General features: G+C 44.3%; 7 protein-coding genes across 9 annotated transcripts in view; 4 read left to right on the top strand and 3 right to left on the bottom strand.

The window, feature by feature from the left end:
- Positions 1–55,770, top strand: part of cunh8orf74 (chromosome unknown C8orf74 homolog) — a 96,107-nt gene extending 40,337 nt beyond the window's left edge. The window contains exons 10-11 of the mRNA XM_069166350.1: positions 46,123–46,265; positions 55,670–55,770. The gene's annotated coding sequence lies outside the window, so the exon portion shown is untranslated. The remainder of the gene's footprint in view (positions 1–46,122; positions 46,266–55,669) is intronic.
- A 25,862-nt stretch (positions 55,771–81,632) lies between these two features.
- On the bottom strand, positions 81,633–86,043 carry LOC138208475 (homeobox protein engrailed-1-B-like). The gene is made up of 2 exons (XM_069166357.1): positions 85,162–86,043; positions 81,633–82,451 (listed from the first exon to the last, which is right to left on the bottom strand). Exons 1-2 carry the CDS (start codon positions 85,739–85,741, stop codon positions 82,132–82,134), a joined length of 900 nt encoding a protein of 299 aa, XP_069022458.1. The 5' UTR covers positions 85,742–86,043; the 3' UTR covers positions 81,633–82,131.
- A 318-nt stretch (positions 86,044–86,361) lies between these two features.
- On the top strand, positions 86,362–113,864 carry LOC138208452 (metalloreductase STEAP3-like). Of its 3 annotated transcripts, XM_069166321.1 has the most exons (10): positions 86,362–86,386; positions 88,600–88,747; positions 90,242–90,313; positions 96,950–97,012; positions 106,307–106,451; positions 107,296–107,537; positions 108,611–108,877; positions 108,972–109,499; positions 110,286–110,450; positions 112,179–113,864. In XM_069166321.1, the coding sequence occupies exons 6-10, from the start codon at positions 107,313–107,315 to the stop codon at positions 112,464–112,466; spliced, it is 1,473 nt and encodes a 490-aa protein (XP_069022422.1). In that variant the 5' UTR covers positions 86,362–86,386; positions 88,600–88,747; positions 90,242–90,313; positions 96,950–97,012; positions 106,307–106,451; positions 107,296–107,312; the 3' UTR covers positions 112,467–113,864. The 3 variants fall into 3 exon arrangements, with proteins under 3 accessions (XP_069022422.1, XP_069022423.1, XP_069022424.1); XM_069166322.1 differs by lacking the exons at positions 86,362–86,386; positions 88,600–88,747; positions 90,242–90,313; positions 96,950–97,012 and having other exon boundaries at positions 105,978–106,451; XM_069166323.1 differs by lacking the exons at positions 86,362–86,386; positions 88,600–88,747; positions 90,242–90,313; positions 96,950–97,012; positions 106,307–106,451 and adding an exon at positions 106,512–106,620.
- LOC138208457 (complement C1q-like protein 2) lies at positions 97,771–100,657 on the bottom strand. The gene is made up of 2 exons (XM_069166330.1): positions 99,851–100,657; positions 97,771–99,096 (listed from the first exon to the last, which is right to left on the bottom strand). The coding sequence occupies exons 1-2, from the start codon at positions 100,439–100,441 to the stop codon at positions 98,917–98,919; spliced, it is 771 nt and encodes a 256-aa protein (XP_069022431.1). The 5' UTR covers positions 100,442–100,657; the 3' UTR covers positions 97,771–98,916.
- Positions 113,865–113,964: 100 nt separating the features above from the next.
- Positions 113,965–116,031, top strand: LOC138208458 (acyl-CoA-binding protein-like). The gene is made up of 4 exons (XM_069166331.1): positions 113,965–114,234; positions 114,395–114,512; positions 115,493–115,555; positions 115,717–116,031. Exons 1-4 carry the CDS (start codon positions 114,229–114,231, stop codon positions 115,788–115,790), a joined length of 261 nt encoding a protein of 86 aa, XP_069022432.1. The 5' UTR covers positions 113,965–114,228; the 3' UTR covers positions 115,791–116,031.
- Positions 116,032–116,115: 84 nt separating this feature from the next.
- Positions 116,116–122,250, bottom strand: sctr (secretin receptor). The gene is given in 14 exon segments (XM_069166332.1): positions 116,116–117,001; positions 117,079–117,120; positions 117,203–117,341; positions 117,561–117,652; positions 118,058–118,127; positions 118,216–118,276; positions 118,410–118,563; positions 119,518–119,650; positions 119,810–119,919; positions 120,759–120,867; positions 121,345–121,462; positions 121,876–121,975; positions 122,106–122,177; positions 122,179–122,250. Coding segments are annotated over 14 exon segments (1,419 nt in total). The 5' UTR covers positions 122,212–122,250; the 3' UTR covers positions 116,116–116,815.
- Positions 122,251–123,093: 843 nt separating this feature from the next.
- On the top strand, positions 123,094–138,724 carry cfap221 (cilia and flagella associated protein 221). Its single transcript, XM_069166289.1, has 23 exons — positions 123,094–123,345; positions 123,580–123,680; positions 124,225–124,311; positions 124,429–124,524; positions 124,900–125,000; positions 125,241–125,344; positions 125,803–125,962; positions 127,348–127,477; positions 127,683–127,809; positions 127,949–128,060; positions 128,232–128,319; positions 129,937–130,026; positions 130,485–130,580; positions 131,895–131,982; positions 132,243–132,367; positions 132,766–132,846; positions 133,851–133,958; positions 134,087–134,563; positions 134,663–134,748; positions 134,831–134,909; positions 135,130–135,230; positions 138,345–138,431; positions 138,613–138,724. The coding sequence occupies exons 1-23, from the start codon at positions 123,216–123,218 to the stop codon at positions 138,722–138,724; spliced, it is 2,766 nt and encodes a 921-aa protein (XP_069022390.1). The 5' UTR covers positions 123,094–123,215.
- The last annotated feature ends 4,222 nt before the right edge of the window (positions 138,725–142,946 follow it).

Below are 142,946 nucleotides of genomic sequence, written 5' to 3'. Positions count from 1 at the left end.
ACACACACACACACACACACACACAATGCACACACAGGCGTAATCTCTTCTTCCCGCAACTGTTGGGGTGTGACCTCCACGGCCTGATGCCTGCTGAGTGACGGGCCGCTCATCTCTGCACAGCACGCCGTGTTAGGCTCATGAACAACACACACACTTTTGTACACGCACAAATAACATCGACATGTTTTGTGTGCAGGCGTAGTTTTTTTTTTTTTTTTTTTTCAATCTCCTACAAAAGCAGTTTTTTTTTCCTCCCGACGTTCCTGGTGTTTTTCACGCGTTGGTGACCCAAAGTGACCCCTCCCGTTCCGCCGAGCACCAGGGAGGCCGTGTATTTTCCTTTTTCATCCGAGCTCTCCAGCTGTCCTTCAGAAAAAAAAAAAAAAGGGGCAACATGATACATCACATTGAGTTTGTGTCTGTTTTCTAAGCTTAATTGGGTATTTGCTGCCATACAGCGGCTCGACAAGAAATCCCCCATGTGGTCGAGAGTCGTTAAATCAGCGAGGACACCGCGAGTTAACACGTTTCCGCCTGCTTTATTTCAATAAGTCACAGATTTGTAGGGATGGATCCTTTTACTGTGGTAAACCCCTTTAAAACAGCAGCTAGCTGCCCGTAAGTAGCCACGCGCAGCAGACCTGCAAGTCAGGGGAAGTGCTGTGATGGTAGTTCACCTGTGGCTGTTTGGTAGGATGCACCTTGACCTTTGACCCTCTTGGTCATATCCGTACATCATCTGAAGATTTGAGGTCAAAAGAAAAAGGGTGTGATTTGGAACGAGTGCGCTTCCTTTGAATGCCTCTTCTTCTTCTTCTTCTTCTTCTTCTTCTTCTTCTTCTTCTTCCTGTTCTTCCGTTTGTGGGCGGAGCTCCAGCGCCACCAACTCTCTCGGCGGCTCAGTCGATGTGACGTGTCGTCCGCCGTGCAGGGGATTGTGGGTAAAAACAGACGGAGCAGGGATGCTGGCCTGCGGACTGCAGAGTACGAGCGGATGTAGTAGAACATCCTGGTGCTTTTGGCAAACTCCACTTTCTCCCACATGTACATGTACACCTGATACATCCGTGGTAGCTGGCAGATGTAGACGCGTTCAAGGAGGACTACAAAGATGCTTTGGAGAGACGGATGCAGATGGTTCATTTATTCAGTCAAGGCAGAATTATAAAGTGATTAAAAAGGTTGTTTTTGGTTTTTTAGAACACGAACTAGTTTTCTGTCACGTTTTGAAAGCAGGAAGTAGAGAAGTTCGCCTCGGGGTGGATGTATCTGCATTTCCTTTATTCTTTTGGATTTTTGAGCTCGTTAGAAGAATACAACTTTACGACTAATTGAATTTTGCTTAATTTGCTGTAGCAGCTGTTCTTGCTCTGACTTTGTCTCCAGTTTGCGCGGCTTCTTTGATTACGGCTCCCTCTCCGGTGCCCCGAGTTGACGCGGTGTTTAAATACCAACATGAGGCGACGCAAACTTGGATCCGTCGACTCATTCCTGTGCGCGGCGGGTCACCTTCGATCTAGCCCGCCTCACGTTCACGCCACTTTTGAACGGTTCAGCAACTTCCCCTTCATATCTGCACCTGGCACGCATCAGACCTGTGGACTGACGGCAAACACCCATTAGTTAATATTTACATAGCATTTACAAAGCCACTTTTCCAGTCGGTTATAGGTGCTCCGCAGATGTTTATCGCCGTGGCCATTGATCCATGCAAAGGTTGGACCCCGGAAAGGTTAATTGGAAAACAAGACAGCAGAACAGTTGAGAGAGAGTTTTCAGATTTGGTGTGTTTTTCTGCTGGTGGACAATGAAGGTGAATGATTGGGAGGATTTCCTGGAATTAAAGATGTTTAACTACAAACTTCAGGCCCCATAAACGCTGTGCAGTAACGATGACCTTGCAGGTTCAATGCACGTCACACTATTAGTTGAATAAAATCTTTTATTTTTTATTTCTATTTACGTATAGCATCAAGTTAGAGGCATTTAAAAGTGTGCATTGAGTGGCTGGTTAATCAAAGTGTTATCAAAGGAAAAAGTTGGATTTTAATCTGGTAAACGTGCACTACAAGTCTGCTGGTGTTTTCAGACGACAAAAAAAATAAGCGAGGACTGCGTGCAGTTTGCGTGCTGCTTGTGCGATTCGTCTCGTTTCATGCAGATGAATTTCAAAGTTGACTTGTGATTCCTGATCCCGAAGTCCTGATTCAATAGGCTCCATTTTCTTTTCTTTGGTGCTCTAAACTTGGTGCGGTACAGCTCAGATTTGCACAGGGTATGAAGGGTCTTTACAAGGTTCCCACGGATCATCAGGGAATATCAGGGAATATCAGGGAATATCAGGGAATTTTGTTTGCATGTTTACATTTTAGTTGCCATTCATCAAAATGTAACATTTTCCATGTATGTAGTGCTTTCAGTCAGCTAGTTAAAGTCAGTGTGTGTGTGTGTTTGGTAGCGTTAGTGGCCACTGACAGGAATTGAAAATGTAGCTTATTAGGTTGCGAGCTAATTACTGTTATTGTTCGATAAATGATGTGCCTCTGCAGCCAGTATTTACACGTGTTTTTGGTCAGCGTGCTTTTCACGGAAATGTCTGTTTCGCGTCTGCTCAGCACAACGGCAGCCTGTTTTCTGTTCATTATAGGTCGTTGAATTTCAGCGTTTTAGTCGGTGGACGTCAGAGAATTAAGATATTTGACTTCGAGTCAAACAGAGAGAATTTGTGGGGATTTTAAGAGCCGCACGGTGGAAAATTACCAGCTGGACATCTTGACTTATATCAGTTTATATACTTAGTTGTTGTTTTTTTTTTGCAAGTATTTGTTCAGATGTGTGTTTTTGAGTGACATGAATCGTGAGTCAGTGGCCGTTGAAACTTTTCTATGACCGACGGCTCACCTGACACGCCATGAATGTCCCTGTCACCGCTCCAGAATTATTTGCAAACAGTGTTATTTCCAGGTTTGGGTTGTATTTCATACTGTGGGAACCTGGAACCGGAGCCAACCCGGGGATCTTAGAGGCCCTCGAGCTGAAGAGGAGCCACTTTACAAGCAATTCATCACCTCGCTGCGGCCCGTCTCTCCTTTTCCCCCTTATATCTCTCTCCCACTCCCTCTCTCTCTCCACTGCTCTCACTTCTTCTTCTTGTTTTTTTTTTTTTTAAATCTTTCCCTCTCTAGTTGTTCTGCTCTGTCCTTACAAAACCCTCCTCCCTTCCACTCTCTCCGCGCTCCGCCGTCGTCGCTGCCGTCGTCGTCGTCTCGGTCTCCGTCTAATCCCGCAGGAGAAAGCTTCGGTTCTGTTTCTGCCGTACGGGTATCTGACCTCAGCATCGCCTCTAATCCGGCTTAGTTCACTTAATGATGCCACTAGGTGCCACGAACGCCACCGAGAAGTCTATAAAAGCCCCTTCCATTAAAATGCAAATCCGACCTGGCGGAGGGAAGCTAAGCGACACAAAAGTGGGAGAATTTGACCGCAGACCCCTTCTTCTTCGTCTCTCAGCTATGCAGCCGATGCAGCAAACGCTCCCTCCAATAATAACTGATCCTGTGATTAGGACCGCTGCCGCATGATGCCGACCAAATAGACTCCCGTCCTCCCGCAGAACAAAACGAGAAGGAGAGGGGAAAACTCAACCCATTTCAGAGGAGACTCGTGCATTTTTTTTTTTTTTTTTCTTTTTCTTTTTTTCTCCCTGTTGTTGTCAGGAAATGAACAAATGGTTATCAATGTTCGGAGGGGAAATCTCTCATCTTCGGCCAGGTTTTTCCCAGCTGATACTGTTTTCTCCGTACAAGGCAGGAAATGAAATTTCTCTGTGCGCTGTATCACCTCGCGCCCGCCGCCCCTCCTCATCTGCTCTACCTTCTTTTATCAGGATATCCTTTACGGAGAGCGAGAGGAAGAAGGAGCCTCCTCTCCATCTCCACACAGAGAAGTTGTCTCGAGCAATAACACGGCGTACACACAAAAAAAAAGAAGAAGAAGAAGAAGCCGATACACGCACACAGCAATAGAGTAGTTTCAATTTCCAGAATTATTTGGTGACAGATTTCTGACCATGTTTTTTTTCTACTAGGGGGGGAGGGGTGGGTGTTATACCGTATCATGTCCTCCACACTGCTGTGTGGGTGCAGGTGAATTAGTAAAACCACACCAGTGTGCTTTCAAACCGGAGGCTTAATTATTATATTATTAAAATTAATATGTTGTAGGATTTCAAATGTAAGATGATTACGTTTAAGTACAATTTTTTACAGTTTTAGTAGAAAACGAACTTGGACTCATTTTGTATTTTATGAAAACTAGATTTGTATTCATTTTTAGTTTATAATCATATAAACCTTTAAATCCAACCTGAAGTCAATTTTTTTTTTTTTTTTAACAAATGGAACAAATTATTGAAAATCGTTCCCTGTCAAATTTGCAATTATGCATATTTTTTGTAATTTTAGCTTGGTTTGAAAAAGAGTTTGAATTTTGGCACTCAATTATTGCAAGTTGAGGCACGTTTGTTGCCAAATGTTGACTTTAATTTCAGTTTAAAGTGCTACACTGCACATAAGATATTAAAAAGGCATTAAGACCAGGCGTAAAAGAAACACAAGACAATATAAAAAATACTTTATTAAAAATGAAATTAAATAGATGATTAAAATAAGAAAAAATAAAAGATTAAACAGGAAAATAAAAGTTCCAATGCAGTTCAAGATCGGAATAAATTCTTCCAAATTTAGCAGCCACAAACACAAATTTGTTTTCTTCTGAGTAAATCCGATGCACCACAGTTTCGATCCCTTGTTTTATTTCACACTACAGCACGCACCTAACACCAAAAATAAATGAATGCAGAGAAAAATGCAGACAGAGAGATTAAGGCAGTGGAAAAAGTTATTAGTTCATCAGAAATGCGTTGCTTCCGCTTCATGAATAATGGGTAACGTGAGCCCTTCGGTTGCCAAAAAGGAGAACATTTTTATCAGCTCAGGTAGCGCCTCTCATTCCAAACAGCGTCTCGGAGTGGAAACACACAAACATTGTTGTTGGCAGAGCCGGGCTGATGAGGCAGAGTTGTTGGCTCTGCGGTGAAAACAAGCCTATCGAGAGAGGAGAGTGAATTTCGGGTCGCTTCGCTGCCCCGTCGTTCGCCACTGATTGGCCTCGTTCCTGCTTTCAGATCCGTGGTCATGGTCAACACACACAGACACAAAACGCACTGAATAGAAGTTCTTGTCAGGGAATCTCGGCGACAATATAATTTCTCAATTGATAGTTGAGGTAAACGCTGAATGATATCAGCTTGAATATTTATAAGGATTTTTGCGGTTTTACGGTGCACAAATGTCCCCCAGCAGAATGAAAATCAGACTTAAGTAACTACAACGTGTGTCAGAAATTGACTTAGTTTCCACTGAATAAACATCGGTGTAAATATCAGGTATTCTTGTGCAGCGTTACCACCTTTGCATCAGAACCATACGTGCTGCGTTTAACTGTACAGGCCCAAGAAATTGAACAAAAAAACAGAGTTGCAAGTCTCTTAAAGTAAATAAAAGTATTTTCTTATTTATTTAAGCAGGTCAAAATCCAACACATCATATAGTGATGAAAAACTGTAGGAGGTTTAATGTACTCTTTTATTTTTTTAACACCAGTTACGTAACGTTTTTTGGACCTAAAATTGAATGGAGATGTATTTAAGTATTTTGTTACTAGAATTATTATCGCTGTCAGGTCAAAACGTTTTTTGTTCTATGTCAGGTACAAAATCTCATGAAAAAGTGTCAATATTTAATCTGCGTTAACCACGACAATTTTTTTAATATGCTTTTTGTAATGATAAATTTGCTCAGATTAATCATTGTGCACTTAATGACCAACAAAACCCAAGTTTAACTAAACTTAAAGGTGCAGTGTACACATGAAAAAGTAATTAAAATAAGGTAGCATTTACAATACATCAGGATTAAAGTGCTTTGTTTTGCAGAAATAAGCTGTTGCGACAATTTCTGTTATTTTTGATGGCGTCCACAAAATGTTCCACTTCTTTGTTAGACTTGCAGCTGTGTTTCTTCACAATGAATCTGTTTTCAGTGACTTTCACCGCATTATGTTTTGAGAGGAGGCAAAGTGTGTTATGTAGAGTGTGAAACAATAATTTTGAATCCAAATCAGTCAAATGAACTGTTCCAAAGGACTGAAAACGTCCCATCTGTGCTCATTTGGCCTTCAAGTGCCCAGAGGGAATTAGGAGAAATTAACAAATGGCATTAACTCAAAATGGCACTGGAACAAAAACTGTCTCAAAGCACAGTGGACAATTAAATACACTTTTAAAAACAAATGCAAAAGGAAATATAACGTAAAAAAATGATGTATAAATGTGTCTAATCATTACAGAAAACATAGGAGCCGAACTTTTACCTCGCACATCTTGAATGTAAATCCAATTTAACTTGTAATCGGCTACAGCGACTTTCAGAAGCCTCCCCCCCCCACACACACATACACCCTCTCCAAAAAAAAAAAAAAGATATCAGTGTAAATGTACCGCGTGGCTCTTTTGGAGCAGCAGTGTTAAGTTAGTTGTGGGAAATGGAGGGTGTAAAGTGGGAAGGGCACGATGAGAGGGAGAGATGTGGGGAGCATCTGCCTGTGGTCATGGTTCATTCACTTTCGCTATGGCCTCTCAGCTCTTTGAAAATGCAAGACGGTGAAAGAAAAAGAGAAGGAAGGAGGGGGAGAGGGCGATGGGGGGGAGTGGGGGTGGTAGGGAGTTGGCATGGCACAAAATTTCCCTCTCGTTTTCATCTGCTACATGCATCATTTCCATCGGGACTCGGAGGAGGTGAATAAAAGACGAGGAGTCAGGATTGACTTGACATGGCTTCTTTTGCAGAGTTCGTAGAGTGTAAAAAGGTGAGAAATGACTCTCAGCTCTCAGGAAAAAAACAAAACATCTCGACAGAGTGAAATGAACCTTTCACAGGTTGTTGGTTTTTTTTTCAAACCTTTTCCTTTTCGAAGGTCTTAAAAAAATCTGTTGTCCGAGCTTGCTTGTGTGAGCCAGACCTGCTCAAAGGAGATAAACACAAGCTCCGTAAATGCAGTTGCAATCAAAAGAGGCTCCATCATGAGTTGTCTTGAGGCTCCCCTCTGCTTCTTGGATAGGACCAGGTTTTTTTTTTTTTTTTTTTTTTGGGTGGGGTGGGGGGCGCTGGAAAGGGGCGGGGAATTGATCTGTGTCTACGGGCTGACAAAGGCAGCGTTTGCATGTTAAAAAAAAAAAAAAAAAGAAGAGTCTTTTGGGAGGGAGGGGGGAGAGAAAGACGTGAGGTCATTGCTCCGCTGGCTTCGGAGAGGCCTTTTGGCGCTGAGCTGATAAGGCAACACAAGCCGGCGCGTTCGACAGCCGAAGACGTATCTACTTGTGATGTCGCGTCACACCCGCACCGGCCCCGCCTCAGCCCACTCCTACCGACCTCCGATCTATAGCATCGGGAAGCAAACCGTCACTCTTCCGATCACGCGTTGACCTCGAGGGCATCAACGTCCCGAAACAGTCCGAGTCGATATCATAAAGCGAGCTCGACGCAAGTCCACAAAAAGTGAGAGCTCGGTCACCGGGTCTTTTTAGTCCAAGTGACTAATTTCCTTTCAAAAAGCACTCGTCTGCGAACACGACGCACATTCAGCGAGAACCCCTTTTATTCATCTCGAGAAAGCCTCGTGAGGTCTTTGTCAACACTTGACATATTCTCATGTCACCGGGTTGTTGTCGGTTGTGATGCTAATGGCTGCCAATACAATGACAAGATAGCTGAATAGGTGAAATGAGTCGAAAGAGGCAAGGTGCTGAATACAGAAAGAGAAAAAAAATGACGGAAATACAAATCGGACCATCGAGACCACTTCTGTTGTATCTGCAAAGATATTTTCGGATTCTTATCTGTCCATGAGATTGATATACGATTGTTACGTCTCACTTTATTTAGTGCTGATGAAGTTCCTGCCAGTATTCCCTCCGCATGTGTTATAAGACGGATAAATTCTGTACAAGCCAACTTGATCCAGGACTACTTTCCATGACAGAATAACCGCGGTCTTACTTCGGCCTTTTCAGCCGTGCTTCCATGAAACTCATCTCCCTTCCTCCGCTGCGTCTCTCTGCTGGCTACACTCTTTCATTTGTGAGTCCTTTGTCCTCTTGTGCGCCTCCGTTTTGTCCCATTAACTCAGACGTGTCAAGGCATGCCCATTGCTAGCTGTGCCCAAGCCTGAGCATGGCAAAGCAGGACAGATGGTTGCTATGGAGGTTGCCAGGGCGGATCAGCGGGCCTGTGCTGTGCGTGCGTGTGCGTGTGTGTGTGTGTGTGTGTGTGTGTGTGTGTGTGTCTGTCTGTGTGTTCAGTATCTCAAAGCCACGCTTCACCGTTGGACAATGGCATCGCCGGCCCACACCGGGGCCGGGTTGTGGCACCAAGCCGCGACCCAATAATGCCGGTGCCGCTGAGGGTTGCGACCTGGAAACGGGGGCCGACTGTGATAACAGCTTGGCCGAGCGGCGGGGAGGACACCTTGTCAGTGTCGCCACGTCGTAACGCGTGAATGTCACTGTCCTGCTTGCCCGGTTGCCCTCCACCTCTTATTTTTCTCCAGTCTCCCCCCTTCTCCTCCTCTTCCTCCTCCTCCTCCTCCCTCCTCTCCTTCTTCCTTGCGAGTGTGCGCCTCCATCTTGATAAAAACAACATGCCCCCAGTAAAATATGAAGGGCAGAAGCAGGGAAGAAAATAAAAGGATTTCGTGTTGATTTACTGTACCGTTCTATTCTCAGCTTTGAGTCCACGCCTCCTCGGCGGAGGGCTCGACTCGCTTTGATGAGCCTTTCTGAGGACTGCAATCCTCGTCTTCTGGTTTATGGCACGTTGTCAGTTTTGCGCGTCTTCATCGAGCGTGGTCGGGCTTGTGTGTAGCCGTAATACAGACACCAGCGAATTAAAAGATTAGAGACCCGTGTTTAGAGGCCTGTGGCGTCTTTTTCCATCTTTGAGCTGATTCTGAATACCAACATTGATCCCTGTCTAACAGGTGGATGAATGTAAATACGAATAGAGTTCATTTAAAGGAGAATTTGAAGTTAGATGTTGGAGAACTGCTCTTCAGGGAGATACTGCGGGTGTTTTTGAGTGTGAACTCTTCTTCCGGGTAACTTTCAGTCGAGGGTGTTGATCGAGGAGGCGCAGAGACCTTGAAGTATGCGTAAATTTAAACTTGGCTTAATCTTAACAGGGCAGATTACACTCAGCAGGTGAGTCTGTGGGTAACAGGGACAGGCTGCTAGCTTTGGCACACCGCCGCACCAGCAATAACTCTAATGGAGCACTTTCAGAGCTCCTGGGAAGGGAAATCAAATGATGTCAACCGTGTCATAATCTAGGCCCGACTCCATTAAAGAAACTAGGATTTTTAGGAGAGAGGAGAAGGGGGCGGGTTGGTCGAGGGGGTCCGGGCTCAGAGCTCTTATCATGACTGCTCTGATCTGACATCTGTGACGTCTGATGCACACGGCTGGAGAAATCCCTGACAGTCTGGAATATATTCCACCATCAAAATTACAGGCCTCGCTCGTGTCTCTTCTTCAAGAGTTTCATTTGAAATACAGGAACTTTCTTGTCCTGCCGGGAAAAACGCATTACGGTCGACTTTTACGGCATTTGAAACGAGTAATTTTAACTGGAAATGTTCGCGTTGCAAAAGCCGAGCAAATGTATACTTCCCACGAAAAAGATATCTTCAATCAAAATGAAACGGCGTGTAAACAAAACCAGCAGCCGGGTGACAGCGTTGTTCTTCAATTACCGGCCTTTAAAACAAAGATATTGTTATCTGTGTCTCCTCGTTACCATCCATGTCTGATGTCTTGCTCTCACACGAAGCTCCCTCAGGTTTTTCTCTGACGGATCGTAAAGCCGCGGTCTTGTATTTTTTTTTTTTTTGACGGTTTAGCACGCTGCAACCACAACACGGTGCTCTGGCGACGACAACGAACGCGGATCAATTGTCTTGTGATTTATTCGAGCTCGCTGACGATGTTGGCTCGAGGTCTGCCGACGGTGATCGGGCCTTTAAGAGGCTCGCGGTCCTTCATGGACAAAACAACAGCTCTGTTGTTGTTTGTGCAAAAAAAAAACAACAGAAAACCGAACCCGACTGCTTTTGTTCCCCATGAAAATGTTTCCGCAAGTCATTTCAAAGGTTTTGGTGGGATAAAGAGAAAGATTGCGTAATTAGAAGCGTATAAGTGAATATCTGACAAATTCTGGTTGAACTCGTGCAGAAAGTGACAGCCAGGAATCTACTGATGAACCGTCACCCACATGACATTAACACCCTCTCTTATTTAAGAAGAGAGCTGCTTATTGAAGCACCACAGGGTGCCGTCAGACCCCTCGCTCTGATAGGGCCGCAAACCTCCAACCTGTGTGTGTGTGTGTGTGATCTTTCTTCCGACCATTCAGCCAGTGACTGATGACGTTCCCCTCCAGTGCCAGGCGACATTACGGCACAAAGGGCCACTCCGGGTGAAACAAAGACCCTCCTAATTGTGCCTTTGAGCAAGCCGCTTGGTCGGTCAGCTGGTGGCTGCCGGGTCCCTCGGGCCCGGCTGTCCCGCAGATTGGCTCAGGCACCGAGAGGAAATTGGGAAAGAAGAGGCTTTGTGTCTCTCATTTCAGATGCTCAACTTGTATTATGGTCGAGCAGTGAATTATATACGAGTATAACAAGTAGTTGTCTTTGACATCCCAAAGCCTGATAGATGTTCAATAGAGCTCTGTTATCTATAAATGCATTTAAGAAACACATCAGTGAGTCACATTACTACTCTGTAATGTTCACTATAATGAACATGTGCAGTCGAAAGTGTTCCGAATCGATAATATACACCGTTCGGCTGTTGTTAATACTCACTAACACCAAACCTGTATTCATCCGCAGCTGAAAATAGTTCCCAACAGGAGCACTTTTTATTCCTGTCTGAGTGACGTTTGTGAAAGACTTCAGGTCCCAGATATTTAAAAATGAAATGATATGTTTAAGATCCGTCTTTAAGGATGCATTTATTCAATGGAAACCAGCGCGCTCGGGGCTGAAGGCCGCAGACAGGTTGGAGGTGTTGTGCTGAGTTTTGCTCTTTTTATGGCTGACAACAAGCGAAACGTGACAACAGAAGTCGTATCCTTCGTCATCTGATTGCTACACACGTGTAGAGGATTTTAAAACCGCCGAACAAACCTTTGAATTTGTGGAAAAGAATTTGCACACTGGAAATCTGAACGAAAACCTCATCAAAATCGGGATGCCCAGTACTATTGAAGTTTTTGCATACATTTTCCACCTCCTTTGGCCGATTGCTGTCGCGGATATATGCTCATATTTTCTTCATCCTGCACAAATATGCCGTAATGATCAGGATGAAGGTTGTGAAGATGGAAAATTACATTTTTAGTGTTTAATGCCGTGCAATCTGGACTTTCCTCGCATGACCAATTCCAAGCAATCATTGCAAGTTGCAAGTTTGCCATCTATTTAAATAACTTCCACATCACAAACATGTCGTTGCACCTTTTTTTCACCAGGTGTATGGCATCAAGGATCTAAGCAGAATAAGAAATTGTACTTTATTCGCATATTTGCAAAAATGTCCATAATGGGCCGATGCTGGTATTTAATTTTAAAGCCAACATTATGCGATACCGATATCATGCTGATATTGTCGTGAATCATTGATATAAGTTAGACACAGCCAGCATCTTTTAAAGCAGATAAGGCACTAGTGAATAAAATACTTTTTATATGTATATATTAGAGGTTGTTTTCAATAGTTAACCTCCATTTCCCCCCCACCCCCCACATAAACAAACATGAGAGTTCAGTCCGTATACCCTGATGGTTTATTCTACAGTAAAAGTAAATAGAAAAGTGTTTTAAGGTGCCGCTTTTTCAAATGACAGAGCAGACAGAAATAGAAACAGTCTGTAACATGAAGAAGACAATAGGTGGCAAAACAAAGCGGTCCGGCAGCAGCAATCATGACTGACTTACAAAATACACAGCGGCTAAATGCGCCGCTCGAAATAGTGAGTCACGTCGTCCAAATCATCCGGGACACCAGCGGGAGTGTCCTGACTGTGATGGATGGTGGATGCTGGTGGTCTGTTGTTCTGGATGCAAACAGCCCGGCCATTTGGTCCTATTGTTAGCCATTGTTAAGGGGCGCTATTGAAGACTCACCCCGCCTCTGTTCCTGGGGTCAATGAGGTTTGATGACGTTGTAATGGATACTAAATGACTCCCAGAACAGGTAGAATTAGATCCTACTGCGGCGCATTCACAGCGAATAAACTCCTTTTTTTTTTTTTATTTTTTTTTTTTTATGGAGAGCATCGCTTACAAATAGCAGCGATAGAAACACGATGGGAAAATGGAGCGTTTTGATTTGAATCAAAACAAGAGGGCAGTTCGTAGCCCGAGGTTTCCTTTGGTTGTTCTTATAAAAGACGCTCCACACCACTGCCGTGGCAACTTCCCCACATCAAAACATGTTTTCTTCAAAACCAGTCGGCTATTTGTGGCGTCTCCCATGTAGCGGCATGTCGCAAGGAGAGTGTTTGTTGTTGCTGTGAAAAGACAGCCTGCTCTGACATACATACTTGTGTTTGTGCGTGTGTATTTGTGTAGTTGTGTGTGTGTGTGTGTGTGTGTGTGTAAGAGAGAGAGAGAGAGAGAAAAGACCGGCTGCCGGGGTGAAGCGGCGACAGACAACAGACTGAGAGGCAGTCTGCTCCCGCTGAGCCTTCGCTGCTGTGCTCCGAACACGCCGCTAGAAAGTGCTCTTCTGCAGATTATACATGCCTCCCTCACTTAGACTCGCCGCTCCTGTTTCACACACACGGGCTCGGGCTTCACACACACTGTGCACGGGCCTGTTTCACTCTCTCTGAGCATTAGCTTTAGAAAGATTTGAATGCGCAGCACTTCTGTCTGCAGGACGGCAATTGACTGCAACTTTATTGGATGTGTTGCAAAAAGAAAAAAAGAAAAAAAACACCAAGTATGCTATCTAGTATTAAAAAAAAAACAAAAAAAGCCCTGTAATTTTGCACCAAATTTGGATACCTGGGTGACGTCCACACTAATATATTTATTCTTTAGCTACGGTTACACATGTGTAAATCTCATCTGTGTCACTGTCAAATCAGATAAAAATCACTGATAAATATGACATGTGAACTCCTTATTTCACTCTTTTCTTACTAATTTGTAGATGCATACCTGTCTGCCTTCTGGAGGCCTCTCTGTGTGCATCCACGTGACGCATTAAGGGACCATCGGTAAACCGAAGCATCTAGCGATAGCTTGCGCGCGAGGCGTTTAGGGGGGGCAGGAAGTTACACTCTTCCCCTCCAACGTGCAAAACTAATTGATATTTAAAAAAAAATATCATTCAGGAAGTTGTGGTATCAAAGATGTTATGAGTGCAGTTTTTTTTTCCACACTTGATGGTGAAGCATTATTTTACTCGAGCACAAGAAATCCACAAAAATCACATAAATTCCTGTTTCCTGGCTGAAAAATGGCTTTTTTTTTGGCTTTTTTTGTAACGTTTAAACATGCAAATGCACAGCGTCAGTGGAGGAGCTGTGATTGGCGCATTGATTTCATTTGTCAGACAGATATGTTTGATGTGGGAGATAAGAGGTGGGACCAAGTGAAAATGAAAAGGGGCAAATGGGAGTGTCTGCAGGACAAGATGGATGGAAGGAGGCTTTTTTTTTTTTTTTTTTATCAACTCTCTTCTCATAAAAGCTCTCAGTCAATTCATTAAAACTCACAAACGGCAAGAGAAATGAATTAAAACAGCATTTATTCAAACAAACTGCACACCAGTCTGTCAGAATTCCTTTATTTTGGGAATAGACTCTCACACGCTTGGTGTCTTTTTTTTATTTTTTTTTGTAGAGCCTGTAGACTCGTCGATGTTTTATCTCCCTGCGCCTCCTTACGGGGTAATAAATGTAAATAACGGGCCTGCCCAGAGATTAGGGTCTCCATGCTAGGCTGCACTGCCAATTGAAATCTGCTGATGAGGACGGTCAGAGGACCAACTGTTCCTCCTCACACAGCGGCGCAGAGCCGCCAGTCCACCGCCATTTGTTATCGGCGCTCGTGCACACAAGGCGGGCCTGCTGGGGTTATTATAGTCCCGGTCCCCGAGGACTACAGCGGGTCTGTGCTGGTCTGCTGTGAGGGGGAAAAATAATACGTTTGCGTGTGTGGTGTGTCTGCTTTAGAGTTAAAACTAGTGGTCATAAATGCGCGCGGAGTCAAAAATAAATAAATAAATGTGGGATAGATGCGCGAGTCCCGCTGGGTGCTGACTTACTGACAATAGATGAATTCCCAGTGGAGCCGCTGACTCCCGGTGAGACGTTCCTGTCCCAGCGGAGTCCCATATTTCCCAGATTCCCCAGAGTCTCCTCCATCACTCTTAAGACAGTAATTATTTCTTCGTTTTCAATTAGCAGCCGCCACCGGCGCGGACACAGAGCCCACAGAGGCCGTGGCTATTTCCTGCAAGATGCAACGCCTGATTTAATTCTACCTCGGTCTATCCAGTAAAAGCAGCTGTTTCTTCTTGTCTGCTGCTCACTGGTCTAATAATAACAGATGGGACCCGTTTACTGTCTGAAAAATCTTGAAGGAATAGTTTGACATTTTAGGAAATACACTTGCTTATTTTCTTGCAGACTTGCAGTGCGAATAAAGATGGATACAACTTTATAAGTATGCTCGATACGAATATGGGTCACTGCTTGTTGCCTGGCAACCTCACAGTGACAACAAGATGCCAGGAAGTCACTGCATCCAGTCTCTCAACCGCCTATAAAACCAGCAATGGTGGAGCTAAGCAAACAAGGCAGATCCAGGCTAGGCCAGGATCATTTTGTAGTTTCATTTCTTTATTATTACAGATAAAGAAGAGACATTTCTCTGCTAGTTATCAGCTCGAAGTTGTGAACAGAAAGAACCAAGTTGAGGTGTTGAAAGCTGATGTACAGCCTCTCTTTTGAAAATGTCCCCATGGTTCGCTCTGCAGCTGCAGTCCTCGCAGTACAAACCGCATTTTTGCATGTGAATACAAACCCCGTGCTACATGGGCCACGATGGGAATGTGCACCACGTGGGTAGAAAACGGTCTATCGGAACGTTAACGTTCTGAATTTCTACGTGAGCGACATCCGGGTTGAGCGGATTATGTTTGCGACTGAAGTCCTTTTGGAAGCTGATCAAAAAAGAACTTCAGCTTCCCTTTAAGCATTTTGAGCCAGTAAATAATTTCCACATTTGCACATTAAAGTAATTTCCAAACAAATGTCGAGCATATGTTCGAAGTAGTTAATTAACACATTAAAAGGTTACGGAGACAGGCAGAAAACTGAATCAATGTGGCCTCCTGTACTTCAGAGGACCTCCGATCCATTTCAATTCAAATGGGGTTCAAGAGCTCCTCGGTGGACGATTTCTGGATCGAATCCCCTCGTTGGAAACTCCTCTCTTTCCTCTGCTAACAATTTCGGTCAAGGTTGAACCAACAATGCACTTAACCCCCCCCCCCACACCCCCCGGCTCCAGGAGAGCTGCAACAGTAGAAGACTGCGGTTTCACTGTTTGCCGGGAATGTGTGAGCTTGTTGTGGAAAAACGAAGCATGAGTCGGCCAAAAAGCCCATTTTCTAATGTAAATACCGAGGATAAAAAAAAAAAAAAAAAAGCAGAAAAGTGCCAGTCGCAATCATTTTGTTGGACTTATAATGATATTTTGCGAGGAGAATGTCGAAAATTGGCATTAGAAATAACTTTCTCAATTTGCGAATTCAACTTGATTTTGTTGTGTGCAACTTTGATGCATGATGAAGCATAACTCGGAGATGCTTCCCCCGCTGCGAATAAAACCGGTGTCGGTCCTCTTATGGGAAATGTTACCGCCATTATATTTAATTAGCTTTTTCTTTAGCGCCTGTAAAGAAAACAATTAGCCTTAATTAAAATCGCTGCGTGCCGTCTTGTGGTTTCAAAGTAATAAAGTGCCGCCGCCGCCGCTGCACACTCGGCATAAATAAATAATTTCCAGTCACTTTTATTGAGTAGTCACTTTACATTCACCGAGGGGAAAACTTCATACAAGCTGTTCATATTCATCCTAATTGGCGCTGCTGATCGGATATGAATAATTGATAGACTTTTCTTAGATAACATTTGGATATAGCTTTATGTATATGGAATTAACAGTTCTTAGCGGGTTGTGTTTCTGGGACTCGACTGTTTTAAAAAAAAAAAAAAATTATTTCTAATGTAAAAGCGGTGTTAATAATTTATTTCTAATAGCAGAGAGTTTCCTTATTTTTTACAGTGTGTCAGCGTCAGGCCGCAAACACAATAACAGAGCAGCGCTGTGACGAATGAGAAGGGTAAATATTGTGTACATGTGAGAGCTGCTGAGGCGAGGCGGTAGCCTAAAGATGTACTGAAAAGGGAGAGGGCAACACACACACACACACACACACACACACACACACACACAGAGGGACGAAACACACATGAATTTGGTTTAATATGTAGCTACTCCACATGGGAAGTGAAGCAGAACCCTCGCTGTTCTCCCACCAGAAGGCTCGCAGAACACTGTGTATGTACTTGTGTGTGTGTGTGTGGTGTGTGTGTGTGTGTGTGTGTGTGTGTGTGTGTGTGTGTGCGTGCGTGTGTGCGTGTGCGTGTGTGCATAGAGTTGACTCTATTATTCAGTCTCTTCATATTCTTTAAATTGCTCCAGGAGGGAACACTTCGCACAGGACCCCGGGAGGACTGTGAGGGTTGCCGTCCTGATTGTTATTATTATTATCATGATTATTGCTGTTGTTATTAAACATTAGAGGAGGTGGAAGCGGCATGGAACATAATTTAAAAAACCATGCATGTATTTCACTGAAGGATTAATTCCCAGGTAGTCTCTTCTTGAATGAAGGCAGCGACATTGTGTTAAAGCGCTTCTGTCATGAGGAGATCAGCTCTGCTTCTCTGTCATAGTGTGAGTATGAGATGGAGGGCTGTGACTTCAATACCCATTCCTGAAATCTACTTTTTTTTTTTCAATACCAATTATATAACATCCATTTTAAGAAGAAGAAGAAGAGTGCATTTCCCATTTCGGTACAATCTTTTGTTTTCATTCAGTTTAGAGGGGGAGGGTGTTTTTTTTCTTTCTTTTTTTTCTTCTGTTGCTACAACTTCCAGATGCCCCATAAACGCCTCATGTGCTGCAAGTAGATGCAGGCTTGCTGGCTGTTTGCAGAGTCCCTGAAGCGCACGCGACTCAGACAGATACAACATTAGCTTTAAAAGAACGAAAGGCGCCCCAATGAGTACGATTTATCGAAGATTTGTCGAGGCCAACGTCAAACCCTCCGGCGGGCTGGTGGGGGCCACCCAGTTGTTAGTCGTCTGATTGCAATATTACTTTCTAAACTGATACATTAAGTCGGTTTGACGTCGACGTGGAAAGCAGCCGAGACAACGTGGCACGCAGAAGCGTCTCACCTGCTTTGGCTGCATGATCTCAATGGGAAAGGTTTCATCACGAGTGCAATGTCCCCCCCCCCCCCCCCCCCCCCCCCCCCCCCCCCCCCATCATGACTCGGCTTCTCCCCGACTCGTTCCTCCTCCACCTCGGCTGCATTGTCAAAGTTCGGGTGCAGTCGAAACTTTTACAACTCGAGCACGCGGGTGCCTTTCAAAGAGCTTAATTAAACTAATTATCCAAGCAGAGCTGTTAGATAGTCGGAGCGATTAAACTTTTAGCCCTTCTGATGGCGCATTATCAAACCCCTATAATTTTCTCGGTAATTTAGAATTAATTGGAAATAATATGTACGGTGCACTGGGCACATAGTGTGGTCCGCTAATCTGTGGCCTTTTGTAAGTGGTTGAGATAAAGCTAACCTTTTCCCCCTTCACACAGGTTCAAGTTAATTAAATCTCCTTTTAATTGTATTTCAATACAAAAAACGCACTTTCCCTCCATTAATACGTCTCCTCGAGTCTCAGTGGAGGGGAAAAAAAAAAAAGAAGCTAATAGAGGGATTGAATCAAGAAAAAATTTGAGGAGAAAAAAAAACCAGTCATCCCCCCCCCCCACCTTCTTCATTTTGTGAGAGAAGTGAAGTGTCAGCGAATTCGAGGTGGCGAGGGCAAAATTAATTATTTCAGCCTGATAAAGCTTTTCATCTCCCTGACTCCTCGCACTGAAAAAGCCAATTAATGATGTCAAACATGCTCTCCCTCTCCGGGGACAGCCTCCCCTCTGATGAGTGTGTTTACGGCGGTGGGACAGACTGGGTGAGCTCGCCGCCTCCCCCGCCCACCGCAGGACCCTTCCTTCCTTGTCAGGGGGCCCACCTGTCAGGCCCCTGCTTCATTATCTACATACAGAGAGGCCATTTTGTCAGGGCAGCTTCTCCAGCAGCCTTTTTTTGTTTTTTGCTGCGTGGCACCGTCCTCCGCGAGATTATTCACTTAATTATGGGGTGGAAGTGGCCCGGAGCGGCCGTCGGGTCAACGCAAACTGACGCGCAGCTCGCACGGCTTCAAGTACGCGCACCTCCCGAGACGAGAGCAGACAGATATCTCCCGTCCGAGGAGAGGTCCGCTCCCTAATGAACTGCCTGGGGAAAGTCTTTTATCTCGGCGCACCTCTTGAACTGCGAGGTCAGAGGTCAGAGTCTGCTACAGCAGCGGGCGCACAAGAGGGGAGGGGGGGGAGGGTGGGGGCAAAGCACGCGGGGACGTTGATGCGCGATTGAATGTCGAACATAAAACACTGCGATTGTTTGAGACGGCTGGGAGACTTTCGACGTCTCTGGATACAGATCAAAAGTTGGTTTAATTTGTCGGTGACTGTGAAATGTAACGGTTATTAAAACGTGCTGCAACTGTTCAATACATTTTGGACACGCTGACATAATTTCGCCCACTTTTATTTTTGAGAAGCACAACCGACCTCGACATCGACCTCGACATCACTGTGAGTAGATGCCTTGACCTCACGCACACAGCTGCAGACAGTCATAGTGTCGTATGAATTTCAACGGGCGAAATATTCGACTTCGATACAGAAGTCGACGGTCAGCGTGTTGGACAGCTTTTTTAAAGCGCCGTGATTGTGGAGAAAAAAAGACTCGCGGAAAATAAAACGGTCGATTTTGTTGCTTCTTGTGCAGCATTCCTGTTTATCTACTTAGTGGTGATGTGTGTGTGTTTACTGTGATCCTCCATGTGTTCAGACAGATCATCAGCAGGATAGATCACTCCTTCAACCCTTCCAGAGCTGTTCCACAGACATAGTGTGTGTGTGTGTGTGTGTGTGTGTGTGTGTGTGTTTGTGGATAAATATGTGTGCACTGGACAGGGTGAGGGTGAAATATGGAGTTGCACGAGGAGACGAGGGTGCTGGCGCTGATCAGTGACAGCGCGATCAAGATGTACTCGACTGGTGTGTGGGTGTGTGTGTGTGTGTGTGTGTGTGTGTGTGTGTGTGTGTGTGTGTGTGTGTGTTGGGGGGGGGGGCGGTTGGCGTCTAAATATCTCGGACCACACCCCCCCCCCAAACTTCATCCCCTTCTGAAGGATGCTGCTGATTTAAAGTCACATCCTGCTAATGCAACACACACACACACACACACACACACACACACACACACACACACACACATGAACTTGCACAAAGGGAGACAGAGATACACACAGACACACACATGCTTATGGGAACCATGTGGGACAAACTGTCTCTGACATTACAACCATCATTTCACTCAATCTCCTACACTCGTCTTCCTCCTTTAAACCTCCATTTGGATGTGTGTGTGTGTGTGTGTGCGTGCGTGCGTGTGTGTGTGTGTGTGTGTGCGCGTGCGTGTCAGGCTCCTTGCAGCATATTGATAACGTTAATGCCTGCTCGTTTTATGGGAATAAAGCCCTCTCTCTCTCTCTTTACATGTCTGCCTCTTTTAAAAGCTGATTTAGCCATCAGTCAACTGTACCGACTTTACGCTCCGTGTGTCTGTTTGCATTTGAGACGTAGTGAGTTATGTTTCTGTCCGAGATGCTACATCAAAATAACTGCTGCCTGTTTTTTTTTTTTTTTTTTTTTTTTTTTTTTTTTTTATCCTGATAGGAATGAGTCCGTTGACCTCCCCGAGGTTTTACTTGTTTTTGTCAGCCACTTTAGGATCTACTTTCTGCCTTGTTTATCACTCTGCACCGCAGTAAAAATATTAATAACTGCAGCAGTCACGTGGATCAAGTTAGAGGTTGCAGAGACCCCCAGAAGGCCTGTGTAGATTTACTCCACCGTTGACAAAGAATCGTACGATTTATATTGCCTCAAACCGGACTTTTATGGTTGGCCGTGTTTAGAAGTTGTCCTGTAATGTCTTTACAGTCAATAATCACCTCTTTATGCAGTCGTTTTGATTGTTAATGACCGAGTTGAGTTCAAACACACAGAAAACGAAGCGTGCGTGCAGTACTGACGGGTGTTTCTATTATTTTGGCCACCCGATGTTAATAAATGACGGTGGGCTAAACTCCGGTCAGTGCAGTGACCAGACACCTGTTACAGGTGGACCCAAACAACTTGTGGTTACGGTGAGGAAAAGATCCTAGTTTGGGTTCAAATAAGTTAATTTGACATAATTAAATTAACAACACTACACTATGTAATCAACTTGCGTCAGTTTTCTTTCATATGGACTCATCCTTCTTCCTAAACTAAAACGCACAGTTGTCTTTGTGAGTAATAAAATGCACCTTTGCGTCGTTTGAATGCGTTTAGTGGTTCTGGTCCTGCAGCCCCGTTTGGTCTGGTATGAGCATTATGGTGGCAAATTGTTTCGTGTTATTCGCCGCAGTGAACTAAATATCGCTTGTTTTCTACTCTTCTTCACTGCCAGGTACAACAGCTGAGCATGTCGGCTTCATGCAAAGCAGCAGTTTAGCATGTAGCATTGTGCCACAAATAGAATTTGTGGATGTTGCGCATCGAAACGGAGTTTCTCTTCAAATGGATGTCACGCCAATAATAATAATAATTGATGACCTTTTTTTCTCACGCTCCGTGAGACCCAGTTAACAACACGGTAAACAAGATTTAAACTCCTGTAATCAACCGGTATGCAGGTCGTCCATTAGCCACGACGCTCCTCCTCATCTATTTTTAATTTAACTGTGGGGGGGAGGTGGGGGGCGAGGGGGGGGGGGGGTAAGCACCACAGACTGCAATCGACTCGTTTGATTTTATTATGCACACGTGTCTGAGTGTCACGGTGTAGAGTGGCTGGTGACATTTGACAGTTTACAGTCCGCCTACCCACGCTGTGTGTGTGTGTGTGTGTGTGTGTGTGCGTGCGCGTGTGTGTGTGTGTGTGTGTGCGCGCACGTGCCTGCTTATGCCATCAGTCAACATCACGCACGTTCCTGCGATGACTTCTGTCTGCCCAGATGCCAAAATATCCACCTTAACAAGTCATTTAATTGAAGTTGCTACCAGAGGCACTTGAAACTTGATGAGTTGTGCGCAACCCCCCCCCCCCCTTCCCTCTCCCTTCCCCCCTCCACCACCACCCTCCTACCGCCCCCCCCCCCCCTCCTCCCCAAGTCCCTCTGCAGCAATATTTTACACGAGCTGTCTCAAAGCTTTTCCACAGACGCTCCACCAAGACCTCCAAATTAATTTGAGAGTGATGAGGTTAAATATTCTCCATGCAGGTCGCTCATTCACTGCAGGGATTCTTGCAATAGAGCGGCGGAGGGGAGCAGTCCTTGACGCTCGTTCGCTAATTTTGGCCTAATTTTTACTTTTCCGTCCACCTGTTCTAGTGGCTGTTGTAGTGTGTACAGATTTAAGCTTTAATTTGTTGTTTAAAGGACTTTAAACACACATGCATCCAATCATTTTTTTTTAAAATGCGTACTGTGACACGTTAAACTGCGTTGAAATGGATTTGATTTAACTCCATCTGGACAATGACTACAATAATTATAAAACTGCTTGCACGTAATTAATAATAATGTAATATGGTGTGCAACCATTATTTTCATTTTTTTTTATTCGTTTCCTCCACGTGCTGATTTTAAAGAAGAGATCGGCCGGTTGTTGGTCGCCGCTGCTCGTCAGCCGCATGCCGCGCGTTGGTGAGTGCGAGCTATTTGCTTTCGCAACATCCAAAAACCTGACGATCAAATCGGCCACGCGCCCCGGGCCGGCGCGCCGAGCACGAGGCGGCAGATGTTTGTCCGACGTTCGAATGGAGCCGCTGCAGTTTTATCTTCCCGATCCTCTGCGTCCGGTGCCGCGACACCTCGTAAAGCGCCAGACTTTCCTTCCCGGAAAGATCTCCCGTGGAGATCACGTGGTATAAAGCTGTTCGTTTGCGCTCTCCAAATGACCGATCCTGTCAAAACGCTCCGCTGGTAGACGCTGCCGTCTCTCCCCCTGCTGCCTCGCTCCCTCCTGGTTTCAATCGGGCTCTCTTGGCCTGACAGCGGAATTCCTCATACTGCCAGTGCGGAAGGTGACAAAATGACTTACAGTCACAATAAAAGCGGATCATCCGAAGGATTCATTTGGCGTTCCCGTTCGTTCTTTTTAATCCGCGGCGATTCTCACTTTGCCACATAAGTCGGGGAATTTTTTTAGGATGCGGCCAGTCTGGTAATAAAATTAAGTAAATGACAGGTCTCCCCTCTTTGTCTTTCCTTCACTGTCTTCCTCTTCATCCTCTTCGTCTTTTCATCACTTGTTTTTTTTTTCTCCCCCCCCCTCTCATTCCCTCGCCGACTCGCGAAAGCCACAGGTCATCAAAGTCCTCAGCGCGCCGCTTCTGATCGCTGGTGTGTTTGACGCGACGTGTCAAAACAGGCCACACTGTCTTATTTCAGCCGCTGACATGTTCTTTTTCTGTTTCATCTTCCCCCTCCGCAGCATATTTTCCATGTAATTCCACTGCGCTGAATTCCTCCATGTCCAGAGGCTTTTTCTTTTTTTGTCTTTTTTTTTTTTTTTTTTTTTTTTTTTTTACAAATGACAGATGCTAACAGCTCTTGTGAGATGGGTGGCTCGTCTTCCCTTGACAGACTTCCCAGTTGTGTCCTCATTTGAACCTCAAGTGATCGAGATCAGCGGTTGTTTTCTTTGGAGACAGCTGACTTGATCCATTTTTTTTTTTTTTTACAATAAAATCTTTATTATTGAATATCTGTAAGACTAGCTGGGTCAGGAACATTGAACAAACAGCGCTGTCGATTTTTCCCTCTTCCAGTCTTGTAATCTGTCCGTTTTCTCCTCTTTTCATCCAGCTGTGCTTTTTGTAGCCTTAAAATATTATAATAACGAGTTCGTACAGTATTCTGCACAATATGCACGATTAACATTACATGCACTGGCTTGAATGTTTTTTATGAAGATAGCTTCGACTAGCTGAAAAGGCTGCTCGTAAATGTGTTCGCTACTCGTCTTCAGTTGAGCCGGCTAATCGCATACAGACTAAAGTGAAGTGGTTCAAAAATAAATAGAAGAGTAAACTAAAGTGCTGTTATAAAACATTTCATTTCCCTTTTCCTTACGTATAACGTCTTATAAACTAAACTTTCATTATTTGACCGCCAATGTTATGCATCGATGTTTTCAGTTATTTTCTTTTACTTATCTGCTCGACGTTGACGACATAAATGGCACAGTTTGTCCGATGAGTCCAGTTTTTTTTCCCCTCGCGTGAATAAACGAAAACTAAACGTGACGAATGGAAGTGTGAATCTACACGAAAGACCGTTTTTTTATTCCAAACCAAAGAAAGTCTGGTGTTTATATATCGACTCAGACAGCACTGTAATTGTTTCTTCATTTTTAATTTCTAAAACAAAGTGAGGGAGAGGTCCCGGGGGGGGGGGGGGGAGGAGAGGGAGATGATTGGAGGAGGAGGGGATGGAGGTGGGGGGGGGGGTAGTGGTGGTGAAGGAGGAGGAGGAGGAGGAGGGGGGCAGTTTGAACCTCAGTTGTGTCACAACTGCCAATTTGTGGGCAAGTTTGAGATGTCGACATCTGCATTCTTTCACGCTCTCTGCTCCGAGCCCGTCGACCATCTCTGGATCGCTTTATTTATCTCGACGCTCCTGCGGTCGAAGCGATGCGCCGCGCAAGACCGACGAGAAAAAAGACGAAGAGACAAAAACATCATCGGCTGCAAATCTCGGGGCGATTTTGAGCGTTGGACGTTTACAGGCGTCTTCATTGAAAGGAAAAGTGAGGACTTTTATTGGTGCGCAAAATTGGCATTGAGAGGGGACGACAACGAAATGACACCAGCGATGATGGACAGATTGTGAAAGCGGAGGACAGAAATAACTGTGTTGGTTATTGAGTTTGTGAAGTGGATTTAAGTCATAGTTGATGATAGGCAATCGCTGCGTGTTTGTCACATGCCAGAAAACATAATGACGTTAGTTAGTTGGGGGGAGAAGTACTCCCCCGCATCAAGTACTTAAAGTTGGACAGATTATTCATCTTGTTTGCTCTTTTGTAAATCTGATACACGGAGCAGTTTGATATATTCTGTGAAATAAGAAAAGGTCAACTCCGTTTACACTCCCTGAAGTGAAGCATTGTAGGCACAGAGACCGAAAACAAACCGGACGTCTTTGTTCATTTATTCGTTGTTGGTCACATTTAAACCTACGAATGTATTATAATCAGTATATTAAAACTATGTTGTTTTTTTTAATTGTAGAGTGCATTTATAAAATTACCAGAATAACGTGAACGCTTCAGCAGCAGCTGAAGTCGTGATCAGGAATATCTTTGAAAAAGTTCCTCCAGGCACGTTTTAAATATTTATAAAAATGTTCTGCTTGAATAATCGTTTGTGTCCGATCAGGTGTTTCCATAAAAAGTTCAATTAACCTCGTAAGACATTTTTGAAACGACACCGAAGCTTTCTTTTTCACTGAAAAGTCCAAATAATTTAGATTTTTACAAGTTTAACTATTGGAAACACGATGTGAAGACCCGTTAACTAGTTATTTTTAAACATCTACATTATGTTTCTTCAAGACATCAAGTGGATCCCTTTTCAGAGGAAATGTCTCATTTTATTTGTTCCTTCATGGGTGGATTTTTGGATGCCTTTCCTTCCTCCTGCTGGAGTCAAACCTGCCGTGGAGGACAACCTGTACAGTTTACGGTCTCTGAAGGCCATAAAGGCTGACATCAGCATCGCTCAAAAGTTCACTGACTGATCTCAGATTTCCTGAAATGCTCCTTTCAGTTTCTGTCCCCCATGTGCCGGGGGGGGGGGGGCTGCCCTCTGAGAGCTACTGTCTGGTTCCCATGAGCTGTGAAACAGGATCACGACCAGACTACAGATTTAACTGTGCTTTAAGATATATGACGGTTTGGGTTCTGACACAAGATATATATCCATTTAGGGGAAAATTATGGCCGAAAGCTCAGCGATTCTATAACTTTTTTTTTTTTTTTTTTAATGTCATAACCATGGACTTGTGATTCAGAAGGTCTTTGCTCACGGAAAGCCTATTTAGGTATCGTGCTTCTTCTTCTCTTCTACCGAAACAGCACAAAACATGACAAAAAAACAATTGTTAGCATGTTGTCAGCACGCTGGTCGTCGACCTTTTAAGTTGAATCAACCGGTGTTTCACTTTTAACTAAAAAGGACACCAGACTGGTTCCTGAGTTTTTCTACACAGACAAAACAGGTTTTTTTTTTCTGTGGTAGTTCGACTTTTGTTGCCAGAACTGAATCAAGGTCCGTTTCCAACCAACTGAAACAACAACCGGGCGGATGCTTTTGAGAGGTTTTAACCTCACGAAGGATCAGACGGGGAGTGGAGATGGTTGTCTCGTTGTCTAATCAGCGCTGAAGGCTGACGGAGAACTGGAGGAGTTTTGTGCACGCAGAAAATATACAGTACGTTAGAGTTGTTCCTGACTTGTAACGTGAATGTCCAGAAAGGACTTCCATTTTCTGCAGCTACTCTCAACATCAAACCATGAGGTCTTTATTTCCGCCCCAGCTGTCGGCCACGATGGACACATGTACACAAAGACGTAAATCCAGAATATTTCATCGGATTTTAGCACCAAAGAATCCGTCAGAAATTCCCCATCGGGTCATGTAAGTGTCAGGGGAAGGATTCGGATGTGGCCAGCTTTAAGGTTGATATTTGAATCAGTCTGGCAAAACAAAACAAAAACAAAAGAAAAGAATTTACTCAGAATGGGTGTGAAAAATACTTCCTACGAATTTTCAGTAATTATAGTGAAGCTGGTATTGTACTGTGGAAATGGTTTTAAAAGCTGCAATCAACAGGCTCATTGAAGAGTCGTCAGGGTTTTTTGTCTGGTGCTCCGGTTTGGTTTCAGCCGGACACCTCAGCACGGGGGATACTCTTACCGACAGCGGACGGAGCTTAAACCCACACTCTCCGGTTGAATGACAGTTCCCTCAACCACACGGCCATCCTACCATCTTTCCTCCCAGTATTTTGGGATGCTCTGCCAGTAACCCGCAGGCTGATGACCCAAAAGAAGAGTAACGCGATCCTCATCTTCATATCACAACCAGATTGAAGAGGAGACAGAAGAAGAACATTTGCGTTCAATGCACGTCTTGTCTTTAGTGATTTGTATGCGTGTCAGTCATTCAGCTGCTCTTTCTCTGTGTATGAGAGTGATTACAAGAAGCTGACAATCAGGTCCAGGCCTGTATCTTCATCCCGTATCTCTTCCGTGCGTGCGTCTCGCCGTGTCCTCTCCGATTACCGTGATTTCCCTTTCATTCGGCCTCTCCGCTCCGTCCTCCTCCGCAAAACAGTCCGGTAGATACGGAGATGCGCGCTCGTCCACCCACTTCATTCCAGGCGCTGCCAAATGAGAGAGGGACGGTCGCGCTGCCACCGGCCGCAGACCACCCAGCGCTGCAAATAAGTACTGTGCAGTACCTCGCACCTCATCCGTCTGTCCTCTTTAAAAACCAGCAAGCCTCGGCTGTGTGTTTGTGGCTGCGTGCGTGCATACTTTGTTCGGGGATTTTTGACATGGCGTTCCAAGATGAGTCTTTTTTTAAAACACGGATGAGCCCATCGGATGGACGGAGTTCAAACAGTGCTCGCTTGATATGTCAAATAGCATTATTGACTTGAATATGTTGGTCTCGTACGACAGGCTTTGTTTACTGCTGGCACGTTATCATCTTTTAAACTAGTTTGACCTGCTTGTGAGCAAACTTCCAGCGTACAGAGAGTTCCACTGGCTTTTTGCAGCCTCACATGTGTTTTGGGTGGACTTTTTTTTTTTTTTTTTTTTTTTAGTACCATTAAGAGGTTAAGGCAGACTAGGAGCGCGTTCGTCCTACTGGCCTCGCATCCATTTTTTTTTACTGGCCCTCACCCATCGGCTGTAGCCTGGTTCTGCCAGACTATTTCCTGCAGCATTGGCAGTTTGTTAAGGGCTACTTCAATAGTTTTTTAAAACTAACCCGAGATCCACAGCCAGCAGAATGAAACGTCTCCCTGGAGAGCGCATCCAAACCCACGTATTCGCTTTTGTCCTCTAATTGTTCCAACACCTGTTTCGTGTCAGTAGGTGGAAGGAAAGTAAAGTTGGCTGGACGGGAAGCAGTGTTGGAAAGTTGTGTTAAATGACGACGCGACGCTAAAATCCACAATCGAAATAATTTAAACTCGCAGCATTTAATAAACAGCGTGTCGAATGTGTTAGCAGAAGACACGACTTTGCGTTGTTCCAGGCAGCCGTGGCTCGTTGGCAGCCGCGCTGAGAACAATTACCGGAAACAAACCGGTCCACGGTTCAGACGACTGGTAGCTTTTTATCTCTCAGTCGTGCTGCTGTTAGCGGCAGCGTTTTCTCAAAACGAGGACCACATTTCACACAATCCTCCTTGTTCTCCTGTTGCAAAGAGGATGTTACTAAGTGTTCTGGCTCCCTTTTGGTGCTGCATGATGTTTGTTTTCTGTTTAGCTTTACTGGAGCGGACAGCCATGTTGGAAGTAATTTGTTTCCGCCAGCCTGACATCCGCAGCTACGTTTACACTAAAAAAAAATAAAAAAACCTCCACCTTCTTCCTGTTTATTTGTTGTTTATGACAGGAACAGGTACCAAACAGAAGAGTTTTATTGATCTTTTTCTTCGCAACGTGTCCTGAAATCGTTCCGCCTCTTGAACTGTCGGGGCTTTTTCCTTCTTTCGTTCCTCCGCTCGTACATATCTGCTTTGCTGTGAGAGCTACGAGCTGGATTTCGGGGCACAAAAAAGGGAAGAAGGAAAAAACAACAAATCAGCAGAAACAATCCAGGAATGTCATCCAGGCTGCAAGTCAGCGAGGCCAGGCCGGGCCGGGCCAGGCCGGGCCAGACCAGGCCGGGCCAGGCGAAGTGCAGAAGGGCCACAAGTCTTTGAAGTGTGCCTTGACAAGTCGTGGACCCTGGACGCTCCCTGGCACCGCGCAGCGAAGCCAGATCGCGTTTCATTATTTTGATGGGAAAATCAGACAAACGGTTCACTCCAGGTTTATTGTAGCGCTGCTAACCTCTTGTCAAAGCACGGGGAGGCTCAAGATAATGTGCGCGCACGCACACGCAAACACACACACACACACACACACACACACACACACACACACACACACACACACACACACACACACAAACACACAGTCTCGCATGGTGGGGTTCACTTTAGATTAAGCAACAAAGAACACATTCATCTCTTTCTGGTTTGATGTGTTCCGGTCTGGTTTGTGTTTTGTTTTATTGTGCAGTTTCCTAAAAAGTACAATCGCACACACACACACACACACGCACACACACTCTCCTTCCCTCGTAACAGCTGTAATGCTTGATTACATTAGTTTTGTGCTCGACTTAGATCAGAAACTTGTGCAGTTAAAGGTCAGCGCGTTTTATGGACATGTTCCTTACTTTGCTAAATTAACTCTCTCTGTCGCAATCTGCTGTTTATTCCATAAAATATAATTTAAAGCCGCACTTTACGTCTCATGGAGGAAAAAACTCTCCAAAAACCTTTGAAATCTTGTGTTTCTGTTTGCGTGTCAGCAAATGTTACATTGGAGTCATTGAATCATGGATCATTTTGCTCAAGAAAACACTATGTTTACGTAGGAGGAGGAGGAGGAGGTGGAGGAAGAGGAAGAGGAGGAGGAGGAGACGGTAAAGCCGAGGAGACAGCCTCTGCTCCTGTGACTGACAGCATACAAGCCCCTATTAGATGTTGTATTTAAAGTGCCTTGTCCAATCAAAGTGTCACTCACATTGTGAGGGGTGGGTCAAACGGGGACACAGTGTCATTTCCACCCCCCCCCTCTTCTCCCCGTTGATTGACAGCTAACAAGCTCCTTTTGGCTTTTCTGTCACTCAACATTTCTGCTGTTTGTTGCTGTCAGGTTGTGTGTCGCTGTGGCGCCACACAATTTTTTTTATTTTTTTTTATTTTAGATTCATGGCAGAAAAACAAGATTTAAGTGACTGTTTCTTTTCTACGGCGAGCAAAACAGCTGTTAAAGTCCACTTGAATGGCTTCCTTTAGGATGTAATGAGATGCTGAGAGTGCAGCTAATCTCCATTCTTCTGCCTAAATCTGCTGTTTAACCAGGGCCATGAATATATGGTCGGGTAAATGGCTTTTCCCTCTGCCCTGGAAGCAATCTGTTCACTTCAAAGGTTAAGGAGGGAGGGAGGGAGGAGGAGGAGGGAGGAGGGAGGCGGGGGGGTGCAGCGTTTAACTTTTACCCCTCAATCCCTCGCCGATAAATCCCCGTCTTCATCTCAGTTTCTCTTTCTGTCTCCTCTCTCTTTCATGTTTTTTTTTTGTTTTTTTTTGGTCTCAATATCTCTGTCCTCCTTACACATGCAGCAAATAAGAGTAGAAATGCAATCAAGCTAATTTAAATCAACTCTTCCCACTCAACAAGTGTTTTTAATTTCCTTTTTAAATGTGTATGTGAATCACTTCAGCTTTCTCTCTGCATCTCTACACCTCTTTTCTCCGTCCTCGATCCCACCTTTCCTGCCTCCTCTCTGTGTTTGTGTGGCTTAGAAGAAAACGCCAGTGTTGTCGGAGGCTGAGAGGGGGTGGTGGTGGTGGTGGTGGTGGTGGGAGAGGGGGAGGGAGGGAGGGGTCTTTTTTTTTTTAAACATGAAGGCAAAGTTAGTGGATCAGAAAGGCAATGCGCAGACAAACAAAACAAAAAAAAGAAAAAAGAAGGGATAATCCGTGAAATCTGTCCGGGTCAAGGGTCAACTTCCAGCCACCCATGTGCGTCTAGGCGTGTCCGTGTGTGTGTGTGTGTGTGTGTGTGTGTGTGTGTGTGTGTGTGTGTGTGTGTGTGTGTGTGTGTGTGGATTACCTCGAGGAGGCCAGCGGAGGAAATGAGTTAAAAAGTGTGTGTGTGTGTGTGTGTGTGGGAGGGTGGGGGTGGAGGGGGGGGGGGGGGGTGTTTATCCTCTTTAAACTCACTTCACACGGCCAACACACTGGGGAGCCCCGAGTGAGGAAACAGAGGAGGGGGACTGGAGGAGGAGGGGGAGAGAGGGAGGGAGGGAGGGAAGTGGGCGAGGGGGGTGGAGGGTGGGAGGGGGGGGCTCGCTCTGTGTGTCTGACTCTGCAACACACACACACACACACACACACACACACACACAATGCAAATGCTAATCATCGTGAATTTTAATTAAGTTTCACCCGTTTCGCAATCAAACGGAAAAACACGTACAGTAATTGTGCCTCTTTACATCCGGCGAACGGCGGCCTGATGTAGACGTTTTCATTAAAACGCGGCGCCGTGTGTGTTTGCGATGCTCCGTATGCGTGTTCACGTCTGATCGCTGGATGAAGACCTCGGATTGTCTCATGCGATGCATAAACACGTCAGCGGCAGGCACGCAACGGAAACGAGCATTTATGTGTTTGCCCTCAGATTTTCAATTGAGTGATGAATGTGAGAGAGAGAGAGAGACGATTCTCTGACCGCTAAATTTCATCTACATCATGCATAACAAGTCATTTGTAGCATGTTCGGTCGTGATATCTTTATTTTATTCTGTACGGGGAAAACTTCTTCTCTGATTTCTGTCGTTGCTCGTTCCATTTTTTCGCAGCAAAAGCGGTGGCATATTGTTACAAATGAAAATTGCGGCTGCTTTTTCATCAGGCTGCTAAATATACAATCATATGATGAGTATGGAGATGCAAAGTGGTTGAAATTAAATAGAATATCATCAAATCTCATGCTCAGGTAGAAAAAGTTAATAAATCTAGCGTGAGATCTGGTTTGTATTAAATTTTTCTTCAATGAACATGACCCATAAAAGCTGCCGCCCCAATACATTTTACAAATTAAAACCAACGTCTGCTGTCTTAAAGCTACAAAATAAACGATATTTTACTTATTATGGAAACTAAAAGTGGACCAAATGAAATAATTAATCAGGACATAATGAATATATAATCACACAACTGAAGACCGATCAAATATGTAGTAACACATTAACATGAGAAGTAATGAAAATTGTTTTTCCTCTTTTTTTTTTTACAGAAACATTTCAAGTCATTCTTTATTTATTCAATTTTAATTTGAAAACGTCTGTTCCCCAAATTACAATTCCTTTTTTAAATAATGCCACTTTTCAACCGCAGATTATTTCTGCCTCTTAAAACCAAAAAGTCACCTACAACTCCTCGTTTTGTTTTGAGCGGCATCCCACCAAAACAACAGCCAAACACCTATGTAGCCCTGAGGGGCCGTAATGATTAAAATGACATGTTAAATAGCAATCAATACATTTGTATTTATTCTTTTGAAACCATGTTATTTGTTGACGCGGTGCCCCTGCAGGTTGTCCTCATTATTGTCCAACGTGGCATTGAACTCACTTTAGTTCACGACATTTTATTTGTGTGCTTGATTTTCATCACTGCTTCACTGCAGCGAGTATATTTCTGTGCGCGTCATGTTCCACTCCACCTTGTCGGAGTTTCTCGGGCCGCTGCAGGTGTCTCAGGGTTGAAGGAGTAGAGAAGGTCAAGGGTCAAAAGTCGAGGGTTTAAGGGCTGTAAATGCTCCCACTGGGCCTGACACCTGTCACACATGTGGGAGGTAGGATAAGCTGTCAGTCTGATTCAGTGTGTGTGTGTGTGTGTGTGTGTGTGTGTGTGTGTGTGAAGATGGACACCAGCAGCACTTCAGCGGGAAAAAAAACGGAAAGCATGTGTTGAATGTTATGGGGTTTAAAATCACTTTAGACCGTGTCAAGTGTGTGTGTGTGTGTGTGTGTGTGTGTGTGTGTGTGTGTGTGTGTGTCCGAAGTCAAACACCTTGCACGCTGCACCTGTATGAGCGGCTAAAGTTACCTCAGATGGACATTTGTGGAGAGGATCGGTATGTGTGTCAAGCTGTGACACACACACACACACACACACACACACACACACACACACACACACACACACACACATACACGGCATAAATCAGTGTGTCCCTCCTATGTGGAAAACAGATTAGTACATTTCTCTCATTGGTTACTAATTATGAAAAGCCCGATGTTTGTTTTTTTTCACATCACATTCTTTGGTGTTTATATAACAGAATGAATTAAGAGTAATCCGTCTTCCACGCGTTTGTCCTTCAGTCCCAGGAGGCTCCATACATGTGGTGGCTTGACTCTCCAGTAGATACACCAAGTGTCTAATTGTTGCGATATTCAACTTTTTATAGCAAACATTTCAGCGTGTTGGAATACAAAATGTTCCGCTGCAATGGCGTAATGTGATTTACAGCACTTAAAGATAGTACAATACAGCACAGGGAGAATAACACAAAAACTCTAAGACGAGCACTGTAGATTTGGGATTATTTATATTTTATAAAGCTGGATACCAACACAGGACAATATTTGGCTCATATGTTGTGTACATCCACAGATATGTAGGTTGTGTGGACTCCTGCGGATGAGACGTACACGTATGCCAACACAGCAGATGGCGGAAGTGTCTCCATGAGTACAGGCACATATGAAACGTCCAAAAACAACAACAACAACAACAACAACAAAAACCCGCAGAGAACTGCAGGATTGTGTTTTCAAACTTAAGTGCTGCACTTATGTAAAAAAAACAAAAAAACCAAATAGCTGCTTTCTATCCGAGCGGTTCCCCCCCCCCCCCACCCCCCACCCAAACATCTCTTCCCCACACTTTGGTGCCCAGCAAATGAGACTCGACAGGACATGAAATTGGTGTTTTGACTGGGGACTTCCTCCCGTCGGCCAGCTCCGTGTTTGTCTGCGCTCGTGTGACAGTAAAGCTGCGAGCCACCCTTCAGTCGGTTTGCAAACGGCTTCTGTTTTCTGCTTTGCACATTTGTCTACGGAGCGAGGCATTGTTTTTTTCCGCCTCCCGACATCCAAAATGAGTTGGAAACGGAGGCGCCCGCGTCTGCCAAATCCGCAGCTCTGAAATGGATCAGTCTGCGTTACATGTAGATTTGCTTCGAGGAGAGACAGATTTGATGTGTGGTAGCGGCTCTGGCTCTTCTCCGTTTCTTAATGAGAAGAATTAGAGCGACAGTGATGACGGTTGTGCCTCCGCCAAGTGTTTTAAAGGGACACGCACCGGTTTTACATCTGAAGATCAGTTTGTGTGTCCCGACTCGGGAACACGTCTTCTGTGGTTCTGGAGGAAACTGTTAGAAAGATGCAGGCATTTAGCGAGCAGACAGATATGGGTGAGTTGCATTGTGGGAAGTGTAGGATTCAGCCTTTTTCTTTTTAAAGCTCTTTTTTTGACAAGTCCCCTGTTGTACCCACTTGAAATAACATACCGATTACCTAATAAATAATCTTTACTTAATGCTCTACTTTTTAGATGCTTCATGTAATATTTCTCAAGGTTAGCTTTTGCTATGGTGATAATTATATTTAAAGTATACTCGTTTTTTTACTATTAGATCTGCTAAATCAATCAAAGTAAACAATAAAGACCTAAACTTGAACCAAGCAACAAGGTTTATGAGTGTTGCAGCCATCTTGGTCATTGGAGCCAGAAGTGACCATATTTGGACGAGCTGAGGAGGAGTGGGGGGCGGATCCAACGACACTACGCCCCGCCCACCTATGCTGGCAACATTACTGCACCCCGGACCTGTCAATCAAACCAGGCACGCCCCTAAGCATAAAGCTCTTTTTGATGCCTAATATCTAATTAATGAACACTGATCAGAAGGAGTAAATCTAGCAAATGACATCATAATGACTTGTGAGGAAAAGTGTATTGACTTTATTTTTAATGAGAGAAGGAGCCAGAGATTTATTAGAGACAGCCCCTAGTGGCCCTCAGTGGCATTGCGTTTTAAGACCCTTTCTGCATTGGCTTCACTTTCCAGATCCAAAAACATCCATCAAAACCAAACAGGAAGTGTTGTACATCGTGTATGTTTGTGTGTCTCCTTTACTGCGTCTGCACTTCTGTGTCGAGTGGGTTGATTGTCGTCCAAGTGTGCGCCTGCTGCTGCATCTCTGAGTGTGTTCGCTCACTAAAAAAAAAACGCCCAAAGCCTTGTAAGACAATGTTACTGGTAATTAATAAGTCAGGAAATGGCAGAAAACACATCAGTCAGAGTTTGGAATAATGCCATTCTTCACTGTGTGTGTGTGTGTGTGTGTCTACAGTATGTGAGTGTGTGTGTGTACAAGCCACGCACTAAGTGGGATATTACTACAGTGACCCCGGGAGGCAAAGTGATTAAATTATAATCAGCGCGGATTAATTAATCTATAATATTTATTCCTATTATGGCGAGGGGAGAGGAGGCACGGAGCTAAGAAAAGGTTATGTACGCACGCTCCTCGCTCTTTGTCTCCGTGAAAGGCGACGCTCGGGGGCGGGCGAGGCGACAAGGCCCCCTTGACAACGCAGGCAGAAGGTTATTGCTGATATCAAACGCCCTGCATGCAATTATCTGTCACAACAAATAATTAAGAGGGCTGATAATGAGGAAATTAACATTTCCATTGTGGAGATGCTTTATTGTGTGCTTGGGTCACTGCAGAGTCGGCTTCAAGAGCGGCTGAATAAATTATCTCTCTTCTGTGTGCGTGTGTGTGTGTGTGTGTGTGTGTGTGTGTGTGTGTGTGTGTTGTAGTCTTTAGAGGATGATAAGCAGAGAAGATCGTATCAGTGTGTGTGTCTTTGTGTGGAGGCATTTTAGTGCAGAGCACCACGGTGCAGCGTGGAGGGCCTCCGGGTCACAGACAAGCAGTCAGTGGTGTCAGATTCGAGTGACACCTAACGGACCAATCAGAGCGTTGAACCCGCCCACTTTTCACAAAAGCAACCCAGGATTTAAAGTTTTATTTGTCTTCCAGTGCGTATGTGTATGAAACAGTAGTTTGTTTTTGTTTAGAGCGGTTTATTCATTGATTGGTCGATCGTCAAAGAATTAATTAGCAACTCTTGGCAATTCCTTATTTTTTTACGCTTTATAGACAGAATAATAACATTATATAAAAAAAAAAATAATCATTAGTTACACTCTTAATTATGTCGACATAACACATGCAGCTTGGTGGCTAATATGGCTGCATGTGGATAGCACTAAACATAATTTCACTAATGAACTAACATGCATAGATTTATTATGATTAGAGGTTTACTTGATGAGTAAACTAACAAAAACTATAAGCTACAGAGGATCTAACTGTTTTGGTTTGCTGTTAATCATTAAACTTAATTTCCTAAGCAAAGACTTTTACCGTTTTCTGCCTCCAGTTGAGGATTTGCTTTAGATCATACCTCACTGAATGATTTTGGCTACCTCCAGGTTACAGTTATATTATAGCAATAAAAGATGTTGGATAATGTTATATTGTTTATATTGATACAGCCATGGTGGGCGTATGAGGCTTACTGCACTGTCGCCATCATACTGATCAAAGGATGCACAGTTAGGCTGCGTTTCACCAGGAGAAAGCAGACACTCCAATGGTATCCTAAAATATCACAAGGCGCCCTAAATCATTTTCACCCACCCAGTTAAATAAAAATCAAAGCGCCCCTGGAACAGGAAAGGAGGGCGGAGAAGTTCGACAATTAACCCGGATCACAGTGTGAAACTGTGGTCTCCACGGCAACGGCGGTTTTAGTCACATCACAGGATGAAGCAAAGGATGGAGGAAAGATCTGGCTCCATCTGTGGTCGAGTCGGGGCGGGTGGGGTGGGGTGGGGGATGGGGGGGTGCACGTCGGGGGATCTCTGGGTGGGATCTGTGTTTTCACAGGAACTTGACCCCCAGACACACACACTCACACACCCTGAAAGGGCCCTGGTTGCCATGTGTTTTGACTGACACATCTTTGACGCTCTGTGTGCAGCCAAGTTTATCTCTCCTCAGTGTGTGTGTGTGTGTGTGTGTGTGTGTGTGTGTGTGTGTGTGTGAAGGAATATTTCCTGGCTTTTGAACTCCTCCTGATTGACACAAATGGGTTTGGGACAGCCCCCCTATAGGTCAAAGTGTGTGTATGTATGTTTGTATGTGTGTGTGTGTTGGTATGACAGCTCTCGCTCCGGCCCCCCCACCCCACCCCACCCCTGTGGCTCATATTGAGGGTAATTTTAATACCCCAACATGTTTAGGAAGAGGCAGTGACACCGCATTGTTCCCCCACAATGGAGGGCAGACGGAGGGAGCTGGAGGTCGGAGGGGGAGGGGGGGGCCGCCGGACAAAAGGAAGAGCGAGAGCTCGCGGCTCGTCTTCTTTCACCCGCCGCGTCTAGACGGCGATGCTCCACGCAGGGTCTCGGAAGAAAAAGAAAAAAAAAGATGGAAAGAGAAGGGGAAGGAGGGAGAGGAAGGGAGGAAAGGATGTGGAGGAGGAGGGAGGAGGGAGGAGGGAGGCGCTCGGCCTGTTTTGGTGGTCTGATGGAAGCCACAAAGGTCAAAGCTCGCTTTATGTGTGACGGTGCGGAGAGGATGATGAATCAGGGAAAATCTGCAATAAGGTTGCTTTGGTTGACTTTGTATTCATAAAAAAAAATATATATATATATATATATGCCTGGTCATGTTGGGGTTTCTGTGTTAGTTTCTGTTATCTTCAAAAGGAGCAGTTTTAATACATTATTTATCCCACTTTTTATTCACTGTTAAAAATATTTTGACAAAACAATTTTTTTTAAAACACTTTACTTGAGATCACAATAATTAGCGCAACTTCAAGCGATCTGTAATATTTGCGAGCTCGCAATTTAGCAAAATTCCCGCTAAAATACTTTCTGTAATTCCCTGCAAACAAAACTCAGCATAATAACAACAATAACAATCATTTACAGTCAGCAAGGCTCTGAAACGTCAAAACAAACCACAGCACTGGCAGCTTGGAAAAACTGGAAGTGACGGGGTTTAATGGAAGTGTGGTTAAATTACTTTTATTCACACTTTGAGTTGTAAGAACCTGCTGTTTGTTTTTGTACGTGTTAAATTAATATTATTAAAATAAGCACCTAAAGCTCTTATTTTTATAATAGGTGTTGCCTTTTTTAGCATTTATATAATTTCCAGTGTGCCTTTTATAACAGGAAGTGATTCCATAAGACTCCTTTATTTGGTAGTAGTTTAAAGAAAATCTAAATTTTCTTCCTCGACTTGCAATTTTTGCAGATTCCTGCAATTTTAAGGCGAAAAATTACTTAAAACTCTGCAAATAAGGAATTAAGTTACAGCCAGGAGACACTCAGTTTAGCTTTGCACACAGAGTGGAGGAAAACAGCTGGCTTGGCTTTGTGTAAATGTAAGCAATATCAACCTATATGAATAGGTGCTGCTAGGCAGCTTTTTATTTACCTTTGAACGAGGCCAAACTAGCCGTTTACCTATTTTAACCGTCTCCTGGCTGTAGCTTCATGTGCAGCCTTTCAAAACAACCAACCTCCAAACCTAAACTCACAAAGAGCATCTGGAGGCAACACGTGCGCCTCCATCTTCCTCCATGATTTACACGCCGTCATTAACATAAATGTCAGACAGTAAATGTGGTATCATTGTGGCACACTGATCCCCGTCTCCGGGCAATCACGGAGGAGCTTCAGGTTTTTGCGGCTTTAATTCCAGTTATCAATTCTGCACATGTAAAGCATGAAATGACACAGCGTTGACCGCAGACCCGACATCATGGGGAGTCCGCACTCGGACTTGGTGGCGAGGAATTGCAGATGAGACGGAGAGGATGAGACAATAAGGCCGGGACAGACATAAACAGATCGGCATGTGTCTACGAATGTGCGTGTACAGTATGTGCGTGGATGCTCGCGGCAGGTGGCGGCGGGACCTCCCAGCCTTCACCGGATCCTTATTTTAGCCCCGTGCTACCTAGTCCGGTCCAATACACATTTCACCCCGAGGGCCGTAAATCGCCAAACAACTGGTGTGGTTGGCCCTGCCACCCACTGTGACACGCCATCGGGCGGGCGTAAAATGGGCATGTCAAATGCCATCAGAGGGCGAAACTCTAGAGGCCCCGCCGGCTGCGTCTTTCCCCTCCTACAGACCCAGAGATGGAGGGCCCACTGAGGCCTCCGTGGAGGGAGGACCAGCAGATTTAGGTGTTTAGCAGCACCGCTGTTGACTCACTGTCACGTCGGAGGCAGAACAATATCACTACTTTTTATTTGATACTCAGCAAAACCTTGATTTTAAAACGCTGGAGAGAACGTTTCATACGTGAAAATATAGATGCAGCATTTAACTAGAAATAAAGGAACAAAGCTAAATGTCGCTTAAAGGGAAAGTCTGGAGATTTTCTACACGTCTAACCATCAACAAACCCAAACAATGTCCTACTTACACTGTTAAATTGTGTTTTGAATTGTGAAAAATATCCCACTTGATCTACTTTGAAAATAATTTAAAGTAAACTTTTTGCATCAGAATATTATGTAGATCAAACAAGACTATTCTTCTTCCAAACATTTTTTACACAATAACATAAATTAGTAAGTAAAGTTAACTTCATTTTAGCGTTGCAGTCGTCTCTTTATTTTGACTATTTTACAGATTCACGCGTGTATTTTTAATTTCAGCCAACTCGATTGTTTACTTTTCCGTACTGAAGTGAGATGTCCTTTGTTTTTCCAAATGTTTCTTGTATTATGCCGTAAGTTTGTGTAACTGTGGTTCGTTCCAAACGCAGCCACACAGTGTGAGTGCTGCACCGCGGTGAGCAGCGAGGAAGAGAGAGGCAGCAATGCAAGCTGCGTAATGATGTCCAGCGCAGTGGGCGTGAATCCTGAAAAGCAGTGATAAAAATACAGCTGCGGTCAAGAGATGTAACAGACCCCCCCCCCCCCCCCCCCAACCTCATTAACTGTAGTTAGTAAAACAAGGCTCTTCCCTCCCACTTTGTAATTATCCTGGAAGATAGTAAATAAAACAAGAGCGTTGTTCGTTATGTGGATAGACCTTTAACAATTTAAACCGAAGGAGACAATGCACAAGAAAAACGGGGTTGAAATGCTCCTTTAGTAAAACATTTAAAAAGGCCTCCGAGTGACATTGAAATCCATTTAAATCACCCAAATGAAGATTTCCCCGTGTTTTTAAGAAACGCAGATAAACTACATAACGAGATTATATTTACGGCGAGACGCAAACTTTTTTGCACGTTCGCGTCCCGCTCAGATGTTTTTTTTTTTTTTGTTTTGTTCAGTTTTGCGCGATAAACTTGTCATACACGCGTTGAATAATGATTTTTGAGCATTCGCGGAGAACGTGGCAGATAAAACAATAAACCGTCACGTTTATCTCCAGATAGACGGAAACGCGATCAGTTGTTTACATCTCTCGTCTTCAAGTCAACTTTCTCTTCTCCTTTTGGGATTAACACAACGTGGCATTGTGGTGTTGAGTAACGTTCTGTAAATCAGAGTGTTATCAGTCATAGAAGAAATGTTGAATAGGAAATAAAAACCTGATTTTAAGGTTTGATATATGGCTAAATAAGGACGGGGGGGAATAATCACTAACAACAAATATAATTCGGAAGTAATTGAATTTGTATCTTATTTCTTTAAATGAAGATATTTGCAGCTCTATGTTTATTCTAAAGGATTAGAACAGCGGTGAGGTTTTTCTTCACCACTTAAAATTGAATTCCCTTCATTGTAAACGTTTCTTGTGTTCTCGTTTTAAAACCCCATTTTACGTCTTTCGTTTATGGTGTTATTTTGTTCTCCCTTGCCAACAGACCCTCCGCCCAAACAGAAACAAACTTTCTGAATATGTCCAGCAATGTTTGGCCTTGTTGCAGTTAAACATAAAGAAACTAGGATTATTATTTTTTTTTTCACTTCAGAAAGGTGCAGTTCATTTCAGGTTTATTTTAAATCTCCCACCACGTCGTTTCTTTCTGTTTTGCCTCTCACTGAGCAGCTCCCTCCTCCTCCTCCTCCTCCTCTTCCTCATCACACACACATACACACTCTCTCCTGCTCTCTCTCTCTGTGTGTCAGCCTGGCCCCTCATTTCCATACGAAAGTGCATACGGGGGGGGGGGGCCCGGTGGTCCCCAGAGCGCACCGGCAGACCGTGCGCCGCCCCCCATTCAGCTCTCATTTCCTCGAGCCCCCTCGCTGGACCCGTCATAGTGTTGCTCCGGCACCCGTCCGATAGCGTCAGAGATGCACCTTTACGTACTTGTCTGTGTGTGTGTCATCATATCACCAAAAAAAAAAAAACTCGACAATACACACGCCAAAGCCACCGCACACACACACACACACACACACACACACACACACACACACACACACACACTCTCTGTCACCATCTGTCAATAAATGGGACAGCACTTAGAGAAGTGATTCACCTAATTAGCAATCAATTAGCTTGTTACCACCAGCAGTAATTACCTTTTATAGAGCCAGAGAGGAGTGCAGCTGCTGCCACTAATAAAACCTGGACCCTCCTCCCCGGCCCTCCACAGCTAACAAGCCCTGTCTGAGAGAGAGAGAGAGAGAGAGTTATAGGCCTGTGTGTGTGTGTGTGTGTGTGTGTGTGTGTGTGTGTGTGTGTGTGTGTGTGTGTGTGTGAGAGGGAAAGTGTGTGTGTCTCAGGCAGGGGGCCCCGGCAGAGCAAACACAGTCCCCAAGGGGCCTCTCTCTTCTCCCTTTTTAACGGGTTTAAATCCTCTTTTAATGAATATAGGGTCAAGCTAAATGGGAAATCCATCATGGCGATAAAAGCAGGGGGGCTCCAGCCGGGGAGCTTTTCAAACGGGTCGACTTCTGGACCGCGGGGGACGCGATGCTGTACTCCCAACTTGTTCTCACTTTGTTTCAGCGCCGGGGCTACGTGGACGTCCAGAACCGAAATGGGAACACGATACAGACGCGATCCCCAGAGGATGAACCCCGATTTGCTTCAAGCGTCGCCATGTCGGTTGACATTTGCGGTTTTGAGTGACAACTACCGAACGGACCGGCTTTAGATTTTTGTACGGGAACCTGTGGTCTTCCTCGGGGTCTCTTCGGTTTGTCTTGAACTTTGGTTTATGATCAAATACCCGCAAAACTCACATTCCCATCAGCCCCTTCTGTGCTTCGTGTTTGGTGTTCATGTCTGGAAACCTTTACTCTTGTCTCTCAGGATATTATAAAGCTTTTTTTTTTTTTTATTTCTATGTAAACTAGAGCCCAGCTGAGTTTATTGACCCATATTAGCCTTTCACAGATATTGGCCTATATTTTTAACTTCCTAATATTGGTTTCGGCCCCAAAAATATTAATTTGTAATTTTACACTCAATCCTAAACATTAGTATTGATTTAGCTTGTTATCCCTCCATTCAACATTATATCCTGAGTTGCAATGTTGGTCGTGCAGAGTTTATGCAAGTGTCGTAAATTCCAATATTTTATATTATTGGCTTATTTTTGCTGGTGTTTTAACATGTGAGCAGCTTTTTTACTGCGGCTGGCCGAGGTGGAGTTGACTTTAAGCACTTCATAGTTTAACGTATGCAAAACATTGACACGTGCAGGACTGCAGATTTATCTGATGATTATTTCCTTTAGTTTAACGAACGTGGAAATATAGTTTCCCTGAGGCCAAGGTGACTTCTTGAAATGTCTCACGTCGTCTGACCAGCAGTCCAAAACCCGAGCACATCTCCTCCTCCTCCTCCTCCTCCTCGTGTCCTTAAGCATCCAGGACACCTCCTCTTTGAAATCCATCTCTTATAATCCAGCATGCTCTGCTCTCTCCTCCCTGCGACTATCCAGGCTTTCACTATTTATTAAACAGCAACTTTGAATCCTTTAATCCTAAATGCAACGCTTTATCCCCTGGAGCAGTGAGAAAATAAATCAGCATGTTTTTTTTTTTTTTTTTTCTTCTTCTTCTTTTATCCAGCAGCTCACAGATACCTATGTGGAGCCGTGGGCCCCCTGTTTACTTGTAGCAGCATGTGGGCTAACAATGGCCCCAAGTGGCAACCAAGGTTAATCCTATATGTCGCCATTATGCGGGGTCAAGCTGCCTCGCCGTATATTTAGTGTGTCATTAATTTCCAACCTGCTACTGCTGCTGCTGCTGCTGCAGGTCCCTCAGCACACACACGCACACGCGCACACGCGCACACACACACACACACACACACACAATGACTCGCTACATTAGCTAAATGGCCAGAGCTCCGTCTCTCTCTTTTCCTCCCTCTAATGAGACGGGTCTCTGGATCGTGTAGTCTATTCATCATCCTGCTTGTTCCAATCTAGCTCTCCTTTTATCAGGGTTTGGTTCGAGGGCCGAAGTCGTCAGAGGCGACATAAATCACCTGTCAGCATCGGTCCCTGGGCTCCCATAATGCTCTATTAGCAGGTCCGGCGCCGTTATTATTGCCAAAGCAGCAGCCAGGTATCACAGCGGCGGAGGCTGCGATCATTACAGCGCGGTGATTGTCCATTATTTTGTTGTCGTGTTGCTGCTAATAACCGAGGCTCTTTTACAACCAGTTTCCCGTGTTGTAGTTTCAGCTGTAGTGTCTGTGTACAACCGTGAAGAGGCTCTACAGGATTTGGCCTCTTTAAAAGCCAAAGGAAGGCGTACACGTAAATTCACACACCTGAACAGAGGAATACGCACAAGTAAAACTGCAAGAGACGCTTATTAATGAGGAAATTAATTTATGAGCCGGCTGCCTGTTTTCCGGGAGGACACACAGGAACATCAGAGAGACTCACAGCAGAAAGATTCAGAGTCCCATGATTAATACAGCTCTTTATTAACTCTTTATATAAATGTTTTGTTATTACAGATTAAATCACATTCTGTCTTGATGCTAGAGTTCTCTTTCATAATGTGAAGCTCTCTGCTGAGGACCAGGAGATGAAAACGAAACGTTGTTAAAGCAATACGGTCTTTAAGATATGATGGAGCCTGCTCGTTAACGGCTTTATATGCAATTCGATTCTTGATTTCACAAGGAGCCAATGCAGAGAAGTAAATATCATCTCTCCGGTCAAATCCTGTCAGTAAGTTATTGTCAAGAAATCAAACTAGTGAGCTGAAAATGACGTAATTTGACATCTTGACCAAGGATTCAATCTGCAACATTAATTTAGGACAAAATAAACAGATGTAACACAAAGTCAGCGCAGAAACCAGGAGCTTCAAAGTTGAAACCAGCCAGACTCTCCTCTAAAATCACTTTGAACATGAAAACCCTGAATGTGCACTTGTGCATATGGCAGCTTCGTTACATGGTTCATATATAAAAGGGAGTCTCTACTCGTGGATTTCGGTCGCTTCGCTGATGTGTCCCATGAGGGGGGAGGAAAAAAAAAAAACCACCCGCACACAGACACATTTGACCCCCTCCAAAAAAAAAAAAAAACACTGAGAAATTGAAAAACAAAAAGTAGACGGAGGACGCCTCCGCTATCTCTCTTCATGAGAAACTCGACCTCTTAGCACCCACATCTGCAGCCGGTCCCTCAGGTCTGATCAGTAGAGACAGGATATGACCTCATCTGTGATCCCGCGACCCGAGGAAGTGCTTCAAAAGAAAACGAGAGTTCATCTCAAGACTTGCACGAGAGATGAGGTTGCTGTTTGACCTCGTATGGAAGCGATGCTCTGATTTAGCTTTTTGTTTTACGACGAACATGTGTCGGGTAAATGAGTAAATGCTGTCTTTGTTTATTCTGCGCAGCTGTGAAGGAGCACGTTGGATCCGGAGCTGGAAAGCTGCTTTGTGTGCAGCCGGTTCAGGCGGACTCCTTCAGTGCGCAAGTGGCGTTCGGACACGTCTGATCATAACGAAGATGCCTAACGCTCTTTCAGATGCTAAATATATCGGCGCAGCCAGCTTGGCAGTGACGCTTAATAATCAGGCGATCGTTTTTTGTTTTTTTTTACAGTGTAGAAAACAGAGATTCATTTTCTTTGTTTTGTCGCACCAAAAGAAACATCAGGATTCACCTCGAAAACGCTCGTCTGTCTGTCTGCTCGCTCTCAGCTTTCCTTCATGCGTAGTTACTCTCCCATCAGCCTCCTGCACTCAGCTCTGTTTGTCTGGTCATGGATGGCTGTGTATGTGTAGTGTTTGGATTTGTGTGTTTGTGTGTGTGTGTGTGTGTGTGTGTGTGTGTGTGTGTCTGTGTGTGTGTGCCGACCAACCAAGACAAAGAAGGGAGGTCGCCAGGGGAGAGGATGGAGGTATCCGTGAAGGCGCGCACACTCCTGTGCCGACTGAGAGAGGGCGAGTCAGGGGAGGCGGGGAGACAGACACTGGAAAAAAACAGACAAGGGGGGGGGGGGGGGAGAGGGGGGGCTTTACCCATCATCCTCTGGTCCACAGCCAAGTGCACAGATCCGTCCGATGGGAGCGCAGTCGGTACACCTGTTCAAACCAGCTGGCCGGCACTACCTGTCTCAGTGGCGGCTTCAGCCCCAGACACACCCACACGCTCAGGGAGGGAGGGGGGGGGAGTCACGGTGGGAGGAGGGAGGGTGAGGAGTATCTGTTCAGTGGGTCCAGGTGAAGATCCGACTAAATGTAACGGAAACAAACCTGCAAAATCATGAAGCCGGTTTGAGAGACGGCGAGGAGGAAGTGATCCCTTCGTTCTGATTGGTCGCTTTAATCTTTTGTGACCTTAATCTAATTTTTTAAACGGTTTTTTTTTGTTTTTTTTTTTGTTAAGTGCAGTATAATTTACAATTTGTGAAATGTTGTTGTGGTTCAACCTCTTTCATGTCCCGCCTGTTGTTATTTATGAAGAACTGTCTGCAGGAAGAAGCATCAGTTTGTGGTCTTACAGCCTCATATTGTGTCTCAGACTTGTGCAGATCTGTGATCAAAGAGGAATTAGCAATTTAAAAAAAGGAGAATGGAGCATGCATATATGTCTCACAATGATAAGACGATGAATGGAAGGAGAAGAGGGACATTTCTTTGACTCTGTACATTTTAAATTAGTGAAGGAAATAAAAGGGAAACATGGAGGAGTGAAATAAAAAAAAAAAAAAAGGCAGCAAAAGGAGGAGATGTCCATATGAATGAATGAATGAACAGATGACTCCCGGCACCTCCCCTCCTCCTCTGCTCTGCTCCGGGCTCCACAGATGTGCGCCGGGTGATAAACCCCGAACCAATTGAGGTGATACGACAGTGGCCCCGTATTAAAAAGGCCTAAATGGCATTTGCATGGTGTAATTACTGCTGGCTGGCATCGCTCTTTGTGTTGTTGAGAAACCATCCCGACGAAAGGCGCAGCGAGGTCGGAGCGGCAGCTTGTTCACAGCTGACTGTGTGTGTGTGTGTGTGTGTGTGTGTCTGTTTTTTTTTTTTTTTTTTGTATGACGCATCCTGACCTGCTCCTCCTCTGTGTTTCAGGCTGTTGAAGACGGCACCTGACTGAGCCGCCGCTGCCCTCTGTATTAAATTCCTGCTGGAGACAATAATGATCCTGACATGGAAGATCACATTCAGCAAACATGACACCCTGGCTGGTGCCAGCCGCCGAGGCCCCCGCAAATGTAAGTCTCACCAGATTAGATGTCTGTAAGCAGCTTCGGTGTGCGTGTGGAGGAGATTTTCTAGTCGATGGATGGAGAGGGAGGAAGTGTGTGTGTGTTTGTGTGTGTGTGTGTGTGTGTGTGTGTGTGTGTGTGTGTGAGAGTTTCAGATCTCATCCCCTGAAATAGACTTTAAAGAAATCTCACTCCGGCCCATCCAAGCAGCGTTTCCGATCATTCACTTCACACTAGAACCAAACACACACACACACACACACACACACACACACACACACACACACACACACACCAAAGCTCGACGGGTTTATGGTCGCTACCTATTTTATCAATTTATAGACGGGGTTTTGTGTCAGATGGTGAAGTTGATCCAGAAACACGACTCTCTCGCCGCGTGTTTCCCATTGAAATCATAATCATGTAAGAATCAAGATATCATCTTTTAATTTCTATTTAGTTGATAAATAAAACACGATATCATCAACCTATAAACATTTCCACAAATCTGCAATAGTTTCTTTTCTGAGGAAAGACTGGAAGAATTCAAAATGCCTGAATATAAAGGAATCAGACAGAATGTCAAATTATGTTTAATTCGTTATTAAAGGCCATAAGCTATATAATAGTTATTACATGTGTTTCATTAATTATGCGGTGTCACTTTGTATGTGGTTATTTAATGAACCAGGACTTCATTAATTACCAGTGTACCAGTCAACTCAATATAAACAAGCAGATTTAAATGAAACTAGATTCTCTACAAGCCTTAGTTGATGTTGGACATCAGGAGTCCACATTCATCAACACATTCAGGTTCACTCTGTGAACCTGAGGAGCTTCCAGGGCCTTCGGGGGTCTGAAAGCCTTTCCAAGCTTTCGCGCCCTTCATCCTGTTGGTTTTCCCGCCTTAGCAGCCAGCTAGAAGTGGCTACATCAGGTAGCTAAGAAGCAGACTTATATCCTTTTTTTTTTTTAGAGCCCTTAACTATCAATGGCGTCTGCAATTTTCACAAAACTTCATTGTAATTTGTGTGTTGTTTTCATGGAGGCGGAAATAAGGTTGGGCCGTACAGCAGCAGCTGAAACTCTTAAACCAAACTGGTGTCTCAAACACTTTCTTCTACTTTTTTTTTTTTTTGAATATCTAACATTTCAATCTGAAACATAAATAACAGAATTCCTGTCAAAACTGCCTCCTCGGCATTGCGACCAAATTTAGTTTTTAATGCTTTAATGTAAACACAGATCCCCCCCCTGATAGAACGAAAGCATCACGTCCTGTCTAAATGTATTTTGGGGGATTAGGCCGAGCAGCTGACAGTATTGATCAGTGATGCGTGATATCTTATTTTCTCCCCTGCACACTATCAGTCTATATACTGTACGTCTCATCGTCTATCAGCGTGTGATTTAGACACGTCTGTCTTGTCGGCTTGTTTTCTGATTTTTCTTTTTTCTTGGTACAAATATGTGCATTAGAATAATTTAAAAGCAGAAACACAAATCTGAAACCGCACCTGTGCTTCCAGTGGCTTCAAAAATGAAATTCGTTGTTGTTTTTTTGAGCTCGGTTTGTTCTGAATTCTGAATTTTGTGCTCAGACACAGGAACATACTGCGATTCTCCTGCGTCAAACCCCACCCGCCCGGCACTCCCTGCAGGGTTAAACAAACACAACAGTTGTTTTCCACCTGCTGAGCCTGGAAAAAAAAAAAGTGTGTGTGTGTGTGTGTGTGTGTGTGTGTGTGTGTGTGTGTGTGTGTGTGTGTGTGTGTGTGTGTGCGCGCATCTCCACGTGTGCAAATCTCGCCCCCCTTTCTGAGCATGTTTGTGCTCCCACTCGTGCGCGCGCACACCCGTGCGTGCCGCTACAGTATGTGCGTGTGTCAGCATCGCCGCTCCATCTCCCTCTGCGTCTCCTGGAAACTGACAACTGGATAATAGCTTTTTACTTTTCCAGAGCAGGGCTCCGGAGAGAACTAATATGATTATAAATCATTATTCAAATAGAAAGGTGAGCAGCGGCGCTCAGGATAGTAAGAGAGCATGATAATAGCATCATTACCTTTTATTTATAATTCAGATTTTTTTCTTTTTTCCTTGTTTTTTTTTTTTGCAAACGTGGCAACTCAACCTAATGCAGGACTAAGGGGGATTTTAACCGGGACATGAGGAGGTGCGCATGCATCAAACCGTCCTGCAGGAGAGCGCTGAGATGGGAAGATGAAGTGATTTGAAAGAGGAAACATTTATAATACGGAGAAGCGTTTGAAGGGGATTTAGCTGGTTTACCATGAAGAAAAATCTTTTACATGGGAATTATATATTTATTTGATAACAGATACTTCAAAAAAAATGTGTCCCTCACCTCTAACCAATCAATAGTGACCGTTCACTCCCAAGTCACCTGACCAGGTCATACAGCCTTTCTTATAAAAAACAGGAAATGACCTCAAACTGGAAAAAAAAAAAAAAAAAAGACTCCAAAGAAATGTTGAATTCACATATTTAAACTAAAGTAGACTGAAAGCAAGAGAACATGAGAATAATAATGATATATTATAACTATAATAATATGACAATTTAGTATTCTGGTTGTAAAGAATATCACTCAAAGTGTGCACGTGTAAAAGTGACGCTTATGTTTCAGGCTAGTTTCTCTCCGTTTTCAAGGCTTCTCGTAGTAACATGAAGTTTAACATGAATGTTTGTGTGTTTGGTCCTGAATTCTCTCAGACGTTTGAAGGCTGCTGCCAGAGCTGCAGAAACTGTCCAACTGTTGTCCCACGCTGAGCAGGAAGATTGACTTTGACATGTAAAATTGATCAAGCGAGTTATTTTAAAAGGGCAGAACGTTCCTTGGACTCAGCTTTTGCCGGCTGACACATGGAGGTAAACCTCGCGGTAGCGAGACTTCCCAGCATTCCTCACTTTACCGCAATAAGTATTTGTAAAAGAAACATTTAGGACGCTCTCTCTTCCTTAGATTCAACTGTGATTTATTGGACTTTGCCGACCTGGACGTCTGAATTGTGTCGTACATTGAAGTCAGACTTTGAGTTTTTGTTCCGTCTGTTTATTATCCGCTGCTCTTAGTTTCAGCGACGTCTCGACAGGGGAAACCTCTCTTTGATTTTACTAACCGCTTTGTTATTCTGCTGCCGTTCAGGTAGGAGCGCCTGATGAGCAGGCAGTGCCTCGAAAAGCGTCGCGGAAATTCAGATGATTTAGCAGCCGATTAGTCACGAAGCCGCGGCTTTGTGCGCAATACGACAGGGAGGGATAATAGAGCAAATCCGTCTTTGTCAGAGAGCGCGGAGATGCTGCTCGCTACAGACTTAGCGATTCCCCCCCGCTGACAATCCCCAACGATGTAAATCTGAGGAGATGTGAAGTGACTGAAACAATGTCGTCTCCAGTCGAAGATAAGATTGCCATTAAGAGCAAAGAAGATCCCGACTTAAGAGCTGATTGAGTATCAGTTTTTTTCCTTTGAGGTGATGTCAGCTCTTCCCGGTCGAAGATAAAAATCGCTGCCTTGATGTTCGCTCCAACGAAATGTTTCTGTTTAATCCGACCATGTAATGAGGGTTCGTGCCAGCATTGTGCATCTGTGTGCAGCGTGCCTGCAAATCCAGCGGAGGTGTGTGTCGTATGTGTGCCGGCTTTTTCATTTTCCACGGCGTCCCACCGAGAAGGAATCTCACCATTTGTCCTCCAGCTGATTTCTGTAAATGCAGCAAAGAGGGGCCCAACCCAGGAACTTTATTTTTGGCCTTCCAGCTCTAAGGCGTAACAGATGTCACTCTCAGCTCCTCTGGCTGCAGAGAAGAAACTCTCAGAGAGGGCTGACGGGTGAGAGAGGAAAGACAAACAGAAAGTGTCTCCTAAAGTCCATCGGAGAGGAGAAGAGAATATTTAATCAGGGACTGCAGTGGGTTTCTGGGTATTGAAGTCCCCAACTTGACTTTAAAGGCTGAACAGTGCAGCTTTACACTCACAGCCAGCAGCTAAGCAGCATCTGCAAACAAACAAACATATCTACATTTTTCAAATATGGACACAAACTAACGGCATTTTAAGTTAAGTTTTTCTCTGAAGTGTTTTGTTTTCAGTCAATCAGTCAATGACCACTATCTAGAAATGCCTTGAAATCCGTTTAGAAATGCTGGAAAGAAGGTGCTTGTTATAATGAAATCATTAGATTCAGACTTTTTCTTTATCCTGACAACACGCTGTGCTCCTGAACACAACCTCCAGTAGCCAAAACAGCAGGACTCAAGGTTTCTGAATTGTTAAAAGAACGGCCTGTCAACTCAAATCAAGTCCATTTATATATATATATATACATATATATATAGAGAGAGAGAGATATAGATATAGATATATCGCACATTTAAATGTAACAGATTCAGCAAAATGCTTCAGAACACATTTTAAACACGCTGGATAGAATCAAAACAGATTTGCCTCTAAAACAAACAACACATTATCCCTCCTGTGAGCTGTCATCAATACTGTAAAAAATATTATGAAATTGAAAATTAGGCCTAAAACTGGCCTGTAGAGCTTTAAAACGAGGAGGTCTTAGACACTGCTGGCGCGTTACCCTCAATTATTTCTCATCAGTTTTCACCTTTCGTTGGTGAGCACAGGAAACGTGTTTTTTTTTTTACCTTATATCTGACATTAAATCCTGATACAGTAGACGGAAACAGAGCAGCTCAGATTAGAGGCTGTCTCCAAAGGACATTTTTGTCCTCTTTAGGCCAATAACAGTGTTCGCCGCTTATCGCTCCTTCCAGTTCCAGATAACAACAACATCCTCTCAGAAAAGTGTGGTTACCTTTGCATGGCAATTATTTCTGAGGTGCCCTTAAGCAAGGCCCTGAACCTCTAATTACCTCAGTGGAGCTCCTGAGTGGAGAACAAAAGAAGAACCGGGCGCTTTTCAGTAAATCATTGACAAAAGAACAATGCAGATTCAGCAAACAGAGCAGAGGTAGTTTAGGAATCCAACTTGGATTGGAGCCACAAAATCATTTCACGAAGCCGTGGTGAAGACTGTCAGAGCTGCAGGGCTCTGCTGATGGATGATGAAGCGGGGTTGGCCTGGGAGACTTGACCTTGTAGCCTAAAGGAAAGGGGGGCAACCATCATTAGTGTGGCACCAGGAAGGTTGTACACTTGACCTGACAGGCCTCACCGTCCAGATAAGAGTGAGGGATGAGCTTCGGTTCCTCCCTCCCTCCTTCCCTCGCTTCCTTTCCTCCGCCATCTAAACCTCAAACAATTTCTCCTCTCTCCGGCCTGGAAGCCACCAGCACCTGGAATGAAAACCGAACAACAAAAGACGAATGAAACCTGACTGCTCGGGTCCTCGCCGCTCTGCCTGCAACGTTTCCTGCCTCAGCAACACTTCTTCATCTTCCCTCCTCCTTCCTTCCTCCTCCTCCGCCCTCCCTCTGCATCCCCGGCGACAGCGCGGAGACTTGTTCGAAGACTGATGTCTGCCCCAGTTTAACTAATTAATCTTTCTCAACTGCGGAGCTTTTTCCCGAAGCCTAGCAGAGCCCATCAGGCCGCTGAGTGATCACACCTGGGTTTTTGTGCTGCGGAAACATCACTTTACGTCAGGTGACGCGCGGGGAAATGCCCGCCGTGAATTTTTCTTTCTTGTCCTGAATATCCCGGATCTGCACTGCTGCACGTTCCAGGCAGCTCTGCACCGCATCTCCAGCAAAGGCGTCGCAGCATCCTTTGGACGCGAAGGAGCAGCAGCTCTAGTCCGAGTTCCCCTCGGGACGTCGAAGCTCCTTTCCCCGATCTCTAAGGCTCAACCCGGCCACCATGCGGAGGAAAATCACGGGGGTCTCCCAAGGCTACAGGAGAGTCCACTACCGATGTTCTCTGGCAACACAGGAAGTAGTGGCAGACATGTAGTAGACAGTAGAGTCTGGTGTGACGAGCAGGAGAGACCACATATTGTCATAACCGTGATCTCTTTTCTAACCATATTATCGTTGCCACGGTAAAAAAAAAAAATGATGCCCCCGGATTGAGCGATCTAGCCTCTTGCACATTCGTCCTTTCACAACCTTCATATTTTCGGTGACGGCGTCGGACTGGACCATCGACAAGTGCTGTAATAAAGACCGAGCTTTGCTGTACAGTATACCTCAGCTCTTTCTTCATCCCCATTTTGATGCAACAGCCTACATTACTGCGGCCAGTGTACTTAACCAGCCATTAATCTAACTTGGACAGATCGAGACATCCTTCAGCTGACAACTTCGGAAAACCCGAATAAAGGTTAAACAAACCAAATAGTTATTGAAGACTTAAAAACTACCGCTGTACGTCCAGCCTGAAGACAATAATAAATCACATTTTGAGACATTAGTCTTACTACAGCAAATAAATTACCAATGCTTTTTTTAAACCAACCTTGGCACATCAGACTGCATTTCGGTTTGGCTCTGTTCCCTTTTATCTGTAAGAAATTTACAGGAAACACTTCTGTTTCCTTGGCAACCAAAAGAGAACCAACAAAAGCACCTCATTGTCTAGTTTTACACGACTTATTTATATTATACATCAAACGCGAATCCCTCGGAGACGTTTGGCATGTATTGGTGTTCTTTTGGGGGGAAATCTGCTGGATCGTTTAATAAAAAAGATGCTTTTAGTGTTTCTGGCTGTAGAGAAGATGTTCATACTATGAACAAGTTGCAACATCTCATCCCACGCAAAATAACATTTATGGGAAACGTGGTCCTAATGCGGACAAATAACCAGCACGAGCATAGATCATTTCTGCCATGATCTCATTTGTTTATCACCGTACCCAGATGTTACAGGTAATTTGACAATGATATACTGATGTTATTAATTGTTAGGCTTTAAAATCTGACCTCTTGAGCACGCGGTGGTTTTATCAGACGGTAACAAATTATGTCTTGTTCGTCATAAATTCAGAATACATAATGTTTGCTTCGCTGTCTGGGCCAGGTAGGATTGTCTGTCTGCGGGACGGCAGAGTATGAGCTCTTATGTCAAAGCTTCATTAAGTCCCGGTCCGTGCTGATTGTAACCAGCTGTACTCCGAGGTACAGGCTGTGTGTGTGTGTGTGTGTGTGTGTGTGTGTGTGTGTGTGTGTGTGTGTGCGCGCGCGCGTCGGTTCAGTGGACAGTGAGTTATATCGTGAACCGATCTAATGAAGGTCCCGGGGAGGAGAAAGACGAGATACTCTTGATATGTCCTGGAAATATGATGCCGAAGAGTATCCCCGATGTTTTTTTTTTTTTTTTTTTCTTTTCTTCAGAGTTTGATGACATGATATAGAGCGCAGTGTTAGTATGGGAGCAGCAGTACAGTAGGACGCGAGACTTTCCCAGGGCAGTTTCAGATTCAGTCCACCGACCTTTAGGTCAAAGGAAAGGAGAACTGATCATTGGAAGAACTGGACCAAAATGTCCTTTAAAAATCGAACTATACTTGATGTATTTTCCACATTTAAGGCTACATTTTTCTTAAAATGTTTAACATATTTCAGCCAACTACACTTGAGTATAAGATGCATATAGAAGCATGCCGTTTCCTAGAAGTTGCTGAAGAAAGCATGTACTTTCTGGTCTGGGGAGTGACGGAGGAGAGCGGTTTGGCGGTTTGACCGTAGGGCCGCAGGGTCAACCCACCGGCAGCTCGTGAGTTCCTATTAAGGACTCAGACATGTAACCCTTTGTTAGCTGTGCGGATAAGATGGACACATGCACATTTGATAAAGTTTTGGTGTTTAAAGATTCAGAATGCACCCATGTTAAAACTCCTCACGTTGGGGCAGCAGCAAGAACGTCTGCCGACATGTTTAAAAAAAAAGAAGTCTATTTAACGTAAAAAAAAAAAACGTTTTTTAAAAAGCCTCTCTTCACGAGTTGATTGGCGTTGGCTGGTCCGTTACAGAACTCAGCTCCATGTTGATTTAATAAAATCACACCTCGTACTCAGTGGGACTCCCACCCTCTCACGGCAGATTGATCTTCACCCTCGCTTGACTTCTAAAGCCAATAAACAGCTATCACATGCTGATCAAGGAGAAGTGAAACTGTTACTTTTGGCTCCCTGTTCTTGGCTTTGATGTGAAGTCACTGGAGGACCTTGGCTGATAGACTAAATACACACAGACATCTGCACCTCACTTCATTCCTGTTTTATGTTCTTTGCAAACATGTTATTTTTCTCTTTCTACCCGGCAACCGCAGAGAGAGTCGTGGTAGGCTAATGAAAATCGGCTGTCGACTTAGTGATTGATTGCACGAACAGCCAATTGGAACCCCACGACTCCCAAAATTGATTTCATGTAAACCAACAGTGGCACTGCTGCTTCTTCATTTCATTAAAACGTACTCGGGGCTTCAATCCTTTTTATCTCTGACTCGTATTGAATGAAAAGCGAGCCAGCCGGGATACCTATGGATCCAGAACCATGTGTGTAGCAGTGCAAATAATTCTAGTTTTCATCAAAAGGAAAGAGAATAGAAGGAAGAAAGGAGTTAAGAGGAACGGATTGAGCAGAAAAACAAAGCATGTGCCAGATGAATTAGTGAAGAATATATCATGGAAAATGACTTCTTTACAAAGCGGGGGTCATGTACCTGTGTAGGATTTAAAAAGCTCCTATGAGTTATCATGCTATCATTCCACGCTGTCAGTGCCTTATTATTTGGAGGATCACTGACGCTCGTATTGTATTTCACTTCTTTTCTCCTTTAGGGAGCTTTCGTCTGCAGCCCTGCTGGGCCCACTCATAACTGGAGGAGTTTTAGGACTTCATAAGTTTTCCCAGCGAAAAGCCACAAGACTTATTTAGCTGTAATCTTATCCTACGTCTTTATAGAAGCCAGATCTGGTGCATCGTGAGCTGCAGCAGTCAGATAGGAGCTGTGGAAATGACACCCAGCTCTGAAGTTGCAGGGGAGAGATGAGCCGTTTTCGACTTGTGAGTGTGATCGATAACGAGGAAGAACAAAAAAAAAGAAGAAGCTCCAAAGACACAATAAGTTCTGCAAAGGTAGAGCTTTAAGACGGGAACTCCTCTAATGTAAAGCTGCCCATGTTTAGACCCAAAATGTCATTCATGTTTGTTTTAAAACTTGTTGGCTAAAGTTGCTACGACAGACGTAACAACTTCCTGTTTAGAGTAGGCTGTCCTTGAAGAAGTTTTGATACCTGTAGCTTAATCCCAGTAACGGTTCCCGAATGACACCTTTTTTCAATCCCAATTTTATGAAATTTGTTTTACTTTAAGAAAAATTACACGACAGCGCAAAGCTGTAGTGTTCATGCAGTTCAGAAGGGCAGAGTGTAACCCAGGTTGTTGTTTTTTTCCCGTGTCTTTAATTTTCAGGTGTCCCGTACGAGACTCCTCGCACGCCAGCGACGTTCCCGAAGCGCCTCAGACGCTGTCGGCAGACGGCGGCTACCTGGAGAAGCCTCCGGTGACTGCAACACAACTAAGACGGGTACGTACCCAGAAATTAGTTTGAAAAAGAGTTGACGAAGTGTTTCTAACGAAGGACTTATGCAAGTTGAAACCAGGTGATTTTATTTATAGATACCGTGTGTGGCTCGCTGACCCCGATGATATTTACTCTTGTGTTAAAATAGAAAAAGTTGTGCATCTTAAAACAGAAACGTGGTCATGTGGATTAAAACTAGGCACTTTTTCATACCAGACAGGATTGAAGCTATTTTAACAGCGCTGTAAAAGTAGTCAATTTTGGTTCTTAGCTCCAATGCTGCATGCAGCATCCAAATCTTTATTACTTTAGTTGCCTCACCTTTCAGTATGACCTCAACTCAAACCGGGCTCAGATGTGGAAATGCTGCGTTGACACAAACAAACCATTTCCAGTGAGAACATGTTCACCTCATGCATACTTTAGCCAGCGTTCACGTGTTTTTTTTTTTTTTAGAGTCACTGAGGTTGAAGATATAAAATAAAGTGAAAGATTGATTCTAATAGTCTGCTAAAGTAGGTTTTGAATGTGAACCTACACAGAGTTCAGCGCGTTTGGTTGCCTCACACTCGCTTTTTTATTTCCCACATTCCTTCCCTCACCACAGCTTTACCCTGACTGTCATGCAAACACACTGCAGTAAGCTCGAATATTAAGAACATTATTGGGTTGCATATTTCGAGGTTACCACCTTTTACTCGTCACTGTGTGTGTGTGTGTGTGTGTGTGTGTGTGTGTGTCAGCTCGTGATTTTGAGCCAAGCAACACTTCATATGTCATTTTTTTAATTTTATTTTACATCGTGGAAAGAGAAAACGGCGTGAAATTGCGTGAAGCCTTCGGATCCCCGTCTCAATGGTTGGTGTGTTTTCACTGTAAAACAAATGGAATTAAATGAAGGTCACTTCAGCGTGTATGTGTCATATTTGATCCTTGAAAGGGGAGGTATTGTGAGTCGTCGCATGACCCAGTATCATTTCGTACAAAGAGAGTGACAGCGAGGTAGAAGGAGAAACACGTGCAGAGACAGCGAGTGAGGAAGATGAGGAGCTGCGGTGAAGATCAATTTGAGCTGCTAAATTCCTCTTGTGAGCTTGTTTACCGCCGATGAGGAATCGTTCTCATATTCTCACCTGATAGTCGCTCGTACCGCCGCGTGAAAAATCGGGGCCACGATCACAGCGGGACTCTTAATGACACATCAGTCGGCTACTTGTATACCTCGCGGCTGGATGGGTCAATTTAGATCAGAGGATAAATTAATCAGGGAGCTCGGGGAGAGCGTTTCAATTAAGGCAACCTGGATTGAATCGCGCTCATCATCTTCAGCCGAGTGGATTTTCACGAACGTCCTATGTATCGATATGCGTCGAGCTCCTTTTTTAATGTCATTAAAACGGCACCGCGACAAAAAAAAATAGAAATGCCTTCTTCCTTTCGTGGAAGCACGTTTTTCTCCTCATCTGAATGCTGCGAGCGCAGTAAATGGTGCATCTCGTGCTGGAAAACCGCAGCCCGGGCCGGCTGTTTTGTACCAATGCATGCCAAGCAGTGCGTTCGACTTATCCCAAATGCAGATGTCAGAGCAGGCTCTCTTCTTATCTGATCTGACACGTAACATGGCAGATCTATCTGAGCACGAGGCAGGAAATGAAAATGAGCCTTTATTTTAAATAGTACGCTCGACGACGCATGTTTCATGTTTGTGGAGAAAACTGGATGTTGAGTAGCGTATATATGCCGCGTATATATCGTGTTATGCGGCATCGGTCGGCGGGTGGCTCTTCGTAAAGGGCCTCGCGGCCCCGAGTGACACATCGACAGACATCTTAGCGGATGCCGGCGCGCTGCGGTTCGGCCAAAAGCTCAAAGTGAGAAAAACAACTTTGCTCTGAGCGCTTGGAGATGAGTTGGTTTGTGACATCATGTGAACTTGGCAGTGGAAGCTGCGGAGTGAAGTGAATGAAGAAATCAGGGCAGAAACACAGACGCAGCAGAGAAAACGCAGCCTGTATGAACCACAGTACGGCAGAAAACATGCCATTAGATCAGTTTCCTGACGGATCGATTAAGACCTGCTTTCTTTGTAAGTAGCAGCAATGTAGCATTTATTCACCACCGAGGCCTTAATGTTGAACATGTGCTTTAAAGTTCTCCCGAAGCCTTTCAACTTTCGGCTTTTTGCTCAGCTTTTCCTCCCTTTTATTTACAGAGTTGTACACTTCAGTATGTAGAAACGTTGACGTTCTGTGTTTCAGCAGGTTTTCAGTCATCAACGGCAACGGCAGATAAAGGTATCGACATTGTTTCTGTTTGTTGTGGTAGCCGTTTTATGAGTTGTGGAACCACACTTCCCATAATGCCTCGGGGGAACGCAAGCAGAGCACACTGTGTAGTGTAGGGTTACATTTTGACCTGTGTTTTTATGCATAAAATTGCTATGTTGGCCAATTTTCACTGTGAAAAGTCCTTTTAAATGGACTGTCAGCAGTGTTTAAGTGGATGGAGATACTGTTGTCTCCAATGTTTGTGTCATGTCGTGTCGGAGATGAAGTTGTTTGAGTTTTGGATCCGGGGTTATTGTTATATTTCAGTTTTCAGTTAGCACGGCTCTAAAGTTGGACAACTTGCAAAAGACATTTAACAATGGTCACGATCAATATATCGGTCTTTTAGTCCCGAATATGCCTCCAGCTTTAACCACAGTGTTTACTACGAGTGCACGATCCCCCCATTTTCGGTCTGTCTACACTGTACTATCTGAATAAGGGCAAAAAGAAAATGATCTGCACGTCCCATAATCCATCTTCCTTCAGACCCTCCCTGCGTGTTAAATGTCAGCGTCTTTCAAATTCCTCTCCCTCAGTTTGGCTCACGATTGGCTTTTTGAGAATCCTCGAGTAACGTCACACGAGTAATTTTCCGTTTTCACAGCCTGAGTTATGACTCATAAACTCACTTTGACGTGTAGAATTGAAAGAAAACCGCTTTTAATCCAGTATGCTCCCCAATAAGGAGGCAAAAATCTCATCTTTTTTGTTTTCTTTTTTTTTTTTTTTTTTTTTTTTTTAACGAGGGGGTGTTTCGCATGTAGTCATCACATCCTTCGTCCTGCCACCTCGGCTGATTAGTCCTGACCGGCAGAATGTGGACCGGACCAGATGTTCCCGATCACGAATCAGAGCCCATTGACGGCGATTTGATGAAGACGCAAACAAAGTGTCGGAGCGAAGACGTGAGGGACGCTGGGAGCGGGCGAGGCCCGGTCCCCACGGGCTCGTCTGGGCTCTGACACACACTGAAGGAGACGTCGCTCAGCGCTGCGAGCACTGTGTTACACGAGTTGATGAGAAGTCGGAGAAACGGAAAAAGAAGAGGTAAATAGAGAGACGGCGGCGATGAAGAGAGGGCTGGTTAGTGGCTCTCGACGTGAACTCTGGCTGAACCCCCCCCCCCGCCCCCGTCTCCTCCGCTGCAACCTCAACGGGGTGAGGCATTCGGGTACGACTCGGAGACATCAAACCGACAGCAAGACATGATATCTTATTTTTGTGAGCCGCGCTGACACAAATTCAGCCCTCCGCTTATTATTTTCTCATGCTTGTGTAGAGAGAGAAGTTTCGCACACCAGAAAAACTCGCCGCCAAATCATCTCCCAGATGTTCCTGCAGTTTCCTTTCACTTTGATTTCAAATAATTGTCAGATTGTTTTCATGACGGAGGATAGAGACGTTCTCCTTGTCAGAACTCCGAGTTTCTGATTTGAAAGAAATCCTTGACCTGCGAGTGCCTTCAAATTAAGCCGGAGGAACACCATTGCATGTGCATGCAATTGTATCTGTCAATCCCTGCGTGACTATAAGACATGTGGACAAGCCCTCAGCGTACGTGATTTTGTGCGTGTGTGTGTGTGTGTGCGTGTGTGTGTGTGTGTGTGTGTGAAGGAGATTGTGTTGCAGCTCCACATCATTGCTGACAACGTCATTTGCAGTCTAAAGAGATAAAACTCGTGTTTAAAATATACATTACACTTAAATTGCCGTAATGGCCGAGAGGTGCGGATCTCCTTTATCGCACAGCATCTGACACTCGGGTGGAGGCATTTATTTTTTTATTTTTTTTTATTTGCTGATTCGAAAGCGGGCGCAGGACGGTATCGAATCGTCCTGATGGCGCGCCAACGCGTCGTCTCCCTCGCAGCTGCGCTCCCCGCGCCTCGCTGACAGGAGCTTCAACAATTAAAGCTGAACAAATAAATGGCTATCACACCACGCAGGGAGGTGAAATTGGCCCACTTCAAGCATATCAATCAGAGCAGATGTGTGTTTAGATAATAGAAAGACCCGCAGCAGGGTACGTTTCTATCGAGTGTTTGAGCTGGTTTCTACAACAGCTGCTTCGGCCGCAAGTAGCTCAAAGGTGCTCTTACTGGCCACCACTCGAAGCTGCAGTCGAAAATATTTTGATATTACCACGGATTAAAATGATGACTCGTAACTCGGAGAGTTATTCCGTGACGCTGTAGTTCTCCTCGGCTCTGCGGGGCTTTTTATTGTCCTTCGGCTCTCTGTTTTGGTACTTTTGTTCGCTCTTACTGCTCTCACCAGTGAACTCAACCTGCCTGGCAGACAGACGAAGCGTTAGCAACCAACTTTACATAAATATATGAAGGAAAATAACAACTGTATTATATTTAGGTAATAATTCACAAAGCATGTCTTCCTGTTGATGCTGGACTAGCCAAAAAAAAGTTACTTTATCCATTAAGAATCATTCATTTAATTAAAAACAAAATTATTATTATTTTTTAACTGTGTAAAGTGATATTTTGATAATTATACATATTGTGAATGAGGATTTTCTATATATTGTCCACTCCTCCTGTAGGAAAAATAGTTGAAATGAATGAATCTTTAGTTTTGGCTCTATTGAAACAAGGTTAAGGTTTAAGCTTAGAAGATGTGATTTAAAACTTTTTTCAGGACCCACAGAAACCCCGTAATAGGCAACATATTTTGATGATCTCATTTTGAGCAACAGAAAAGATGTTTTCAAACTCCTAAAATTTGCATTACTTTCATTATAACTTGGTCCCAGTCCGGGATGAGAATTCCTGGGGAGCCGAGAGTCCCATTGATCCTGCTTCCACTATTTCCACTTTGAGCTTGACCGCCTGCCTGTGGCTACGAAGTCTGCCTGCCATCCAGGGAAGATAGTAAAACAGAAACAGTTTGGGCCTAAGCGGCGGCGGCGGCGGCCGCCGCAGCAGCGGCGGCGGCAGCGGCAGCGTCTCCGAGCGTTTTGCTTTACTGCCACAACTGCACATTCCAAATGGAGTCTCGGCTGGGTAAGAATGCACGCGGTGCCGGCCAAAAAACCGGGGGAATTAGCATAAGTGCCATGTTCGATCCATCAGCGGGGGACTCAAATGGCTGCTGGTCCTCATCCCATCCCACTTTTGGCCTTGTTTGCGGAGGAAGTCGTGAACTCGGAGAAGAGGGGAAGAGGGAGAGGCGGCCTGTTTAAGTTGCTATTTGCTCTCAGAGTAATTTGGAGCAGACTTTTTGGAATCAGCGAAAGGGCTTTCGCTGTAATTCCCTTTCATGCTCATCTTCTATCTCTGAAGTCACCACGGGGCCTAAACAGCAGCATAAGGATGCCAGATGGATTAGAGGGATTCTGTCTTTCTCTCTCTTTCAATCGCAACATGTTTTGTGGACAGGGATCCAGAAGGCAGATGACAGAAGACCAAATCACACTGGCTCTTTCTCACTGTCACTCTTTTCTTCCCTCACAGTAACTTACTCTGACATGTCTGTTTTTTTTTTTTTTTCTTCTACTCCTGCAGCTTGCTGAACTGATTTCCTCCCTCACATTGTGATTTGCTTGTGCAGTCGCTGGAAAGGGATGACCAAAAAAAAAAAAAATTCTATTATTGGGTCCTGGTTGTTTTTTCATAGAAAATAGAGAAGTGTTTCATCCATTTATAGTGAAATCCAGGTTTGATTTCTTCTTGGCACAGATTGTCTGGCTATACCGCTTCCTTAAAATCAAAATGAGCTCTAAATATGAACTTTTAAGTAACCTACTTACCTACTTGCTGTCACATTAGTGCTCGCTCACGAGTTACGCTGACTCATTACTGATGAGCTGTCTCGCTTTCAGACGACTCCACACAGTCGAATTCACTCCCGTCGGTGACAGCTGGAGGTAACATGTTAAGTGCTATCGTGGAGAGAAAAAAAAAAAAAAAAAGAAAAGGAAAAAGCTCCCCGGGTCGGAGTCATCTGCCCGGGATCTGTTGGGCCGCTTACGAGGATCCTCATAAATATCTCTCGCCAGCTCATCAGCCGCACCGCGCACCGTTTTCCAGGCCGAGCTGCGGGCTGGTGGAGACGGGCGGTTGATGGATGCAGTCTGGCAACGGTCGCTCGCAGCGCCGAGGGCCACATAACATGATAACACCGGAGCGGGAGCGTTTGTTTGTGCAGACCAGGGACTCTTCCAGTTCAGATGGAAAATAACACTATTTATTATACTTCTGTTTGTCTTCAGGCTAAGCTAAGCTAACTGCTTCATGGTACTCTGCCGGAACATAAAACGGTTTGTGTTGTTGTCTTTTTTTCAGTTGTAGTGCTGGGAATCGTTCAAACATTTTCGATACTGGTACCGATACCCAATGCCTTGACGTTGACGCCGCTTCCTGAACGACAGTTTATTTCGATAGCAAAAAAAACCAAAAACATTTTAAGAAAAACTACATTATACATCTTAAAGTTTCACGCAGTTTTATAGGGAGAAAGTGTAACGCAGTTTGTTTTCTGAAGCTACAAGAAGCAGATTTCCTCTAAATGCCTCACATACAGTATAAGCTACCGCGAGACACTACAATTTACGGATGTTCCCGAACGTTACTCGGCTACATCTGGTAAATGCGGTGGTTCATAGATGCTGACGAGATTGACTCCTGTGAAAACATAGCAAACATTGTGTGTTAGTCTGGACGAAGACAAGGTACCAATATATTTGGTACCAAGTGTCATCATTTTTTCTTATCGATTGTACCGAAGCAATTCAGTCCGTGCCATAAAAGCATAAAAATGTCTTACCCAGATCTTTTCAATTGGAACATACAGTATTACAGGCACTACCTCATTCTATCTGCCTGCATCAGATGACTAAAAGCATTGTTTCTCCAAAAGCATTAAACACTATCCTCACTTTACCCGGCGTTCGATACCGTCACATGGACTGAATCTGAAAAGCTGCACATGAAAAACATGCAAATTCTCAAATCACTGTTTGGCAGCGGTAATATAACGGACTGGAGAGTCGCCAGTTTGAATCTGTGTTCGGGAACTCTGGGTCGGGATATTAAATGAGACACGCTAGTCCCACTCTGAGAAAAAAAAAAAAAAAGTCCTAAACTCCCGAGCGCGGCGAAGGTATTTCCTCAAGGCTTTGAGAATGAATATCTTCGAAGTCGACTTTCCCGCTCGAACAGGGATACTCTCAATGTGACAACCACTACACGCTTGTGCCAGGACGTGTTTGCTGGCGAGACGTCTCCCGGGACGAACGTGAAATCCGAGTGTTGGTTGCCATCTCTGCTGTCATGCTGCTTGTAAGAGAATTATTCGCTCGTCCGTAGCTGCTGTCGTGACAGGGGTCGCAGTATCACGGCAATGAAATTACAGCTGTCGTTAGCTGCCGCGCTCGCTCGCTCGCACGCACGCACACACACACACACACACACACACACACACACACACACACACACAATGAGAGGATTGAGAGGATCCTGGTGGGTTTTTGTCAGGATTTGTGTTGAAGTGGGGGACAAGGTCAAATAGTCGAGGGGTTGAAAATGGAGCAGATTAAGCCGGTGAAAAAAAAATACAAATAAAAAGCTTCCGAGTCCAAACTGATCACCTGAATTGGCAAACGCAGCTCGGTTAGCTTCTTAAAATAGTGAACTGATTTCTTTATTTTTATCAAGTAGCAGCAGCTTTAAAAAAAAAAAAAAAAAAAAAAACATAGCAAACATTACAAAGATTAAGGTGATGTTTTGCCAAGAACTCCTCCGTAACCTTGGCCAAAGTTTTCCAGGATTTTCCTCGTCCACCACCACCTCACACCTCCCCGGCAGCCCGCTCTCACCAGGTGGTTTGACTTTACAGCCACTTTTCCACTTGAGGACTTAATGCAGACACACAATCCCAGCTGGAAGCCATTAGGCTCACGGCTCAGCCACCTACGCCAAAGTCATAACACCAGCTCAATCAGCTGGTACAGGAGGCCTCCGACGGACAGGAGGACGCTCGGTGTGTTTTATCGTTGCTCCTGGACAGACGTCCACTGTTTTAATCAGAACTGTGTTTGTGACCAATTAGGTTGATGCAGTTTGGACTGCAGTATCGTATGATCAGACAGGGTTTCATGTTTTGACTCATCGCTCTCTGAAGGATATCACCAGTGTCTTTAATAATAATAATTCTTAATAGTTGTGTTGGCAGATACAGAAATGAAACAGGGCTGTAATGTCTTTCCCTGTCGAATTGTAAATGAAAACTCTCTCTGGACCTTTTACCAAGAAGAGTGTGTTTTGTGTCTGTGTCTCAAAGGTGCATTGATTTCGGTGACGCTCTCCTCCGATTGGCTGGCTCTTGTCTGAGTGACGCAGGCCCCGGGCCAATCACAGGTCTTCTTCCGTGTCGTAGCTTCCATTTTCACGACAGAATTACTGCTGAAAAGAAATCGAAATTTGAATTTATTTTACATTTTTATAATTTGTTGGTGTCTTTTGGTAGCTGTGAAAGGAACTTGAAGTACTTCATAATACATATTCTCGCCTCATTTAGCACGTCTACATCCGCTGCAGGCCGTAGCCCAAACAAGGAGCGAAAAGACCTTAAAACTTTACCGCTCCAGAGCAGTGATTGCTACTGACTGCTACCAGTGGGACTACACGCACTTTGGTGTAATGTAAGACGCACTTTATGTCCCCCGTGTAGTTTTGATACCCAGTCCATCGCTGCGGACCGCTCGTCCTCTGATGTGTGAAAGATCAAGGTGCGTGCAGATGGTCCTCGGGTCACTCAGGTCTCTCACTCTCACCGCTTCTCTGCTGCGTGACACCCACGGACACAGGCGGCTTTAGCCTCTGGCTGACCCGGCCTTGGCATCTCGACAGTTCAGCGGGTGTGTGGTCGTCATGGCGGCAAGTTTATCAGTTTATTGGTCTGCTGAAGAAAACAATTGAAATATCTCACTGGGGAAATGTCCGGCCTCGTCTCAGGGATGCAAACAGCGACTCTTAAAACGATGCACTATTTTTCCACTCCCGTTTCGGAAACTTCTTCCGCAGCGTAGTTTTGGAGAAAGCTTATTTTCGGGTGCGAAGTAATCCGGTCTGGCCCGGCCGCGGTCCGCTCCGCGTTTTGTAAGCCGGAGTCCTCTCCGAGGGTCTTCAGAGGTCTGCGGGGTCGCCGAACGCCGAGCCGCGCCGAACAGAGAGACATCTGTCCGGGCCTGGAAGGATTTCACGCTTCTGGCCGTCCAGATGATTTAGGCCCTCCAGGACTACCTGCTGCGAGAGGCTCCCAACGGGTTAACCTGACACAGATGGATCCCCACCCAGCGCTGAACACACACATGGAGGACAGCACGCATGTGCGCGCGCACGTAGACGAGGGTAAAGACAGATGCAAGCGTGGACGTATGAGAACAAAAACACACCGACGTGCAGAAATCGCACAGACTGAGTTCTGCACACACACATTCATATTCCCATGTCATCCCACACATGCAACGAGGAGAGCACTGAAACGCAACATGCATGTAAGAAATTCCACTTTTGTTTTTGACATATCTAATGGGCTTTGTTCTTTTAATTGGTCCTGAAATTAACCAATTTGCCGATGAGGCAATTACAATTAACATTTCTGATTGCAGTTAAAGAATCGATTGATCATGTGAGAGTAAACTGTAGTCGATTGCATCCAATCAGCATTTCAATCATCATCGATTAATGTCAGTGCCGTTTCAATTAGCTTCGTAATTAGCGCCTTGATGTTTATCCCCGTGGGAAGAAGAAACAGTGTGGTCAGGGACAGTGACTCTTTTTTTCATTTACAAAACGAATGTTTTTCTGATAAAAAAAGAAATAACACCACTCTCGTGTCTGTTTGCAAAATGATGAAATAAGAGCCAAACGAATGTCAGCTTAGCTGAACATAAATATTATAAAGATGTGAAACCGAGCTCTTTCCAAACAAAATCCTCAATCCAGCAACTCTAATACCTGTTTCCTGCCTTTATTCTGAGCTAAGCTTCTTTAAATCGAACCCACCGATGAGGTTGTCACGGATCTTCTAATGTAAATCTCATCCAAAATGTTGAACTATTCCTTTAAAGCCAGTGGAAATTATTCTGACATTTAATAAAATCCTCAGAAGTTGTTTCAAAAAAATATTCTTGAAATTATCGTCGTGTCCTTATCTATCGCTAATCAGTGGACAGATAATGGTCATGATGTCATTAAAGGGCTGCGTCACAGATTTATTGTTTGACATTTTGTAAAAGAAACATTGTCAAAATTGAGGAAGAAAAGGTCCACTAATGTGTTGGCCAAGCTCCAAAACCAGATTTCCCACAATGCAGCTCGTTAGCGCCTTTAACAAGACTGCCCGATGACATCACTGTCGCATTACTCAGGTTACTCATGATCGGTGAATTGTCCCTTTAATAGAACCAAAAATGCCATGAGATCAACAAACGGCAACTACAAAATCCTCAGAAAACATACAGCAATAACATCATAAATTGGTAAAGAATTTCAAAATAATCTATTTTAGATGACAAATGTGTTTAAATTGCATATTTATGATGGCGAGAAAATACAGTGATCGTCTAGAAAAAAAATTAATCTAGATTTTGTTTTTTGTTTTTTGCCCCACATTTCTCTGAGAACTTTAAAGCGACGTCATGTTTGGTCGAATCAAAAAACCCACCCTCCGCACAAAAAAGTTGATTTCATTTTAATAGCTAACCAAATTTGTCCGGTGGGTCTGACTTCCTCCTCTCCTAATTCTGTAAAGCTGCCTCTAAACTTCCCTCTCTGGAGTGGCAGGGATCAGCAACATCTGGCCAGGACATCAGGAAACGCCTCTCTCTAACACACACGCACACACACACACACACACACACACACACGGAGGCACACTGGTACTCCAACGTGCACTCCAGCGAGCGTGAGGCTTGTGAACATCTGGCTTCCCAGACTTCCCCCAAGAGGGAATCAACTTTTTGTTGTTTTCCACCAACTGCCTCTCGTTGCAGTTTTGTTCCTTCTTCTCCGTTTTGTCCACATCGATTTATGGACCGACTACGTGTCGTCTTATTCAACCTTCCCTCCTCCCACACCCGAGAGTTTATGTCATCCCTTCGGACGGCTGTAAATTACGGCATGCATAAATGAATCGTTATTTTCCCCCTTGTATTTTATAAACGTGATGTTGGGCCCACTTTCTAATGTGACAGCCTTCACGAAGGGTTGTAATTAATCAGCACTAAATCACGACGTCTCCCTCTTCGTAGATTTGTTATGAGCAGTTAGCTGGCAGCTCGGCCCCTCCGCAGGCAGCTCTCCAAACCGAGCTCCGTCCAGACCAATGTTATCAAGCCGTCAATACGTAAATAAGATCGCCGTCGCTGAGCGTTTCTTCTGCTGTGGGAGAAGATAACCCCGCGTCTGGCTTTAGACGAGTCTGAACAGATGGAGACCGAACTCTCATTAAGAAACATCTAGTAAACAAACCGACCGCTAAAAACATCAAAAACGGCAGTGAGCTGTTAGTAACTGGCAGCAACTGCTATGAAATCGATCAATATCGAATTCGAAGTGAAACCAAGTCCGAGTTAGTCACTGCATGTGACGCATTTACACGCGACGGAGGTTGAATCAAAGTTCAACATCGAACAAATCAGAAAGGAGCAATCAGAAAGACGTTTACATTATTAAAGAGAGAATGAGTGCAATAAGAAAATTTAAGAAACTTAAAAAAACATATCAAGCCAAAAACAAGACACAGGAAAATACATGCGCAGCAAATAATACGATAAATAAATAAAAACTTTAAAAGGTGATCAAGAAATAAACAAAAACAAAAATTAAGTAAATTAGTGACTCGGTAAATAAATAAGTAAATACATAAATAATTAAATTGATAAATAAGTATATGAATACATATTTTCAATTGGGGTTTGGTTGTGAAGCTGATGTGGACCAAAATGAATTAAAAAAAAACAAAACACTAAAGAACACAAACAAAACAAAGGTAATCAGATTACTGTAAAGCATCAGTGATTTTTTTTTTTTTAGCAGTTTAATGTTTACTTCATCCTCCTCTGACATCCTGCAGTTTGACTTATAGTTCTTCATGTTCATCAGTCTGACCTCTGACCTTCTGAGAAAGCGCTGCAGGATACTTGGACCTTGAAATATTTCACACCTTCGTACTCTTTTGCAGACAGATTGACGACATTTTTCTAATAGCATATTAGCAAATTGAAGACCATTTTTTAAATCACTTTAACTTGTATTCTGACTTTTGTGCCTCTTTGTTAAAAGTGCATTAACATTTCTAACAGCAGACTTTATGTTGGTCATAATTAACTTGCCTGCCATTGAAGGAACAAGGGAAGGTTAGTCACTACTCGGCAACCTGACATTTGTTTACATGAATGGATTAAAGCATTCATTCCATATTCAAATTCAAGAGCGTTTTATTTGATGCAAAACAAAGCTAAACTCGTCTTAAAAAAAAAAAATAATAATAATTTAAATTCAAAGTTTTTCATGCTGATCATCTGAGCTGAGTGAAAAGTCCCAGCAGTCTCACCTCCTTTTAAATTCCCGCTTAACTCACCTGTTTAATCGCACTCGGGAGTCTTTGTGCAGCAAGTGAGCCAAATAAACAGTGGAGGCGAGCTGCTGCGTCGGTTTCCTCGGGGGGGCGCCCGGCTCCGCCGTCAGCCCACCGGGGGCCTGTTTCTACACACATTAGCGGTTAATTATTATCAGCCCGCAGCCGTAATGAGCTCGGCATCGACCTGTGGCTGTATGTGTAGCAGTAATATTACTTAATGGAAAAACAATCAGCCGGCTTCTCCCAAAGAGTGTGCATAGATAATAGTTGATTGATGAGAGCGAGAACAGGGGAGGGGAGAGTGTGTGCGAGTGTGTGCGGGTGGGTTATTTTTAAGTGCGTGTATCTGAAAATACTTTGCGGTAATTTAAATAATATCTCCTACCGAGTCTAAATAAAGGCCACGGATCTGTTTCTCAGCAGCCAGTGGAACTCCAAAGAAGACGCAATGTGGCTCGACTTAACACTGTAATGAAAAACTGAGGCTTCTCACATCTGTCTTCAAACACAGCTCGAACCAAGGAAAAGGTCTTCGCAAGACAAAGAGCGCCAATGCGAGATACGGCCCCCGTGACGGAGCCCCGCGTGATACTTTTTAATTTATTTACTTTTGCACCACTTGCGAAAGTGTGAACGTTTTCCAGCATTTTTTTTTTTTGGCTGGCCGACTGCGAACGTGACTTTTCTGCTGCGCACATGTCGGCGATCCTCTGCGGCTCATCAACACGGTTTTCTAAAATTCTGCTCAATATTACAGTTAATATCGCCCTCTACTATTATTAATAAATACGGCCGTTGAGCTAATCTACTGAAGAAACGATGATTGTTGTGCAGCGGGACGGCCGCAGCCGCAGCTCCACCGAATCTCAGATTTGAACTTTCAGTACCGCGTTCACTTCCAGGCAGCTTTTTTTATAAACAGTTATTAATGTTCAATACATCTGGACTCCTTTATGCAAAACATGCAAAAAGCACTGTGAGTCCCGGACCGCACCAAATGCACGCTGCAGCCGGGGGGACATTTCTAAGAGTTGTTTTGGATTTGTTTGGATGGTTAATTGTAAGTTGGGCAGTAAACGTTTAGTGATTTCAGTTGATGTATTTTACTTTGAGTATCTAAATCTTTTGCCACTAAATAGTTTCGCTGCGTCGTTACTCGTCTGAGCTGCAGGTGAAACAAAGTTGGTCGACGATGGCTCGGTTCGATGAAGCGTCCTGGTGAGCCGGCTTTGAATTGAATGCAGTTGTTTTCAATGACGTTGAAGACAACTTTTCTTTTCTTGAATGCAGCGCAACCTTTATCTTTGGATATGAACACTGCAAACAAAACACCGTGGCGAGTCCCTCGACCGATGAACTTTACTGCACTTGGCTTTACCAACGGCTTCCCTCGCTGCGATCATCCGCCCCGGTTCGGTGGACTGTGTTCACTTTTTTTTATTTTTTTTATTTTTTTTTATCCCCCATTCGAAGGAAACGCGCAGAAAGAACGTAACCAGAAAGCTATTCTTGAACGCAGCCTGACGCAGCAGCGTTACACTGCTCTGAAGTCTGTATTTGTGAATTCCTGTGCAGACATGGGAAAAACACATGGACACACACACACACACACACACACACACACACACACACACACACACACACACACCATACACATGGACAGGACCTCTGAATTCCCACCGCCTAAAAATGGCCGGCATTTTCCGAAAAGTTTAAAGTCTTTGATGCGTCTTCGCTGCACACACGTCGTCGTGCAGGGGTTAAAGGTCAGACCGCGAGCCGACGCGAACGGCGGCCTCTCGCAACCGCTTCCTAACGTGACCGGCAACGTTGAGGGCTCCGAGGCGCCGCTGGACCTGTAAGAGATCCCTTTCACTTTTAGAAATCCTCCCTCTCCGTGTCACTTTGCGGTTTCGGAGCCCATCGCGTCGTTGCAGGAGGTCGTCGGCGCGCTGACACAAATCCGATCCCCGACCAGCTGTTGGAGACGGCTCATCTTCTGTCGACGAACATCTGCGGTTCATCTTCCGCAGTTTTGACGGGAAAACGCAGAGCTTTCGGCTCCCTTCTGCTCCTCTCTTTTTCCTCCCTTTTCCTCCCGCTCGCTTCTCTGATGTTTGTTTTTTGCCTCGCGGCCATCTGCTCTCGATGATTTCTGAAGTCCTGACTTTAATGCACAGAGGCAGGCGGAGGCGAAAAGAAAACAAAATTAGTTTCTCTTCTTTTTCTTTTTCTTTTTTTTTTTTTTTTTTGTGCCGCGTCGTAACGTCTCGGAGAACGACGCCCGCGTCTTCCGCATTGCGCGTTTTGAACTTTGACCCCCTCCGATTGGTCACAGGGGCAGCGTCGCAGGTGTTCAGCCGCACACCTGTTGGAGAGAGGCGAAGGAGCAGGGACGCCCAAAAGAAAAAAATCAGAGAAATAAAGTCCACACGGATGATCAGAAAGGGTTTGACCGTGACGTCAGAGTGGAGATGATTCGCTCGTGGTTATCGTCCTTATCGCATCATCCGCATCTGAGATCTTACGCACTAAATATTTGTTCCACCCTGCACATATAAGTACGCAGTTTTTTTTTTTTTGTTGACGTGTGATACAGGCTATGTTTTTTTTTTTCCAACACTGTATATTGTTTGTTTTGCACCAATAACTGTTTGTTTTGGAGTTTGAAGGTCGGTTGAGATGAGTTTTTGCGACCGCCCCTCAACCGTGACCAAACGGCGAAGACTGCTCTGTGGTATTAGTTGCTGCTAAATATAAAAACACCCCCCCCCCCCCCCCCCCCCCGTCCGAAAAAAGAAGCCGAAGCCCAAAAACACATAAAAAAATGTTTTTATAATGCAACAATTAGTCCATTAATCGTTTAGCTGCTGAAAATGAGAACAGGAAATGAAACACCAACTTGATTAATTGTCATTTTTTTATTTAAAAAAAAAAAAAAAATGATAGATGATAAACACGAAAAAGAACTTGTATTGTGTGCTGTCAGTCGGGACAAAACAAGACAATTTCGGCTGAGCCTTCGGCTTTGCGTTCTCACCATTTTCTGACACTGAAAAGACCAAACAATCGAACAAATAATCGATGATGTAAACGATGATCTACATCAGCTTATATTTGTTTCTTAACATGAGCATGTGACGTAAATGCACACTTTTGCAGGGCTTCACCAATGATTTTCTTTATTAAATACGCCGTTGTTTTGTTTTGTCAGTCTGACTGTCCAAAGCACAAAAAAAAAAAAAAAAAAAGTTTTTCTACTATAAAAGCAGGAAATCCAAAAGTTTTAAAAAGCCAGAACCAGGGAAGGTTTGTTCCTCCCGAGTCGCTTCAAAATACATTACGTCACCAAATGTCCACAATATACATCGACACTGAAGCTAATATCAGCCACAATCACAAGTGTTTATGAAGCTCGAGGTTTAAGGTTTAATCCCAAAAATAAAGGCTCAGCTACTGAACATGTACATAACATAACATACAGTGTTACATTTAAATATCGAGGTGTAGAAAATACAGGAAAGTCATTTAAAATCAGGTAAAACCAGAGACAAAACATAAACAAATCGGATTCTGGAGATTTCCTCTCATGACTGTGACAGCAACACAGAATGATGAAGATGGAACACATGCACACTGATAGACTGACGTCAACACACACACACACACACACAGATACAGACAGACAGACAGACAGACAGAGAGCTGTGCTTCACATGGTATGTCACAGACCACACATTGTGCCGGCTGTGTGTTAAAACAGTTATTCACGGTCTCGCATTCTGCTGCCTCCATCCAGAGATGAGTCGGCCGTGTAACCTGAACTTCTGGCCTTTGTGTGTGTGTGTGTGTGTGTGTGTGTGTGTGTGTGTGTGTGTGTGTGTGTGTGTGTGTGTGTGTGTGTGTGTGTGTGTGTGTGTGTGTGTGTGTGTGCGTGCGTGTGTGTGTGTATGCATCTGATATTGTGTGCATGTGAATATGACTGAAAGTGCACACATATAAAAGAAATACATACATGTGTGTATATATATATATATATATATATGTGTGTGTGTGTGTGTGGAGTTGAATATTGGTTTAAGATGATGTGGATTACTGTACTTACACTCAACCCCGCTGTCCATTAAATTACTCGCTCTCGACTGCAGCAAATTGGATTCATCGTCAGCGGCGGAGCAGCCAGACTCGCTGAATACGGGAAGCTTTACTGTCTTTTGTCAAGCGAGGCTTCATAAATAACTTGGACTTCCTCCGCTGGACGCCCGCCAGTGGCTGTTCACTATAAACTGCGCGAGCTCCGAGCAGCCGACTGCAAAATGGACTGCCGGCTCTTGACCCCTCGAGGAGTTCAGAGACGTATTTGAATTAATATTTCTGCAAGGGGAGCGCGGAAGCAATCGACCGCCCTCGCGAACCGCCGCCGCGAGCGCGCGTGCGTGTGAGAGTGTCTGCAAGCAAACCGAGACCGGACCTGTTCAACCGGGGTTGTTAATAGATGATGTGGGAGACAGATAACGCTCCCCGACATCCTTGCTGAGTTGGTTTAAATGTGGTGTTCTCTCATTTTGCCCCGGCTTCTCCAGTTTGATGAATTAGTGGGGTTTGATCAATAACTTTAAATCTCTTTAAACTTTCCCTGACTGTTGCTGCTGTACCTCCAAAGTAGCGCATCTGTCTGCCGATGTATTTCCCTTTTAAATAAGCCACCATGTAGTTTGTGTTTTCTGCTGTCAGCGAGTTAAAACATCCAGTTAAAGCACCAAACTAACGTGCTGTAAAGTTTTATTTCCACTTGCAATTTACAAGCTCATGAAGAAGATTAACCAGCTGGGATTTATTATTTTTTATTATGATATAAGTCAACACGTACCAAAAATGAAGGGTGATTTTGGTGCAGTGGCCAAAATGCATCACTACAACTGGTCCAAACTGGACCAAAAGACGTTTCTTCCACCACATAGAATCATCTGTAAAAAAAAAAAAAAAGGTGAATTTGATCCATAAAAAATTCAATGAAATTTGGAAAGTCTGAAAGCATCAGGTCTCCTGCAGAAACGTGGTGTCTTTCAGAGTACGTGCCAGCGAGTGACTTCCATAGGAATAAATCAGTCCATGCTTGGAGGACATTAATATCAGGGGGGGCGCTCTGATGGTAGAAAATTGAAACTGTGCACCTCTGACAGTCCAAACAAACGCTAAAGATACATCTGCTCATCTCATAGCAAAAAAAAAAAAAAAAAAAAAAAAATCTTTGAATTCCAGCTCAGATTTAAAAATACTTCCTTCCTGCTGTCCGTCCGCACGCTGCCAGTACCATGCAGGGAAAGCATATGCACAGATTTCACAGCTTACACAAACACACACGTGCACACGAAAGTGCCGACCCACATTCATCATACGGCTCGAGCAGCGATAGTGCTCCCATCAGAGGGAAGGTTTTCTCCTGCCTCCCCTCCGCCCCCTCTCTCCCCTCTCCCCTCCAACCCCCTGCCCCGCCATGACAGCGAGAAGTCTTCCCATGCGCCGGGTGGCCGCCGGGGGCCCCACGCACAGATGACATCAGCGCTCAGCCCGGAGGAGCTCCGTGACAGCCGTATGTAAATTGAATATGACTAATCGCTTCCCCGCATCACCTCTCGGCACCTTTAGGGCCGCCGCGATGAAAGACGAGGCGGGGAAAGAGGAGTGAGGGAGAGAGAGCGCCACGTTTGAAGTGTGAGAGGAGGGCAGGAGGGCGGCCATTGTTTTATTTCTGATGACTAAAAAAGCCACAAATGATTTTGTTGTTGTTGTTGTTGTTGTTAAAAGAGAAGCTAACAGGTTAGCGGCAGCTAACGGATGGTCGCGGTGCCTTCGGTTCTCGTCACAAACTCTCCAAAATATGCCTCTCCGCGGGGCAGCGGGCGAGATCGCCGCCTTCACCGATGGCCATCTTGTTCTCACGGCTTTTTTTTTTTTTTTTTTTTTTTTTTTTTTCTCGGTGGTTCGCAGGCCGGGACAGAAGACAGTGAGGCAGAGTTAGAGAGGCGGCGGGAAGATAAAGTGCTTCCACATGTGGAAGGCATGAAGAAGAGGCAGAGGTGCGCGTGGCCACCCATATACAACAGGGGAAATCCCAGGTGTACCCTGCCTTTGTTCTCGCTCTGTGTGTGTGTGTGTGTGTGCGCGTGTGTGTGTGTGTGTGTGTGTGTGTGTACACCTACGATCCATAAGATCCTAAAATGTGCAACCCACGACTCAGAAAAACAAAAGCATTTAGGATTAAATGTCTTTAAATGTCCCTTTTTTTTTTTTTCCTCCCGCCCCTTTTCAGATAAAATCCACAATTCTAGTACAAATACTCCAAATTCACTCATCTCCTCCTTTGTGTTTGTATTTCTGCACCCTGTCGAAGTTTTCACACCGATTAGCGCGCTGCGTGACGAAGCAGACGAAAAAGCGCTTGAACGTGACGCGCCGTGTGCCACATATCTGCGGCCGGAGATGCACTGTCATTTTCGTGACGCTTGGTTTTTAATTAGAGCAGAATAACCGTCTTTTAAGTGCGCTGCTCATGAATGACATCGTGTTGTTAGCAGATCGGTCTTCCGAAAAAAATACAGAGGTGGTTGAAGAGGAGTGGAGCCAAAAGATGTAAGTTTGCTCCCTGTCTGACACATATGCGAACACTCACTTCACACCAGAGTCCCTTTGAAAAATGGTTGTTTTTACAGCGATGGAAACCAGCCTTTGTGCGGTTGGGAAATTGCGCCTCTGGGACATTTTAGCTTCATTTTATGATGCAAAGAAGCATCTTCACACCAATAAACTTCACACTTTTACACAATTTAATTACTTAGTGTGTAAAAAGAAACAAAAAGAGAAGGTTTGCAGTCAGTTAGTGATGCCCCCCCCCCTCTGCTCCAATCACCCCCTGATGGGCAGAGTAAACAAGTGGCGCTGCGTATATCCTCCATGTAATCTGGATTTAGCTCGGTGAGATCACGGCTGTTGGAGCAGAGATCCCCCCCCACCCCCGGACGCTCCGCTGCATTGTGGGAGGTTCCCTCTCAATGCCACCTTTGTCCGTTTGTATTAGTGTGTGTGTGTGTGTGTGTGTGTGTGTGTGTTTGTGTGTGTGTGTCTGAGACAGTGCAGTCCCGTTGACAGGCCACAGTAAGTCATGAGTAAACTTCCCGCCTGGTGAGAACTCATCTTTCTGTATCTTTGCACCGCTGGGGCAAAAAAAACAGTCTCATAAGACGACACACACACACACACACACACACACACACACACACACACACACACAAAACAAATGTTACTCCAAGGCAAGTACGACAGGACTTGACCCCTCAGGAGTTCAGACAAACTAATAATATTTGAAGAGCGAAGGCCAAAATTTTTGTCTTCGTGCTCAAAGTGAAACTGAAATTTAAACATTAAACTCATCGATGTCTTTTGCTGTATTTACCGTCCTCGTGTGCTGTTTTTATTTGGCTTTCTTCTGACTTAAAACTCAATTGTTACGATATAAAACCCAACCACACTAGTCAAAATAGCGTGTAAATCTTTCAAAGCCGCCACAACACAAACGTGGAAAAGCAACTGAGGCAGGGCGGCTGAACGACGTAAACTAGCTGCTGAACCAGCTCGCATCTAAAACAACATTTATATATCTTTTTATATACAAACTGACGTATTGGCTCTTCAATCATAATTAAATAGCAAAAGTTGCTCGTGACAGAATTAAAAACCCAGCTGAACTCCTGCTGAAGCTAACTAGCGTCCAGAGCTAATGACTCCTGCTAGTAGGATTGATGTCATTTGGTGCAGCTGTATTATCTTTAAATCACACAAATGTGTAATATAATATGGGCCATAAGTTGATTTATTACATTAAAATCGATATAAAGATTAAATCCGAGCCAAACAGAAAAAAACCTATATTGGCCAAGTCAAAATGAAAAAGTAAACTAAAAGAGCAGTTTGTTTTATGTCCTATCATCAGACAAAATGACTTCTCTCCATTTGTAGAAATTATGAAGGTTATGTGATTTGTATGCCAGCAGCTATTTGTCAAATCGTCTTATTATTTAAAGCGTATATTTTTGTTTTTAGCCCTTTTAGTAAATACAAGTGCAGCTTTTACTGTTTAGCGACACAGTATTATGGTTCTGCGTATTTCCAACGTACAGTCAAAAACCCCCAAGGGAAGAATTTTTAGAAATGCTGAATTGTCTTTTTTTTACTCCGTGCCAAACCCGATTCCTTCTTCCTACCCGATTGAAGAGTGACGTGTCGGCTAAAACAGATGAAACAAATGAATCACACAGCTGGATGAGCCGCAAAATCTCACTTTACTTCACTGTTTTGGATGTCGGTCCGGGAAGAAAACAAATTAAAAAAAACGAGCGCTTCCTCCCCGCAGCCTGCTTAGTTGCGAGTGTTTTCCGTTTCCGCAGCGTGGCAAATTTAGCAATTTTGGATGCAGTAGGGAAAAGGGCAATGCGATGTGGGAGCAGCGGGGCATGTGCAGTAATTTAGGGAGAAAAAAAAAACTGAAGAAGAAGAAGAAGAAGAAGAAGAAGAAGAAGAGACATGAAGGACCGCTGTCTTTGTCTCCCTCTTCTTCTCTCCCCTTTTGGAGGCAGCAGCTGGGAAGGAATTACTCTAAATTTCTCGACTTACCACCACCGCCGTCACAGAGAGGTGATCTAAGAAGGCTCTGTGTGTGTGTGTGTGTGTGTGTGTGTGTGTGTGTGTGTGTGTGTGTGTGTGTGTGTGAGCCCAGGCTTTCTTTTCCTTTTCAAACGTGCCTGTATGTCTCTGCATGTGTGCATTTTATTGTGTTTATCTTCACCTCTGTAGCTGAAACTGTACTTCCAACACAGATTAAACAACACTTAGACTGCGTGAGATGCCGAGGTCGCACTCTCACACACACACACACACACACACACACACACACACACACACACCCTTTTCTGTTTGTTTGAATGACAGGTGGTTTTGCCTGAATGTTTCTGATGGCGACCTGAGTTTGTTGTCCTCTCTTCTTCTACAACTGGAACAGGAATTTCTGGCGTGAATCACCGAATCAGAAACTCTGAAAATGTGTTAAATCCGAATAAATAAAATTGGCAAGTAAATTCTTGCAAATGTTTCTTATTTTTTTGGGGAATGCAATCGCGTATTTTCACCATTGACACATTTAACATTAATGTACCCTGAAGAAATGACTAATAATAACCGGCATTTGCATAAAAACTAAGAAAAACACAACTATATTTATCAACATGGAAGTTTAAGAAAATTGATTTCATTTTGGGTCATTTTTAACAAAATAAAAGTGCCAAATTGTCATCACAAATGTGCAACATTTATATGTATGTAATTAATTTTTAACATCACTGATTTCTTAAGCATAATTTTAATGCCGGAGCTGGTTGAGAAAATATTTTAAATGCTGTGAAGGTGATTAATCTATAATAATGCGTTTTATTTTATGAATGTGTATAAAGAATGCAAGTAAATATTGTAATCATATATCAAAGCTGTAAAATAGCAATGTGGGACAAGCATCACTTTATCAGCGAATGAAGTGTAAGAGGTCAAAGTTCACTGGGAACGCTGTATTTTTGGCGGAAAGCAATTGGAGATAGTGGAGTACATGGTGTGTGTGTGTGTGTGTGTGTGTGTGTGTGTGTGTGCGTGTGTGTGTGCGTGTGCGTGTGCGACATCTTCAGTGTGTCCACACTCTTTGATTGTGTTTGCTGTTGCCGCATTTGTATGAATGTAACTTTCCTAAACAATGAAAATCTCCTCCTCTGCACCGCTGTGTGTTTTTCTTTTCTTTTCTTTTTTTTTTCTTACAGTGAGCTGGTTAGCTGCAGTTTTGTGGATATTATATAACAGCGTTGTTCGGGCTGATAAAGCTTAATTTTTTTTTTTGTGCCCGTGTGCTACCTGCTCCGAATCCAACTCGTCCCCCCCCCCCTCCCCCCCTCACTTTCAAACAGCGGAGATTTCCAGTGTGTATTCTCCTTTTATTGCTTTCATTTGCATATAAATTAAATCCATATTGTGCCTGGGAGGCAGACTATGCTAACTATGCAAACGATCCCTGGCTTTTCTTTGTTTTACAGATAAACCCTAGGCTTCCTCAATGACAAGGTGGGAGGGAGGGAGGGTGTAGGGGCAGGGGGGGGGTTAGAGAAACCCCCTCTCGCTGTTTCATAATTGTATGAATTTTAAATACACTGTCATAAGACCCTCTTCCGCATTCACAGCGGGGAATGCAACTATCATTATAATATTAGAGCTACAGGGTTAGCTGACCGTGAAAAGCCAGGCGGCGTCCTCACCTCTGTTCACACATGCAGGCCAGATGGCCACAGACACTGGAATCGCATTAGGCTTTCCCTAAACACATCCTCCACTTCTTCTTTAATTCCTCAAGTGCATCCGAGTGACGTTCAAGTGCCTTCAACTCATGCAGCATCCAGAATGTTACTACATCCGTCAGCAAATGCACACACACGCACACGTGATCATGTGCCGAGTAAATTAGATTTGAAATCAAGTCCTATGAATATTCATTCATAAATGCTGCTGAATAGCGGCATTAAATTAGTTGCTAATATTACTGGGGGTCCCCTGGAAGGCCCCTTCGAGGACCCCTGGAGGTTTTGATTGGCTGCAGGAGATGCTGCAGGGAGGCTGGCGGTTATTATAGGGCTGCATCAAATCTGGGCTCGGCTGGAATAAAGGAACAACCCATATCAACTTTGAATAATACAAAAAGCCGCAATATTATGGGGTGGGGGGGGGGTCATGTTTTTTGCCCTGTAAATCACCTTTTAGTCACCATTTGTAAGCCTTTTCAAGAATGATTTAATTTCTACTCACGAGCATGCAGTGTCTGTCTCCCAGTTGCTCATATACTCTTAAGCTGTAGGTCTGCATATGTAAATAAGTAAACAAGCTCAGCGTTTTCGGATCAAATGTTAATTAAAAGCTGAAACCTGCGGAAGAACCTGCCTTTTACACTGACAGCGAGTCCCCGGTCGTCCTTATTTGAAATCAATTATTAGCAGGCTACGCCGTGCGCTTATTAAATCCGCGCTCTATAGGCAGAGCTGCACACAAACGCAGCGGCGGCATTTGGAAATAATTAAAAAAAAAAAAAAAAGCTCGAAACGCGGAGGCCGTGAACTCCTCCGCTGCAGACCTCTGCAGGCTCGTTAGCTCTTAATTAAATAATCCTATCCACGATCAGTTGTGTAGAAGCGACGGAACAAAACAGAAACAATATAAATCACGCCGGGCTGTTTAGAGCACACTCGTGCATGTCAACGGAGCCCGCCCGGAGCCGCCTGCGCGCACGGCCCCCGGAACTCACCCACTTTTTTCGTCGAATTAAAAAAAAACTCACGCTGAGGACGCCTCTCTTGCTTGTTTTTGTCATAGAAAAAAAAAATCTGGATTTTATTGTGATGGGAAATAAATCGGCATGAATATAAACTTTGAGTAAAAAAAACAAAAACAAAACTAGACCTCAGGGGCCTTTTTCATCCAATTTGAAAACTGATTTCATGCGAAACGCCTTGCCAGGGAGGACATTTTGCAATAGGAGGATGGGCTGGGAGTTTGCCTGAAAACAGCAGGACTGCACGGTGTAAACACTGAATATTGGTCAGAGGCAGTGTCACTTCCACACGCTGGGTGATGTGAGTGGAACTGAGGGCAAATAAAAAGTAGGACTGCTTCCTAATAACTGATAAAGAAAGAAATACAAGACGATGACCGTACAGCCGGCCACGTGTGTTTTTGGGTTGTTTTTGTTCTGAAAATAAAGATGATGAAAAACAATCGTCCAGTTTTCCTTGTATAAAAACCCTCAATCTAATTTCCATCGGTTTGAGACCTGCATGTAAATATATAGGCTATCTCTTCCTGCACATTGCTGGAGATTATTGAAATTGAGGATTAAAATGTAACATTTTTCACAGCAGTATACAATAAAAAAATGTAAAACGTAAAAAATAAAAAAAGCTATAGGCTGTAAAAATGGAAAGAAAAACTGTATCGTTGAAACGATAACAGCTAGAGTGTCAATAACTTTCTCAAACCCAGACAAACTTCTGCAGAGCCCATAATGTTTGTCTGCTCTCGCTGACCTTAGAGTGCGACACACACACACACACACACACACACACACAAACACACACAAAAACACACACACGCCATGTCACAGAGTTCACAGCCAGGCTCAGTCAAACCTGAACCTGAGGTCACGTCAGGCCAAACAGGCCAAAAGAATCCAGGAACGAAGGGTTTTTCCCACAAAAGAGAAGCAGACTGAAGGGATGTCAGTGACCCATTTCTTCTGGTGTATCTTTAAAGTTCAGCGACGAGCTGCTCGCAGTGAAAGTTCAGCAGCGAGGTGAAAACTTGTAAAATGCCCAGAATAGTTTAATAGGTGAAATGTTATCCATTAAGGAGGAACAAGCAGTGTGTGTGTGTGTGTGTGTGTGTGTGTGTGTGTGTGTGTGTGTGAAACATGAGCTGTGTGTGTTGGATGTCTGTCTCTGCCCATCACCTCTCTTAAACATGAAAATAATACAAAAATATTAAATAACCCTCATATATGGTCAGAGAGAATTTCAAAGCGTGTTAGTAATTACGGTTTGCTCCTTTAAACTTGCATGCCCTTATTTTATACTCCTATTTATATTGATGTTTGGAAGTCCAGTCATGCTGCTGATGAAATAATCATTTTACAAATTCTCTATAAATTACCAATGAACTATAATGAATCAGTATGACATGTAATGACAGGTTACAATATATTTAAATCGTATTTTATTCCCAAATATTGCAACAAAACGCTTTTGTTTTGTATCACCGGAAATAAAGAATAATTTAGTCCATTAACTCCTGTTATTTTTGTTTTGTTTTATTATTATTATTTCAGACTACACGTGAACATATTAAAATCTTTGGCTTGTTTGAGTCTGCGGACTGACGTCAGTGTTGGAGGAAAATATGGAGGGGACCACAAAGAGCTAATGAGACGTTCAAAACAGCGCGAAGAGACAGGAAAGAGGCGGAAGAGAGGTGAGTCTGGAAATTAAATATACTGTGTACAACATGGTAACTGTGTGGCTATATAAACTTTAATAACGATCGTTCATTTATAGAATTATGTCCATATACTGTTACCATAAACAGGGATCTGTTTTTTGTTTTTTTTCCTTTCTTTCGTTTTTTTTTTTTTTTAAATAGCGTTTCCCCCCCCCCCCCCCCACTTCCAGTTCAGTTATGAGTCATTATCTCCACGAGCGTCCGGCTGCGGCCTTTGCGCATGAGGAGGGAAGAGGGGGGAGGGGGGAGGGGGGGGGGGGTGTCCGGAGCCTCCGGAGCCTCCGGAGCCGCGCTTACTCGCTCTCCTCCTTTTCCTCCTGCACGGTGGTCGTTGAATGGTTGTAAAGTCCCTGCGCCATGAGCTGCAGCGCCAGGCCGTTCTTGTAGCCGGTGGCCTTTTTAATCTTGGCCCTCTTATTCTGGAACCAGATTTTGATCTGGGACTCGTTCAGGTTGAGTTCCCCGGCCAGCGACTGTCTGCGCTGCTCCGTTATGTACCGGTTGGCCTGGAACTCGGTTTTCAGTCTCTGCAGCTGCTCGGCCGTGAACGCTGTCCGGGGCCGCTTGTCCTCCTTGCTGCTCTTCTTCTTTTTCAGTTTCCGTGTCCTCGGGCCTGGTGTGCAAACAACAATGGAAATAAAATATTTATTCTAAGGCTGGACCACGGACACGGTGTCACACATTTAGGCGCGCGGAGGTGCCCTGATAGTGACCGTCTCGTCTTATTGTCTGCTCAAATGTAGGTCAACAAACCTTCTTGGTGTGAGGTCAGTGAACACACCTGATCTGCTCGACCCTGAAGGTTACATCAGAGGCCATTCGCACGCCGCGCCGTGCCCCCTTACAGGCCTCGTCCCAAACCAGGAATACAGTGCAATCAGCTTTCAAAATAAAACTAATTAATGCTTTTACTAGACAAAATAAAATAAAAAAAAAATAAAAAAAAAACAGACTCCTGCCTGGCCGCTATCTCAATGCATCCATTTCCATCGCGTTTTTTTTTTCTCTTTTGAATTAATGATAAATAACACGCATTACACATTTTTCTCTGCAATTCTTACTCTGAATATTCAGAGGTCGACGTCTCATCGAGGTTTTAAAACACGAACGCACCCTTTTTTTTTAATAACTATTTAACACGTTAGACGTCTGTTTGGTAGGTGTGCGTTCATAAATGCCTTGGATGTGAACTCGGCCAATCAGAGGAGAGCATGTGGCGGCGTCCGGCACTGCAGAAACAAACACGAACCTTTAACTTTATGCCGGTGAAATAATGCCCCCCCCCCCCAAAAAACAAACAAACAAACAAACAAATGTTAAAAGAAGAATAATTGCATGTAGTCATGTCGCGTATTTTTTGGCTTCCATCTCGTTGCTCGGTCGACCCACTCGAGGTTTTGTGTTAGGTCGCCAAAAACAAGCGTCCAACCCGCCGCCACGCTTCTAATGAAAACACTTTTGGACGCGACAGAGAGAGAGAGAGAGAGAGAGAGAGAGAGAGAGTCCCGGAGCTGCAGACTTTTCACATCACCCACGCACCGTGTCTGCAAGTACCGGCGAACCCGATCCATCCCGAGTTCATTAATAAACACGACTGCGGCGTTGCGTTGACGGCCTGAATGCACCGTCACATTAAACTGAGAAACGAAATAGGAGCTAAACGTGCAGTGATAACTCAGGGGTGAAAGGGGTGAGGGGGGGGTGAGGGTGGGGTGGGGGGTTTGGCGTTACGCACAAGGACGCACAAAGCCAGGATGAAACTGCTCGTTCAATGCCACACGCTCTGATACCACGTGTAGGCAACAACAAAAAAGAAGCAAAAAGTAGAATTAAATATTTGATAACAAAAACAAACAATACAAAAAGTAAGGGGTAGGGCCTTTGACCTTCACTTTAACACAAGCAGGACCACTGAACCCATTCAAAACATCAATGGGATTCATGTTGTATTCACTGGCTTTAAGTCGTATTTAACAGTACTTTCAGTCCTATTAATAATAATAATAATAATAATAATAATCTTCCACATTCTTTAACACCTCTCCCCATTTGTCTCCGGACACCGAGAGCATCCTCTGCTGCGCCAATTTCAAGCTCACAAAAAAAAAAAAACAGGTCAGATTTAAAGTCCTACATGAATATACACCTCGGACACTAAATGTTTTCGTCAGCCCTCTGCTTTTTTTTTTTTAAATTTTTTTGAAATAACTACAAAAAAAAATGGGTGGATTTTCTGCGCCTCTTCCATCACAGTGCCTCACCTTTTCGTGACCACTGAAAAATCAGAAGACAAAGTCATTGCAATTGAAAAGCTAAATTTATTTGGTTAAATCTGGAAATAAAGCAGACAAAAGGAAGCCCTAAAACATTTGTCTGAAATAATAATCTATTTGCTCTTAAAGTTAGGACACACTTGTGAGCATGATGTTGTTTTACTAGCCCTTAAAATCACATTTTAATCAACTATTTATACAATGTATTTGTAGTAAGGACCATTCAACAATGTATAATATTGAGGGGAATGACTTCTGTTGGTATATTTTACAGTAATCCAGCTGTTTTTCCTTTTTTATATATATATATATATAACTTGGATTTTAATGCAAGCAAAATGCTTAAAATATATACTTTCCTTTTTTCTTTTTTTTCCCCCATAAACGTCCACTGTCAATATATATTTGCCACCATGTTTTTGTGTTTGCCAATAAACACACAGAAGTATTGTTCTCACCCCAAACAGAAACAACATGCAGGCTCAGTCCACACTTTAAATGGATGGCGGCCTGTGTTACATTTATTAAAGAGAAATTTTAAAACTGCTCACTTGAGTCGCCCTGAAAAATGATGTGCCCTTATTTTGAAGCTTTGTTATTGTAAATACCCCCCAAAACTACAAAACATAAACAACAACTCACATGTGCTTTTATTTTTGCGATATATATATATATGAGAAGGGTTATGAAAATTAATCAAGCTTTTGCCTGCTTTGTATATGCTTCCCTTTTTACACCCTATTTTAATATTTATGATTTCATTTTACGTTTTATTTCGGTAATTTCTGCTTAATACTTTATTTCATACCGGCTTTTATTTTTCCAAAGCACATTAGGAAGCATTACAGTAAAAAAAAAAAAATAATAATAATAAAAAAAAAGACATAGTGAGCTGCCAACGTTAAAGTCTGAGTCTTTTTTTAAAAAAAAACAATTTTTTTTTTTAAGTGTCATGAAGGAGTTTAATAATACCGCGGAGAGAGACAGCAAAAGTTCCCCAGCACTCAAGCACCCCAAAACGGTGTAATTCGGGGACTACTAGCGCCTTACCAGATGAGGGCCGGTCCGAGTACCGCGTACAGTAAACCCAAGCGGGCCACAACAGCGGCTGGCTGTCCTTCGTGGTGGTCGTAGACCCTCCATTGCTGCCACTCATAACCATAATTGACGAAGGGCTGTCTGCGTATCTGCCCGTCCCGTTGCTCGCCGGTTCGCCCTGCTTCGACGAGTTCTGCTTGGACGACGGCGACGAGGACGTGGACGACGAAGACGACGACGACGACGAGGAGGAAGAGGAAGAAGAAGAGGAGGGCGACGACGACGTGCTGTCGCTGCTGCAGTTGGAGTCCAGGCAGAGGCTGCCGGTGTGCGGCGGCGGCGGCGGCCTCGCTCCCAGCGGGTTGACGTTTTCCCGGCCCGGCGTCAGGCTCCGGTCGCGGTAGCCGGGCTCCTTCCTGCAGCCGAAGTCCGGCCGGAGGATGTTGTCGATGAAAAAGTTCGTGGTTCTGTGGGCCTGCTGGGCGGCCTGGTGGGGCAAGATCATGGCAGGGGATGGGAGGTTCGGCGACAGGGACATGCTCTCCTCCTCGGTCGAGTCCCGGCCGCTGCTGGGCTCCTTCTGCTCTTCCATAGCCGGTGTCGGGTGAGACAAATGTCGGCCTCTCCCGCGGCCAAACTCCACTTGTTGCTCGCTCTCCCGTCCCCCCCCCCCTCCTCCTTCGTTATCCAATTTAGACGGACCGCATGTAAAAAAAAACAACAACAACAACAACAAGCCTTCTCGCTAGAATAAATACCTGCGCTCGTTTCTTATATCACCTACAGCGGAGACATGTCTCCTAATAGTCTTCCGAGACCTGGCATAGCGAGCAGCTCCACGTTACGAGCAGTGTCCGTGCCTCTCCCCGGCGCAGCGTAATATCTGTGTATCCGCTCTTCCCAAACTCTCCTAAAAACCGTTATCTCTCTCTCTCTCCCCCCCCCCACCCCCCGTCCCCTCCCTCCCCTCCCCTCCCCCGCGTGTGTTTCTTCTTTCTCTTACACCCGGCCGGAAGCGCGCGTGCGCGTAACACACGCGCAGCGGACCAATCCGGCGGCGAGGATCGTCCCTGTCACACTTCGACGACGTCCAATGCGAACGGGCTCGGGACGTTGCGCGGCCGCGCGCGACGCGCACGCGGCCGCGCGGGCGAAGGCGCGCGTGCATACGCACACCGTCCCACGGCAAAAACAAAAACAACAGCGGGGCAGCCTCCGTCCTAAATGTCCCAAAGAGGTGCGAGAAAGTCGTTTTTGTTTCATTTCGTTAAGCCACATTTGGAGTTTTATGAGCTGTTATTTACTTACAACGCCGAGGAAATTCATTTAACAGGAAAATACGTCACTAAAATTAGTTTTAATTTTGGTTTAGGGCATCGCCTGCAGGGCTGTTCGTTGACGTGTGCCCTTTTAAAGGCTATTTTTTTTTTTTTGGGGACAGGTTAACACCTACACGGTAATTAAACGAACTACAAACTGCATATAAATTGGTGTAAAAACCTGCCTAAATTCCGATATATCAGCTTTAAAAATGGCTATTGTTGCGTAAATATAGAAAGATGTGCGCCAAGAGTCACTAAATGGTGTCGTGTTTTTTTTTTTTTTTTTTTTTTTTGGGACGCTAAACGTCTCTAAAACGGTCCACCGGGTTATTTTCGGTGTTAACAAGCGTTTTCTTTTCTATTCAAACGGCACTTTCTTGCCTTACCTTTCACATCTGCAGCTGCTGTGGCGTTTGGGCCAAATAGTTCTTCATTACGTATATATATATATTTTTTATTTTTTTTATTTTTTTTTTTTAAATTTCATTTAAACAAAGATTTCTGACGGCACCACAAAACCCTCCCCCCCCCTCCCCCTCATATGACAAATATCCGGGGTGAAAACTGAAGTTTTACAGAAACACAGTGATAATGAAGTGTTTTTTTTTTTGTGTGTTGTTTTTTTTTTTTTTTTGTGTGTAAAATCTTCAGATTATGAATAAAAATTGCCATCAAGCTCTAATTGGCGATTTGAAATAATAATATGAATGATCATAATAACAGCGTGAGCGTGATGATGGTGAACGCCGCCGCGGTGAAATCTTCATCCCACAGGCCGGAGTTGGAAGTCATGGCTACTTAATTAAATTCCAATTAGGACAGTATCAATATGCTGTTTTAGCCGCAGAGCCTTTTGTGGCTAAATGAGCTCTCAGTCTGCTCTTATCTGGCGCCGCAACGAGAGGCTGCTTTGAGAGGGGCCGCGAAAGATAATTTATAGCTTTTAATTAGTCTTCATTCCGCCCGATGTGCCCGGTGTTCATCACGGGGAGCGGGAGGGGAGGAGGGGAGGGGGGTTGAATAAAAAAAAACCCGAGTCAAAAGCGCCGTCACCGGTCCCTGGCAGGGCCCTTAATCAAAGTGAAGCAGGGGGCCGCGCTGCAAAGCCACGTAATTTCCAAGGTGCTGATAAAGCTTGTTGAATAATAGCAGGGGCCCTCGGAGACACCATTTACAGAAATGACTTTATTGACGGCTTAACGTTGGTAATTCATTTTACCTTTCATGTATCGGGAGCCGGATTTGTCGCCGTAATAGGATGATAAATGCACTGACGGATCGCAGCCCCGGTTTTTTATTGAGTAGCCTATATACTGGAGCTGCTTCAGCAGCACGCACACGCACAGTCGTGATGCTGTTTGGCTGTGTGTGTGTGTGTGTGTGTGTGTGTGAGAACCTGAAAAAAATAAAAAAAAATCCGGTTTTTAGGTGACCTGTGATCTCCCACCTACATGAAACAAAGGCCAAAGCCACATTCATTTTCTCCTGTTTGTCTTCTTTTATTTCCCAGCTCAAGTCCTGTTTTGGTGTTTTGCTTTCATTCTGGCTCACACTCCTGCAAAAAGAGGAGGCTAGACTTATATTTTAAAGGTACAAAACACCAACTATCTCTGACAATTCATTTAATCGCACGCTGTACTTTATAGTTTTAAATAAAAATAAATAAAATTTAAAAAAAACTCACATTTTTCGTGTAGAAATTAGTAGTTATATATCAAACAGGAAACAGTTTAAGCTGTAAATGTTGCTAAACAAAAGCCAAATAAAGAGACAGCATGTGCAGGGGATAACATAGTCTGTCTGACCTTCACTGTTAAAAATAAAAAATAAAAAGAGCTCAGATTTAAGAAAAAAAAATATTTTTGCTTCAGCTCAAAATAGTTTGATAAAAAAAAAAAAAAAAAATTAAGCCCAGGTTAACATTGTAAATCTGAAGACAATCACAATTTACACAACAAAAAATATTAGCTTTAGTCAATTATTTGGGCTTTAAATGCTTGAACCAAAAGGATCAATTAATACTTCTTTTTTTTTTTTCCCCAAAGCTCAAAAAAAGGCTGCAATTCTATTTTTGTATGTCTGCTTCCTGGTTGTTTAATATTTTCTTTCTGTCTTTTTCCGGTTGAAGGTGCTTGAACGTGGTTTGATCAGAGGTATCAGAAGATGTCCCAGATGACAACATTACTGTGTGACGATACTCTGGAGAAAGTTGTTGAACGGATCCATGTCCACTGCTGCTGCAGCTGCTGGCTCCTGCTGCCACCTGGTGGAGGAAGGTGAGAACTGCAGCAAATGATTCCCTCCGTGTTGGCGGGTTTCCGAGTTCATTCATGCTCAGTTAAAAAAAAATAGCAGGTTGGGAAGTGTCATCAGATGATGTCATTAGTCAGATGGTGGAACAGAGGATTTAATAATTTTACTCAGTAGAAGTTTCATTTCTGTTTTCTGTCAGATTAAGGTCCTTTTTAAACGTGACTAAACATGAATCCACTTCTATCCACTTCTGTACAAGTTAAAAGCAGCACGAATACTGTGGCGCCACCTAGTGACTGAAATATGCAAACGATGTATTTGCTGTATTTTTGAGCTGCATCTAACTTCAGACAAAACCTTTTCTACTCTTTAAAACAGAGTAATGGGATGTAACTAAGTACATTTACTCAAGTAACGTACTTGAGTGACTGCAGATATTTTTATAGACACAACTGCTCTGTTGTCACAACACAAATACAAAATATCTGGCACTCATAAACGATATACGTAAACAATTTGCAAGTCCCATCAATCACCTCCGAATGGAAACAAATTATTTAAAAAAAAAAAAATACAAATATGAATAATGTAATACAACTTTGAGATACATGATAAGGAAATTAAAAAAAAGACTGGAAAATGTAATAAGTAAAAAATAGATTTAAATAAAGAAGCTATGTCCAAATAAATATTACATATGAAAATAAATACTTTGCAGCAATAACAATACAGATTATGGTTTTTATATACTTGTTCAAGGTTTCCATGACCTTGTTCTTATGTGGTTTTTATGTTGCCTTAATTTATCTTTCCATTTCCCTTGTTTTGCACCGACTTGGATTGTTTTCTTTAATTTAATTTTACCCTGCACACTGACAATGGAAGGAATCGTGATTCTGAATTCTTTTCAGCCAGTTACAGACGCATCCTTGCAGTACTCTGTATGTCCACTAGATGTCAGACTACAACAGCTGAAACTGCTCTGACCCTTTTCACCACAGTTAAGGAGAGAAACAAGAACAAGGGTGACATCACGAAAAGGAACACTAATCAATGAAGATTAGTGGGATGCAAATAAGATGGATGAGCAGTCTGGAAATAGTTATTTTCCTTCTTAAAAGCAATCAAAGCCTACACTACAAAAAGAGTTGGTTTCTACGTTAAAGGACTCAATAAATAACTTGTATTGATTTAGAACTGTCGCAGTTATAATGTCAGATAAGTCAACTGCCTGAGAGATCTGAACTGCAACAGAAAACAGAAATAAACACACAGAATCGAGACATAATTCAGAAAAGAATACGAATTCCACAACTACTTTTATATTCTTTGACTTTTCGGGGACAAACGTTACAGAGACATCACAAACTTTAAGGAGATTTCAGCGCCGTCACTTTCTGCCCCTTCAAATATTGAAATGCCAGCGATGTACGGCGGACATGTTTGCATACTAAACGGCGATTATCATTCACTGAGTTTCCTCCCTCTCTCCCTCCGTCTGTCTCTCTCTCTCCAAGGTCCAGGCTCTCTGCAGTAATAATACATGAAGGGCTCCTCTCCCTCATCCATTAATCAGGAGGGAGGCTGAGGTAACGCAGGGCTGATCTTTGGCCTTCACACACATACACACTCACCTCTCCTTAATAATTGAAAGGATATTAATGCAGATAAATAATTAAGCTGCGGGAGGGGGGGGGGAATCTTTTCTGAGTTCTAATGAGAAGAGGGGGACAGATTGCTCCTCAGTCTTATTACGCTGTGCTGAGAAGTTTGTGGAGGCTTAAGGTGATGATAAATGGGCCCATTTGGTAATTGGCAAATTAAATCGATGCAGGCACTTTGCTGGGCGTCTCAGCACAATGTCTCTTTTCTGCCTTCGTGGATTTTATTTTTGGCTGTTGGTTGGTTGGCCGCTTTGCTTCAGAGGTTATAAGGGTTAAGGGCAAAGAGTTAGGGTTAAGAGTTAGGGTTAAGAGTTAGGGTTAAGAGTTAGGGTTAAGGGCTAAGGGTTAAGTTAGTCCCAAGAGGATGAATCCTTGCGATTTCCATGATCTTGACTTTTCCTTTAGCACCTGCAGGAGGCTGAAACTGACGGTCAGTCATGAGCCGTCTGGACAGCTATTGAATGGACGGCCGTGAGGTTTAGTTCAGATCATACACTGTAAATAAAAATGGGTCTGGAAAGAGAAGCCAATGCGAAAATGCCTTAGATTGCAATACCACTGAGGGCCACTAGGGGCGGGCTCCAATAGAGTCCCATTCAAAAAAGAATAAACTTCTGTCCTGATATATAGAGTCATTCTAGTGTCTTTAGCTAAATTCCCTCCCTTTGATCAGTGTTCTGGTGTCCTTCAGAAAATAATACCATCATTAATTAGATATTTGGCATCAGAGAGAGGTTTGTTTGGGGGGCGTCTGGTTTGATTGACAGGCCGTGGGTGCAGGCAGGTTATCCTTCGTTCCTCCTCAGCTCCTCAACTTGAGGCTGCAAACCAATAGGCGGGTGTCCGCCTGGTCCAGATGTTTGTGGTCTCCTGATTTTACTTCTATGATCCCCTCACTTTTTATTTTTGCTCCACCAACAGGTCCAATTATCCAAATCCAGTGAAATATGTAAACGTACGTTAGACGGGTCAGGCTGTTTTCCAGTTTCAATGAGTTTCTATCTACCCACTGTTATTGTGACAGCTACGACGATACAGAAGTAGATGTGGCTGATGTTTCAGTCTCTTGAGATTTGACAGCCATGTCTCCCTGTACGGTGAATCCTAATGACTTTTGGGATCCTCTCATTTTTGGGTTCATTTTGGGATCATCTCATCAGCATGCTGATGTTAACATTTAGTCGGAAGCAGCGCGTCCTCACTTATCTCCCGACAGGACTGCGGATTCACTCTTCTTTGACCGTTTGGGTTGCTGTGAATGAGATGAGATGAGACACTTCCATATGTAAACATCTCTACTCGTCTGCTTCTTGATGTCATAAATACGTGAATTCCCTGTTGATTTATTTGTTTTGATCCATCCTTTTTTAAAGCCGTGTCCTGATAATCACTGCTTTTGTTCATATCGTGAAACAGCCCATGTGTAATGACACACATCAGCCACATCAAGCAGTGCGGGCAGCAGCGTATGCATGACTGAGGGAGTCTATCTGTGTGTGTGTGTGCGTGTGTGTGTGTGTGCGCGTGTGTGTGTGTGTGTGTCCGTCCTCATCAGCCATGCTGCCTGGGGCCAGTCTAACCTTTCAGTCAAGTCTCCGAGGAGCGTCTCTCTCATCTGGCATCCTCGGCCTGTCACCGTCATCATCCAGAGGAGAGATAAAAACATACAGTCCTTATTGGCTTCGGTACAATAAAAGCCGCCCGCTTCAATGACTTATTTCTGTAACCTTTACGCCCCTATATTCAGGACTGACAGATTTGTATGACACGGGATCCCAAAATCCTCCTCAGAGACGCAGCGATAAATTAATCATGTCTCAGATAAGTCATTATCAGATCTGAAGGCAGACAGATGACGGCCATTTTGCACAGTTTGACTTTTCTAACGGTCACGATGACGCAATTCACAATAGTAAATGAATTGGCTGTCTTTTCTATGGTATTAATAGCAAGCAATGAGTTGTCAGTGATGCTCTGCAATCTGCTACATGCATGCAGATGCAGTTTGAAGTGCGTTTTTTTGCGGTAAATTTGCAGAAATGAGAAAATCTTGCAATTTTTATTGAACGATAATCACGCTGCACATCACTGATAGATTTTATTACGCATCTTTTATTATCTACCTATTGAACTTGGAGAACCATGAGGCTCAAAGTTACAAAATAAAAATAATAAAAGTGACTTAGCTTTACAGAACAGACAGTTTGCTTTCAAAATAAGACCTGGTCGACATCGTTTGGCAGCACGGTGCTTTGAGCTGAATACTAATTCCACTTCATTACAAATGATTAGCTTTATTGTGAATCAAAATACTTGACGAACTTACATTTCGCTTGCACTGAATAAAAAGTTAAAGGCACGCAAGGGTCGACAATCCTCGGATTTGAATCTACAAAAACGAGGCTGTCGGCTTCATATCAGGAGAGAGAGCGCGGAGAGAGTTTCAGATGGAGCAGCAGGTGAATGTTGGACCCACGGTTAATGCGCTGAAACGTCTTTCAGTCCTGACAAGCCGGGGGAGGAGGCCAGACATAAATAATGACAACATAAATGTAGGGGGAGAACGAGGGGAGGAGGTAGATGATGAGTGTGAGATTGTGTGTGTGTGTGTGTGTGTGTGTGTGTGTGTGTGTGTGTGTGAGAGAGTGAGATTGATCTGTGCATCGTCTCCTTTAGCCTCTCATTACGGCCCAGCCCCGAGAACAAGACGGAGATGCGTTTCTGACAGTTGTGCCGTTTTCCAGCCTGTAAATCATCCGTGTGAGCGGTTTTATTTGGGTGTTCTGGGCTCAAATGTCCTCACAGAGATAGAAACATAATCTCCTAAAGAAAAGACATTACAGCTGTGTTTGAGCACGACTTAGTGATTCAAATTAAAATCAATCATTCAGTCAATCAATTATTTTATTTATAGTGCAAAATCACTCCGAAAATAATGGTCCCAATTAAACTGAATAGAATAATAGACACCCACATTAAATTATCAATGTCAAAATACGATTATTAATAAAATATAATTGTTAAGGAAGTGTTGCGACATCATGCAACAGTGGCATGCAAATGCACCGGGAGCTAAAAAGAGCATAACGAAGGGAAGGTTCAGGGTCATCTGAGCCAGTCCTAATTATAAGTTTTATCAAAAAGGAAAGTTTGAGACCAATCTGAGCGGTAGAGGGAGGGTGACCGTCTCATGAATGCAAACTGGGAGCTGCTTCCTACTCCCAGCTCCTACTGCTGGGGGCTCCTACTATATTTACAGAAAGTCTAGGAACCACAAATAAGTCTGAAAGAGTCTGAGAGCACAGTGATGAACTGGGACGACACGGAGTAGAAATGAAGGGTTGTATTTCAGGTGAAAGTAGAATTAACGATTAAAATTAGAATTTATATTTGAAATAGACTGATAGATACAGATTGGTCCAGGATTCAGTTTCAGTCAGAGTGAAAACACTGGATGTGAAACATGACATCCTGCTGCAGTGCTAACTTTGAAGGCTCCACATTACAGCAGAGTCAGAAACCCCAACAACTCACAGATGGATGTTTTGTGTTTTATCCATAGCTGGCATATTATGGCTGCATTTTCAATTAAATGACTGCTTTTGATTACTTCCACAGTTGTTTTGGGCTATAAAATGTCTGACTTTTTATTGAGGTTATTACTACGAAGCCCAAAACAGCATTTATTCACACTCGAGAAGCTGCGACCGGATTATTTTCGAACCGCAACAAGTCATTTAAATAGTTTCCAATTAATTTCCAGTTGATCGCCTAACATGTTGAGAGACTCAGAGTTTTTCAGCTTTGAGGCTTTTTTTCTTTGCCAGCTTTAAGTTTTTGTCCTTTTAAAGTGTCTCAACAACAACAATAGCTCAGTAGAATACATTTTAAAAAGTTATTTTAATGACTCAGAGGACGATGATATGATCTCTGAAACTCCCCAGATGTGAGCGAGTGAAAGAGGTAGGAAGAAAACAAAAAAAGAGCAAACAGAATGAACACGGTCGCTGACATACTGGAGAATAAACACACGTGGTGAGTATTCCCGATGCCATGTGCAGCACTGACAGGAGAGCCGGGATGTTTATTGTGTTTGCCGAAGCACTTATTTGCCAAATAAGCCTAATCCTGAGTTTATACCCTTGAAGGGGCGCAGATGTGTTCTTCATTTGCTTTGATTCTTTTTTTTATTTACCTCCAGGAGAAAAAGAAATATGCCCAGTCTTCTTCTTCTTCTTCTTCTTCTTCTTTTACCGTTCTCCGTTTCCTCCCCTCTCGCCCCGTTCTCTCTGTTTCCTCCTCGTTTGGCCGATTAAACCACGGAGCAGACCGACAGATGAAGTGACTCAGCATTTGGCCGAATCATTCCTCAGCATGTGAATCCTGAGCATAAATTCCACCAAAGCATAGGAGAGACACTTCTATCTGTTCTGTATGCCGTTTGGGCTGTTGAATCCATAACAGTGCATCATGTTTGATGCATCGTACGTCACCGTGGTACATAAAAATGTTTGTGGACATAAAAGTCAGCGGTGAGCATGAAATAAATGTTGTGAAATATAAAGTAGCGTAAAATGGAAATGCTCAAGTAAAGTAAACAGGATTGAGAATTGTTCTGGATCCCTCATAGGTTCTTAATGATAATTACTGTATACTGTAATTATATGCGACATATTGTATATGAACGACCCTTCTCTATTTATGTCATTTATTTTAATCAATTTGATTGTTTTAATCAATTAGCTTTCGCTGAAATGCTACAAGAGAACCAGATGCTCACTCGCCATCACTCAATGGTGTTTATACTGTTAGAGTTAGAACTAGTTAAAATGGAGCTGCGAATGAGATAAATAGATATTTAGGTAAAATATGTCGCCGATAAGAAGAAGCAAAGCATAAATACTTTACAGTTATACTCCACTTTCAACTTCGCTGTGGATACCCAGCGTGCTGCAGCCGCACATCGAGGGAGGCGTCGCGCAGACGCCATGTAAGCAGCGCGTCCCAGGCCTCACTTTTAACAACACCGCGCTTGTTCTCCTCGTTGGCAAAGTGCGCACAAAAGCCAGGAGACATTTTCCACGTAAAAACAAATAATAGATAAATATTCTCTCATTTCTGTAAGAGAACAATAAAGGAGAAAAAAAAGTTCTACCCCAAACACAGTCCCACTCTTCACTCTCGAAGAAAAGTCTTTACAAGTAATTCTACTTTTAAACAAAGATTACAATACTCCCACTCTTTTTCCTCATTTAGTAATTTTCGCACGGTCCCTAAACACTCAACATATTCCTCAAACAAGCAATTCATTAAAGTTGAATCCATTTGGCTCGCTCTTTTCTTTCACAGATTCATTGTTCTCATCCACCGTTGTCTTTAATGCGACGACTCTTCTTCCCTTTAACTTTCTTTGTTTAGTTTTCCAGAGAGGCTCTTCTTCCCCACCAGCTGTGTGGATTGTGAGCTCACCACACTAAGACTTTCTCAAAAAAAAAAGAAAAAAAAAAAAAGGAGGAAGATAAGCAGAAGGTTTGAAAGCGTCAGATAAAGAAAAAAAAAAAAAAAAAAAAATCTGTCATTTGCATCTCGGGGCACGAACGCGGATCAGTGATCACCGCGGCGACGAGGGAAAAAAAAATCCGCAGGGCGAAAGAATGAGGAGAGGGTTTAAAAATGTCCACATGATTTAGCTGGCCGTTGCCGGCTGCGATATTTCACGCCACGTTCACGCTGAAATCGACTCGAGGCCGGCAGGTTCGGCTGCAGACACGCGTTCGGGTCTGTGTGTTGCTCTTAGATTCGACCGCAGAAATATCAATCAAGGTGATCACGGTTAAAGAAGGTGGCAATTAGACGTGCACTCTAAACCTCGGCAGCAGCGGCGTCTGCGACACATGCTGTCATTACTACAATGTGCTGCCTGTTGCTCGGCTGCCTGTCAAGCTGAATTCCCCCGCACACTATAAGTGTGTGTGTGTGTGTGTGTGTGTGTGTGTGTGTGTGTGTGTGTGTTGGAGGCCTTGTCCCACTTATCTCATCCATCAGAGAATTTCACTACCCCGCCTGTCAGTCAGCAATCCCTCACTGTCACCCAGACTGGAGGGACGGAGCAAGCCCGATCATCTATTGTCTTGTTGTGTGTGTGTGTGTGTGTGTGTGTGTGTGTGTGTGTGTGTGCGCGCGTGAGCATCCGTCAGGCAGCTGGTGACACGTACCGCTGTTGATGTCTCAGTTGGTGTCAGCAGCTCCACTTTTCATCCCCGAATGCGGCGGCGGCGGCGGCGGCGGGCCGAGAGCCGTTCCGAGGCCGCCTCTTCGCTTTGATCTCTGAAACGGTTCGAAAGACCTCCGCTGGTTCACATCTCCGCACCGCCGGCGTCTCAAAGAGACGCTGATTGAAGGCTGCTTGCCGCGCGAGAAACACAAAGTACTTCAGTTGCCCCGCGGAGAAAATCAAACCCGCGCCGGCTTTAAATCTTCACCGGAGATTGTTTCGCGCATTTTAACCATAAATGACTGTTGACTCTGCGTGGACTTCATGTTTTGTCTCCTCTGTTGCAGAGAATCGAGGAAGACGATCGAGACCCGCAGGGACGGGGCTCGACGTCCGGGTGGTTCAAGCAGGTAAGTCGACCCAGATGTAGATCGTCACGCGGTCAGCGACGCTAACGCAGAAACCAAATGAAACTGCGAGGTCCTGGCATGCCGGTCCTTTTCCCAGTATTACACCAGAGCGTGTAATACGCCCGCTCGTCCGCTGGAGGACGCCGCGTCAGCGTCACGCTTTGCCTCGCTTAGGTGTGGAAAGTAAACGTTTCCCTTCACGCAACGCGAACTATCGATTTGTGATGATAATACTCAAGAAGAACAGAATCCCCCTCCGACGAGGACAGAGTCAGTTTGTGGAGTGCAGGAAAATCAACCGCCACCTTAATAGAGGTTTATCTAACCAGAGGTGCTAATATTTGCTTTCTCATGATTTCCATTTAAAGTGACAGGAGTGGTGTGTAAACAGCTGCTTTGTGTGTTTTCCAGAGGGGGTGACTGGAAAAAAGAAAAAAAAAAAACAATCTTACAACGCCCACGAAACAGCTGTCATCTATCATCTCGATGAAGGCTTACGCCGATATTTGAGTCCAGTAAAGCATATTTACATCTAAGCACGAGCTCTTCTTAGGCCGCAATCCAGCACGGCGCAATCGGACCGGCAACTATTTTTTGATAGATTCCAGAAACGGCCAAATGTCTGCGGGAGGATAAATGGCAGTCCCAAATGAATTCGAATACATTTAATGGACAGCTTCAGATGTAACCTCGTTGCAGGTGCAGGGGATTCACTCGGTCAGAGATTCTCACACGGAGCAAACTTTTTTTTTGTCAAACAGTATTTATTGTCATGGATGAGAACAAAACCGAAGGGCTCCAGGGAGGGTGCGGGACGTCCGCCCGCGTCCGCTACCGCGCGGTTACTTAGCGAAACACTGAACACGACTCAAAGCACCGCGGGTTCGTCAGTCAGAACTGTCTGCAGCTTCTGCAGTTTCCGCTGACCGTGTCGAGATGTCACTGTGCTGCAGGCCTGTTTAAAGGACAGATTCACATTTAGTTCACTAAAGAGGGGGGAGGAGGGGGGGGGATCTCTCACGCTTTTAGTAGGCGAACTAATAGCTAACAAGCTTGTTCGCTCAGTTGCAAACTAACGGGAAAAAGAAGTGAACAGTTTATTCACAAACTGTATCTGGTATTTACTTCCTTTTTGTCTGCAAACCAGAATGAGCCCTTCATGCATACGCAGCGAGGGCGAGGGAGTTCAGTTAATTGCGACCTCGCCACTAGATGGCACCAAATCCTACACACTGCTCCTTTAAGTAAACCCCAGGCAGCGCTAATATGCTACGACCGCTTCCTTAACTTGGCGCTCTTCGTCTCTCGGTCTCAGACTGTCAACATGGTTTCGTTGTTGGTCAAGACTGAAACTAAAATTGGAGCGAATTGATTGATCATTTTAAGTAAATCTACTGATTGCAAACATCTATTTAAATGAGATTTTGCCTGAAATGTCAGTGTTTCCAATGCGGCTGTGACCAAATAGGGTAATTTGTACTCTCGCTGGTCTGACGTCCGATTTGCGCCTCGATTTCATTGCATTTGTTTTGAAATATTACATGCGCACTGCGATTAATAAGAGCTTGCAGTTATTTCCCCCAAAGCAGTTTGGAAAAGAACAGGTACATTTATAGGGGAGCTCTGATTTACCTGGAACATCCATTTTCTCACACTGAGATATTCGCCTTCGTGGTCACTGAGGACAGCAACCTCTAGAATAACTTAAATAAATATATATATGTATATATATACAAAAGGGTCTTTGACATAATGAACAGAACATACAGTTTCAGATAAGACTGTCAATGTGGCACCTATCTGCAACAGAACAGAAACATATTTGACCATAGACTTTACTGGAAACATTTTTTCAGTGATGGTTACTGTCCAAGGACCTGCTGCTGCTGCTGCTGCTGCTGGGTTTAGTCGGGGTATAAGATAAAGCCGGAGAAGGTGCTGTACTTGTTGTTGTTGCCTCCGTGAGCTTTGCCGCCGTCCAGTTTGACGTAGACCTCGTCTCCAGAGTCCAAGTGCAGCACGGCACTGTTGCTGGCGTAGTCGTAGTTCTGGTCTGCGTCCTGAGCTATGGCGCTCGCCCGAACCTGGTTTGAAAGAATGGAGGAGAGGGAATGCCTGTAATAAACTGTGAATATCATAGAAATAGCAGCTGTAGAAAAGTTCACTTCTACCTGAGAGGCAAAGTGGAACAGCAGTCGTGCGTAAAATGGTTAGATTCTAATTTTACATCAAAGTGTGAACTGAATGACCAAAAAAATGATAAAAAAAAAAAAAATTCGACTTTGATGTTTATCTAAGTTTGAACTGAATCCTCTGAAAGCCCCTATAATGAACAGGTACCATGTTAAGACTCCTCCGTGACCCCGCATCCAACTGGAGACGTATGCGTCTGAGAAGTACGACTCATCCGAAGGGGATTTACGCATGAGCGCCACTGACAAACAGAGCAGGCAGACAGGCTTAGAGATGACCGAAAATTTCACTGATGTTACATCGAAGTCATATAAAAGCAATGAATCGGTTGACTACGCAGTTATATAACTCGTGTTGAGGAGAGTAAAGGGCGAGTCGTGTGCCATGCTGCGCGCTTTCGCGTAAAATCCACACGCTGATAAGTTTACGCGTCTTGCATGGAATATTATGAACTTTTTTTTATCATTTCTAATCAAATTGAATCAAATCTAAAGTTAGTTGGCACCTTGTTCTTGATGTTAAACACGTTCATTTGGATTTGTAGACGTAGTTTCCACGAACAGCAGCCGTTTTAAAATGGGTTATAATTTGCCCACAGCTCTACAGGGGGTCTTCGTTATTGTTCGTTTTCAGTTCTAGTCATACCTGTCCGTTCTTGCACAGGTCGGCCCACATGCTGGTCCCGTCTCCTCCCCGCATCAGCACATGGTACGTGAAGAAATAGATCCCGGACACATGGCAGGTGAACTTCCCGGTGCTCGAATCGTAGTGGTTCCCCAAGTTTGTAATCACGTCGTCAAACTTTAACACCTCGTATCCCTCGTGCGGATTCTTCAGACCGACGTAAAACGCGATCCTGAACCCGGTCGCCGTGGAGTTCACGCTGTCCGTCTCACCCCCCGCAGCTCCGGTCAGCGCAGGGAACGCGACTTTGCCGTCGCCGCGCTCTCCCGGTGGCCCCCTCGGACCCGGGGGACCCGGCTCCCCCGGCGGCCCCCGAGGTCCCGGTTTCCCCGGTCGTCCCGGCTCCCCGCGGCTCCCTTGCGCCATCGGTGGCTGCGGAGCGACACCGTTCACGTTCTGGATCACCTCCATGGCGGTGGCGCCTCCCGGTTTGGGGCTGTACGGGTCGCAAACCATCCGGCAGGTGCCCATCATCTCGTAGTAGTGCGCGGAGGTTTCGGAGGTGCGCAGGAACAGGAACGGGACGGCAACGGCCAGAGCCAGCAGGACCATCGCGACGGCGGTCACCAGAAAGACCACCGACCACTTCCTCCGCGCCGTTCGGGGACCAATGGACGACACAATATCCGTGGAGCTGCTTTGGGAGGGAATCGTGACAGAGGACAGAGGGATTCAGGAGGACAAAAACAAAAGAGATGAAGTTCAGGAAGTGAGCATTAACTCGATCCAGCTCTTCTAATTGGTGTCTTCCAGCCCATGGGCAGCGACTGTGACCGGAGAGAGGGTGCGCCTCTTGGCTGGATGGATGGGTACGCGCGGACAGCTGCGTCCAGACGTCAAAGTTAGCAAGATGAGACCGGAAGATAGGGTTATGGCCTTCAAAATAAAACCCCATCTGCAATTTATAAAACAGTCAAAAGGCATTTCAACTGTTGAGGACAATTTTCAGATGCTGATTTTGTCCTACATTATATTTGACATTATAAACGTGATCCTTACACGTAACTTAAAGTAGATGCTGATGTATTACTTCTATTGAACAGAGTAGCTGTGTATGAGTATTTTCAACTTTATTTATACTATACAGCTAAATTAATTCAGAACATTTATAGAACAGCTAAATATTAAATATTAAATATTAAGATTTTACATAAGACAAATCAGTTTATATGATGTGAAAAGGCCACAGTGTTATAGATTAAACAATAAGATGTAGTTGAAATTAGCTGCACCTCCCCACTACATAAATAAACTTACTTTAGGAGAAATTTTGAATAGTGTGATTGTACTGAAGTAAACTATCTGGATACTTAATGCACCACTGCAGGCTAATCACTACATTCAATTCTTCTTATTAAAAGCAGATGTGCGTCCTTTTTGAATGAGGCTTTTATTTCTAAATGCTGAACAGGAAGTGTCCTCTCAATTTGACAAAAGAAGAAAGGTGCATGAAGTGCATAAAGTTGTGTGCACAGTTGTTATGATCCTGACCACATAGATGAATGTATGAATCCATGCATACATGCACAGCCTTAAAATGCCACAAATTCATATTCATTTTCACAAATCTCAATGGAATCGAGCCACTTAGAAGTTCTGATAGGCAGAAAACATTGCGGGCATGATTTATTCATTTATCCACTAATGGAAACGACGCTTCCTGAAATACGTCTGTTGACAAGAGTTAATAGAAAGGTCGGAGGCTTAGATTTAGACGGAAGTATAGATGGAGATGGATCGAGAAGTAGATGGAGTCCGATTTGCTGAACAGCTGAAACTTGCAGCAGTTGAATACGCGACCACATTTTGGACTCAGACCACGAGGGGGTCCTTTCAAAGTCACATCAGATGGCCGAGGGCAGGTTCACGACGGTGACATCAAATGACCGACTGCATTGGTCACTCCCACACTCCCACCAGACAGAAGGGGGAGTCGGGTGTGTGTGTGTGGGTGTGATGGATCAGCTAATCTATGCAGGGAGGGGACCTGAGATGTCTGACGGCTGTCGACACCTCCAGCTCCGAGCTCCCCGTGGCTGCAGGGATATATTTGATGTCTTGTTTCACAAGATGGAGCGCCGCCGGCCTTGAATTCAGATCCTCCGACAAATTAAAATTCCTGCCGTGCACGCAGCCAATCATTACTCTATGGCATACAGATTTGTCTTAAATGCCTCCTCAGCCTCTTTTGTTTCTTTTTTTTTCCCCCGGTGAGGCCACTGGTGTGCACTTGTTCTAACGGTGGGGTTTGTGTGCACACATCCGCTGAATAAGAACTATTAATGCCATTCATTGGTTATTTCCAAAGACTGCGAGATTTTGAGACACTCAATAGAGACAGCCTTTGCTCATTGAAAATAAAAGTGCCTATTGATTTTCTCGTCAAGCTCAAAAAAACGTACCCCGAAGGACCTGAAATACTTGAAAACTGCGGGTCGGGCGGGAGGGGGAGGGGGGCGAGGGGAACTAAGCACCTGGAATTGGAGCACAGGCCCCACATCCACAACAGAGGCTTTAGAGCTCAAGGCGACGTGGAGAAATCTTCACAGGCTGAAGACGAGGCTTAGCTCAAGCCCGGCGCCCCAACCAATTTCAGCTTGTGCTCAGCTCAGCTTTAACTCCCCAGAACACGGCTCCAGCTGGGCTGCTCGTGTCTGAAGGTGAGACAGCACGGCAAGTCATGAAATCGAGGTTAAAAATCTGACGATATATATATATATATATATATATATATATATATATATATATATATATACGAACGTCCCGGCCGAGCTGGAAATGTGTTTTTACATTTTCATCGACCGCAAACTGAAAGAGGACGAGTGAAAGTAATAAAGAGCAAAAAAAAAACAACTAAAAATAAGTATGCAGGGAGGCACACAGAGCACATTATGCTCCCCGAGTCTGCTACGCGACTGCAGAAATGACCTTTACTCAGGATTAGTACAGTGAACTGTATCTGTAGGCTACGATGAGCCATGCACGACACACTGTCCACATTATGCACTGCCGAGTCTGAGATCGTCCCGCCCGGCGCTGCTGTCGTGCACACAAACCATATGGAGAGACAATTGATTAGCTGCCTACAGACGCAGATCTGTGTGCAATCAGGTAAAAACTCCCTTCTGAGCGCTTTAGTTTAATATCTCGAAGGGAATTTTAAAATGGGGACGAGAGTTACGGAGGTCAAAATACTGCCGCTGAAGAAAACAGATGCAAATGAAGAGAAATAAACCTTTTGTTTTCATAAAAGAAGTCTTAAATCTTTTACTTCAACTCGTGAAAAATGGGATTGAAAACTAAATCGTTTTATATTTATGTTGGGTGTAAATTAAAACCAGTTGTTGTCTCGTCTGACTTTTTTTTTTTTCTCTTTAAAGGCTTTTCAAAATATTTCCAGTCAGTAATTCTCTTGAATTACTGAAATCTGATTGACCCATTGACCTTAAATGGAAATCACAATGTTAGAAATTGTGGAATTACTTATTTTTTTTTTTTTACCTCAAGTTAACATTTGAGTTTTATAATAATCTTTTGGATTTTTATTAAATCAGACTCGGTTGGTGATACTTTTTCATGGGCTGGTGTGCGATTATGGCAACTGGATATATTTATATTTAGTAATTATTTCTCATGGTAACGCTGTTTTTATTGGTAGTGGCCGTTGTTTTCACACTGGATAATGAGTCCCTTCAAGCTATCGACAGGAAACGCTTTCAAAAGGAAATATTTCCCGGAAATCCATCTGAAATTGGTGTAAAATTTGAATGGTGGTTTCTTTAGTGGTGTTTGAAAGTGGATAACTATTTGCAACTATTTCCATAATTCAGAGATTGCTGATAGTTGCTGCTGCGTGCGATTTACAAGCCATTCCAATAAACTCATGAATTAAACATCAGCATGAGAAGCTGTGTCTTGCGCTCAGTCATGTTACTCAATGAGCCCATTGATGGCCACAAACCTTGTCTGTTTATCACATTTTAGTTGTCCCCTGGAAACTTTTCTTTTGCAGTTCATTTCCATGTTGTTCATTGCTACTTGCAGTATTTGTGTATCTGGTTGTGTTTTCTGTCGTTGCAGCTCAGAGTTGATGCTCGTATTTGCATGTATTCTCTTTAGTTGCACCTCTTTTTTAGTTTAGTTCAGCTTTTGAGTGCTGCGACAACCTTCTCTAATTAATCTGACTGATAAACGCCAACCGCACGATGACCAAAAAGAAAAAGGCCTTCAAAACATTTGCGTGTTCAAAACAGCAAAGAGAAAAGCCTTCGACAAAACTGTAACCGCCGTAGTTTCACTGTGTTACGGCAGCATTTATTCGTCAGTCACTGCAATTACCGTCGGTTTGCATTAGCAGAAACGTCCCTCATTTCCTGGTCATAAACGTCACGGGGTATTACTGTAAATCTGAGCGAGAAAGCATCGCCGACCCACAACGCGACAGCGACGACAACTTTGCAACATCAGCTCCCGTCTCGACGGTCGACCCTAATCCCGCGCGAAGGGGCGCCGGGGACACCGCCGCCCTCCCTGGATGCAAAATGCCTTCTTGCATGTAGCGGGTTCGACAGTGAGGTCCCGTGGGGACGTTAACGCGGCCGTACCTGTCCACCTCAGCCCAACCGCTCGCCACCTCTAACACACTGTGTCCCATCCGGGCCGTTTACTCCATGCAAGTCAGGGTGAAATACGCTTCGCTTCTCACTGACCTGCATGAATTACACAACCACCGGACCTGTTGCATGCGGGACCGTTAAACCCTGTCATTTCTGGGGTAATTAGACAGCATCAAGAAGCAGAAAAGCAAAGATAAACTTGCTGTACACTATTTATTATTTCAGCATTTTAAATCCACGCGAGGAGGCTTTTATTTTTGCATTGAGTTGCCTTGTAAGATTAATGAGTTCCCACGTCAGGACACATTAGTAATCAATACGTATAGATGAATAATTTCTAAATTAAATATGTATGTCAAGGACTGCGACCTTTTGCATTATAAACAAACACAAGGCCATGGCTCAGAGAGAGAGACTGAGAGAACGAGTGTGTGTGTGTGTGTGTGTGTGTGTGTGTGTGTGTGCGTGCGGTGACACTGATGCAGTGCAGCGAGCCGCGGGGATTCAACCTTTTGCAAGTGGCAAAGGCAGACGTGATGAAGTCATGTTGACAGTGCATAACCTGCGGCCACACATCTTTTTAACACAGTTTTGCTTCTGCTTTTTTGTTCTAATCCCAAGGCCCGCGTATCAAATTCACCCGTTTTACGGCAGCAGAGCGGGAAAAGGGAGACGTCGCTGTTAAAAATGAATCACAAGGGGAGGGGGGGGGATTTTGAGATTTCTTGTGTTGTCATCAAAGAGAGCATAAAGCAGTTGGAGAGCTGCAACTAAATCAGTTGTCATAGTTGAGATTACAAGCATGGAAGCAGCTCTCCGAGTTTGTACCAAGCTGCAACCAGCAGTGACGTCGCCCGTTGGTTTGCGAACGGCCGTCACGAAGTCTCGAGTCTGGATTTTGGTCCGTCGACATCTTGCCAGTTCGGAGCCAGAAGTGACCGAAGAGACGATACTGACGGCCCTAACCTGACTGCACCGCAGGCCTGTCAATCAAACAGACACGCACTGATTAATGACGGGATTATTTTCAGATGGACCGCCAGAAAACTAATAAGAATGAGCAACTTTAGCTAACAACAGCGAAATATCTCGTGGAAATTTTTTTATTGACTCGAGAATATTATGAGAGAAGTCGAATGGGAGTCTATGGAGGCTTTTTAGAGCCGACCTCTAGTGGCACTCGGTGGTATTGCAATTTTTGGCACTTCGGCATCGGCCTCATTTCTCAGATCGTGAGAGTAAGATGAAAGTATGTTCCAAATATCACGGAAATCCATTTGATAATGTTCAATTATTTTTACCCAAAATATATATATATATATATATATATATATATTAAAAATAAAAAAACTATGTCTGATTACATTATCCCAATTGATCATAAACCATTTTAATAAGCGGTGTGCCACAAGGGTCAACTCTTGGCCCGATGCTTGTCTCTGTTTACCTCCTGCCCCTCGGCCATGCAATCTATTACTCTGATGTCTCTGATCAGTGTTATGCTGATGACACACAGCTGTATCTTTCTTTAAAAAAAAAAAACTCCCTAAAGCTAGACACAACCCAGTACAGCCTTGCTGCTCTTACATAATATAGTAATACATGTCTGGCAAAACAGAACTTAATTTCACAGGCATGGATACTCCCTTCAGTATCCACGGTAGTGTTTTATTTGACTTTCTCTTGATTTTAAACTGTTTTGTTCACTTCAATCTGCTTATTTTTATACATACGGTCTCGTCTGTCTTGTACATAATTACCCACCCCCACTTATTTTTCCTGTCATGTGGTTTCCGGGTAGAGTCCTGTATCACAGTTGCTGCAGAGAGCTCAACTGCTCTGCTTTATCGTGCCCTCACACGTGGGGGCGTGGCTTCAGCCGCCGCGTCATCTCATCAGGAAGAAGCGCTCCGGTTTCCAGACGCGGGGAAACGAAACAGCTGCAAGTAAGTAAAAAAAAAACAAAAAAACAACCGCGGCTGTAAGTACAACCAAATGATTCCGTCGTGTAACATAAGACGTTTGTTTTGTCGAAATGTCGCGTTTGCGCGTTGGGGGAAAGTAACTTTATTCGGCGGCGAAGTTTCCACGAGTTCAACCGAGGACAGTAAGAAGGTGCTCTCAAACCGTTTTACTTGTTTTGAAGCGAATGTCCATTTGGGTTTTCTGAGTTTAAGGTTTTAATCGCTTTCCGGTCAGCCGTAACAAACACAACCGCGTTAATTAAGGTAGTGTCGGAGTCGTGGCGGTTTTCTGGTAAATTCGGCGTATTGCTGGATGATGTTAAAAGCAAGCACGGTTTATATGTTTTAGTATTTGCACTGCTAATGAACAACATGCAGTGTGTGCAACTTATGTCCAATTTGTTCCGAATGGAGTTAAATATAAAGCTCGATGTTATAGGTACGTAATTTGCTGTCACTGTAATAAGGCTGCGTGATCCGCCTTTATTGTATTATGGGATGGATGGCGACTCATCGCTCTGATGGTGCAGCATTGGATGTAGGACATGCCAGTTGAGACACGGTGGTAATGAATCACACTTCTCTGTTCTTAAAAAGGAGCAGACAGATGAGTGATGGAAACCTTTCGGTAAATACAACCTGCTGTCACACATACGTGTCTTCATAATGTTGATAACTCCCTATTTAAGGTGGCATAAAAGAAGACATGGCAAGCATCTATAGCGTGGTTATCTATTTATTGCGTGTACACATGAGTAACTACTTGAGAAAATATCAACAGAAATAATCACAATAATAATAATAACCCTGTCCCCTCTCTCTCTAGGTTTTTTTAAGTGTATTATGCCCGATGAGATGTCTCGGCTTCTGATCCGAGGACGAGGAGACGGGGGAGGAGGCTCCAGACACCTCGAAGCCTCCGCGCCCGGCGTCCCGCTGATCGGCATCCTGGGAACGGGCGACTTCTCCCGCTCGCTGGCCACGAGGCTGGTGGCCTCCGGCTACCACGTGGTGGTGGGGAGTCGAACCCCGAAACGCTCCGCGGCTACTTTCCCCGAAGAGGCGGAGGTGACAGCAACTCTCACATTCACACTCGCCGTATAATTGGTGTTTTTGTTTCTCATCCCTCCGGGGATAATTACACATTCCTTTGACTTTCCCCGCTGGGGATAATAACTGTTGTTGTCCCGCTGAATTCACCCCGAACAGACAAGTTAAAGACGAGAGTCAGCCGTGGGAAGAGTGCAAAGCGGTTAATCTGCCCTGTTGTATCGTCAGACTGTCAGTGTGTTTCTGTCGGTGCCTCATTGATCCGTCAGTCTCTGATTGATTGATCAGCTGCAGGATTTTTTTTTTTTATGCATTTCTTTATCACCGTCACCATATACGGGTGAGATACAAACGAATAGTGGAAAAAAATATACCGTATATCAGCGTATGTGTTTGACTAAAGTCAACTTGGCAAGTCGAGAATTGTGCATTTTAACAACGTAAGATGGTGTTTTGTGCTTTTACTGCTTATTAGCAGAGACATCGACTCCTCTCAATGACGCGACTGCTCCGGATAAAGATGGGAGGAGTTGAGAAAACAGGGGAGATCTCCTGTCTCGAATTCATGGCATACATTTTCTAAAATCCCATGAGCGTCTCCAAATTCTCAAATCTTTCGTTTTTGCTTTTTCATCGTGATTAAAAATGCACCTACTGCAGGTGACTCTCCATCGCTATCCTCATTTATGTTTTAAAATACTGCAAATTATATCCAGCTTAGAAATAGCCTTCGAAAAGGGAGATAAAACAGAAGTACAGAGGGTCGTTGCTCTGGAGATGTTCAACCGTCTCTTTTGTGTAAACTGAAACTTAACAGGATGTCGCCGACTGGAGAGCAGCTGGTAGTTGCAGGTTTCAAATCATCACATTGGGAGTCTTTGGTCCGAACTGTCCGTAAGAGCGTCACGTTTCGTAGGCAGATATGGAGACCGTTAACACAACAGAACGACCACCAGCTTGGTTCTGTTACTATTCTTTATCACACAGACACTGTATTCAGTCTGTCCTGACCAGGGAAACTACGAATGAAACTACACGAAGTGAAACGTGGGAGTTGTAAAGTACAGTTATTTTGTATTTCCGTCTTCCAGGTGACGTCCCAGCTGGAGGCAGCGAACCAGGCCGACCTGGTCTTCGTCGCCGTGTTCCCCGAGCACCACTCCACGCTGGTGGAACTGAAGCCGGCGCTGGCAGGAAAAACGCTCGTGGACGTCAGCAATGGCCTGCAGATCAACCGAGACCGGGTGTCCAACGCCGAGCAGCTGGCCGACCTCTTCCCGGAGAGCTGCGTGGTCAAAGGGTTTAACACCATCTCGGCCTGGACGCTGCAGGCGGGACCTCGGGATGGGAGCAGGCAGGTAGGACGAATCGGCAGGCTCGCGAGTTCGGAATTAAAACGCGCAAAGGAGTTCGAAAGAGAAACGCTTCTGAACACCTGTCGTTTCTCTCCAGGTGTTTCTGTGCAGCGACAGTCAGAAGGCGAAGAGCGCGGTGACGCAGCTCTGCCACAGGATGGGCTTCGTCCCCGTCGACGTGGGTCTCCTCTCCTCTTCTCTGGAGATCGAAAACCTCCCCCTCCACCTCTTCCCCTCCTGGCGGATCCCCGTCCTCTGCACGCTGTCCCTCTTCCTCTTCTTCTACCTCTACAACTTCCTCCGGGACGTCGTGCAGCCCTACGTCACGGCCGGCAAGAGGAGCTTCTACAAAATGCCCATCGAGACGGTGAACGTCACCCTCCCCTCCGTGGCCCTGGTGATGCTGGCGCTGGTCTACCTGCCCGGCCTGTGCGCCGCCGTCCTCCAGCTGTGGAGGGGCACCAAGTACAGGCGCTTCCCCGGCTGGCTGGACCGCTGGCTCGCCGGGAGGAAGCAGTTCGGGCTGTGCAGCTTCCTGTGTGCGGCTCTGCACGCCGTCTACAGCCTGTGTCTTCCCATGAGGAAGTCCGCCCGCTTCAAGCTGATGAACGCCGCCTTCAAACAGGTTCGATGAGGAAGTAGATCGAGCTTTGTTAGATGTTTTCACGGATAATAAAAAAACAACAACAACAACAACCAGGATATTAAAATGGCAAAGGACGAAAAGGAAAATTCATATTTAGAAAATGTGCCATCACAACACGATTCATTTGTACGTCATCGTTCCGTTTTTTGTAGCCACCGTGTTATACGAGTTGGAAAATCCTCTCTAGTGTTTTCATGTCCTTCTGTCACCAAGTTCCTTTCGTACTGGCCTGAAACAAAGCTGTCGGCATCCATGTTTGCACAGTATTTGTCAAGTTGCCAAGTTCACTCAGCGCTTCTTTCCTAATGTACCTAATGCTTTGTGTTCGGTCTGAACACGCCACAACACAGAGCTCCAGTCAAACAACGTCAGACAGATGAGCAAGAAAAAAAAAACCACGTGAAATAGACAGAAGCACCACCAGTATGTCATTTTAGAAATTTCTAATGCAGTCAGATGACACAACCTAGAAAGACCCGTCTAATATGAAACACCGATTCGGACAGACGCCAAACAGCATCAGCCGCCATGACAGAAGTCATAAAGTCTCTGCAGCCGTGATTTGAATTCACAGAAGCGACGACGTGCTTCTGCAAGCCAAGAATCTCGGGCGCACATCACGGCAGTAGTCGCTAGTTGCGTGTCAACAAACGTTAAAATCAGCGTGCTGCTGTTGTTTTGTTTTTTTGTTGTTGTTGTTTTTTTGCGTTCACCCACTTCAAAAGGCCAACTGCAGTTTGCGTGTCTTGGTGTGTCCTCGTCCAGGTGAAGGCCGGGCAGGAGGACTCGTGGGTGGACGAGGACGTGTGGAGGATGGAGCTGTACCTGTCCGCGGGCATCATGGCGCTCGGGCTGCTCGCCTTCCTCGCCGTCGCCTCGCTGCCCTCCGTGGCCAACACCGTCAACTGGAGGGAGTTCAGCTTCATACAGGTACACACACACACACACACACACACACACACACACACACACACACACACACACACACACACACACACAAGACTCCTCCTCTAGCTTTGAGTCCAGATTGACAGGAAGAGACGTGACAGGCGAGCAGGACCTTTGACATGCAGGCGGGCCGGCGTCTGTCTGATGTGCAGACAGATGAACTCTCACAGCCACAAACATACGAACACTCCTGAGTGTTTGCTCTCCTGCAGCTGCCCCAGATTTGCTCTTAAACTGGCGCTGTGACGAAGCCGTCAGGAGTGTTGTGACTCAGTACACACTTCCTCCTCTTCCTCTTCCTCTCCTCTCCTCTCCTCTCCTCTCCTCTCCTCTCCTCTCCTCTCCTCTCCTCTCCTCTCCTCTCCTCTTCCTCTCCCTCTCCCTCTTCCTCTTCCTCTCCACCATCATGGCCTCCAGTTCCTCGCGGTCTGCCGCTTCCCTTTCATCTCCCCCGTAATCCGGTGGCCGTCGGATTAGTCACGTGCCGACAGCCGGCGTGACGAAAGGCAACTTTCTGCCCAGCACATCCAGACCGGCTGCCAACAGCTGCAGGACTGTGTGTGTGTGTGTGTGTGTGTGTGTGTGTGTGTGTGTGTGCGTGCGCGTGTGCGTGGCGTCCGTGCGTCACTGTTTATTTTGCTAAAAGTCTCACAATTCAGCGGTGAGACAAGTTCAACCTGCTGTCGGCAGATTATCGTCTACTTGACCTGCACGTTGTGAATGTCACCAGTTTTATGAATCGGAGGAAGCCGGGCGACTTTTAGAACCTCCACGTTGTTGGGGGAACTGGGAACATCTGACTGGATGAGTAACGGAGTCGTGATAAGTGACATAAATAGAGTATTTGATCACTATCAGTCGAGTGCAGCGCCGTAAACACCGACACCCCCAAAAATAAAAGCCGACTGTCCGGCAGAGCTGTCGTGTTGGATTCCACGGTGAGTGCGGACAACTGTTTTCGTGTAAAGTTTGACTTTGGGCTTCCTTATGTTTATTTTCACAGCATTATAGCACATTCGGTGAATAACTTCTTTTAAAATGAGTCTTTTAAGAACAGGCTTTAATAGCGTGCTTCGTTGGGGAACTACTTTCTGCAGCGGATTATTATACACATCCCCGCTTCTGTCATCACTACCCAGTTTTGTTTTGTTTTATTTTCTTCATATTTGATTAAAGGTTGAGAATTGCTGCTTTTTTTCTTCCTCAGTATTTTAAAGCCCTCTAATAAATGTTAATTATGATCCGTTCAGCCTAGCGAGTGTGTGTGTGTGTGTGTGTGTGTGTGTGTGTGTGTGTGTGTGTGTGTGTGTGTGTGTGTGTGTGTGTGTGTGTGTGTGTTTGCGCGCATGAAGGAAGAAAAAAAAAGTTTAACCCCTAGCCCCGACCCAAGCCAAGGTTATTGTAATTAGTGGCCCCTGGAGCTGCAGTCTTTGTCACACACACACACACACACACACACACGCAAACACAACACTGGTGGGGTTGGTTCGGGTCGTGTGTGTTGGGTCAGTGTGCGTCCTCGGGCTCCGTAACACTGAGCTCATGTAGCGGACCGGCCGCAGCTCTGACGATGCGGGTCGTGTTTGGACGGCAGCCGGACGTTTCCGGTGCGTTCGCCCTCATCGTCACTTCTCTGATCTTTTTTAAGGAGAGTATCTTGAGTTTTAAATGCATTAACTCCCCCCCCCCCACCTTCCCCCTCTTTTACAGTCCTCGATAGGTTACTGCGCCTTGTCCATGGCCACCGTCCACACCCTCCTCTTCGGCTGGAACCGAGCCTTCGATTCGGCCCAGTACCGCTGGCACCTGCCTCCCACCTTCCTCCTGGTCCTCATCCTCCCCCTCGCGGTGCTGCTGGGCCGCCTGGCCCTGCTGGCGCCCTGCGCGGCCCACCAGCTCCAGAAGATCCGCCGCGGCTGGGAGAAGAACCGACACATCCGCTTCACGCTGCCGGACGACGACTGCCACAACGGGGTGGAGGAAGCCAGCCACGTGTGAGAAACGCCCGGCGGAGAGGTGTTTAACACTGATGGCGAATGTGAAGCCGCTGCGTCGATGACAGGTTGCAGAGAGTTTTTTTTTATTTCAACAAGGTAGCTGGTAGCTCAGTACAGATATTTAACCAGTAGACTGGTGGGTAACACCGTTATTGCACCACGCATCAGTAATGTTATTTAGTTTGTCCTTTAATTTATTGCAGAGCCCGACTGATGCTGGATTTTTGAGGCCGATACGTAAATCAGTGCTGTTCTTTTAATTTATACAGGTTATAATAGTTTTATTGAAGTGATGGGGCTGACGAACTTTCCAGCAATGTGTGCCAGTCTGCTCTGCTGCGATGCTGCAATGAAGCCGCAGCGCCCCCTGCTGGACAAACTGACAACACCGTATCTGAATTGACCTCAAGCAGCCTTTTTTTTCTGCATTGTGTGCTGTAAAAAAATACATTTTTTTATATTACATAGCATTATGAACATCTATGCCGGTATCGGCCGATAAATCAGTCGGGCTCTAATTTGTTGTTTCCCGTCTGAAAGCGTCAGTCCAAAACTGAAGAGCAGTATTAGCTGTTTGATTCATTTATTACAAATCAGCCTCTAATTGATCCATTTAGTGAATTTAGTTCCCAATCAAGTCTTTTAAATCAGAGTTCCTCTCTGTGATCATCAGCAATCGACTTGTCTTTCACTGAAACATTGTGCTGCACACGTGTTAATGACTTTGTTTCGTCCTCACGCTACAAAACATGTTATTTATTTGGGAGGTCATTTTGTTTTGATATATAATTTAGAGAACTCTTAAGTTGTGTCTGTTACTTCTGCAGAAGAGCGAGTGTGAAGCAGACACGTGATTAAACAAAACTTGCCTTGGCACCAAATGCAGCCATTTTTTTTTTGTATTATTTCGATCTCATGTTTTCGTGAATAAAACTCCTGTAATGAAGGTTTAAAAGCTTCTCTGCCTGCTACTAACTTCCATACAGTCCCTCGCTTGTTCATAAAGTGCCAAATTGAACCTCAAAGCGGGCCGTTAGATGACTTGTCAATGTTTCCTCTGTGAACGTGAACGTTGTGATTTGTTGCGAGTTTTCATGTTTAACATCTTCTTATTTTCAATGTTCCTGCCAAAGAAAATGTTCTGTTCATTTGACGGATACGTTCTCCGAGTCCGAGTTAAAGTTTTGTAAGCTGTGTACTAACATTTAGTGTCTGTCGCCACGACGACGAGAATGTAGAGAGGCCACATGGAAATTTGCAGAATATGGAATAAAGCCTGTTTTCTACCAGCTCTGTATGTAGTTTAATTATCTTTGTAGATGTGGGGTCCAGATTGGATCAGATTCATGTAAAGACTTCTGAATATTCTCGTATTAAAGAAAAACTCAATCTGACATCATTACCTATGAGGATGCCGCCATCTAGTGGTTGATTTCTGCATCGTCTCGCATGACTTTTACCTTGGCAGGACTGAAATAAAGAGGCTTTTTCTTTCTTTTTTTTTTTTACAATAAAATCCACGTGTCATATAAAATATTGTTGAATAAATGTCATGCCTAATGTGTAACTTGTGTTCCCCCTTTAACACAGATGTACATTTGATAAGAAGAGAGTCTCCTGCAGTCTTTGCTGACAGACTTTCAGACCTCCCACTTTGTTTTCAGAGCCCGACGACAACATAATTGCAGGACGAGTTGGACGAGCAACCGCCTTGCAGACCGGGACGTGAACCGAGTAAGGAGTGTTCACCTCTAGCTGCCACCATGACTGTAAGTACAATCTTTTCTAATGACATGACAAAGGTTTGAAGTGATCTCTGTCTGGCACGTCGAGTCTTTGACTTTAGCTCCACGTCTTCCTGATTACAGAAGAAGTCCGACAGTCGTAGGGCAGGTGATGATTTCAACACACCTTCCGTCTTCCCTCCAGGTACCCTTTAAGAAAGCAGCCGAAGACGTGAAGGTGCTGAAAACGAGACCCGAGAAGGGAGAAATGTCTGCTCTGTATGGTTTATATAAGCAGGCCACAGTGGGTGATATTAACATCGGTGAGTGACTGCAGTTTCGGGTGTTATTTTTTTTGATATCCTGGCTGAACCTGTATGGACACAGTGAGACACGTGAGGGTGCGGTGGAGGACAAAAATGAAGTCTGACAAGTTTGGTGTCCTTTTATGGGTGATTGTTTTATGGCGTTCTGACAAACAAAGAAACTTTTTTTGTTTTAATCTGCCCTAATATGAATTTAACAAAGCCCCTGAATTTTTTTTTACTTTCAGTTGTTTAATTTCTCTTTAAAACTTTAGATATTCACGATCAAATGAGCTGAAATCAAACTATAAATTTGGCGGGAAAGCGTCTTTAAACACTGAAAAGGCAAAGTGAGTGACATCACCTTTTTCAAACTAAGCCCCGCCTGCTTTAAACCGCCAGAAAGAGACAAAAAACAAATACAGAATCCCAATTAAATTAACCACAGCTGACAAATGTGTTTTAATGCAGGATACCATCGCTCAGTCAGTGAGCAAGAGAGTGAATATATTTACTCTGTTTGAGGTACTTGAGCATTTATTGGAGTATTTCCATCCTATCTCACCCCCCATTTATTGCAGCTTCAGTGACGTTACAGATTATCGTTATACTGCAGATACAAAACACGGAGCTACCTCGGCTACAACAGCAAAATGCCGCTCGCATATTAATGCGTCAGAAATAACATTACAATATTATGCACAGTAATTGTCAGGGCCGTAGCAAGGATTTTAATTCCTTCTGATCTTTTGTAATTTGTGTTTTATTTCTCAACATTGAGGCTTAACTGCTGTTTCAACACCTTAAATTCGGAATAATTTGTATTCATCGGTCTAAAATTAGTCCGATTTTAAATATACCGAGTGATATTAGTGAAGTGAACCTATAAAAATACCAATCATGTGTATGTTTGTATTGTAGACTGTAAGACCACTCACACTAAAGATATGCTGTCTTTTACAAAGCCCAGTTATTAATGGTTGTTTTTATTCCCGCAGAACGTCCGGGGATGTTGGACATCATAGGAAAAGGAAAATGGGACGCATGGGACGCAAAGAAAGGTCAGAAATACGGTGCCTTTCAAACAAAAATAAACTAAGTCGATGACAACTTACTGTATCGTAAATCGTCTGAAACTTAAGACACAATTAGTCTTCACTTGCACGAACTGTAATTTGCTCCGTCACATATTCCCTCTGTTTGTTTCTGTATCCACCGACAGGTCTGTCCAGAGACGAAGCGATGGCCATTTATGTCAATCTGGTGGAGCAGCTGAAGGAAAAATATGGAATGTAGAGTCTGTTTCTAGTGATGGTAGTAATTTTTTTTTTCAGAGTCTTACCACATTTGTTTTCTTAACCGAAAACTTCAAAACAGAGGACACAATTTAGATCTGATTTTACACACCGCTGTACTGTTTGGTACCTAATGACTGTGTACGTTTACATGCTGGAAAATAATGCCTGCGAGGAATAATTTCTGATGTTTAAATGACTAGTTCACCAATGTGGGAACTTGGTGAACTGCTGAAACCATATTTGTGTGCGTGTCTGCTAATTATGGAGCTAGAGTCAGTTGGCATTAAAAGCAGAAGTAGGGAAACAGCCTACCCTGTCATATAGTGAAACCTGCCGTTAGCTGTTTACCCGTGTCGGTTTAAATGTCACTCAGTAGTTGTCAAGTCTGAAAAACTAAAAATCAGTTTAGTGATGTCATCAATGGGGTCAGACCGGGCTTGAGATGGTATTAACAAAATAATAGTTAGAGCTTGTGGTATGTATTGGGGGTTTGCGTTTTAAAGACATTTATTGGAATCTGTAAAAAAAAGTTGAGTTGCATGATGGGAAATGTAGGCTCTACTGTTTTGGAGCTGTAACCACATTAAGGACAAAAGTCCGGATAGCTTGTCCTCAATTTTGAGTATCCATTTTTGTTTGTATTATATTTCTTAAGTCCTCCAACTTTATGGAAGTGCAGCTGCAATACTCCTTCAATTGGTATTTGATTTAGATGTGAAAAGGATATTAAAGAACAAATTCACAATTACGGCATAGGGAGTGCCAGAATTAAATAAAATATCTCTGTGACACTGGGTTTAAATATCTGGACGTTAAGCTGGACGTTTAAATGAAATGAAATTGGATTCAACGTCACCTCAAACATTTGTGACGTTCATTTTGAGACGTGGGTCTAATTCCTACAAACAAACCAGCCGATGGTTCCGCTGCATCAGTAACTGACTGTCAGCGCAGAGCCAGAGTCCGTCGCGTATCGATGAGGAGGAGGAGAGAACGAGGAGATGAGGCCGACCCCGGCCTGAATCACGTCTCCAGGGTGTCCGCGGGGAGTCCGCCGGTCGCCGGGCCGGTCGCCGAGCAAGGCAGCAGGGAGACCTGCGTGTGAGGAGACCCGCTGTGGCTGATGGAGCCGTGATGCTGCCTGCGCCGACTGGGCAGGTGCCGAGTCAGCCTCCACCTCCTCCACCTCCTCTGAAACTCGTGCTGCACCTGAGGAAAGTACACGTCGTGGGTCCTCAATTGAATCCGGACCTCACGAACTCGCGTTCAATCGGCCGAGTTCTTACCTCGCCGTTCACGAAGCAGTAGAGGATCGCGACCACAAAACCCTGAGAGGTGTGAAACGGAAAGGTCCGTTAGTTCTGGTCGCATTGCAGCGAGGCGGTTGGATGTTGCGTGCCTGCGATTCACCTGTGTGGACGACAGAGCCAGCTCCGCAAAGGTCCAGATCTTGAACACGGAGCTGCTGACTTCAACAGGTAAGAAGACAAACAGGATGTAATGCAGACCGAACAGAGCCACCAGGAAGAAGGTGGATTTGATCAGCCTCCTGGTGGGAGAAAAATCAAACATTTTCCTCATTGATAGTAAAAAAAAAAACACGTCCTTGTATTTGCTTCTGCCCCGCTTCCGTTTGTGCTCTTATTCTGAACTCCAAAGCAAATAGGAATGAGTTTTTACTCCCTTATCATATACAAAAATACATGACCCATTGCACTGCTGGCCTCAAGTTTACACATCAGCTATATAATGACCTCGGCGTACTCACTTGTACTGGCTGAATTCATTCCTCTGTGCGTCTGGCATCCGGAGTTTGCTCACCAGTATCCTCAAAATCCCCAAGAAGAAGATGAGGTTCATCTGAAACGATCACGTTCAGTGGAAACTTGTTACCGGACACTCAACTGCAATGCACATACATACAGTAGTCAATAATATAACCTCCATATTTTAATAACTCATTTATTAAAGCTAACAGGAGAATCATGCTGTTTTCAACCGTTCTGGATTCGTCACAACACGTTCCTGCAAATGTTTCACAATAAAAGCCTTGTTAAATAATGAAGGGTTTATGTATACTAAAGTTCTAAAGGGCTTTTATTTGAAAAGGGTTTACAGGACGTCCTGACTTTGTTTCAGTGCGTAATGCAGAAACAACTTCTACTCTAACTCGGTGCAAAAAAAAGTAAAGAAGTGTAATTCCCCAAATATCAAACTTATTTCTGAAACCTTCTGTTAAAGGAGAATGAATTGTGAAGGTTTTACAGATATGGTGAGAAGAACCGGCACTCGAAGAATCCACCAAATCCACTCGTGTCTCCTGGTTTCCCAACAGCTTTGGAAATAAAATGAAAAACAATTGTAAAAATCACTGTATTTGAAAATTTAATCTCTGTAAGTGAAGCAGATTTGAACCTCCTTACCCTTCATCTTCATAAAAATACTTTGCGCACCCCCAGCAGATGACAACAACCAACGGTAAGCCTGTGTGATGACGTAAATCACGGATGAACCGTTTGATTGACAACACTGAGCTGCGAGTGTGTGTGTGTGTGTGTGTGTGTGTGTGTGTGTGTGTGTGTGTGTGTGTGTGTGTGTTTTTTTTTTCTCTCTGTACCCCAGCTCAGGACGATGTACCAGGCGAGGTGCTTCCTCAGGGAGAAGAAGGAGCGGCTCACCAGGGTGAACAGGAAGTGACCCTCCACCAGCAGCCAGCTGTAGTTGGCCAGGATGGAGTAGTTGGAGAACATGAGCACCACCTTACAGGCCACCTGCAACACAGAGGAAGAGCAGAGGAGGTGAGTTGAGTTGAGGAGTGCTATTGAAGCTTTGGGGGAAAAAAAACAAACAGCAGAACTTAGTTCCTGCATCAAACATTCAGATAAATAAGAGGGATTTTCAGTCATATTTTTTTTTTTTTTAATCCAGACAGAGTTCATGTTTCGGTGTTCTGCCAGAAACGAACCGTAAACTGCACACTTTTTTTTTTTTTTATCATTCTGATTAAAATGACCGTGATGGAAGAGTTCAGTTCAACTACAGTTCAGATCTAATACAGTCTGACGTTTAATCGCAACAGCCGTGAGAAATGCAAAATGACTACATCGCCTCCCTGGAGATGAACACTTCTCTCATCTGTTCAGCACAGTATTGTTTCCATTATTGTGCTTTCCTTAATCAAGAACGCATCCTGACTTCCACTGGGAGCACTTCCTGTTTAATTGTTTACATGGTCCTGTTTTCTTTTGATGGATTTAAACTCTCCCTCTGCAGCTAAATGTTAATCAGCTTGTTTATTCTGACTGAAGTGTTTTTATGTGGAATTTTTTTTTTGGTTCTTGTTTTGGCCTCTAAATTGATTTCAATTGGGATATTAAGCCCCACATTAACGTGGCTACCGTTGCATGCAGTTTTATCTTTTGAGAAATCATTTGCTGATGCGCTTATTTCTGTTTTTTTTTTTTACTAATTAAACTATAGCACACGATTAGTTTAGCAAGTATAATAATATTCCAGCACCAGAGATGTCACTAATTAATATGCAATATCTTACTTATTCGATGCATATGAAAACCAAAGAGCAAGTTGCTGTTTTAGAGGTTGGTTTTCTGGAACTGTTTCTTTGCTGGAAGTCAGCCAAGAGCACATATGATGATGACTTCGGGTCACCAGCTGGCTCTTTGTTATAATGTACAGAGTGAGAAGGAGAGTCAAGCCACTCATACCGGGTAGTAGTCGCAGTGGTAGAGCTCTTCATCGGCAAACAGCATGGCGTCTCGGATGAAGATGAAGACGGCTCTCAGGATGAAGGAGACGAACAGCTGGATGTGAATGTAGTTCCTGGTGCAGTGCAGCTTCCTGCAGAAATGTTAACATTCAGACTTCGTGTTTTTTTTTTGTGGTTTTTTTTTAATAACTCCTCAGCTTCAAAAGGCAGCTTCAACTGTGATTTAATCTACGATGGAGGCTTTGACAGACTTATCTGTGTTTGAACGAGGGACGGAGGAAGGAGAGCACCTGAACAGGCAGAATATGGTGACGGCGACGGTCAGGGAGATGAGGGAGAGCGTGTATCCGGCCGTGTACATGGTCTTCACGTAGGAGAAGTACAAATGGGAGTCTGAGGACTGAATGAGGGACAGTGGATAGAGCTCAAGGACTTTCCACAACAGAAGGATTGGACAACACATCTGAGGCTTTCATTGATGTATTAGCTCCAGCTACAATGTGGCTCGGAGTCAAGCAGTTGTGTGTGATTTATTCAGTCTGGAGAGAGGGTGGTTCGCAGGTCTGGGATCAGATTTCACATTCAGTTCACAACCAAGAGTTTGGTGAACTGCCAAACGTGTTTAACTTGAGTATGTAAAGCATTTGTTTCTTAGAAAAGTCCACTTATTAGCACCTCTAAAGTTCACATAGAGTCTCGTTTGTTTAAACACAGAAATGTCACTAGTCTCCTCCAAGAAACCGTTCGAGCATTTAACTTAATATTAAACCCCAACTTGTAGTTTAAAAAAAAACAAAACAAAACAAAACCTTTTTTAGCTAAGCTGCTGGTATCAGCTTCAAATTTAGCATACGAATACAATATAAGAGTGATATTAGTATCTTTTCCTTTAACTCATTTCAGAAAAGTAGTGTTCACAGATTGTAAATGAATCTCATCTTCCGCTAAGCTGATTGGCTGCTGGCGCTAACTTCACGACTACACGAGAGCGGCATCAATCTTCTCACCTCACTCACGGCGAGTGTATTTCCCATGTCGCTAAAGTATTTATTAAAGCATGCCAAAAGCCTTTTTTTATTTTTTTTTTTTATTTTTTTATCACTTCACAACCTGCTTCCTTCTCAACCACGTCAATAGGGATGACCCCACCCGAGCGATTGCAGCACTTTCTCAGTGCACATCTGGTTGTGTTTTGAGTCTCACAGTTCTGACGTGTTCAAGGACAAACTAAGAACCGACCTCTGCGAGAAAGTGCAGCGTCTCGTTGAAAGTGTAGCCGCAAGCATCTTCGTGGGGGACGAGCGGGTCCGTCCAGCCACTGATGGTGCAGTTACGATGCACTTCGCCTGCAAAATAGCAACGCACGCACACACACACACACACACACACACACACACACACACACACACACACCAGTAGTCTGAGTAAAGATTTAAGCCCCCCCCCCCCCCCCCCCCCCAAAAAAAGTACAATTTATCCTGGAATATGATGTTTTTACAAGAGGCTGAAAGTGAACATCTGCGTTCAGAATATCAGACTCCAGAAGCGTTAACATAAAATTCATCATCGTCACCTCCCAACGTAAATCGAGCCCTCTTCACGCGTTACCAGGCGTCTCTGTGTACACAAGCATTTAATGGCTGAATGTTTGGACGGAGACCCTCAGAGGGAGAAGATGTCTCACTTCCTTTTGAAAACAAATTAGTTTCCCTGGCAAATATTTAACCACCGCACCGTGGCATAGATAATGGGTGGTCTGGCTGTAAATGTGTGTCACCGCCTGTGTGTGTGTGTGTGTGTGTGTGTGTGTGTGTGTGTTTGTGTCTTACTTTCTGTATTAAAAAACTCCGGACAGGGCTGAGAGACGGTTTCCCCGAGAGATGCAGGCGGCCAGCAGTTCAGGTTGTCCCACATTCCTGTACAGTGTACGTTGGTGTTGTTTTCTTAAGACAGAAAATGACTCTTTTTTTTTTAACATGGTGGGATTCAATACAAATAATATAGGTACGATATGAAAAGTCAAAAAGTCACGACGACTGATTTTATGTTTAAAATTGCAGGATAAGAACTGCATCTGGATTAATCTTCGTCCTTCAATATACAGTAAAATCCCTTCTGTGTTTTGACTTGTGGATTTTCAGGGTGCATTATGTTATGTAACCCCTAGATGTCATTAAAACACTGCATCAAAATCCTGTCACTAAAAAGACAAAAGATTAATTCAAGGATTTAATCCACCAGTATTTTCTCAATGGTAATTTTCACCGAGCTGTAATCCTGATTTACTCTGTTTCTGTACGTAACACATCACAATAGGGCAGACACGCTTTAGAATTTATGAACTGCATTGACTCACCTGTTGCTTTGTGTGACTTTGAAAGTAGCAGATCTTTCATGCACTTGTCTTCCTCTTTCAAAAGATTCACATGAGGGTGACAACCAGGGGACGACTTTGCCTGTAAAAAGCACACAAAAAAAAAAAAAAAAAACCAAAAAAACCGGAGGAAATTATGCACTTGGTCTTTTGATTTAACAGATTAAAATCAAGCATGCCTCTTTTATTTTTTTTTATTTTTTTTTGCTCACCTGGGGTAACAGTAACACCCCAAGTAGTCCAACTTTTTTCATGATGTCAAACAGGTTCCTTTTCCCCATCAGGATGTGTTACGTACGTCCAAGCCCCAAGGCGCATATCTGATTAGAATGAAAAGTAAGCATCCTGCCATGCATCAGATATACGAGGTCTGAAAATCAAACATGAGCTCACTCAGTGGAGATAATCGCGCACCGTTTTTTTTTTTTGCAGGACAATCTGATAAGGGCTTTTTTTTTTATCAAGGTATCTTTGATACATTTTGCTCGTCCTTTTGTGACTTTCAAAATAAAACCATAAATTAGGCATATAGATATATATATGGGCCTAGAGTAGTACATTAGTGAGTATACTCAGTAGCATAACTATAAGTAATAGAAACGTTAATTTTAATAACCTGTTTTTACCGTACAGCATTTGAATTTGCAAGGACTGCAAGTCCCATTGTTTTGTTTGGCTTTTATTTTGGCGGTAAGGAGGTGAGCTTCCGGTCTCATTTTGGCGGGTTGACCGAGTTTAATGGAGCGGGCTCCCGGCCAATCGTTATTCGCCCACAGGACGTTAAGTCCCGCCCCCCTCAGCTCGCGCGCGCGTCACTATGGTAACGACAGTGTTTGGCGGTTGGGTCCTTTTCTCCAACAGCAAGAGAAAAGTATTTAAACGACACGACAATACACGGAAGGTGACTGTTGTAACTTAAAGCAGCAGTTCGTCTGTGACATAAGTAAGTTTCAAAAGTTATTTTCCTTAAGACGTCGACAAAACTCTTCTTATTAGCCTTAATTACAGTCAACGCCGGTTAAAATGCATCTAACAATACCCGAGTTATTTGCTATCGTTAGCCTCCTTGCGCATTTTTAATTACCAACTGTTCGTAATATTAACAAGGCAGGAGATGTTTTTTTTTTTTTTTTACATTTTTATATCAACAAATGCTCAAGTGAACTTTAATTTACATACATAAAATACAAACCCGCTGTCCTTTCGCGTCTCTCTTTTTTTTTTTTTTTGTACAGCATTGTAACACGGCGCCGTCTCCTTCGCTGCCCTCCGGCCTCCCGCCATTCCTCTCACCGGGGAGCCGCCGCTGACCTTTTGCCGGGATGGAGGTGGCCCCGTCCGACCCGCAGATAATCTCGGAGCCCCTGAGGAGGGGGACACCTCTGCCTCTGAGCCAGCTGGTGGAGGAGAGCAGGAGCAGCGCCAGCGTCCCCAACCGTCTCCTGGAATCAAGTACGCCTCTGAAACCTCTGACCGCAGTGATACCAAGTGTTTAACCTTGCAGTGACATTCAATTTATATTCAATTTATACACAATGGCATCCACTTTGTCAGAAGAACCAGTTGCCTTTGTTGTGTTACGTCCCCCTAGTTGCTGCTTATTTGGGGTTCAGTACAGCTGATGTGTATATTTTTGTTTTCCCTATGTTGAACTTATTTTTTTTTTTTTTTTTTTTGTCCTTATAGAAATCTACGCCAACCTGAAAAGCAACGGCATGATCCAAGCAGAGCCGTCAGAGCTTCACTTCAGCGGGTTTGAGCTCGGGAAGGATTACATAAAGATCCTGGTGAGCAAAACAATTTTCTGTCATTCTTTCTATGCCTCCAGTGTAAAGAGGATTATTGATTCCTCCTTGTTGTGAAGAACAAGCAGGGTTTTCCTGAACATTATAACACTTAGATGCAACACCTCATTCTTTTTACAGCCCCTCAGCCACTATAGCTTCACTATGAGCTTTGTTTTACCAATATTGTAATGATTATAGTCCAAAAATTACACGGAAATAAAAAAAAAAAAAGCGTTTATTCAAATAACTGCCCATCACAGCACCTGACTACAGAAACTCTTCATGTCTTGGAGTTGGAATTTTCCTGTGTAGTAAGAAGCAAACCCACGGAAACAAAACAGTATTTGAATAATTGTAAAAATCTCATCTTAAATTCCTCTCATTTGGTTTAAAGGGTACATTTTGTTTTAATTGAATAGGGCCTGATATGCGTGATGAAGCGCTGTAGATATAAGCATCACGAATGTGGAAATGGTTTTCCTCGAGTGCACATGATTGGTTGGAAACGAATGATTTTCTTTTCGCTCCTCTTCCTCTCCATCAGAAACTAATCAACATCTCAATCGAAGTTATGAATATTCACATCATTCCCACCCAAACCAAGCACTTCCAAACAACTTACACCAAAAAGGTAGGTTTTCATTTTTATTTTTCATTATAAATTGCTGACCGAAATATAAGTTTAGTGCTCCGCTTGTCTTTGAGTGCAATCGGTGCCCTCTCTGATGATTCAACCTTGTTTTCCAAGTGTCGACTCATCCCGGGCCTCGCCTACACGCTGAAGGTCAGCTTCTGTCCCGACGAGTGGCGCTACTTCTACGACTGCGTTCGGGTTCACTGCAAGGTCAGCCTCCGACGCTTTGGATGGCACCGCGGTCGCTTTGTGGCTGTTTTTTTTTCCTTTCTTTTTTCACCTTGAACATTTAACGGAAGCTGATTTTCAAGGACTTTTACAGCGGCGCTAAGAACAATTCCCAGAAAGACGCAGCTCCCCGCAGCGGCCGGCTCACGAGGCGCGCATCTTATCTCATGGAGCTACGCAAACATTTATACAACCGCGAGCAACAAGTCCTAGCTGCTTTAATTTATCTCTTTTTATATAATACGTCCCCGTGTTTACTTTTGAGACCTCTCTTATCTCTCTGCTTCTTCCATATCTGTCTCTCTCACGTTTCCCTCTATTCATTCAAACCCACCTCCACTTTTTTTTTTTCTAAAGGGGGAAGAGAACCTGTTAATCCCAGTTCATGCGTACCCTGTCATCGACGACCTGCACATCCCTCCTTGTATCGACCTCGCGGCCGTGCCACTTGGACAAAGGTGTGTGTGTGTGTGTGTGTGTGTGTGTGTGTGTGTGTGTGTGTGTGTGTGTGTGCGTGTGTGTGTTGGGATCTATGATGGAGTGTTTTTCTGACCTCCCATCTGCCCGAGGTCCTGCCTGTCTCTTTGTATTCTTCCATACTACCAACCATTCTTCCATTCACCCGTTAGTGTGAAATTGTAGAAAAAAAAAAATAACCGCATGTTTGTTTTTCTTCTTCTTCCTCACCTGGTCTCCAGCGTGTGCCACGTTATTCCCCTGAGATGCAGCTGCCCCACTGACTTTGAGTTTCAGGTGTGTGTCATTCAGCCACACGAGGCCTTCTCCATCCATCCACTGGCGGGTAAGGACGAGGGAAATATTTAACGTAACGTCCTGAAATGATAAAGAAGGTGTTTTTTCTTTTTTCTGTTCTCGTTTAGCCCACAAGATTAAAGATTGTAATCCACCAGCAAGAGCATGTGTGCTGCGCTTTCTCAAACCCTCAGAGCGTCGTGTGTTGTGTATTCAATAAGTCACCGAGGAGGCCTGCAGTTTCCACACGCTGACATAAAGCAGTAGAGTCTGGAAGGCATCACAACACATGGCGGAAGAGGCTCTTAACATCGGAGTTACAGCTGTTTTAACTTTGTCCGAACCTGGAACGAGAAGAAGAAATACAAATGCATTTCTCATTTCGGAGATGCTTTTTCTCCTTTTTTTTTTTTTTTTTTAATTTATTATTTTTGACCACTTTACAAGTCGGAGCTGCTGCTGTCGCTCGCTGCTGAAGTAATTCTCCTTCCTGTCTTGCTCTCCCAGGTGTGATTCCAGCCAACGGCGAGGTGAAGATCACCGTGACCTTCAGCCCTTTACGCCACGAGACCTCTCAGGTCACCATGCAGCTGGTCGTTTCCCAGTTCAACACCCGGCCTTACCTCTGCACCGTCACCGGCAGCTCCGCGCCTCGCCGGGCTCACAGGTAATACAGGCAGTTAAGTGACATGTGAAAACACCGCAGCCCTTCTGTGGTCTGTGATGGTGCATTAAAGGTGCACAGATCGCACAGATACCGCTATCTCAAACCAGCAGTCACGAGAAATGATTTGTTTCAGGGGTGGTGTGGACATTTCACTGTCCTGCTCTCCCTGTGTTATCTTATCTCACCGTGCTATCTCACACTCCGGCTGTTGCCTTTCCTCATTCCGCAGCATGTTTGTACCCACTGTACAATCACCCGCTGAAGCCCACGACATGCACCTGTTGTAGCTGTTATGTAACAGGTTGAAACGGGACTTTTAATTCACAACGTACTCATTCTACCGGATGCTACCAGCCAGTGGTGCATCAGACATTGTGAATATGAACATTTCTCCTCTGCTGCTGGATAATAAAAGCTGTACTCGCGTTGTCTCAGCGAACCAACCTCCAAACATGCACCCAGCTAGACTCAAAGAAAATGTCCGTATGTTCCTATTTTTTTTTTTTTTCAGCTGCCAGGACCTAATGTTTAATTCTGTTCCCATGAGAAAGAGGGTGCCATCCATCACACGGCTGCTGCTCCATCCACAGCACTGTCTGCCGTTATCTCGGCCAAAAGTTAATAATTCATGAAAATAGCTCGGTAGCTGGTGCAGTGATATCAAGATGGATATGTTTCCCGATGGATGTTTAGCATATAAAACACTCTCCCTGTGTTTGTTGTTTCCCACAGTGGAACCAAATAAAAGATGAAATATGTGCGAGTGAAAGATTAAGGATCGTGTTCTCCGGCCCATGTTGTTTCCAGCTCGAACCGATGCCTGACACTCGCCGGTTGCCGAGAGTCTCCCGCCGGACTTATCCGACGTAGATAGAAGGTTATTCCTAAAAGAAACAGATGGGGATCTTTTTAATATCTGCTTCTGTGTTCCACCAATCTATTCAATCTCATGCAATCTAACACACACACACACACACACGCTGCAATAAATTCCTAAATAAATCTGGTGGATCCTTTGTGACGCTCGTAATGTTCAGCTCTTGTTGACACAGTGTCAGCGAGGCGCTGAGCCGACTGTGCTGATTTAAGGCTGCAGGGATTGAAGTCGTCGTATTAAACGGCGTTACTGTACTGAGAGCTGTTTCTAATGTTTTTTTTTTACACAGAGAGGGAGCACTGAAAACATTTGACACCTGGAAACATCAAAGTAGTATGAAAATTCATCGTCTGGCCTCTGACCTGGTTGCTCAGCCTCTCAGCTGATATTATTGTTTAAATATTTCAACAATTGCTCCTTCACGAGTTTTTATTCTTTACGTTTAGCTGATAATTAAAACGACCCATCGCGTGTATTTTTCCTCTCTCTTCATCTTATTGCACGATAGCCCGCTGGGAAGAAAGCCGGGTCGAGGAGCTGCGCTGCCGGCGGAACACAGACGATCTTCACCTGCCAGCCAAGTGCCTCCTCAGAGTAAAACCAAACACAGGCCGAGCAGAGAGGCCGACAAGTCAAAGGTAGCCGACTGGTCATCAGTCACCGTCTCTGCTGTATCTTGATTTAAATTTTAGGCGAGCTTTTTTTTTTGCTCTGATTTGAAAGTAATTTATACTTTTTGAAACTAAAACCTTTTATTCTAGACATCGAAATGATATTTTCATGATTTTTCTTCTTTTTTTTTTTAATCCTCCATGTCCATGTATTTCTTTACCTCCCCTCCAGGTGCTGAGAGTTCAGGCTGATGTTAAGCCTGAACTCACCCCGCCGGTGGATGCCTGTACTCCTGCAGGCGTGGCAAAGATGCTGATCAGGGACGCCAGTAAACTCAGCTCTAAAAGCCTGAAGGAAGGTAGATACAACCCACAGGTTTTTACTCTTGGAGCTGACGCCTCATCAAACCTGTTGCTGCAGCAAATTGCATTTTAAACTGCGCACATTACAGTATGTCTAATGTCACATTTGTTTTGCCGGTGCCCTCTTCGTTTCAGCCATGTCCTGCCGCAGCATGTCAGACCCGCAAAGCAGGCAGCTGAAGGAGGTGCTCTTCATGAGGAAGGTTCAACAGAACATGAAGGAGGAGCAAGCCAACCACCTCAAATGGTAGGTTAAACTCAAATATAATTACCTGTGAACGTTTGGACACTTCCAGCTCTATTTCCTCACGCACTAAAGGTCACGTCAAAGGTCACAAATAGCAACTATTTTAGTGTATATGTGCTTTTTAAGGTGACTGCTTAATTGATACACAGTAAACCTGTATATCTCACTCAGGCAAATTCACCCAGGTACGGATCCCATGTCGGAGAGAACCAGGAGGCAGATCGTGGAGGAGAGAGAGATCGCTCTGCATCAATACATGGTGAGACCTTGCACTCAGCGAGGACACGGAGGAACATGAAATAAACAACAAGAGTGCATTGTTAGTGCAAATACGGCTAAAAACCCAATGAAATAAAAAAGTCAGACTTCAAATCCTAAACTGCTTCACAAAATGTTTGAATGAGAGCAAACTATCGATTTGACAACATTCGTTTCGGTAATTATTGTCACGGCAACACCGGCAGCATGAGGCTACGGCACGCACTGTGCCTTTGGAAATCACAGTAAAGTGAAAGTAAAAGCACAGCAGCAGAAGTTCTGCAAACTTCAAAATATAAGTATAACTTATACTTCTCATCCGCGGCCCACTTAAAATGACCACGTGGGTTTTGAGCCACCAGTTGATACACCGTCTCTTCCTCCGTGGCCCCGATGCAATCCTCCAGCTCCCTCCGGGAGAAAAGTTATGCAGGAACTCAAATCTACTTTCAAGACTTGCTTGCATGTTTAAATGCTCCACTGTGACTGACTTCTGGTCCTCGAGGCTCTGCATTCCTCAACAAATACAGTTAGACGTAACAGAAACCTGCAGGACGCGGACGTTCAAGGACGTTGCTTCGGCTGCACAGCATTATCGTACACGGTGTGCCCATCAAATCCTCTCCGTGCTCAAATGATTTGTCACACGAGAGCAAATCTTTCTGGTTTTGTTGCCGTAGATGTTTTCATGTTTTCATGTCAGGCCTTCGAGTCTTTTTATTCCACTTAATTCAAAGTGACCTTTACCAGATGGGTTGATAATTAATCACTTATGCGGGACTCCGTCGGCATTCCGATGTCATAACGCGGTTCAGATGTAGTATTATTAGATCCATACTGGCGTTTGCACCCTTTAAAAAAAAAACAACAAAAAAAACCTCCCTCTGTCTCTCTGATTTATTTTATTGAGTCTGTGTGGAACTAACGCAGCCAAGGTAACATCGCAATGAGAAATGTGAGTCTGTGAGTGTGTGAGAGTGTGTGTGTGTGTCCCCGAAAAGGTTGTTGGAATAGTTGACAGACCTCTCACAGACACTTACCAGCACTTCCGTCCCCACCTCCCCTCCACCTGCGCTGTTTATAATGCACACACACACACACACACACACACACACACACACACACACACACACACACACACACACACACACACACAGAAGCGTCCTCCGCCACACACACTCTGTTTCACAGCCTCATATCACCACGCTTTGGCGTTTTATGGGAACTCCTGTTTTTATGAAGGGATCATCTCCTTCTACACTCGATGCCCTCTTTGGAATCTGGACGGAAGGCCTGAAGGTTTTACCAAAAATAGAAAGAACACCATTTACTCTTTGCTTTCATACTAATTTCCCTTTATGCCGTAATATTTGGAGCGGCTTTTCTTAACCGATTTTGACAGTGTGACAGATATGGAGTAATGCTCCAGCGAAAATGAGCTCCTTCTTGTCAAACTAAAGTCATATTTCTTTTGCTACTGATCCATACTGGCATCAAGTCACCGACGTTCTGTCAGTCAGCCGGTCCTCCACTTTGGTCTGGACTTAGATATGTTGAGTCTTCTCATTTCAAATATTTGTGTACTTTACAGACTTTCTGCCCTCTGACTGTGTTTTAGGTGAAACACGGAGATGTAATGCAGGAGGAAGACTTTGCTGCCGGACAACCTCGACTTTCCTCCAGGCGGGTGCTTCGTGAAGCAGGACGGGTACAGATTCACTTTCCCTAACAGTCGCATTTCAGATGAAGAACTGGACACATAAAATGGTTGTTTTCAGCGAAGTCTCAGCAGCTCAGCAACTCTTCACATTCAAATCTAACTATAGCATGCACAATGTTTAGTTAATGCTGAGTAGATCTATATTTTGTCTTAGTGAACGTGTGAATAAGCTTCTACCAAGTCAGAGCTTTTATTCTTTGGATGAGGGGTGTTTTACAAAAAAAAAAAAAAAACCTCTCCCTCAGTGGCCTCAGTTTAAACCGATCTGTTGCTCACAGCTCTTTTCCAATTTAATCCAATCTAACGTTCACTTTTTACTATTCCCCTCTCCTTTGTCATTTAAATACTCCAAGCTACTACTTCACGGCCCTTTTTTCATATGCACTCAATGTAAGCGTTCCCAACGAGCATGTGAATGTCAGCGATGTCTTCCTAACGTCCTCCAGGCCCCCGAGGGAGCCCCGTCCTTCCAGTTTCACCCCAGCTTCCGGTGGGAGCTGAGACGAGGGGCCCTGCGACTGTTCCAGCAGGCAGCACGCAAGGTACACGCATGCATGCGCACACGTTGCCCCGTCCCTCGGGGGAGCACCACCGTCCCTCGGGGGAGCACCACCGTCCCTCGGGGGAGCACCACCGTCCCTGCAGCCCAGCCATGTGCGAAGCCCTCACGCTAAATGTATGATGTTCTTTACAGCTCAGTCAGTTTTCCCAGGAGGTGCGGCTTCCAGTAAAAGTCAACATATGTTCACCCGGTTTCTTAAAGGAAGTGTCTCTGAACAGTGGGTCGACAGTGTACAGCTGTGACCTTGTTTTTTTTTTTTTAGCCAGTTTATTTCTGTTTGGTTGTTTCTAATGTGAACTACATGTAAATTGGTTGCAGTGTGTATTTCCCTGCTGTTATGTGAGCTCAGCTTCTTGCTTAAATTGTTTGATGGGTTCTTAAGTAAATAATTAGTCCAGCAACATACGCCTGGAAAAACTAATTATAAAACTAAAATAAACTAATATTTCATGTTTGTTGCTTGGAAAGCAAAGATATCTATATTTTATGTGGAAGAATTAGGACAGAGTTACTTTTTTTTTTAACTGAAATTGATCCAAAATGAGCTGTTTAAACATCTTGAAAAGTTGGCTGCAGTAAAAAAAACAAAAAAAAAAAAAACAGAAATTAAAGTGTTATATTTAAAACAAAAAAAGACACTGTTTACTGAGTTCAACTGTCTAAACAAGATATGTTGATCCTAATTGATCAATTTCCAAGTGCAATGTTTTGACAGGAAGCCAAGGGGTCAAGAGAGAAACACATTCATAACAAAAAAAATTCAGATCAACGCAAGAACGTCATTCAACACCAGAGTGCACTTGTTTGCTCATTTGACCTTTTATTAAAAAGTATCTTCTTTATTTTGTTGTATCAGCTGAACAAGTGCTGCTGCTCATTTACATCATACATTATAACATCATTAAATCCGTATTCGGCGGCTTCAGCAACTTTTCAGACTCCTTCACTTTTTACGCACTCCGGTTTCTCTGTCCAATCAGTCGAATGTCCCGCAGGTGGGCTGCAGTGAAGCTCTCCTCTCATCAACGTTAATCAAAGCAAACAGGAAACACCTGCAGCCTCCGAGTGCTGACGTACATGAAAGATCACAGTTTAAAACGCCATTTTTCACCGGTTCCTGCTCTGGTCCGAGTCCACTGCGCATCTTTGCGGGCTCATTATGAAATAAGGGGAAAGTTTAAAAGTCAAGAAATAATGAAGTCTTCCTCTGACGCCTCTCCTGGGATTACAAGCGCCGAGTATCCTGGGTAATGGAGTGACCCCTCCCCCCCGCTTCCTGTCGCTCCCTTTCCAGGTGGTGATCCGATGTCGCGTGAACCGGAGACTGGCCCCTCTTCAGACGCTGGCAGATAGCAGGAGGAAGCTGCCCTCAGCTCAGACAGGTTGTGATTATCCAATGATCTCCTCATTCAGAAATAATCTCATTACGCCATGTCTGGTACGCGCGCTTAATTTAATTTATTCCTAGAAGAAAAATGGAAATGAAATCCCTTTGAGTTATTATGAGCACGCCTCAGGAACATAACTATCTACGGAGCTGCGCGTATTGACGACTGCAAAAAAAAAAAGAAAGAAATGCGCTTCCTTTTTTCTCTTTTGTTGTTTTTAATCTTCCGTCACCTCTTTTGTATGTTTCCTTCAGCTGGAGAAGAGAAGACGTTTGACCTGAAAATCTCCCCAAAGAAAGTCTTTTCATCTTCCTTCCCCGTTTACTCTAATGAACATGACCCCCTGGTGCAGACACTGCAGGACTGCCAACAGCACACCGTAAGAAATACAGATCAAACTGCTAGTTGTATTTGGATTTAACCAGTCTTATTATGTCAAGTAATGTGATCAGCAGCCTCTTTATTAAAGAGTTCAGTCCCTTCTTTTACAAATCAAAGTGTTTGGACACGAGATTCCTAAACTGCCCTAAGTGGGAGGTGACTTTCAGAAGACGACAGCCCGCTGAGAAGTGAGCGCTGGCTATCGTCCCGCACATGAAACGATCTCCATCCATTCGGTCCCCGCGAAGGACGTCGTTTGATCTGGTAGAATCAAAGAGGAAGCTCCGTTTGATTAAATCTGTCATTAACCAGCCGCCCCGCAGAGAGAAAGAGAGAGAGACCAGCTTTGGTGTTCAGTTCAACAAATAACACCATTTGTCTCCTCCGTGTTTCCAGGCTCGCTTCGGTTTGGCCGCAGCGGCCGTCGATCCCATCCACGGGACCGTGACCGCACGCGCTCCTTTCTTCAAGCTGCAAGTAGGTATTTATTGCAGCAAGTACTCGCACAACACGTATACATCTGTAGATATGAACCCTGCAGCCGCGGCGGAACCTGATGAAGTGGTGCTAAAACCATGAAGTAGAGATGAAGCGTTTTAATCCTTTATGAAAATCATCACCGGCTCTGCCATGCCTCTTCTCTCTCTCCAATTATTGGTGTCGTGACCCCTCAGATTTATCTTCGGACCCTTTAGAAGGGGTCACGAGCTCCAACAGTAAAATTTAATTCACGCATCGTCGTCTGTGGAAACATTATTATGATGTCGCAGCCGAGGCGACGTGTTTTTACTTTTTAGAGTACAAGTATATTTTAGTGAATACTGCTGTACATTTGAGTAAAGCTTTGAATGTCATACTTTTGTCTTTTATTATATATTGTTACGTTGGCGTGATGGTGCTTTATCTTTTTTTTTTTTTTTTTTTTTTTTAAGGGGGATTGTATTGTTTTTTTGTTGTTTTTGGACAATTATACAAACATTGTGCAGAATGCACCGACGCGCAGACATTTACACATTTGTACAGATGTATCATAACAATAATAATGTAGATAGCGTAAATTCAATTCAGGATAAAACGAAATAAAGAGACATTAAAAAAAAAAAAAAGAGCTCGATATTCCATCTTTGATATACCTTTTCCTTTTTTTCATGTTAAGTCCAGAGGAACTGATTCAAGAACTTCTGATGTGGTTAAATAAAATTCATCCTGGTTTTTACAGAGGGAATTTAATTTGTGCTTGTTTCATGACATCCTTTATTGGATTTGGTGCATTTCTCTGTTTACAATAGAATTAATTCAATCTGCGTGCCGGTCGGCTGACAAATAATACCAAACTAAGAACCACTGTAGCTTCACTAAATAACCATGTTAAAACTTTGACTTGAGATATATTTGTTCCAGACTGCGCTGCAGTAATGGCAGCGTGTTCGTCCTCTGCTTGGATGTGATGTTCTCACCGTGTCCTTGTTGGTACTTTCCAGGTTCCTCAGCGCTACAAGCTGATGGGCTACCGGCGTGCGTCCGCCTGGGAGGCCTTCAACATGTTCGTCAACGCCGCTTTGAGCAGGCCTCTTCGCACTGGAGCTCCGGTAACTACACTGCACCGGGACTGAAGCCAATATTACAGAGAGATGTTTATTCATTCATAATATATATACCGTTTATTTGTCCATTCATCCACCCTGATCCACCTCATCACTTTTTTATTACCTTTTAGGACACGAAGGTGCCCAACAAGGTCGCAGCTCAGTCTCCCGGCACAGTGGAGCCCAAAGCAGAGGAGGAAGAGGAGCCTGAAGATGAAGAGGGGGAGGAGGAAGAGGAGCCTGAAGAAGAACAGGAGCCTGAAGAAGAACAGGAGCCTGAAGATGAACATAAGCCTGAAGATGAACATGAGCCTGAAGATGAACATGAGCCTGAAGATGAACATGAGCCTGAAGATGAACATGAGCCTGAAGAAGAACATGAGCCTGAAGAAGAACATGAGCCTGAAGATGAACATAAGCCTGAAGATGAACATGAGCCTGAAGAAGAACATAAGCCTGAAGATGAACAGGAGCCTGAAGATGAAAAGGAGCCTGAAGATGAACAGGAGGAGGAGGAGGAGGAGGAGGATGGGGAGGAGGAGGAGGAGGATTTGGAGGCTCTGGAGGCTCTGCTCACACCGTGTCCAGCAAACCCACTCAGAATCTTTGTACGGCTGTGATTTATCATTATAAATGAAGTCTAAAAATGCTTTTCCACACGTGATGCATGTACAGCAACATATTTAACTTGTGATATTTTGGTTTAGATTCCAGCTCCGGGCCTTCAGACTTACAAGCCACCTCTGAAATACATGGTGAGCGATGTGGAGTTCCTCCTCTCCCCTGTTCTCAGGTAACCAGTCATCCTCATGTTACATGAAAGCCTTTATATTTCACCCAATAACCTCGAAACAACATACAATGCCTGTGTGCAGATGTACCGTCCCCGAGAAACACACGAGTGCCCAGAAGACAGAAACTCGACACACTCGGATGAAGTCGCTGGATCACTTGGTAATTATTTTTCAGTCTGAATGTTTTTATTCTCACAGTACTTGACCGGGATAATTTTTTCAGTAAGACGCTCGAAGAAATATTTCCCTGCAGGACTCGACTGTCTGGGAATTCAAAGAGGCATTTTTTTTTTGGAAAAATATTCCTTTCAGTTCAAAAATATCTCCCGTTTTCCATCTGAAGTGGTTTGATCTGGTGTTTTCTCCTCGGCCGACGACAGGAAGTGATCCCGGAGATCACGAAGTGGAAGTATTTGGACCGGATCACCTTGAATTGTTGCTGGGACCCTCCCGATGTCATCAGCGACCGTCGCCCGCGCAGGTAGGTCCGAACTTACGCGCGTCCGGTTCAGCGCCGTAATGACCGAACCTCAACAGAGCTGCATTACGACGTGCTCCGGGAGGCGGGAGGCCTTTCATGTACCCGCTGTCATAAATGAATTATCAGGAAGAGCTGGAGTTTGACGCTACGTCACCGTACGGTGTCGTGTCGGGCCAGTTCCTGTTTTCTTCTTGTTCACTGAACAAGGCAAAAAGGCCGAGTTAATACTGAGAGCAGTGAACAGAGAGGGTGCGCTGTATTTACCATCAAGCGGCCCGACGCGCAGTAAGACGCTCAGTCGCTCCAACTGGAGCATCGTGGGATCAAAAAGTTATTGTTTACAGAGCGGGAAGTGGTTGTTGTTTACTTCCGCTATCTGTATCTTTTCAGCCTGTGGAAGAATTTGAACTTGCGACCCTCTGGTTGCAAGAACATTGCGAGACGGAACATTTTTTTTATTAACCACATGAATACATACCCGGTTCGTAGCTTAATGTATGGATCTCATTGTCAAAGTCATGTCTTGTGTTTTTTTTTTTTTTTTTTTTAATTGGTCTCTTGGAGTTTCCGTTCCGGTTATTATATTTACACCCGTACGTTGATTTGTTTTTCAGTAAAAGACTGCATCCATCTCGTATATTTAAAATATTTAAAAACGCTGCTGCCAATGTTCAAGCGCCACAAGACGTGGCCCGAAGTCATGTCTTGTAAAAAAAAAAAAAACACAACAGTAAATACCCACTGGAATAAAAAAGGTACAATTTAAAGTGACAGCCTAAAAAAAACCAAATAGAAGTACTGAAGTAGTAAAGAAGTACTCCCTGTTTGTGTAGAGCAGATATTTGTGTTCTTGGCGTAGATATTCTCCTCTCTGCCCTCTGCCAGGCTGCCAAGACGTAGCATTTAACAGCTTTGCCCCCCCCCCCCCCCCCCCCCCTCATCGTCTCACATACAGTATTATTGAAACATGACTTCTCACAGTCTGCTGGAATAAATACGTAATCGTTGCGTCCGCACGACTCCCTGCACCTGCCAGGCTGCAGGATGTCAAACCGTCCGCCTGTAATGTATCCAGCAGAACTCATCTTGCATTCACGGAGCTGGGAGATTTGCTTGTACAGTACGGTGTGTTGCACTTAAAGCACTTTTTCAGTTTGGATTTTGAAGCCGTGGTTCGTATTTGTGGTTTTTTTCGGGTCTGGTTTTTTGTGCACTAAGCAGCTGCTATTTACATCCTGTCGGGATTTTAATTACAGCTTATTTTGCTTCAGTTTTGAGTGTTGAGGTTCATTTTCTGCCTCTGGTTTTTACACCTTTTCACTTGCAATGCAAACGAGCACATTTCAGCTTCGACTGAAGCGATATGTGTTGACGCTGCTCTTATTCACAGACAAAAATACTAATTTAAACCCAAAAATATATCTTTTAAATGGACACGAAATCGTAATTTTTCTGTAGCTCTATTGTATACCTCAAGTAAAGTGTGTACGTGTGTGTGTGTGTGTTTTTGCAGAATCTAGGTCATACTGTATGGAGGCAAAGTTCTCCCTTCCACTGTGAAATAATGATTTATTCAGCCTTAAATGGACAGTGAAGAACGGGCTGTATTTGGATGTTGTGTATTAGTGAACACGGCACTGGGCTGTCCTGTTCTATTTGCGACGCACCGTGTGCTTCTCTCTGCACCCTGTCAGAAACGGTAGCACTCAGGTGTGCAAAACACTTTGTGTGTCTGCCCCTCATCGAAGACAATAATGCCGTGCACACCGTAATCCATCCTGCGCGGGGGGGGGGGGGGGGGACGGGACGGGACGGGACTCTCTGCTTTTTCTTAAGCCCGTTTTAAAAAAAAGGGAGCTAATGAAGCGACGTTCCTCGAGAGGTCTGAAAGCGTTTTGCCGTCGTTATCGGACGAGCCGCCCGAGTTGATCCGGGCAGCCGCCGCACTCGTTCCTGCGTGGGTTTGAATCTCTACGCTGACTCTCTCTCTCTCTCACCTTTCTGTCCACTTCCCATTCCCCCCCCCCCCCCGCGTTACATAATCAGATGGCTGGCGAGGCAAAGTATTCGCTCTCTGCCTGTCGGCGCTGATCCGCAGGCCGACTCGGGATGCATTCCTCTTTATTCACGCAAGAGCGAGCGTTCCCTCCGACTCCCGCCTCAGTCGTGTTAATTTTCGATCAGCGGCTACAACCTCAGAGTCTAAAGTCGTCTCGTAAACACAAAAATGAATGCCGAGTGGCCACGGCGGAAGACGGGAATGAAGTTGACAGCCACTTCAGTCGTAACACGGTTGTGAATTATTAAAAAGAAGATGTCATGTCTCGGCTACAAACACATCGGAGAACTGAGTGGGTACCGAGAGTTTTTCTGTTTTGGACCTCAAACAGAATAACTACTTTCTACACAGTGATCAGTTGAGTCATATTACACAAAAGGGAGCGCTTTGACGTCATGAAGTGTCATAACAGTGATGCAGTCAATAAGCATCCTCTTGGGTGATATTGATCGAAATATTTTACCAGGTAATTAAAATGTGTGCCGTCGTGCTGATTTGAGCACGTTTTAAACGTACGGCTGACCGATCAGATTTCTTGGTCAGAACTACTGTACACGTATGATATTAATTATTTAAACCCAGTGACCGCCGGGTTCAAAGCATGCAGCTAACTGACAAAACTAACCTTTGCACCCTGACCTCTGACCCATTTAAACTAACAACACTCAGGTCAACTTAAAAATGCTGTTAAAATTAGGGCGTATGATGGAAATCTTTTGAAGTCCGTTTCACAAAAGTAGACCCATTGACACTGATACCGAACCGTCGCCAGGGCAACATTGCGGGTCGCCTCCGAAATCCAACCTGCAGCTCGTCGGTGTCTTAATTTCATTTTCCCCTTCAAGCGGAACCACCTTCCACTCGGGAGCGCCGTCATCCCCCCCCCACCCCGTTCAAACCGAGATCTCCAACCCCTCGGAGCGTTTCCTCTCACGTCAGTGAGCCGCCGCCGGTGTCTCGGCGCTGTCTCCGTGCGGGGGGGGTGTGTGTGTGTGTGTGTGTGTGTGGTCCGCCTCTACACGGCCGGGGCAAAGCAGTGTGTGTGTCTCCTATAGGTCCGACAGCACCGGCATACGTCCGCTCACGGCTCCTCCGCCTCTCGCCGTTCTCCCCGACGACCCGGCACCACTAATGGACACGCTGTAAGCACCCCCTGCACCATTTACTCTATTGATCTCCTCTCTGGCAGCTTTTCCCATCGGGTTTAATGGGAGACGGCTCCTCTCGCGCTCACATTATGCGCGCGTGTGTGTGTGTGTGTGTGTGTGTGTGTGTGTGTGTGTGTGTGTGTGCATGTGTGCGCGTGCGCGCAACCGTGCGCAGGTGTGAAGGTTCAGGAGTCCAACTGACACCAGAGATGATCAGTACAGAGTTCTTGTATGGGGAAGCTCTGGTCGCCAATAGCAACCACGCCACGGGAACAACAGCCAGGTGAGTGTGCCGCTAACACGATTGTGCATGTTACCAGGAAAAAGGATGACTCACACTGTTGCAGCCTAGTAGACGCATCCAGAGTTTGGGGCCCTGATGGATGCGTGAAGGAAGCACTTCCCATGCAATAAATAGGATACATGTTTATTCCTCAGAGGGGAAGCGGTCCGGATAAACCAAACATGAAGTTAATGAATGTGTACCTGGAGTTCCTTCCAACAAAAAGCTTCCCGGGAACTGGAACACACTGAATGATGCGACATTTTAACTGCTGTGAGAGCTCAGCCTTTTCCCCTCATCTCAATCCTGAATATAAACTCATTCAAGCCACCATTTTACGTGACGTCATACTGTTGCGTGCTAATATGTTGTTATACTATTGATGGAAATGGGCGGCGTTATGTAGCACATGATTATCTAGTTGCTAGTTAATGTCGATGCTGATGTGACTGAAATGTCCCTGCTAATCTGCCATCTCATCTGACATAAATGAAGTGATGAGAAAATTGTCACTAACAATTTTGTTTCAATGTTTTAAAACACTTTGTGACATTTTATCATTATTACATAACATGGCTAACTTTAATTTGAAACATTCCACTTTTTATTTATTTATTTATTTTTTGTTTCCAACTCTTTTTATTAAAGAGACATTTCGTCATTTGAGGCTCCGATTAATCAATCCAGTTAAATTGCTCCCACAGGCAGCATCAGCCGGAGGTGACCTCCGATGTCAACCAGACGGGGGGGGGTGACGACCCGACCGAAGCGACTCGGAGTCCCCGAAGAAGGTCCTCACTCACCAGCAGACGACTGTGAGCGATCACACGTGATGAAACGCCGTTCCAGGACTGCGAACCAGCATTATACGTGCAACGCTCTCCTTTTGTCTGCCCTGCCTCTTCTTGTAAAACAAAACCTGGTTACTTCCTCGCCCACCTCTAAGCCTCCTTTCTACCCACTCACAATTACCAGTAAGCTCCCCTCCTGTGCTCTTACAAAGCCGGCAATTTTTTTTTGAATCCCTCCTCCCACTCGCATCCATATATAAGCACAGCTTCATTATATTCTAACGAGCTACATCACATGAATATCAACTGCATTACATCAAACATAATTCTGTATTTTATACTGTATTTTTTTTTTTGTCATTGTAGAAGCAAAGTGTGCCTCCACTTCCGACTATTAAAGCTTCTTCCGTGGGTAAAAAAAACTGTCGTGCCAGACCTTTGTTGACAGTGAGGCATCATTTAATCATTTAAATGCAAGTTAAAGGAAAAGTAGTTCCCGCGATCTGTTGCCATGACAACGAGTCTTTGATTGAGGGTTTGTTGTGTTGATTAGACCTCAATTCTCATTTCTACACTGATCACAAACATCAATTTCAACAATTTCTGTTGAATCGGTCTGTTTTTTTTGTGTGTTTTTTTTAATGTCTGTGGTTGCACATAGAAAGCCGCTGAGGGCAGAATTACATTTACAGAAGAGCCCACGTGTTCTTGTATCGGCTGTCACCCCTAGAGGGAGCTCCAGCTCTATTGGTTCCCCAATTAGAGGAGGTTTCCACATTTATTTGTCCCTGTGTGTGTGTGTGTGTGTGTGTGTGTGTGTGTACTTAATGGCAGTGTGCTGTAGAAAAATACAGTAAGAAGTGCAGTGCCTATTTGAGCTCCCTTTTTCTTTTTGCAGACTCATACAGTCACGGATACGCAGAAAAAAAAAAAAAGGGGAAAAAAATGTTTCGACATGCGCTTGGATCCACACTGAAGTCCTGAAGCCTTCAGCCACCTCTGTCACTGTCGGGAGACATTAACATGACAGTAAAGGGTGTTTTTTTGTTTTTTTTAAGGACAAGGCGAGAAAAGGGATGATCCCACCAAAAAAAAAAAAAAATTGATTAGTAGTTATTTGCTTTGCTTCTTTACACCGGTAGAGACCTGATTTATTCAGGCTTCTACAAAGGAAGCGATCTTGTAGCTACATATTTAATTAAAGACAGGAATGATGTACAATTAATAAGTCGTAGACGGTGTAATAATAGTACAGGATGTGCATGATTTGTGTGAAGCGACAGATGCAGCAACATTTTCCCATCGGAGTCAGTTTGTGTGATTTATTCCACGCAGCGGTCCGCCTCTACCTTTTCCACAACGACTACCTCTCTTCCTGTTATAGCTCACTTTACTCTAAAGCTTTCACCCCGTCAGCGAAGGCCATATTATTATTATTATTTTTTTTTTCTCCTCTGTCCCCCGATTGAAAAGTAAGCTCGAACCCTTCGGACCACCGACGGTGAAAAACACGAGCAACCCCGACGGGCTCGCCGCAATAACTCCACCGTCCTCTGTAATCTCGGAAAAGGAGGGCAGAATCGCGGCGAGGGGTCGTTTCCGAGGCCGAATCTGAGCCTCCGCCGCTCCGGGGACGAATCGACACTAACCTGCAGCAACCCTTCTTCCTTGAACGCACGTCGCGGTCGCACTTTCTTTGCCCTCTTCCTCACGAAGGGCTTTTCACCTCGCACGTTTGGCTGAATTAACCGCCACCACGTCCTGGCTGGGAAATTGCACTTTTAGGTTGGTTTTGTCTCTCGGACAAAACGTTCCACCTTCGACGTCTTTGGTCGGCAACGTCCGTCAAACGCATCTGGCTCGACTTTGAACAGAGTCGGTGACCCGAGGCGTGCGAGATTTGTTTAAGTATAAAGTCCGGAGGCTGTTTGAGTCGAGACTAAAGCTTCGTCCGATCATATTTTTTAAACTGAAATGGCTTCATTTGTGTCTTCGTAGTACAGAGGGAGTGTTAAAAATGTGGAGGACGGTCGGGTCACTGCGTCCCACAGACTGGGAGCCGGAGATAACGAGTACATGTAAAAATAAAATGTCCTCCTGCCGTGTCAGCTGTTTCTCCGGCACCAACCAGCTTTGCCGGGAATAACGGGCCTGACGTCTGAACTCCGGCCGAGGGTCCCGCGCATGTCGAGTCCTCTCGGCGTCTCGTCATCGATGACCGAGAGGCTTTTAATGGCGGTGGCGAATAACCACCTCGCGGCAACACGTCGACGTTCAGGAGCAACTACGAGAACTATTCTAACTATTTTCTGTCGGGTAGACGTACTAAAAAAAACCTAAAAAAAACCGTGTAACGTCTATTCAAACCTCAACTGTGATTGACTTTATTCACCAATCTTACGATCTACATCTCAAAAATGTGCCTAGGCTGATTGGAAAAAAAAAAAAAATAAAGAAATTGGAAAAAAGTATTAGAAATTGAGCGGTGTTCATGGTGTTGATTGGCTGCGGAATAGCTTCAACTGCTGCCGGCACCCTTCAGTCTACAAACCTGAAGGCATGTCGTGGTCTTGGGATTCATAACTACGACCCGGAGAGCTGCGAGATTAAAAAAAAAAAAACACAAAAAAAAACAGCAATTCAGCGCCCGCACACTTACCATTGTGGTACCAAAAGTCATTTTCCAATTTGAGAAGCCATACGTCTCCTCGCCGCAGCCCGCAGCTTTTTTTTTATTATTTTATTTTTTTTTTAATGATCATCTTGAGCAAATTATGAGTCATTTTTAAGTGAGCTGCACGGAGGTGGTATGTTTCTTTCGTGTGACGCACTGAAGCTCAAGTCATTATGATGTTGAATGGGGCAGCGGATATGCGAATGACGTTCTTTTGTCTCGTTAAGGGGGCAACTTTACCTTTTACCGTGAACTTCTTCCACGTCTCTTTTATTCTTGATCTTACGAAAACTTCGGGCGCCTTTTGTTTTCACTCGAAAATCTTCTCTTTTGTTCTGCAGTCCTGAGCAATGCCCATTCTCTCTCATTCAAAAGAAGAGACTAATTGCACTCAATAACCTTTACCGCTGTCGCACTTGTGTTTGCGGTGTTAATACGCCGCATTTTAAAAAACGTCAGTCTTCCTTAACCTCTGACATCGCCTCGAGCGATCCGAAATTGCCGGATCGGCTCATCTCCGAGCGGCGCGGTCTGCGACGCCTCCGATGCCGCCGGCCTCCGCCGGAACGGCGTCGGTCTGTCACGCACGTGGAAAGCGACACATCGCTCTTCGGACCGAACGCGACACGGCCGTTTGTGATGGATTCCGCGAACGCCTGAATTAATGAAAGTCTCGGCCTTTCAGCCGGCCGGACTGAGCTCGGACCAATCACAGCGCCTCTTTATCCACAATGGATCTGTCGCATTAGCGCATCTCCATC

The sequence above is a fragment of the Embiotoca jacksoni genome, unplaced genomic scaffold, assembly GCF_022577435.1.
Source record: "Embiotoca jacksoni isolate LCO1_2020_lvr unplaced genomic scaffold, fEmbJac1.0.p SCAF_38, whole genome shotgun sequence".
Taxonomy (NCBI): Eukaryota; Metazoa; Chordata; class Actinopteri; family Embiotocidae; genus Embiotoca; species Embiotoca jacksoni.
The sequence above is the reverse complement of the archived record's forward strand: the minus strand, read 5'-3'. Positions and strand labels throughout refer to the sequence as shown.

Bases quoted from the DNA above. Each gene is read 5' to 3' on its own strand.
- LOC138208457 (XM_069166330.1), bottom strand. From the start codon at position 100,441: ATGGTCCTGCTGGCTCTGGCCGTTGCCGTCCCGTTCCTGTTCCTGCGC. The intron at 99,097-99,850 runs GTATGACTAGAA...CTTTCAAACCAG, and splicing joins ACCTGTGCAAGAACGGACAG to GTTCGGGCGAGCGCCATAGC.
- LOC138208458 (XM_069166331.1), top strand. The intron at 114,513-115,492 runs GTGAGTGACTGC...TTATTCCCGCAG, and splicing joins AGTGGGTGATATTAACATCG to AACGTCCGGGGATGTTGGAC. The intron at 115,556-115,716 runs GTCAGAAATACG...ATCCACCGACAG, and splicing joins CGCATGGGACGCAAAGAAAG to GTCTGTCCAGAGACGAAGCG.
- LOC138208475 (XM_069166357.1), bottom strand. From the start codon at position 85,741: ATGGAAGAGCAGAAGGAGCCCAGCAGCGGCCGGGACTCGACCGAGGAG. The intron at 82,452-85,161 runs GTAAGGCGCTAG...TTTGCACACCAG, and splicing joins CTCGGACCGGCCCTCATCTG to GCCCGAGGACACGGAAACTG.
- LOC138208452 (XM_069166321.1), top strand. From the start codon at position 107,313: ATGCCCGATGAGATGTCTCGGCTTCTGATCCGAGGACGAGGAGACGGG. The intron at 107,538-108,610 runs GTGACAGCAACT...TCCGTCTTCCAG, and splicing joins CTTTCCCCGAAGAGGCGGAG to GTGACGTCCCAGCTGGAGGC. The intron at 110,451-112,178 runs GTACACACACAC...CCTCTTTTACAG, and splicing joins GGGAGTTCAGCTTCATACAG to TCCTCGATAGGTTACTGCGC.
- cfap221 (XM_069166289.1), top strand. From the start codon at position 123,216: ATGGAGGTGGCCCCGTCCGACCCGCAGATAATCTCGGAGCCCCTGAGG. The intron at 133,959-134,086 runs GTAACTACACTG...ATTACCTTTTAG, and splicing joins CTCTTCGCACTGGAGCTCCG to GACACGAAGGTGCCCAACAA. The intron at 134,910-135,129 runs GTAATTATTTTT...GGCCGACGACAG, and splicing joins TGAAGTCGCTGGATCACTTG to GAAGTGATCCCGGAGATCAC.